The 139,850-nt window shown below is 53.1% G+C and overlaps 2 protein-coding genes across 2 annotated transcripts; both read right to left on the bottom strand.

Annotated features, from left to right (window-relative positions):
• Positions 1 to 24,326: 24,326 nt before the first annotated feature.
• Positions 24,327 to 30,490, bottom strand: SPATA19 (spermatogenesis associated 19). Its single transcript, XM_073807921.1, has 7 exons — positions 30,155 to 30,490; positions 29,930 to 29,986; positions 29,346 to 29,438; positions 29,077 to 29,168; positions 26,028 to 26,105; positions 25,676 to 25,751; positions 24,327 to 24,500 (listed from the first exon to the last, which is right to left on the bottom strand). Exons 1-6 carry the CDS (start codon positions 30,230 to 30,232, stop codon positions 25,685 to 25,687), a joined length of 465 nt encoding a protein of 154 aa, XP_073664022.1. The 5' UTR covers positions 30,233 to 30,490; the 3' UTR covers positions 24,327 to 24,500; positions 25,676 to 25,684.
• Positions 30,491 to 75,702: 45,212 nt separating this feature from the next.
• On the bottom strand, positions 75,703 to 117,936 carry IGSF9B (immunoglobulin superfamily member 9B). Its single transcript, XM_073807972.1, has 20 exons — positions 117,774 to 117,936; positions 108,581 to 108,778; positions 106,986 to 107,132; positions 101,982 to 102,133; positions 101,616 to 101,733; positions 100,419 to 100,560; positions 99,996 to 100,141; positions 97,713 to 97,855; positions 97,286 to 97,426; positions 97,085 to 97,201; positions 96,690 to 96,840; positions 95,802 to 95,913; positions 93,585 to 93,760; positions 91,977 to 92,203; positions 91,172 to 91,256; positions 89,208 to 89,369; positions 88,903 to 88,948; positions 86,692 to 88,341; positions 79,378 to 79,499; positions 75,703 to 76,447 (listed from the first exon to the last, which is right to left on the bottom strand). Exons 1-20 carry the CDS (start codon positions 117,835 to 117,837, stop codon positions 76,239 to 76,241), a joined length of 4,308 nt encoding a protein of 1,435 aa, XP_073664073.1. The 5' UTR covers positions 117,838 to 117,936; the 3' UTR covers positions 75,703 to 76,238.
• Positions 117,937 to 139,850: the final 21,914 nt, after the last annotated feature.

The raw sequence follows: 139,850 nt of genomic DNA, 5'->3' as shown, positions 1-139,850 counted from the left end.
AATCAAGACTTAGCCAAGAAGGGGAATGTCTGTTCTTGTGGAGGGCATCACAGCTTATGAGACACATTCACATGCGCAATTTTACCTGAGTGTGACAGCTGTGAGATGCACACAGGGCAGCTGCCGTTATCCACATTTAACTGACGAGGAGCCTGACTCTCAAACATATTAATTTCTCAAGAGTGACCGGGGTGGGGCTGGGGGGTGAGCTCTGCTGTGTCCCAGGCTCCACGGTCTAGGCGTCTAGGGTCACAGGCTGCCAGGGACCCTGGCTGTCCAGCTCCTGCCAGCAGGACTTTCCTTGACACCGGAAGCTGGCCCAGGAGCAACTCCTTGCTGTGTTCACTACATCTCGTCTTCTTTTTTTACTCAAGTGTAGATGATTTACAAAATTATATTAGTTTCAGGTATACAACATAGTGATTTGAAACTTTATAGATTATATTCTATAGTTATTATGAAATATTGGCTGTACAATGTACCATTGTAGCTTATTTATTTTATACATAACAGTTTATACCTTTTAATCCCTCACCCCTATATTCCCCCCCTCCCCCACCAACTGGTTACCACTAGTTTGCTCTCTGTATCTGTGAGTCTGTTTCTTTTCTGTTATATTCATTAGTTTGTTTTAATTTTTAGATTCCACATATAAGTGATAACATGCAGTATTTGTCTTTATCTGACTTATCACCAATTTACATTCCCACCAACAGTGTACTAGGGTTCCCTTTTCTCCACATCTTCACCAACATTTGTTATTTGTGTTCTTTTTGATAATAGCCATTCTTACACGTGTGAGGTGATATTCACTGTGGTTTTGATTTGCATTTCCCTAATGATTAGTGATGTTGAGCATTTTTTCATGTGCCCGTTGGCCATCTGTATGTCTTCTTTGGAAAATATGTCTATTCAGGTCTTCTGCCCATTTTTTTATCAGGTTGTTTAGGGGTTTTCTTTTTAATATTGAGTTATATTAGATGTTTATATATTTTGGATATTAAGCCCTTATTGGTCATATCATTTGCAAATATTTTCTCCCATTCAGTAGGTCTTTTTGTTTTGTCAAAGGTTTCTTTTGCTGTGCAAAAAAAAAATAATAATAAGTTTAATTAGGTCCCATTTGTTTATTTTTGGTTTTGCTTCCTTTGACTTAAGAGACATATACAAAAAAAAAAAAATTCTACTACTTCTGTCAAAGTGTTCTGCCTATGTTTTCGTCTAGGAGTTTTATGGTTTCCAGTCTTACATTTAGGTCTTTAATACATTTTGATTTTATTTTTTATGTGGTGTGAGAAAATGTTCTAATTTCATTCTTTTACGTGCAGCTGTCCACTTTTCCCAGCAACACTTATTGAAGAGGCTGTCTTTTCTCTGTTGCATATTCTTGCCTCCTTTGTCATAGATTTGACCATAAGTGTGTGGGTTTATATCTGGGCTCTCTATGCTGTTTCATTGATCTATATGACTCTTTCTGTGCCAATTCCATACAGTTTTTATTACTGTCGATTTATAGTATAGTCTGAAGTCAGGGAGCCTGATTTCTCCAGCTCTGTTCTTCATTTGGGGTCTTTTGTGTTTCCATACAAATTTCAAAAATTTTTGTTCTAGTTCTGTGAAAAATGCCATTGGTATTTTGATGAGGACTGCACTGAATCTGTAGATTGCACTGGGTATTACGGTCATTTTAATAATATTGATTCTTCCAATCCATAAGCATGGTATAGCTTTCCATCTGTTTATGTTGTCTTCAATTTCTTTCATCAGCGTCTTATAGTTTTTCAAGTACAGGTCTTTTACCTCCTTAGGCAGGTTTATTCCCAGGTATCTTAATCTTTTTGATGTGATAATAAATGGGATTGTTTCCTTAATTTCTCTTTCTGCTATTTCATTGTCAGTGAATAGAAATGCAACAGATTTTTGTATATTAATTTTGTATCCTGGAATTTTACTGGATTCATTGATAGGCTCTAGTAGTAGTTAGTAGCAGCTATTCTGTCTTTTGGTTGGAGGATTTTGTCTATTTACATTTAAAGTAATTATTGATATGGATGTTATTATTGCCATTTTGTTAATTGTCTGGGGGCTGTTTTGGTAGGGTTTTTTTTTTCCCTTTCTTCTTTTGTTCTCTTCTTTTGCAATTTGTTGACTGTCTTTAGTGCTATGTTTGGAGTCCTCTGTCTTTTTTGCATGTCTATTACAGACTTTTGGTTTCTAGTTACCATGAGTTTTATATATAGCAATATATATATATATGTGTGTGTGTGTGTGTATGTGTGTAATTATTTTAAGTCGCTCATCTCTTAAGTTCAAACTTATTTTAACAACCCTGCATTTTTACTTTCCTTGCCTCACAATTACTGTTTTTGACATCATATTTTACATCGAATTGTTTTGTGTATCCCTTAACTGCTTATTCTGGATATAGTTGATTTTGCTGCTTTTTGTCTTTTAATCTCCCTACTAGCTTTGTACATGATTGATTTACTACCTTTACTGTATATTTGCCTTTACCAATGAGCTTTATCCTTTCACAATTTTCATGTTTCTAGTTGTAGCCTTTTCTTTTCCACCTAGAGAAGTCCCTTTAATATTTCTTATAAAGCTGTTTTGGTGGTCCTGAACTCTTTTGGCTTTTGCTTGTCTGTAAACTTTTGATCTCTCCATCAAATCTAATTGAAAGACTTGCTGGGTGGAACCAAGATGACAGAGTAGAAGGACATGCTCTCACTCCCTCCTGTGAGAACACCAGAATCACAAGGAGCTGCTGGACAATCATCGACAGGAAGACACTGGAACTCACCAAAAAAGATACCCCACATCCAAAGCCAAAGGAGAAGCCACAATGAGACAGTAGGAGGGGCACAATCACAGTAAAATCAAATCCCATAACTGCTGGGTGGGTGACTCACAGACTGGAGAACACTTATACCACAGAAGTTCATCCACTGGAGTGAAGGTTCTGAGCCACACGTCAGGCTTCCCAACCTGGGGGTCCAGCAACGGGAGGGGGAATTCATAGAGAATCAGACTTTGAAGGCTAGTGGGATTTGATTGCAGGACTTTGACAGGACTCGGGGAAACAGAGACTCCACTCTTGGAGGGCACACACAAAGTACTGTGCGCATCGGGACCCAGGGGAATGAGCAGTGACCCCAGGGGAGACTGAACCAGACTTACCTCCTAGTGTTGGAGGTACTCCTGCAGAGGCGGAGGGTGGCTGTGGCTCACCATGGGGACAAGGACACTGGCAGCAGAAGTTTTGGGAAGTACCCTTTGGCTTGAGCCCTCCCAGAGTCTGCCATTAGCCCCACCAAAGAGCCCAGGTAGGCTCCAGTGTTGGGTTGCCTCAGGCCAAACAACCAACCCGGAGAGAACCCAGCCCCACCCATCAGCAGTCAAGTGGATTAAAGTTTTACTGAGCTCTGCCCATCACAGCAACAGCCAGCTCTACCCACCACCAGTCCCTCCCATCAGGAAACTTGCACAAGCCTCTTAGATAGCCTCATCCACCAGAGGGCAGACAGCAGAAGCAAGAACTACAATCCTGCAGCCTGTGGAACAAAAACCACATTCACAGAAAGATAGACAAGATGAAAAGGCAGAGGGCTCTGTACCAGATGAAGGAACAAGATAAAACCCCAGAAAAAAAAACTAAATGAAGTGGAGATAGGCAACCTTCCAGAAAAAGAATTCAGAATAATGATAGTGAAGATGATCCTGGACCTCCGAAAAAGAATGGAGGCAAAGATCGAGAATATGCAAGAAATGTTTAACAAAGACCTAGAAGAATTAAAGAACAAATAAACAGAGATGAACAATACAATAACTGAAATGAAAACTACACTAGAAGGAATCAATAGAAGAATAACTGATGCAAAAGAACGGATAAGTGACCTGGAAGACAGAATGGTGGAATTCACTGCTACGGAACAGAATAAAGGAAAAAGAATGAAAAGAAAGGAAGACAGCCTAAGAGACTTCTGGGACAACACTAAACACAACAATATTCGCATTATAGTGGTCCCAGAAGGAGAAGAGAGAGAGAAAGGATCAGAGAAAATATTTGAAGAGATTATAGTCGAAAACTTCCCTAACATGGGAAAGGAAATAGCCACCCAAGTCCAGGAAGCGCAGAGAGTCCCATGCAGGATAAACCCAATGAGAAACATGCCGAGACACATAGTAATCAAATTGGCAAAAATTAAAGGCAAAGAAAAATTATTGAAAGCAGCAAGGGAAAAATGACAAATAACATACAAGGGAACTCCCATAAGGTTAACAGCTGATTTCTCAGCAGAAACTCTACAAGCCAGAAGGGAGTGGCATGATATACTTAAAGTGATGAAAGGGAAGAACCTACAACCAAGATTACTCTACCTGGCAAGGATCTCATTCAGATTCGATGGAGAAAACAAAAGCTTTACAGACAAGCAAAAGCTAAGAGAATTCAGCACCACCAAACCAGCTGTACAACAAATGCTAAAGGAACTTCTCTAACTGGGAAACACAAGAGAAAAAAAGGACCTACAAAACCAAACCCAAAACAATTAAGAAAATGGTCATAGGAACATACATGTCAATAATTACCTTAAATGTGAATGGATTAAATGCTCCAACCAAAAGACACAGGCTTGCTGAATCGATACAAAAACAAGACCCATATATATGCTGTCTACAAGAGACCCACTTCAGACCTAGGGACACATACAGACTGAAAGTGAGGGGTTGGAAAAAGATATTCCATGCAAATGGAAATCAAAAGAAAGCTGGAGTAGCAATACTCATATCAGATAAAATAGACCTTAAAATAAAGAATGTCACAAGAGACAAGGAAAGACACTACATAATGATCAAGGGATCAATCCAAGAAGAAGATATAACAATAATAAATATTTATGCACCCAACATAGGAGCACCTCAATACATAGGCAACTGCTAACAGCTATAAAACAGGAAATCGACAGTAACACAATAATAGCGGGGGACTTTAACACCTCACTTACACCAATGGACAGATCATCCAAAATGAAAATAAATAAGGAAACAGAAGCTTCAAATGACACAATAGACCAGATAGATTTAATTAACGTTTATAGGACATTCCATCCCAGAACAGCAGATTACACTTTCTTCTCAAGTGTGCACGGAACATTCTCCAGGATAGATCACACCTTGGGTCACAAATCAAGCCTCAGTAAATTTAAGAAAATTGAAATCGTATTTAGCATCTTTTCTGACCACAATGCTATGAGATTAGAAATGAATTACAGGGGAAGAAACGTAAAAAACACAAACACATGGAGGCTAAACAATACATTACTAAATAACCAAGAGATCACTGAAGAAATCAAAGAGGAAATCAAAAAAGACCTAGAGACAAATGACAATGAAAACACAATGCTCCAAAACCTATGGGACGCAGCAAAAGCAGTTCCAAGAGGGAAGTTTATAGCTATACAAGCCTACCTCAAGAAACAAGAAAAATCTCAAATAAACAATCTAACCTTACACCTAAAGGAACTAGAGAAAGAAGAACAAACAAAACCCAAACTTAGTAGAAGGAAAGAAATCATAAAGATCAGAGCAGAAATAAATGAAATAGAAACAAAACAATAGCAAAGATCAATAAAACTAAAAGCTGGTTCTTTGAGAAGTTAAACAAAATTGATAAACTATTAGCCAGACTCATCAAGAAAAAGAGGGAGAGGACTCAAATCAATAAAATTAGAAATGAAAAAGGAAAAGTTACAACAGACACCGCAGAAATACAAAGCATCCTAAGAGACTACTACAAGCAACTCTATGCCAATAAAATGAACAAACTGGAAGAAATGGACAAATTCTTAGAAAGGTATATAACCTTCCAAGACTGAACCAGGAAGAAATAGAACATATGAACAGACCAATCACAAGCAATGAAATTAAAGCTGTGATTAAAAATTTTCCAACAAACAAAAGTCCAGGACCAGATGGCTTCACACGTGAATTCTGTCAAACAGTTAGAGGAGAGCTAACATCCATTCTTCTCAAATCCTTCCAAAAAATTGCGGAGGAAGGAACACTCCCAAACTCATTCTATGAGGCCACCATCACCCTGATACCAAAACCAGACAAAGATACTACAAAAAAAGAAAATTACAGACCAATATCACTGATGAATATAGATGCAAAAATCCTCAAGGAAATACTAGCAAACAGAATCCAACAACACATTAAAAGGATCATGCACCATGATCAAGTGGGATTTATCCCAGGGATGCAAGGATTCTTCAGCATATGCAAATCAATGTGATACACCATATTAACAAATTAAAGAATGAAAACCACATGATCATCTCAATAGATGCAGAAAAAGCTTTAGACAAAATTCAACATTCATTTATATTAAAAACTCTCCAGAAAGTGGACATAGAGAGAACCTACCTCAACATAATAAAGGCCATATATGACAAACCCACAGCAAACATCATTCTCAATGGTGAAAAACTGAAAGCATTTCCTCTAAGATCAGGAACAAGACAAGGATGTCCACGCTCACCATTATTATTCAATATAGTTTTGGAAGTCCTAGCCACAGCAATCAGAGAAGAAAAAGAAATAAAATACATATCAGAAAAGAAGAAGTAAAACTGTCACTGTTTGCAGATGACATGATACTATACATAGAGACTCCTAAAGATGCCACCAGAAAACTACTAGAGCTAATCAATGAATTTGGTAAAGTTGCAGGATACAAAATTAATGCACAGAAATCTCTTGCATTCCTATACACTAATGATGAAAAATCTGAAAGAGAAACTAAGGAAACACTCCCATTTACCACTGAAAGAAAAAGAATAAAATAACTAGGAATAAACCTACCTAGGGAGATAAAAGACCTGTATGCAGAAAACTGTAAGACACTGATGAAGAAATTAAAGATGATACCAACAGATGGAGAGATATACCATGTTCTTGGACTGGAAGAATCAATATTGTGAAAATGACTATACTACCCAAAGCAATCGACAGATTCAATGCAACCCCTATCAAATTACCAATGGCAATTTTACGGAACTAGAACAAAAAATCTTAAAATTTGTATGGGGACACAAAAGACCCCAAATAGCCAAAGCAGTCTTGAGGGGAAAAGAAGGAGCTGGAGGAATCAGCCTCCCTGACTTCAGACTGTACTACAAAGCTACAGTAATCAAGACAATATGGTACTGGCACAAAAACAGAAACACAGATCAATGGAACAAGATAGAAAGCCCAGAGATAAACCCACACACCTATGGTCAACTAATCTATGACAAAGGAGGCAAAGATATACAATGGAGAAAAGACAGTCTCTTCAATAAGTGATGCTGGGAAAATTGGACAGTTACACGTAAAAGAATGAAATTAGAACACTTCCTAACACCATACGCAAAAATAAACTCAAAATGGATTAGAGACCTAAACGTAAGCCCGGACACTATAAAACTCTTAGAGTAAAACATAGGAAGAACACTCTTTGACATAAATCACAGCAAGATCTCTTTTGATCCACCTCCTAGAGTAATGGAAATAAAAACAAAAATAAACAAATGGGACCTAATGAAACTTAAAAGCTTTTGCACAGCAAAGGAAACCATAAACAAGACAAAAAGACAACTCTCAGAATGGAGAAAATATTTGCAAACGAATCAACGGACAAAGGATTAATCTCCAAAATATATAAACAGCTCATGCAGCTCAATATTAAAAAAACAAACAACCCAATCCAAAAATGGGCAGAAGACCTAAATAGACATTTCTCCAAAGAAGATATACAGATTGCCAACAAACACATGAAAGGAGCTCAACATCACTAATCATTAAAGAAATGCAAATCAAAACTACAGTGAGGTATCACCTCACACCAGTTAGAATGGGCATCATCAGAAAATCTACAAACAACAAATGCTGGAGAGGGTGTGGAGAAAAGGGAACCCTCTTGCACTGTTGGTGGGAATGCAAATTGATATAGCCACTATGGAGAACAGTATGGAGGTTCCTTAAAAAACTAAAAATAGAATTACCATATGATCCAGCAATCCCACTACTGGGCATATACCCAGAGAAAACCACAATTCAAAAAGACACATGCACCCCAATGTTCACTGCAGCACTATTTACAATAGCCAGGCCACGGAAGCAACCTAAATGCCCATCAACAGATGAATGGATAAAGAAGATGTGGTATGTATATACAATGGAATATTACTCAGTCATAAAAAGGAACGAAATTGGGTCATTTGTTGAGCCGTGGATGGATCTAGAGACTGTCATACAGAGTGAAGTAAGTCAGAAAGAGAGAAACAAATATCGTATATTAACGCATATATGTGGAACCTAGAAAAATGGTACAGATGAACTGGTTTTCAGGGCAGAAATTGAGACACAGATGTAGAGAACAAACGTATGGACACCAAGGGGAGAAAGCGGTGGGGGGTGAGGGTGGTGGTGGTGTGATGAATTGGGCAATTGGGATTGACATGTATACACTGATGTGTATAAAATTGATGACTAATAAGAACCTGCTGTATAAAAAAATAAATTAAATTTTTAAAATTTTTTTAAAATTAGAAAAAAAAGACTTGCTGGGTACAGAATACCTGGTTGTAGGTTCTTCCCTTTCATCACTTTAAATTTATCTTGTCACCGCCTTCTGGCCTGTAGAGTTTCTGATGAAAAGTTAGCTGATAGCCTTATGGGAGTTCCCTCGTATATAACTTGTTGCTTTTCCCTTGACTCTTTTAATAGTCTCTCTTTACCTTTAACTTTTGTCACTTTGATTACAATGTGTCCTGGCATTGTGTTGATCTTGTATGGGACTCTGCACTTCCTGGACTTGGGTGACTGTTTCCTTTCCCAGGTTAGGGAAGTTTTCAGTTATTATCTCTTCAAATATGTTATCAGCCCCTTTCTCTCCCTGTTCTCCTTCTGGGACCCCTATAATGTGAATATTAGTGCACTTGATGTTGTCCTGGAAGTCTTCCATACTGTCTTCATTTCTTTTTATTCTTTTTTTTTCTGTTCAGCGTCAGTGATTTCTATTACTCTGTCTTCCAGTTCACTGATCCGTTCCTCTGTATCATTTAGTTTACTGTTGATTCCTTCTAGTGCATTTTGCATTTCAGTTATTGTATTCTTCATCTCTGGTTGTTCTTTATATTTTCTAACTCTTTGTTAAAGACTTCAAACTTCTCACTCTGTTCATCCATTCTGTTCCCAAAGCTCTTTGATCATCTTTATAATCATTACCTTGAACTCTTTCTCAGGGAGACTGCCTCGCTCCACATCACTTAGTTCTTCTTTTGAGGTTTTATCTTGTTCCTCCTTGTGAAACATGTTCCTTTGTTGTCTCACTTTGCCTAACTTGCTGTTTTTATTTCTATGTATCTGTAGGTTGGTTCTGTTTCCTGACTTTGGAGAAGTGGCCTTCTGTAGGAGACATCCTATGGGTCCCAGCGGCCCACTCCCCTCTGGTCTCCAAAGCCATATGCTCTAAGGCTGCCCCTGTGTGGGCTGCATGGACCCTTCTGTTGGGGCAAGCTGACTGCTGTGGGGTCCTGAAACTTCTGTTGGCTTGCTTTTGGATGGAGCCAGGGCCAAGCTGTTCCCAGAGCTGGTGCTGGCCTGCTGGTGGCTGTGGGGCTGCAGTTTTCCTGGGGTTGGTGTCAGCCTGCTGGTGGGTGAGGCTGGTCCTGAGACTAGAGCAGGCTCATTGGTGGGCAGGGCCACATATTCTGGGGCTGGTTCCTGCCCTCTGGTGGGCAGGGCTGTGTCCAGGGGAAGCTATGGGCTCAGAGTATCTTAAGGCAGCCTGTCTGCTGGTGGGTGGGGCTGTGTCCACGTTCAGTTAGCTGCTTGGCCTGATACGTCCCAGCACTGGCAGCTACAGGCTGTTGGATGGAGATGGGGCTGGGTCCGGGGCTAATAACCGAGAGGGAGGATTCCACAATGACACTCGCCAGCACCAGTGTCCATGTGGTAGGAGGAGCTCCCATAAATGGCTGCTGTCAGTGCCTGTGTCCCAGGGGAGCTGCAGTGGCCTCCTGCCTCTCTGGGAGCCTCTCCAAGATCAGCGTTGGGTCTGACCCAGGCTCCTTTCAAATGACTGCTTCTGCCCTGGGTCCCAGAGCACGTGGGATTTTGTGTGTGCCCTTTAAGAGTGGGGTCTCTATTTCCCACTGCCCTCTGGGTCTCCCAAAAGAAGCCCTGCTGCCCTTCAAAGCCAAACATTCTGGGGGCTCATCTTCCCTGAGCAGGACCCCTGGGCTGGGGAGCCCAACGTTGGGCTTGGACCCCTCATTCCTCAGGAAGAACCTCTGCAATATTCTCCTGTTTATGGGTCACCCACCTGGGGGTGTGGGACTTGACTACATGGCTCCTCCCAACCCACCCATCTCATTGTGGTTCCTTCTTTATACCTTTAGTTGCAGACGATCTTTTCTGGTAGGTTCCCATTTTTATCATCTCTGCTTGTTGTTTTGGCGAGTCTGTGAGAGGAGGTGAGCTCAGGTCTTCCTACTCGGTCATCTTGGGAGCTCTCCTCTCTACATCTCTTCTGAACCCCTCTCCGTCCCCTCACATTTTGTTGACAGAAAGTGAGATCAGACATCTTCATTCTTCATAACTTCAATAAAGCCCAATTCTTGTTGTGTTCTCCATTTTCCAGATGGAAAAGTTGTAACACAGTAAAGTGACTTTTCCCTAAGACTTTTCCAAGGGTGGAGTCATCTTGAAAGGACATCTCACATGTCTCCTCAATTTCAGGCAGAACCACCCGTCAGCTTGGCATCCAGAGTGAGACAGCCCTCTACCCCTCCATCTCCTCCACTCTCTGCCCACCCATCAGCTCTCAGATTTGCCCAAAGTCTGGAGGGAGATCAAACAGAGCAGCGAAGCCTCAGCACATGGGTCATTTTTTAATGGCAGGGGGTGATGTGAGGATGAATTTCAGAGTTTGGGGCCAAAGAATGAACCTAGAAATGGGCTTGTGTTGGAATATAAGTGTCAGAGGAGGACTGGAGGGGATGAGGTGGAAGAAGCCGGGGAGGGAAAGAGAGCTGTCTGCTTCTGTCAGGCCCGGGCTCCAGAGCAATAGAGATATACTGGGAGTTCAATTTCTGTTTGCCTGAGCCAAGGAGAAAATCTAATTAAATATGGTGTCTGAGTTTGGAGAAGCCGGGATGGGGCTGGAATATAAAGCATGGCAGCTACCCATAGATCATAGGGCAATATTAATAAACCCACAGAAAGGGACAGCAGGGTCCGCTGGAGGTATTGATAAAATGCAAAGCAAAGACAAAGCCGGCGGGGAATACTGCGTGGTAATGCTGATAAAGGTTTACCAGGGAGGCCCCCACGTCTGTGGCCCTGAACTGCAGTGAGCGCGGCCCTGCGCTCGTCCCCGCTCCCTTCCCTTCTGCTCTTCACCCCGACTCCGGCTGCACTCTGTTCCCCACAAGCATGCAAACTCAGCATCCATGTGCTCTCCTGAGAAGGACTAGAGGCAGGACAGTAGACGAAGAATGAACAAGAGGAATAAGTGAGTCTCTGTGTCAGCAGGAAACATCAAGGCTACAGAAGGCCCTTCTCTGCAATCTCTGAGAGTGGCCAGATGCACACTGCCTCAAGTGGAGGAAAGTCTTGCCCAGAGGCGAGGGCTGCCTTAAGTGACATCTGTGGAGATGTTCTTTGCTAGGTTGCCCATCATGGGCTGGACACTCGCAGAATTCCCCAGCCCTCTGACACTTCCAGAAGTAAAGCAAAAGCCCCAGGGACTTCAGTTTTCAAAGAACACCAGGAACTCCTTAAGACTGTAGACCAGTGGGGCTTGGGGTGAGATTCCTGGAGACACCTGTGGCTCCTTCCTGGCTCCTCTGGCTTAGGGGGCTGGGGGGAGTCTCTTGGTGGGTGGAAGCACCACCCCTGCACCTCTCCCCACTATGCACGCTTTTCTTTTTCAGTGGCCACTGTCACAGAGCTAGGCTCTCAGATCTTAGCTGAACTAGGTTGTTCTTTTGTCTTCTGCATTTAATTGCCATCAGCTGGTATGTTAGGACTTCACCTTATTTTGCTAAGCTTTCTGTGCTATAGCTAGCATCTGCTTGGACTATTTTCAGCAATTTCTATTGTGTATTAATCTGTGCTGTCTACGATGCTGCGTTCTTTCCCAGGGACTGTGTGTGTGACCGTAACAGCAGTTGTCACTCCAAGTAGATCCAGTCTGCGCACATACAACCAAATTTTAAGTCTAACCCTTGACCTCCCACCCACCTCTCCACAGCCCACCTCCACAGCACCTAGCAGCCTCTTCTCGGGAACTGAATCTAGAATCAGGCAGTGCTGGGTGAAAACCCACCCCAGCACTTAGTAGCTGTGTATTAACCTCTTGGACTTCTCCGAGCCTCAGTTTCCTTTTCTGTTAAATGGGAAGGACAATCGTTTCAACCGCCCTGGACGAGGTATAAACAGTAAGTGAAACAATCCATGGGAAAAGCGCTCTTCGAATTCTGAGACTGAGACTCTTATCTGGCCACTGGCCTGGAGAAAGGGAAGCCGTGCGGCAATGAGCAGCGAGCCCAACTCCTGCAGCAGCAGCGGGCACCTGCGCCGCGCGTCACAGCTCCACGCGGCCCTTCTCCACCATTTTATCTGATCGCGACAAAATCTTATAAGGTTTGGCAGCACAGCTGTCACTGTCTTCACTTAGTAGATGAGAAACTGGATCACAGAAGCACCAAGAGATCTTCTAAGATGCAAAGCTGATCGAGTCATTCTGCCGCTGCTTTAAGCTTTTGCCTTAGGAGGGAGGAGCAGAATCGCAGTCAGGGCTAAGGCCCACCTCACCTGACCCGGGACATCCTCACGGCCTCCTCCTGCGCCATCCGTCCCCACTCTCCAAACTAGCTGCGTGGCCTTGTCCATCTCCCAGTGGACGCTGCCATCTCCCACATCCTCTGCCATTCTGCTCACCCCGCTCCAGCCATACAGCGGTTCCGTGGACAGGCCAAGCCCACTTGTGCCTTGGGGCCTCTGCCTGAAACCTTCTTCCCCAGACGTCCGGGGCTCACTTCCTCACATCATGCAGTCCGTCCTCAACATGCACCTCTGCAGCAAGGCCACCCAGGGCTGTGTCACATAAAAGAGCAATTTCCAGTCACTCCCTCTCTCCTCTTTCTTCTTTTCTTCCCTACAAGGCATAGAGCGTCACCAGACCAGTTATCTACTATCCACCTATCTATCCACTTAACTACCTATCTACCTATCTACCTACCTGCCTATCTATTTACCTATCTATCTACCTACCTACCTGTCTATCTAACAATCTACCTATCTATCCATCCATCTATCTGTCCATCTACCTATCTAACTATCTACCATCTATCTATCAGTTTGCTTACTGTCCACCCCCTGCCCTCACTAGAAGGAAGAGCTAAGACCTCCTTTTACCCACCACCCTTAAGTCAGATCCTGTAAGAGTGCCTGGCAAACAAAATGTGCTCAACAGACAACAGGAGTCATCACTGCTGCTCTCATGCTTCATCCTCATAATAATCTCACGCACATAGAGGCGGTGTTTAATGGTTAAATGAGCAGGCTGGGAGCCACACAGTATAAGCTACAGTCCTGGCCCCTCCGTGTACGACCTTTACCATCTTGCACCAGTGTCTTCACCTCCCCGTGTCTGACTCGTCGCCTGTGAAGCGTGGGTACTGGCAGCACAACAGCGTACGGCTGTTGAGAGAAGTGAACAATATGACCGAGCTTACAGCAAAGGCTGAGTAGGTGTTACCTATTGCTGCTGTGATGATCGTTACCGTCACCATCAGCATTAACCCTGGGAGTCAGCACAACAAATGATCCTTTAAAAATAAAATTTAAAAATTTATAAAGACTCCAAGAAGTTAACAGCACAAAGTCACAAACGAGCCTCCAGCGGGACAGGAACCAGAGCCCCACCGGCTAACAGCCAGGGTTGCTGCCGCCATCCCCTGCTGCCCCCTTCACCACAGTTGGACACGCGGGCAGACTCCTGCCCCGGTGCCACCCCACCCTGCAGAGAGCGGCCGTAGCCACAGACACACACGCTCTCTTCTCCCCGTCCTGAAACAGACACTGCATGCCGCCCGTCCAGCCGCCACCTCCACTCTTCTTTCCCATAACAGAACCTCATTTGGGGGGACAGCCATGCAGCCAGGCCCAGGGATGAGCCACCCACTGCCCTGACACAATCACAGAACCTGAATTCCCCTGTGCCATTCCTGGCCAGTGAGACGTAAGGGGATGCAGCTGAAGCCTTGGGGGAATTTACAGGACCCCACCCACTGTCCGCTCCAGACACACTGTCCCTCAGCCAGCTGTCCTCACATCTCCTGAAAAAAGGACTCCAAGCTGCCACCCTCTCTGTCATCACCCACCACGTTCACAGCCTCGCGTCCAGCTTGGACCCTTCTCCGGGGCCTTCGTTCGTTCACTCATCAACACCTGCCCGTGCCCAGCACCCGGCTGCTGCTGGAGAGGCAGCTGTGACAGGGCAGCCATCCCTGTCCTCGGGAAGGTGACTACACTGCTCTCAGCAGCTCAGAGCCCTGCTTCAGTCTTCAAACTGCCTCCCAACCACCCTACGGGACAGGCAGAGCAGAAATCAGTGTGTGTGTGTGTGTGTGTGTGTGTGTGTGTGTGTGTGTGTGTGTGTGTGTGTGTGTGTGTGTGTGTGTGTGTGTGTGTGTGTGTTTTTCTTTAAATGTTTTAAATGAGTCTCAGAGAAATTAAGCCACTTGCCCTTGATTAGACACATTTAGAAAGTAACAGAGCTGGGACTTCAAGTTTGGTGTTCTTTCTACCACAGGAAAACTTAAATTCTAAGAAATACAATTCAAAGAGGACTCCTAGGGTCAGAGACGTCCCGCAGTGATGGAGGAGGCCACTCACACAGCCACCCGCTCACGTCCAGCAGCACCTGCGGTGACCGAGGGTGGGGGGATGGGAGGGAACTGGGCCCGTGCTCAGGGCATCATGTCCAAGTAACCAAAACTCGCAAGACCCCACACCGAGGGTCCTTCTCTGGGGAACTCTTCTGCCTCTTTGCCTGTATTTGTTGTCATTGTACCCAGTCCATGAAGAGCAGGAGAGGGCTTACTCCTGGCAACAGAGCAGGAGCCCTGATGGGGCCTGTGATGCTGAAGGTGACAGGAAGAGAGAACGAGAGAGGCCCCTGAGAGGAGGAAGTCTGCGAGAGCTGTTCATGCCCGTCTGCTCTGTCAGCCTCTGTGTTCCTTAGACGGCCTTTCGTGTTCAGTGACAAATGTAAACAGCAATCCCAGAGGACGGCCCCCAAGGCTGTTCATCGCTACAGGGACCCTCACCCCAGTGACCTTGGGGAGATGCTTCCTCCACTGGGGTTCATTCGGGCCTCACACACCCATGAGAGATTCCATTCGGAGAGGAGGCCCACAGTCTGTACGTCAGACCTTCCACGCCCGGGGGCGGTGGTGGGTAGGGGCACTGTGGAGAGACGCAGGGGTCAGTACCACAGACAGGGTGTGGGCCAGCCAGGGTCTGCACCTCCAGGGGGTCGGCTAGGCTGCACTGCATCAGCTCAGCCCCTACTGGGCACCTACTGAAGATGAACAAAACACCAATCTTGCCGTAAAGAATCTTACCATCTAGCAAGTCTGACAGGACCACAAATGAAAAAAAAAAAAATTTAAATACAGTATGAAAAGAAATTATGCTAAAGAGAGAGACAGTGAGATATGGAACTAAACATGATCCTATTAGCAAGTTAGGAGCAAGGAGAAAGAGGAAACATTTCCAGGGGATGTGGCATTTGAGCTGGGCCTCAAAGGGCGAGTGGAATGTCCAGGACAGGGACTGGGGTGGGGGGCATTCCAGCCTGAAGACCCAAGGTCCACACCGAGTCGTAGGAGAGGATGAAGCCTGCAGGACAGCCCACTGGCGTGTGGACAAGCAGGGCCCTCACCATCTGGGAGGGTTGGGTCTGACCTAATGGGCATGGGGTGTGGATTAGGAGAAACTGGAGGCCCCATCTCGTCATTCACAATAACTCTGGGAAGTAAAGAAATGCACGGACCGAAGACGGGAATGACATACATATAATCCTGCCTACCACCTGCTCACTGAGGAACGTTTGTCCAAACCGAACTTCCCGATGCAAAACCTGGAGGGTCCTGGGGTTGAAGCTGGGAGGGTCTCAGATCTGGGGGTCTGGCAGGGAGGCCGCCTCGACCCACAGTGCAGCTTCCTCCTCTCCTCTCGTGGGCCTTTCTGCCTGTCGCGAAATTACGCTTGGTCACTGACAACATCCCCCAGGCTTCTCCCCACTCCTTCAAAGCCCAGGGTGGTGGATGCCTAGATGGAAACACAGCTTTTCTGATGAAAAAGACCCCTGAGAGTTGGAGGCAAGGGAAAGCTACCATTCTTTCTGTGCTGCACTGACTGTACCCGCATCACTGGGATCTCAGCAGCGTGCAGGACACCATCAGAAGCTGCAGGTGCCTTGCTCCGGCCCTGCTCAGTTACTTTGACTCCCATTTTACCCATGAGCCCAAGGCCACAGTCAGCCCAGTCTTCGAGTCCCTCAACGCACCTTGTTGAGGGACTCCTACGTGGCTCCCAAGGCCAGGCGACCGGACCCAGGCCTCAGAGCCAAGACCCAAGACCAGCTGGACCCCAGAATCCTGGCCAGGCACAGAGAGCAGGAGGGAGAGAAAGTACCGATCAAATCACAGTTGCTTTCCCCGCTCTAACAACACGACCACCATCGGTTCTGGGCAGGGCTTCGACAGTCCCACCCCCAGGGCAGTGCGGGGAAGGGGGTGTAGACACCTGGGCTGATTTGCCCGAGGACTCCTGCACATGCTGGAGCAGTGGAGGTCAGGGAGGGGCGGGAGGGCACACAGCACAGACTGTGTGCTGGCTCTGCCACCTCTGATACCGCCACCCTGAGAGGGACACTCACACCTGACAGAGGGGACAGCCCACCGCTGGAGGAGCTAAGGGACTCAGCCATGGCCACACAGCCAGCAAAGGCAGAGCAGGGACTCAGTGCTGTTGCCCGCCCCCCTGCCCAAGAGCTGGCAATGGCCCCATAAAAGGCAGCCGAAACAGTGCCAGCCCCAAGGAAAGCACCTGGGTGCACCCTTTGCTTCCCAAGGCCTCACTGGTCCTGATGGCAGGAGAGCCGCGTAGAGAAACGCACACACCCCAGGCTGACACTTGAGCGTCTCCCCTGCAGGAAGTAGAGACAACCCCCTCCAGGAAGTACTCAGAAAGTGCTAGAAACCTAAGGGGCCCTGGATGGAGGCGGGGGATGAAAGGTGAGAGAGGCAGGAAAGTGAGGGTGTGGAAGGGACTAGAGCTGAAGAGGGCCCCGGGGGAACCACGCTCTGCATGACTTGTCTCTCTGTTTCTCTCCCTTTTGTTAATTCTGGGACCAAAGCAGAGCAGGATGCCCCTGGGTGGTCACCAGCTAATCGGCCAAAGATGCTTCCGAAGACCGGGTAGAGGAGGCAGCAACGAGAGAAGCACGTTCCCTCCCAGGCTGACCCAGGAGTCCCCAGATTCTCTTCTGCCAACAAAGGGCCTGAGGACAGCTGTCTCAGAACAACCTGCATGGGCCTCATAAAAATGCAGGTTCCTGGGCTCCGTCCCCAGGCCACCCAGTAAAATGAGTCGGGTGGTGCTCAGCAATGTCCACTGTTAGCAAGTGCCCTGGCACTCTGGTGGGATTCTGACGCCCACCAGCTTTGCACAAAGTGGACACAGGACTTAGGTCCTGAAAAGGGACTCCAAAGGCCCAGCACTGTTCACAGTGACGCTCCTTCCTTGGCTGCTATGCCCTGCGTAGCCCCCATCCCTCCCCTCGTGAAGGGGGCCCTGGAAGCCCCGAGTGGCGTGCAGGCAGGGACTGGGCTTTGTGGACTAGGAAGGTGACCGCCCTCCTCCAGCCTCTGCCTGTGCAGCCAAACAGAGCAAGGGGCCTCCTCCCCCATAAAACTAAGGACTGAGGTCCTCTACCTGCTCCCCAAACCAGGGGCCCCGAGTGGGCGGAGGAGCTGAATGCAGGTGCTGACGGAGGTGCTGGAAGCTGGTGTGCCCTCCGTGGGGGACAGTGTGATCAGAGGCACCGGCAGCTGGCAACACCAGGGCAACAGCACCCTCTGCTGGACACAGGATACCACATCACCCTCCCGCCTGGAGCAGGCCAAGCCTGGCGCCTCTCCCCAGACCCCAAGGGAGCTCAAGGCCAGAGGAAGTACCTTTCCTCAGTTGGCACACTGGCCCAGAGAAGGTCCCTCCCCAGGGTGTGGGGCGTCCCCGGGTCCAGCTGGTCCCCAAGGCAGGTCTCCAGAGCCCGCGGAGCTAGCAAACCTCACCCACCTGAGGGGCCAACCTGACTCGACCATACGTGGGTCTGAAAACACACCCCTCACACACCGGCTCCCAGAAGCGCTCCCAACAGCTTTATTTTCACCAGACGTTGTCTGGCGCCCCAGCATCTTTAGATGCACCCAGGGCCTGCCACTGTCCAGCACCAACTCCTGAGGGCAGTGGCTGAGCCTCCCTCTGGGAGTGACAGGTCGCCATCTCCCCGCCCCCGGAAGGCGGGAGCTCCTGGCTCGGGGCGGGGCCCCCCGGGCCCCCCCCCCCCCGCCCCCCCGCACACCACACAGCTCCTCCTGGGACCAAGCCCTTCATTCGCGGGCCTCCAGGCCCACCCACAGAGAGCTGCCTTAGGAGGGTGCCCCAAGTGACAGCCCCGCAAGGGTGGAGGCTCCGAGGGGAGCACTAGGAAAAGGCACTGCAAACCTGGAGGCCCACACTCTCGCCTGAGGCCCAGCAGGGCATCCCTACCACAGGCGGAGGGAGCACCTGAGCCGGCTGCCCTCCCAGTGCTACCGCGAAGCAGAGGGAGGGCGGCTCAGCCGCACAGACAGCCTTTGCCATCTTCCCCTCGAACCCCCCAGGCTTCCCCACCCCAGCCAAGCCCACTGACTAGGGACCCTGCACCTGCAGGCCTGGGGCCCGCCCTCCTTGACAGAACCGAGCCCAGCTCCCGCTTTGCCCTCCAGCCACGGGCGCCTGCACCCTGGGGTGGTCTAGGAGCTTGCAGAACTCGCCTGCACAGGCGGGAGCCCATCCCCTCCCTGTCTGGCGCCCCACATTCAGGTCCTGGTTTGCCTGGGCATCCAACACCCTCCTCTGGGCATGGACCAGAGCCACCCCAGCTCTCGGTGGACATCCAGGGCACAGAATAGGCCTCCGTCCTGGGGGTCCCCATGACGCTGGGCCCCTCGCACCTCACTCTGGGTGACAGACTCAGGAGGTGCTGCTCCCACGTCCGTGTCCCAAGGCTCCACTTTGCTGAGACCCAGTCTGTCTTCTGAGACACCAGAGGCCAAGGCTGGGTCTTGGTCCTGTCTCTTCCTAGAATTAAGTTCACCGTTAGGAAACGACATACATCCCACCGCCAGCAGCACCTCCGCCAAGTCCCAGGGAAGGCCGCCATGTGCAGTATGGGGACCAACTCCCCACCCACCTGCCCCCCCTCACCCCACCCTCCCCTCCCGGAAGGATCCATGACCCACAAAGCCTTTATTAGCTCTTTCAGCTTCATTTAACTACACTAATGGCTTGGTCACAGCTGACTGGTCCCAAATTTGCCAGTGATTTTCTTTTAATTTACCGTGGCTCAGTCCCCCTGTAATACAGGTAGAGGAGGCATATTTGTTCCCAAACTCCCCTCCTGGGGTTAATCATGCACAGAACAAAACTCCATCTGAGCCACTTAATGATTTCATTTCCACCCAGGGTCTGGAGGAGCTGCGGCTACACCACCAATGCAGGTCCCTCGCTCCGCACACTCCACGTGCTTGAGCGAGAGGGCGGGCCAGCCGGGCCCAGGACTGCGGTCTCCCTTCCTTCCCGAGGGCTACAGCGCCCCTGCTCCTCCAGGTGCCTGAAGCTGGAGCCGAGGGCACACCGCCCGCCGCCCGCCCCCGGCCAGCACGCACGTCTGGCTCCTTTCCTCGGGTACCCTGGCAGGTTCCACGGGGTTCTCTTGCACACACCTGTAGGCTACCCGCCTCCTCTCCTGCTGTGATCTCCACCACACCCTGCCTTCCAAACATTCAGGGCCAGGCCTACGTCCCTAACTGTCCTCCACACCTTCCCGCAGGGGTGTCCCCTGCCTAGAAGACCCCTCCTCGTTGCCGAAGCCTGGAGAAGCCTCTGCTAAATGTCCCCTCTCAGGGAAGTCCACACTTTCTCTCAAGCAGAGACCACTCCCTCCTCTGCTCTCCCGTCTATGCTCACACAACCCTGAGTTATGTCTGTGCCTGTCGGCCTTCCACCACCCTGAGCCCCTGAGGACGCCACAGAATGTTCGCCTGGGGAGCCGCTCACGGCTGCACGTAAACGCTCAGGACGCTTCGAGTCAGTAGCCCTACCGTAGTTCATGGATGTGGACGTGCACTGTAGTCATCATTAAACTAAGATGCTCAAAGGCCTCCCGTCTGCTCATGCTTCCCAAGTGGCAATAAGATCTAAACCCTGAGTCGCACACAGGCTTCACCTTCCGGAAACCTGTTTTTGCATGGAAATGGCACCATCTGGTGGTTTCCGGCAAAACTGGCGCTCAGTTTGGACTGTGGAGCAGGTGTTGTCCCTTCACTGAACTGTGACCCAGGAGCCTGAGGCTGAGAGGCCTGGCCCGCTGAGCGTCTCTTGGCGCCTCCCCAGGAGCGTGAGGAGAGGTCGGGAAGGCAGAGCTTCTGGGACTGCAGAGAGTGGCCTGTGGACCTCTTCCCTCCCTCCATCCTCCTGCCGAGGTCTGGACTGCAGCCCTGCCCGCAAAGGTCAGCCTGGTCCTGCCCCAGGCACTCTCAGGGGCCACCCCTCCAGCCCAGCCCTGTCTGTCCATCCACCTCCTGGACATCACATGCAAGGCCACATCAGGACCCAAACTGAGCCTACCCCATGAGACCCTTCCTGGACAGTGCACCCCTGTTGCCAGCTGTCCCCACATCCCTCCTTCACTACTCTGCAGGTGCCACCATCACCAGGTCACCTCCGTCCTGTCTCAAGCCCATCCCCTCGCTCCCTGGGGACCCCTCCCGGGCTCCTCGCCCCCAACCTGCACCTCAGCCCGATTCCACAGGTAACACTCCTGGGCTTCCCATCTCTGCTGGGGCAAGGCCCCACCCGCGTGGCCTGGCCCGGGCCCCTCTCAGCTCCCTCCTCTGTGCCCCTCTCCCTCCGCTCCTGTCCAGCCAGAGCAGCCTTGCTGCTTTTCCTCCTGTCCTGGAGCTCCTGCCTGGCCAGTTCTACTGCCGCTCTTCTCACTTCCCTCCTCTGCTACATGAACAGGCAGAGGGAAGCTGGGAGGGGACAGGAAGTGATGGGAAGGAAGTGCAGGCATTCCTGACCTCTAGATATAGTGGGGCAGGGGCTAAGGAACCATCCTACCTCTACCCCGTCCCCTCCACAGTGTCAGGCTGGCCAAGGTCACCACCACCACCACTACTGTCCACCGGAACGACCCCTCACCCCAGCATACTGCACAGTACGTACTGCACAGTGGTATGGCCTGAGACGGCCTGCATTCCAATCCTGGCCATGCATCTAATGGTTGTGTGGCATCAGGAAAGCCACTTAACCTCTCTGAACTTCCAGTTCTTCACCTGCAAAATGAGGTGATGATTTTAAAATAAGCAAAAGTAAATCTCAGTTCTCTTCTCTGATCAGGGCAAGTTCCCATTATACATAGTACTCCTTTATGGTAGTTGAGAAAATTGTGACTAATGTAGTCTAAAACTTGTCTCCCCTGTCAACCCAAAAGTTCCACCAGGACAGGGACAGGGGTTTTGTTCACTGCATGCTCCCCAGCCCAGCCCAGCCCAGGGCCCACACACAAAGTGGCTGGGAAGGGGGCCCTGGAGCCAGAAGGCTAGGCTGGGCTCCATCACTCCTCTATCGCAAAGTGACTCTGGTCAAGGTAACCACCTCGCGGTCTTACGTGGTCTCACGTGGTCTCCTCGCTAATAATAAAAGTACCTACACCAGAGGGCTGCTTGGGTTAAGTGCTTATAGTCTCTGGTACGTGCTAAGAGGTCACCAAACACTGGTTGTTATTCTACTAGACACTCAGTAAATGTGAGACGGTACCTCCAGTCTCTGGTCTGTGTGTAAAGAGCTTGGAAGTCCTCACCCGTCCTCGCAATAAGAGAAAAAGCTGAATAAACCAAAGAGCAACAACTCTTCCCAGATCCATCAGAGAACTAAGGTCACGGGGCAAACCGCTGACCTGAAACTAGGAGAGACAGACAGGTGGATACAGAGACTCACAATGTACCAGAGCAGAACCTCCAGGAACCAGGGCCAGGGAGCAAGGCTTAAACTATAGCTGATGGACTACTGGTAACTCAGTGTGGACAGGCTGGAGAGTTAACAAGTCCAGGAGGCCAGTCTTAGGAAGGACCTAAGGAACCCCACCAGGTTCTCAGAGTGAAGATCAGAGAAACCTCCCCCACTCCCATCTCCCAGCAAGAGGAGGGGAAAATAGCCATTTTGAAATATGTCTTAAGCATTCTGTTTTCCTTAACAAAGGCCTGCTCTCAAGGAAAACTATTTTGCCAGAGCCTACCTGGCCGAGGGAAGGAAAATATTCAACTGTAGCCCCCTCCCGCTTTCCCGTCCCTCCTGAGGTAGGAGTTGGAGGAGAAGCACATGTGAAGGTCACAGGCCAGGCGCACAGGTTAACTGAGACCAAGACCAAGTTAGAGGATTACAGGATGCTCCCCTCCCTGCCCCTCACACCTCACCACATCAATAGAGCTCCTGTAAAGTAAGAGGGGATTACACCTCAAAGAACTGCAAGCTTCAGGCCCTATTTAAGGAAGAATCTCTAGGGAAACCCAAAGACAAAAAGCAAGGACATGAAAGGAAATTTTAGCCTCTGACACCACAGCTGCTGGAAGGAGTAAACACAGCCTGACCCCTAACCAGACAAGTATAAAACCTCACACTGAAGGCCTGTCTACCTCAGTCCCTCTATCTCATTCATCTTACCTGGCTTTCAGCAAAAAACTACAAGGTATGATGAAAGGTGAAATATACATTCTGAAGAGACAGAGCAAGCATCAGAACCAGACTCAGACATGGCAGAGAGGTTGGAATTACCAGACTGGGAATTTAAAACAACCTTGATAAATAGGCTAAGGGCTCTAGTGGAAAAGGTGGACACCATGCAAGAACACATGGGTAACATAAGTGGAGAGATGGGAACCCCAAGAAAGAATCGGAAGGAAATGCCAGAAATAAGAAACACTGAAATAGAAATGAAGAATGCCTTTGATGGGCTGATCTGCAGACTAGACATGGACAAGGAAAGAGTCAGTGAGGTTTAAGAAACGTCAGTAGTAATTTTCCAAATGGAAAAGCAAAGAGAAAAAAAAAATGAAAAAAAGTGGAAGAGAATATGCAAGAACTGGCGGACAATTACAGAAGGTGTAACATTTGAGTAATGGGAACACCAGGAAAGAAACAAAAAGAACAGAAAAAATATATGAGGTAATAATAGTTGAGAATTTTCCAAAATTAATGACAGACCCCAAACAACAAATCCAGGAAGCTCAGAACACCAAGCATGATAAACACCAAAACATCTACACCTGAACGTATATTCAAACTGTAGAAAATCAAACACACACACAAAAAATCTTGAAAGCTGGGGTGGGGGGACCTTACCCAGAGAGGAGCAGGATAAAAACACATCCAACTTCCCTTCAGAAACCATGCCAGCAAGAAGAGAGTGGAGCAAAATATTCAAAGTGTTGGGGGGGAAAAAAAAAACCCTAGACTTCTGTATTCTTCAAAGCTGGCCTTCAGAATGAAATGGAAATACTTTCTCAGACAAAGGAAACTGTTGCCAGCAGACCTGCCTTGCAAGAAATGTTAACAGTTCTTCAGGAGGAAAAAGGATGTAGGTCAGAAACATGGGTCTACATAAGGAAAGGAAGTGCTCTAGAGGAGGAGTAAATGAACATAAAATACTTGAGTGAAATAGACATGCCACACCTTCCCCAGGAAGTCCTCCTTCCCCAGCACAGCCCTGCCCCTAACACCCCAGGAGCCCCAGCTAGCCTGCTTCACACAATGGTAGGGGCCTGTCAGCTGTCTCCCCGCAAGGCTGAGAGCCTGTGTCCCCAGAGGCAAGCCCGTGACGTGCTCAGGGTCCAATGAATGAATGATGGCAAAGCACTCACACCAGAGGCTGGGATGGTGGTTAAATAGAGCATCTCTTTATCAGCAGTTCAGCAAGAAGACTCCAGTGCTGCCACTGTCACAAGGAAGGGCTCACCCACTGGATTCTCTCTGCCCAGGTGTGGTCGCTCCTCAGGTCAAGGGGGGTTGGACATCCTTCCGACACAGGCAGCTCCTTGACCCTGAAGGGCATCAACCTGGGAGGCAGGGAAATGCCCAGGGGCGCATCACGGAAATGTGCGAAGCCTGACAGGCAGGGCTGGCAATGCCTCCTTAAGCCCGCTGCTCTCGACATTCACAGAGCAGGATGCAGGAGTGGGAAGACCCACGAGGAGGAGGGGTGGTGTGTCAGGCAGAGCTGGTGCGGGAGCCTGGCTCTGCACCTTCAAACACAGAAGTGCCCGCAGGCACCCCCGACTCCTCGTCCCTGCTGACGTTAGCAAACCACTGACACGGCGCTTGCCACGTGCTGGACCCCATGGTCCACAAGGCAACGTCCTGAAGTCAGGAAACAGGCACCAGGGCATGAAGCAATCGCCCACGCTGGAGCTGGAAGAAAGCCATCACCTGCTCCCCAGGGTGGCCTAACCTGTACTGTGAGTACAGCTGCACCACCACACCCTCCTCTTACAGTCATTTGGGTCAGATGAGAAACCTGGGCAAAGTGTCTTGTGCAGAGCTGGCATACAGTAAGCGCTCAATAACTGCTAGCATACACCTCCACGGCCCTCCTCTAAGCATGCTGGTGGCCCCCCCATCAGCCGCCACGATGATCAGCATGGTCTCTACTGCGTGGCAGGGGTGCAGCAACCTTTCCCGGACAGGTACCTCCTGGAGAGGCAACTCCTGGCCTTGGCACGCCACCACGCCACCTTCCAGAGCAGCACGAACAGCCGCTGCCATGACCGCTGGTGCCGTGTGCAGGCCGAGAGGCCACACGAGCCAAGGTCACAGCCCTGATCGGGGGCTGGGCCAAAACCTGTGCGCCCTCGCTCCCACCCCAGTGCTGTGTGACCCTGTGACTCAGAGAGGGGTCAGCAGACCAGCAGCAGCTACACCCAGACCAGAGCTGCACGTCCCACCACAGCCTCGACCGCCCAGCCCCTGAGACCCCGGGGCCCGTGGACAACTGAGAAGCACTGGTCTGCGACCCCACAGTGAAGACTCAGAGACGCAAACCTGACCTTGACTCCAAGTCCTTCTGGAAATCTAAGAGGCGTGGCAGGAGCCTCAGGCAGCTGCCTGCTCCCCGACCCCCAGTGGCCCAGGTGCAGGCCCCTTGCTGGTATTCTCAAGCGCCACCCAGTGCGCCGGCTCCCTGCCCAGGGAGGCCGTCCTCTCGGCCCGGCCCCTCACCTGTCAGCCCTCTCACCTGCTGCTCTCAGCAGTCTGAGTAGGAATTTGTCTTGTGAAGCTCCTGAGATGCCTCATCCGTAAGATGGCATATGCTGCAGGGGACAGAGGAGAGGAGAGGCAGTGGGGAGACCACAGGGTGGCAGAGCCCCCCCGAACGCACACACCCAGACCGTCGCACAGGGCCGGGTGGGCCGGCAGCCCGAGCCTTGGCCCAGGAGCTGAGTCCCGGGAAGAGGCGCTCAGCCCAGAAGGGCCCCTGGCTTGGCCGGGCCCAGGGCTGGAGCTAAGGGAGACCCACGGAGAGGCCAGCAGCGCTCCACCCACCTGCCCCCAGTTAGGACACAAATCAACTCCTCTCAAACACTTACCTTCGTCTCACCTGCTCTATCCGTTCTCGCATGGCATCATTTCTCACCTCGCTTGGCACTTGAAAGATACGGGTACGGCTGCAAAACACCATCAGACGTTGGGGTTCCCGGGTTCCTTCTCTTCTAACCAGTCACCGTGGAACCTCCAGGGTTGGAACCACGGGGGACCATAGCTCTGACCCTGTCACCATGAGCTTTTGAGCTGCACCTTCACCCTCCTTGTATCAGTAACACAAAGCGTTCTTTTTACTACCAAGTACCCCTGAGCCCCCCAATGATCCTGGGCAGGTAGCAAATGGTCCTAAGGAGAGTCAAGGAGACAGAGAGGTTATGCGCCTTTGCTAGAGTTACAGAGTGAGTCTGAATTCCTCTCCAGCTTCGTCACCAGCTCTCTATCATCAGCATTGTGCCACAGTCACTATGATTTAGAGATCCTTCTAGAACATTCTGTCACAAAGAAGCTGCAGGCTCCTCTTTGCTGCTGTTTTTGTTTCATTTCACTGTTCTGGACTTGCCTTCCTCACCACAGTCCACTTCATGCCCTTCCCAACTCCACACCCCAACAAACCCTCACAAACCCTCCACTCCAGGAAAAGCAGCCTGCCCACTGGACCACCATTCTTGTGCCCACCGGACCACCCCATGCTTGACAGTGCCTTCTGGGTAATGCCTTGCTCTAGGTGCTTTGGGGTTTTCCCTGTGAATTCAGCTTTGATACCGCCTATGAGGACCCGCAGCCCAAACGTGCTCCGGAATATGGCTCATATAAAATGGAGCTGGTCAGTGCCCAAAGAGAGAGAGAAGAAAGGACAGAGGGCCTGAGGGGACAGGGGGATGCCTCCGAGAAGAAGGGGACACAGAGGCTGGACGGGGTGGGCCAAGGTGCCAGGCTCCTGCCCGTGTGGAAGGCCCTACCTGGCTCGGGCTTCTGTGTGTCCAGTCCCTGCCCAGACACGGGTCAGCCCAGGTGAACGTCCTGCTAGGAACACCTCTGAAGCCTAGGCAGCAAAGCCGAGAACCTGTGCAGCCCGGCCCCCTACTGTGCCCTCCTACTGGTGTCCCCAACATGTCCTTCAGTGCTCACATGCTTCTCCACGCAGGTCACTTGTATCCTTTCAAATGGGGAACTTGGTTTATGTTGTTCTCTCTTCCAGAGGCCCTAGCAAACATCAGGTGGCCAGTACACATCTACCATATAAATGAGCATTCAGTGGTGCTTAATAAAGGGGTATGCAACCCTGACTACGTACTTAACGAAACTAATAGGAGGATGCCAAAATCAGTGGATCGGAGGGAGAAGCAGGCTGAGTTTATTGGTTTAAAATCTCCACAGAATATCCAGAGTGGAGAACTTGTATGCAGAAAATTGACTGATTTCTGTCCCGTGTCTCCAAAGCTGTAACCTACTTACGCTACACAGCCAAGCTCTAAAAAATACCAGAGGATGATGTTCAGATTGTCCAAACCAAGGAACTGCAACAGCTAGAGCAGGTAGCGTGGCCAGGTCAGGGGAGGACAAGCCTCCCACATGCAGGGTGGTGGACGGGGGACAGTCACCAATGTTCATGATTTGGGCGACCTTGGCCGGCTTCCATCCAAAAAAACCCTTTCCCAGGGAGGCCTCAAATTAGACCATTCCTCTTATGCAATTCTTGAGCATTTGAATCCTCTTTTAAAATGCTAATGCCACTGGAAGGGGTAAACACGGGAAAACTGTACATCCTGAAGCAAAAACAAATTTCTTGAGAAACATATCTTCCTTGATAGGAGACAGCAAAGCTGGCGATGGGGGCACAGAAAGGAAGTCAAGTCCAGAGATGAGAGAGGGCTCCTTCACAGCGGGGGGAAGCCCAGTGGAATCCCACAATGAGTCTACTGGGAAAAGAGACCATCCCAGAAGGAGGCAGGGAAGCGTGTGCCAAGGCAGTGAGCCAGGTTCCAGGCCCAGCTCCCCTGCCTGGAGTCTTGCTCTTCAGAGCCAGGAAAGGTGGTGGCGGTGTAGATGGTCTGTGCAGGCTGGGGCTGACAAAGCAGCTACTGTGGAGCACAGAATTCTAGCCTCAGGGCTGAGAAACCTCCTCTCACCTCCTCCCAAACGAGGGCTTTGGCTTTTGCACTTTATGAGCCTATTTTTTTTTTAACATCTTTATTGGAGTATAATTGCTTTACAATGGTGTGTTAGTTTCTGCTTTATAACAAAGTGAATCAGTTATACATATACGTATGTTCCCATATCTCTTCCCTCTTGCGTCTCCCTCCCTCCCACCCTCCCTATCCCACCCCTCTAGGTGGTCACAAAGCACCAAGCTGATCTCCCTGTGCTATGCGGCTGCTTCCCACTAGCTATCTATTCTACATTTGGTGGTGTATATATGTCCATGCCACTCTCTCACTTTGTCACAGCCTACCCTTCCCCCTCCCCACATCCTCAAGTCCATTCTCTAGTAGGTCTCTTTAAAGTGCAGCCACTTCTGGACAAATCAAGTGCAAAAACAACAGAAATCTGAAATTTATTCAGAAGCATTTAAGAAATGGTAAGCAAGCCCAGTTTTCCAACCCCTCTAGTCATTTTAAAATTTAGCAATGAGCTGGGCTTTCAAGATAGCAAAAATATTCCCTTAAGACCCCAAAGTAAGGGCTTCCCTGGCAGCGCGGGTTCGAGCCCTGGTCTGGGAAGATCCCACATGCCGCGGAGCAACTGAACCCATGTGCCACAACTACTGAGCCTGCGCTCTAGAGCCCGCGAGCCGTAACTACTGAGCCTGGGTGCCACAACTACTGAAGCCTCCATGCCTAGAGCCCGTGCTCCGCAACAAGAGAAGCCACCGCAATGAGAAATGAGAAGCCCGCGCACCGCAACGAAGATTCAACGCAGACAAAAAAAGAAGAGACCCCAAAGTAAGGCTGAAAAACTCAAAGGAGTCAACGTCTCTAGAGAAGGAGGGCCGAGGGTTTGTGTTGGCCAGTAATCCCAAAGAGGGGGGCTTGTGCTTTCTCTGCTTCCCCCTCCCCACAGCGTGCCGAGCTTGGGGCAGATGAGATGCTTTACCTCCATCTTATGAACTGGATTCTTGTTCTTTCCTCCAGGACCTCCTGACTCTGGTTTGTTAACAAACCAGACTTTGAGAGGTGGTGCTTCACCTAGGAAATCCGGGTGGAATCCAGTGGTTACTGCCCAGCAAGGACCCCACGGCCAGGGTGGAGCCCAGCCTGGACAAGCTCTGCCCACTTGCCCAGGACCCTTTGCGGTAGGACCCACCTCCCCCTTTCCCTCCCCTTGCCCCCTCCCCAGGATGAGCGGCTCAAAGGTTCCATTACCTCGTCTCTGGTCACATGTACATCTTGGCCATGCGTGGGAGGGCAGTTGGTGGACATCTTCTCCTTTATGTCCTGGGAAGCCTCTTCTTCAGTCTGAAAGACAAGCAATTTCCCTCAGAAAGTGTCACTCTATCTGGCCCCAATTCTCCCTCCTCTTCCTTTTCCTGTTTCTTCTTCCCCATCACAACACACACATGCGTGCCCACACAAACACGCCGTATCGCACAGTTCCTGCTATTAGCTCGTCTACTGCTACCTTCCTGTGGAATTCCAGGGACTCAGTAAGTCATGGGCCCAAGGTCCTCCTGAGACACCCTGCAGTGGGGCCACGCATCTGAAACCCCCTCCCCTCCTGTGTGCCTGAGAAGCAGGGCGGGGCTGGTGGTGACGCCAGCCCATCTCTGGCGAGGGGACAGCCCGGGTCCTTCTGGACATGTGGTGAATCAGACACGGCTCTAGGCAGGCTGGTGGGCAATGAGCTTGGGTTTCCTGGTTGTAGGGGGAGGGAGTCCAGCTCCCTGCACCCACTGAGGTCAGCTCTCTACAATCTGTGGTACCCTGAGTCCCAGAGGAATCTCACTCACCTTTTTCAACCAATGCTGTACTACAGACACAGCCTCGCTCTCCACAACTTCCACGTCCTGCAACAAAGTGGTAAGTCGATGCCCTCAGAATACAGAGAGACCCAGCCCCTCCTCCATTATCCACAGTTAGCACTGTGAGATCTTCTCTCCAGAAGTGCAGCAGGGGCTCAGAGGGGAAACGATACCTGACACACTTTCCACGTGGCTACCACCAGCCCCACTTACCGAACTGACTTTCGGTGGGAAGGGGAACCCGGCACCTTTCCGGGCGAGAATGTACACAATCCATGTTGTAATTATCATCTTTGGACTTACACCAGGCCTCCTTCGTGGCTCCCTCCTTCCACTGAAGCAGGCTGAGAACTCCTCTGGCACAAGGAGGTCCTTGGAGGGAGGTGCCCACCTGATTGGCTGGCCAATGATGATGTGACAATGACCTCCTTTAATCCCCAGGGTCAGAGTGTAGAAAAGAAAGGTGAGGAAGTGTCCACATTAGTGATGGCCACAGCTCAGAAATGGAGGTGGGAGGTGGGCAGTCAGGATATGAGCCTGAGAAAGATACAAGAGGGAAGTTACTGAATCAAAGATAGAAATTATGGAGGGTAAGGGAGGCTTATGGCTGGTCACCCACTCTTGAGCACTGCTGAAGCAGAAAGAGATTTTATAGTCAAAAGAATACATTTGTAACAAAATAACCTGGGCCCTCTAGACATTCGTTCAAACCACGCCACAGCATTTCTTATTCTTCCTCTTACAAATGGGGAGAAAGGGCCTGTCCGCCCAGAAAACATCAAAGATGGAGGAGCACAACTCTCAACAAGGACGCTTTACTTTTGTGTCTATTTTGTTTACACAAGTGATTCGAATCACAAAAAATAATCCAAACAATAAGAGGTAAAGGGTAAAAAGTGCAAGTGCCATTTCTTGTGAAGATATTTCCTGATTTTCCCAAGCCACCCACAGTGGACTGCCTAGGTGGAAGGATAGTTAAGTGGAAATGGAAGAGGGGCTCTGTTGTGACTTCATAGTTGGGGGCAAACAATTGACAGGGGCTCAGAAAACTGCTATTCCCATCTAGAACCTTCACCAGGGAAGTGAAATTCACAATATCCTAAAGCAAATGTTTAGCTGCTCTCTAAAGTAGTTGTAGCCTAACCCTGAGACTATTCTCAAGGTCTCAGAAATGAGGGTTGTAATCCTGTCTCCACCACTAACCGGTTATGCGATGTTGACAAAATCATTAGTCCCTCTAGTCCTAGTTTCTTTGTCTTCAAAATGAAAAGAAAAGGATAATGTTTCTAGTTTTCTTCCAGCTCTAACAGTCTATAAATGTTCTATTCCGATTCTTCTGAAGAGTATAGAAAACCTTTATCTCACTCTCCCCAACGTCCCTAAAATAGCCACTATATCTCCTCACTCTCAACAAATCATCTCAACTTTACATCTTCTCTAGGCTATGCCAAGGCAACAAACAAGTCCCCAGATGAAAGCCGAGACTCACTCTCACTCTCAAAACACAAGTTCAGGGTAGCTGTGCTCCACTTGGTGACTTAGAGATACAGGGATGAATCCGTCCTCTGGCTCCATGCTGTCAGCATGTGACCTCTATGACTGCCAAACAAAGGAAGAGAACACATGCAGGAATAAAATCACCTCTTCTGTTCCAGCCCAAAGGCTTCTTCTTAAAGCTTTTTGGCCAGTATTAGTCATATGACCCCAAACCAATGCCAAGGGAGACTGGAAGCTGCAAACCAAAAGATGAAATTACTCATCAACACCTCTGTTTCTGCTACTATCTCCTAAAAACTCTTTCCATCCTTACTGATGTAATTTCATTGTTTGAATACTTAAAACATCAATGTTATTCAAAAATTAAAACTACATGAAAAGACAAACTCAGGGAAGTTCCATCTCCTTCCCTGTCTCTTCAACTTTGTTCTTCAGAAGGATTTTCATAAGTTTCTAGGCTGTGCATCTGTGTTTATGTTTCCAAAATGAAACACATACATAAATCTATTCTCACATTTTATTACTATGTTATGAAATGCATACAGTAAAATATATAAATACATTCACAGCTCAGAAAAAAATTTTAAGCATGTGTGCACACACGCGCACACACACATACGTGTGTTTATATACACACACGCACATACATACACATGTTTAACCACCACCCAGATCAAGACATAGAACATTTCCAGCACCCCAACAGGCCCCCAGACCCACAAGGGAACCAACATTTTGACATCTATCACCATAAGTGTTTTGCCTAGTATCCCACTGTATTACCATAACACAAATTATCTATCAAATTTACAACTGATGGACATCTGTGTTATATCTAGAAGTTTGACGCTTTTTAAAGTACTGCTGCTACGAACATTCTTTTACCTATCTTTTCCTTGACATAATCACTAAATCTTCTGTACATATACATAACAAAGAGCAGAGTTGCTAGGTCATAGGCTTTACATATATTTAGTACTAGTCTATAACAGAGTACTGGGGACTTCCCTGCTGGCGCAATGGATAAGACTCTGCACTCCCAATACAGAGGGTCCAGGTTCGATCCCTGGTCAGGGAACTAGATCCCACATGCATGCCGCAACTATGAGTTCACATGCCACAACTAAGGAGCCCATCTGCCGCAACTAAGGAGCCAGTGAGCTGCAACTAAGGAGCCGACCTGCTGCAACTAAGACCTGGTGCAACCAAATAAGTAAATAAACAAAATATTTAAAGAATAAAAATAGGGGCTTCCCTGGTGGTCCACCTGCCGATGTAGGGGACATGGGTTTGTGCCCCAGTCCGGGAGGATCCCACATGCCACGGAGCGGCTGGGCCCGTGAGCCATGGCCGCTGAGCCTGTGCATCCAGAGCCTGTGCTCCGCAACGGGAGAGGCCGCAACAGTGAGAGGCCTGCGTACCGCAAAAAAAAAAAAGAATAAAAATAAAAACAAATTCTCACAAAATGTTAAAAAAACAAAAGAGTACTGCAAGGCAGTTGTACAAACTACTGCCTGTAATAGTTACTTCATGTTTCTGCCAACACTTGTTATTGTCACTATTTTAAAGTTTAGACAGATGATTGGAGTTATAATGCTAATCAGGAATAGTTTACTCTTCACTTAAGTGATTAATGGCATTATGCATCAGAGCTACATGGTAACTCTATTTTTTTTTTTTTTTTTTGCGGTACGCGGGCCTCTCCCGCTGCGGAGCACAGGCTCCGGACGCGCAGGCTCAGCGGCCATGGCCCACGGGCCCAGCCTCCCCATGGCATGTGGGATCTTCCCGGACCGGGGCACGAATCCGTGTCCCCTGAATCGGCAGGCGGGCTCCCAACCACTTGCGCCACCAGGGAAGCCCCCGGTAACTCTATTTTTGAGGAACTGTCAAAATCTTTCCTAAATGGCAGTATCATTTCACATTCCCTCCATTAATACATGAGAGTTCCAATTTCTCCACATCTTTGCCAACATTGTTAGCATCTGTCACTCTGATATGAGACATTCTAGTGACTATGAAGTAGTATCCCATTGTGGTTTTGATTTGTATTTCCCTAATGATTAATGATGCCACGCATCTTTTCATGGGTTTATTGGCCATTTGTATATCTTCTTTGGAGAAATGTATATTCAAATCCTTTGCCATTTTACAATTGACTTATTTGTCTTTTATTGTTGAGTTGTAAGAGTTCCTTATGTATTCTGTGTACAAGTGTCTTATCAGATACATGCTTAGCAAATATTTTCTCCTATTCTATGGGCTGTCTTTTCACTTTCTTGATGATATCATTTGAAGAACAAAGTGATCAATAAAGTCATCATTTATCACACAAAACGATGAAGTCCAATTTATCTATTTTTACTTTTGTTGCTTGTGCTTTTGGTGCCATATCTAAGGAACTGTTGCCTAGCCCATGGTAATGAAGATTTATTCCTTTGTTTCTTCTAATAGTTTAACACCTGTAGCTTTTACATTTATGTCTATGGTCTATTTTCAGTTATATACGATGTGAGGTGGGGGGGTCCAACCTCATTCTTTTGCATGTGGAATCCAGTTGTCCTAGCACCATTCGTTAAAAAAAGAAGTACTTTCTCCATTGAACTGTGTTGGTACCCTTGTCAAAAATTAATTAACTATAAATGTAAGGGTTTGTTTCTGAACGGTCAACTCCTTTCCATTGATATATGTATCTATCCTTATGCCAATGCCACACTGTCTTGATTACTATAGCTTTCTAGTATGTTATGACATTGAGAAGTGTGAGTCTCCAACTTTGTTCTCTTTTTTAAGATTATTTTGGCTATTGTGAGTTCCTTGCATTTCCACATGAATTTTAGGATCAGAACTGTCAAGTTTTGCAAAAAGAAAAAAAAAGCCTTGGCATCTTGATAGGGATTGCATTGAATCTGTGGATTGATTGGAGAGTACTGTCATCTTCACAACAATCTTCCACTCCAAGAACATGGAGTGTTTTTCTATTTATTTATATATTCTTTAATTTCTTTCATCGAAGTTTTGTAGTTTTCAATGTACAAGTCTTGTATTTCATTTATTAGGTTTATCCCTAAGCATTTTATTTTTTTGATGCTATTGTAAATGGAATTTTCTTAATTTCATTTTTGAATTTGGCATTTCTTCTATATAGAAATATAGTGGATTTTTAAGTATTAACCTTGTACTTTATAACTTTGCTTAAATCATTGTTTGTAACAGTCTTTAGTGGTTTTCTTAGAATTTTCTACATACAAGATCATGTCTTCTATGAATAGAGATAATTTTCCTTCCTTTCCAATCTGGATGCCTTTTCTTTTTCTTGCACAACTGCCCCAGCTATGCATTGTTAAGTAAAACTGGAGAGAGTAGATATTCTCTTCTCGCTCCTGATTTTAAGAGAAAAGCATTGTCTTTTATCATTAAGTATGGCATTAAATGAGGGGTCTTTGTAGATGCCTTTTATCAAGTTGAAGACTTTTCCTTCCTATTCCTAGCTTTTGAGTGTTTTTCTCACCAAAAAGCATTGGATCTTGCCAAATGCTTTTTCTGCATTTGAGATGATCATGTGGTTTTTGTCTTTCACTCTATTAATATCATATATTAATTTTTGATTTTCAGATGTTAAATGAGTCTTGTACTCTTGGAATAATTCCACTTGTATATAATTCTTTTTATATGTTGCAGGATTCAGTTTGCTAGTATTTTGTTGAGGATTTTAGATCTAGATTTATAAGAGCTATTGGCCTACAGTTTTATTTTCTTGTAATGGTCTTGTCTAGTTTGGTATCAAGGTAATACTGGCCTCATAGAATGAATTGGAATATGTTCCCTTCTCTTATATTTTTGGAAAGAGATTGCAAAAGATGGATAATATTAAACATCTAAATATTTGGTATATATTTAACTTTTTAAGAAACATCAAGCTTTCTTCAAAAGAGGCTGTGACATTTTACATTCCCACCAGCAATGTATGAAGGTTTGCATTTCTCTGTATCTTTATAACACTCATATTGTCTTTTTATTTTATAAATTTATTTATTCTTTGGCTGCATTTGGTCTTTGTAGCTGCGTGCGGGCTTTCTCTAGTTGCAGCGAGTGGGGGCTACTCTTCGTTGCAGTGCGTGGGCTTCTCATTGCAGTGGCTTCTCTTGTTGCGGAGCATGGGCTCTAGGAGCATGGGCTTCAGTAGTTGTGGCACTTGGGCTCAGTAGCTGTAGTGCACAGGCTTCGTTGCTCTGCGGCATGTGGGATCTTCCCAGACCAGGGCTCAAACCCGTGTCCCCTACATTGGCAGGCAGATTCTTAACCCACTGCACCACCAGGGAAATCCCTGTCTGTCTTTTTAAGTCATAGCCATTCTAGTTGTTGTGGAAAGAGGTATATCATTTGGTTTTAATTTGTATTTTCCTAATCATTTATAATGTCAATAATCTTTTCATGTGTTTATTATTTGCATACTTTTTTTTTTTAAATCTTTTGGCCGCACCACACGGCGTGTGGGATATTAGTTCCCCGACCAGGGATTGAACCTGTGTCCCCTGCACTGGGGGTGCAGAGTCTTAACCACTGGATGACCAGGGAAGTCCCTACATATACTTTAGTTGGTGTAATATCTATTCCATTTTTTATATCAGGTTTGTCTTCTTTTTGTTGAGTTTTAAGTTCTTTATATATTCTGAATGCAAGTCTTTTATCAAATATATGATTTACAAATGTTTTCTCCCAATCTGTAGCTATTCTTTTCATTTTCTTAATAGTTTCTCTCTTTTTTTGAAAGGAAAAAGCTTTTACTTTTGATAACATCAAATTCTACGTTTTTGACGGAGTATGCTTCTGGTGTCATATCTAAGAACTACAAGGTCATGAGGACTTTTTCCCTATGTTTTCTTCCAGAAGTTTTATAATTTTAACTCTTATATTTAGGCCTATGATCCACTTTGAGCTATTTTTTGTGTGTATAGCATGAGGAAGGATCTGAATATATCGTTTTGCATATAAGTATATAATTATACCAGCATCATTTGTTGAAGACTATCCTTTCCTCCCACTCAACTGCCTTGGCAGCTTTGCTGGAAATCCAATTGACCATAAGAGTTTATTTCTGTAACTCAATTTTGTTCCATTGACCTACATGCCTAGCCTTACACCAGTACCACACTGACTAGATAATTATAGCTTTATAGTAAATTTTCAGACAAAGTAGTATAAGTTCTCTTTCTTTTTTTCTGGCTATCCTAGGTCCTTTGAATTTCCATGTAGAATTTAAAATTAGCTTGCCAATTACTTCTTTTTAAAATACTGTTGGAATTTCAATAGGCATTGTTTTGAAGCTATAAATCCATTTTTTCTAAGCTGTCTACTTTGTTGGCACAAAGCTGTTCATAGTATTCCCACAGAACCTCTTTAATACCGTGGGGTCAATGGCGATGTTCCCTCTTTCAATTCTGATTTTGGCAATTTGTGTCTTCTCTTTTTTTCCTGCTCATCTTAGCTAAATATTTGTGTTTACTATTGTTGTTAATCTTCTTGAAGACCACCTTTTGCTTACATTGTCTTTCCCTATTTTTTTTCCTCTGTTATTTTTTGGTTTTCTATTTCCCTGATGTCTAATGCAATCTTCATTATTTCCCCCTTGTGCTTGCTTTGGGAATAAATTCTGCTTCAAGAATGCAATGGAGAAATTCTGCCTGAGTTTCCAATCTGTGGGCCTGCCCTGCCCTGGACTTGCCAGCCTCCACAATCACATGAGTCAATTCCTTAAAATAAATCCCATAGGTAGAGAGACAGGTAAATAGATGATACAGGTACAAAGATGACATAGCTAGCCTATTGACTGTTTCACTAGAGAAGCCAGAATAATATGAACTTTAGTATCAAGAATAGCTCTGGAAGAACAGAATTCTAAGGATGTTTTCTGAATTGGCTCTGGGGTTTCTGGAATTGGTTCTCCAGAGAGCATTTTCCATGACAAGATGTGGTAATAGAGATATTCATAATATAACTATTGGATCCTCCTAATCAATACTTATAAGAGGTAAGGTTCTAGGTGACTGAATTCGATACTTTAGAACATTTCTGTGTAACAAGTATAAGGAGTTTGACTGGCTGCTCCTAATTACAGTAGACAAAGTGGGGAAAGAAAAGGATGAGCTTAGGGATTCAGATTCCCAGTTTAAGTACTGCATAAATGACCTGAAAGTTTCAATAGCTTCCCTGAAGGAAACCTTTATCTCCTGTCACAGTGCTGAGATTACCTTAAACCAAACCCACAGTCTCACCCTGCAAGTGGCAAAATTACAACCCAAGTTGAGTTTCCAGCCTCACAAGGTGTCTGCTGGTGCCGTGAAGGTGTTGACTGAGAAGTAATGGGATCCTGAAGACTGGAATGGGGACATATGGGCAGATCCTGATGAAGCTGGGGATACTGAACCCTGACATTCTGCTGAGTCTTCTTTTCCAGCAGAAGCAGTCCTTTCACCAAGTTTGAAGAGATTAATCCTGCTTTGCCTCAGGAAACTGTAATGGCCTAACCCAAGATACTTGCCTTGCAAGACACTGTTGATTCTCCACAGGACCCATCCCCACTACCCCTATTGGCTTTTACATTTGTAATTGCACTCAGCAGTCCTTAACAGGTGAGGGACAAAGTGTGTCCCACAAGGAGCTGCACTACACTCCAAAGGAACAATGTGGGGCTTCCCTGGTGGCGCAGTGGTTGAGAGTCCGCCTGCCGATGCAGGAGACGCAGGTTTGCGCCCCAGTCCGGGAAGGTCCCACATGCTGCGGAGCGGCTGGGCCCGTGAGTCATGGCTGCTGGGCCTGCGTGTCCAGAGCCTGTGCTCAGCAACAGGAGAGGCCACAACAGTGAGAGGCCCGTGCACCGCAAAAAAAAAAAAAAAAAAAAAAAGTGATTTTTTCCAACTTTTACATAAATAAATCTGGGGAAAGTGTGTGGGTGAATATTAAGGGTCTAAGATAATGGTGGAAGGAACCTAAAGTCAGATCTGGACCAATTTATTGATGCGGGTCCACTGAGCAGATTCTCATTTAATATTACAGCTTGAGGAGTTAGAAAGCGTTCTAACAGTTTGTTTGGTTGAAACATGGACCAGCAGGTGACCTACACTCAATGAATTTGAAATGCCAGAATTGCTTTGGTGTGCTTTAGAGAAAGGTATCCAAAGGTTTAGGGAGGTTGGAATGCTCGAGTGTACTTATCACGTAAGGCATGCTCACCCACCCTCGGGTATCCAGAGGACACACCTTTCACCATGACTGTGAGGAATAAATCTGAGGGGAGCTCCAGCATCCTCAAAGAGCTCAGAGGTCACACTTCTCTGTAGGTCAGAAATTACAGTGGCAACTGCTGCCACCGAATTGGGGGGATATACATGCAATGGGGTGCTTGGATCCTGAGTAGCAGGGGCCAAGTGGCAACACTTAATCATCAGAGGCAAGGTGGGCATGATTACTGTAATGGGCAGCTGAGTGAAAGCAGTAATAAAAAGCCTGACTAACAGAGACCTATGGTATTGGCTAGTTGCTCATGGTATCCTCAGATGTAAAATAGATGGGCGGTCCACTAAATTCTTGCTTGATCTATTTAAGTGGGAGAATTTTAGGTCAAGTGAACAGAAGTCAACTTGAAGCATAAAAACAGAGCCATGGTCCCTTGACCAATTGTGATTTGAGCCAGTGTACAGACCCAGAACTCCTTGAATAAGGGAGAGGCCAGATCCCCTTAAGGAAGGACCCTGCTACACTACGAAACACGCCTACTATTAACCTTTCTCCTGCCCCCACCTCGAAGGGACTTACAGCCTTTTGCCAGGGTGGCTGTGCCTGGATGGAAAGAAGTTAAACTTTTCAGGGATTACTGGACACTGACTCTGAACTAATACTAATTCTAAGAGACCCAAAAAGTTACTGTGGTCCCTGAGTCAGAGTCAGGGCTTATGCAGGTCAGGTGGTCAGTGGAGTTTTAGCTCATGTCGATTTCACAGTGGGTCCAGTGAGTCTCTGAACCCATTCTGTGGTTATTTCTCTACTTCCACAATGCAAAATTACAATAGACATAATGAGCAACTGGAACAATCCCCACACTGCTTCCCTAACCTGCAGAGTGAATGCTATTATGGTAGGAAAGGCCAAGCGGAAGCCATTAGAACTGCCTCTACCTAGGAAAACAGTAAACCAAAAGCAATGTCACATTCCTGGAGGAACTGCAGAGATCAATGCCACCCCGAAAGACCTGAAAGGTGCAGGAGCAGTGATTCCCACCACATCCCCATTCAACTTGCCTATTCGGTCTGTGCAGAAGACAGATGGACCTTGGAGATTGGCAGTGGATTACTGTAAACTTAACCAGGTGGGGACTCCAACTCAGTTGCTGTTCCAGATGTAGTTTCGCTGCTTGAGCAAATTGACACATTCCCCTGTACCAGATATGTAGAAATCGATCTGGCAAGCACTTTTTTCCCAATGCCTGTTAGTGAAAACCAGAAGTAGCTCTGCCACTAGGCCTGTGACCCAGTAGTTCAATGGTGCTTGAACTACCAGTGGCACATAGGGAGGCTATCCGGAACCTCTGGCAGCCCCTACAGGTAAGTCACAGTGGGAACCATTAGGATTTGGCAGCAAAGCTCTGCCATCGTCTATGGACAGCTACTCTCCTTTTGATATACAGCTTTTGATTTGCTCTTGGGCCCCAGTAGAGACTGAATGCTTAACCATGGACCACCAAGTTACCACGTGACCTGAGCTCCTCAGGAATTGGGTGTTGTCTGACCCACCAGGCCATAAAGTTGGGCATGCACAGCAGCACCCCGTCAGTAAATGGAGGTGATATCACTGAACTTAGGCCCAGGCAGGCCCTGAAGGCACAAAAGAGTATGTGGCCCAAATGTCCGTGGTCCCCACTCCTGCCACGTTGCCTTCTCTCCCAGTCTGCACCCATGGCCTCCTGGGGAGCTCCCTATGATCAGTCAACAGAGGGAGAGAAGACGGGTCTGATTCACAGATGATTCTGCAGGACATACAGGCACCACCTGAAAGTGGGCAGCTGCAGCACTGCAGCCCTCTCCAGGAGAACACGCTAAAGGGAGATCCTCCCAGCAGGAGAACTTGGAGCAGTGCACCTGGTCGTGCACTTTGCTTGGAAGGACAAGTGGCCAGACCTGCAGTTGTATCCTAATTCATGGGCTGGGGGTAATGGTTTGGCTGGTCAGGGACCTGGAAGGAACATAATTGGAAAACTGGTGACAAGGAGGTCTGGGGAAGAGGTATACAGATAGACCTCTCGGAATGGGCAAAACACATGAAGACATTTGTGTCCTATGTGACTGCTCACCAAAGGGTGACCTCAGTGGAGGAGGATTTTATTAATCAAGAGGACAAGATGACCCTGTGGCTCCCAGGCAGCCTCTTTTCTCAGCCACCCCTGTCATCGCCCAATGGACTCATGAACAAAGGGGCTGTGGTGGCAGGGATGGAGGTGATACATGGGCTCAGCAACATGGACTTAACTCGTCAAGGCCAACCTGGCTACAGCCACTGCTGAGTGCCCAGTCTACCAGCAGCAGAAACCAATACTGAGTCCCTGCCATTGTGCCATTCCCTGGGGTGACCAGCCAGCTACCAGACAGCAGGTTGATTACACTGACCTACATCCATTATGTAAGGAACAATATTTCGTTCTTACTGGAATAGACACTCACTCTGGTCGTGGATTTGCCGTCCTTCCACACAATGCTTCTGCCAAAGTACCATCAGTGAACTTACAGGATGCCTTATCTACTCTCACGGTGCTCTACACAGCACTGCTTCTGATCGAGGGACCTTACGGCAGTTGCAGTGCAGCCATGGCCTATTCTAGCACTCATCTCACCACACTCCCTTCCATCCTGTAGCAGCTGACTTGCTAGAACAGCGGAACGGCCTTTTGGAGACTCAACTACAGCACCATCAATGTGGCAACACCTTGCAGAGCTGGGACAATGTTCTCCAAGAAACGGTACACGTGCTACACCAATATCCAGTGTATTGTTACTCCTCCCATAATCAGGGTTCAGGGGTCTAGGAATCAAGGGGTGGAAACGGCAGTGGCACCATTCACTATTACCCCTAGTGACCCACCAGCAAAGTTTTTTCTTCCTGTCCCCATGATCTTATGCCCTTCTGGTCCAGAGACCTTAGTTCCAAAGAGATGGCAGCTTTCACCAGGAAACAGAAGGACTCCATGGAAATGGTACCTAATTCTATTGCCCGGCCACCTTGGGCTCCTCATGTGCATCTGAATCAAGAGACCAAGCAAGGAGTTATCCTACTGCCTAGGGTGAGGAAGAGATGATGGAGCACAGCAGAGCCACCAGAGTGTCTCTGAGCATCGTCATGGCCTGTGACTAAGGTCACGGAAAACTGCAACAGCCCAGTTCAGGCAGAAACTGTTAATGGCCCAGACCCTGTTATTAATTTACCAACGTTGTCCTTCATATTACGCTTCCGTTTCACGCTTAAGAAAATAAACCCTACCCCAAGGTCGTGAAGACAACCTCATGTCTTTTCCTAGAAGCTTTCATACTGATACCTATGTTCCATGTCAAAATCGTCTTGTGTGACGTGATGACTTAGAATCACGCAGTGCTACCACAGAACGTGTCTAACGAAAACCCGTGACATTAGTGGACCCGTACACTTTGCACCCAAGCCGCTCAGGGTCAATTGCACGTACACACATCAGTGCCAAGGAGCCGGGCAGGGGGCGAGCATGGTGCCTGCCCGCCCACGGCCCCGCAAAGGGTTACCTTCAGCTTCCGGTTCCCTCGCCCTCAGGGACAGCTGTGACCAGATGCAGGGAGCCCTCTCAGCCAGGAAGACCAGGCTCCTGCACCCTAGAGCTGGTGGTCGCTGAAAGACTCTTTCTCCACTGGGTACCTTCCTGGGCGTAAGAGTGGGGCCACCAGACCCAGGTGGTAGAGAGGTGGCCGCTGGTAGCAGTCATGAAACCGGGGGCAGACTAAACGGCCCAGTCGTAACACCACTGATGTCGTAAACCTGGGGTCCACACGTAAACACCCTCAGTCGTAAACCAGGCCCAGACATGAACCCACCAAGTCATGAAGCAGGCCCAGACATAAACCTGGGGCCCAAATGCACCAATCCCCCAGTCGTAAACCTGGGGCCCAGACGTAAACCGCCCCCAGTCATAAGCCAGGCCCAGACATAAACCTGGGGCCCAAATGCACCAACCCCCCAGTCGTAAACCCGGGGCCCTGCTGTAAACCTGGGGCCCAAACGTAAATCGCCCCAAGCCATAAGCCGGGCCCAGACATAAACCTGGGGCCCAGATGCACCCCATCCCTCAGTCAGAAACCTGTCCCAGCAGTAAACTTGGGGCCCTGCCCTAAACCTGGGGCCCAGACATAAACTGTCCCCAGTCGCAAGCCGGGCTCAGATGTAAACCTGGGGCCCAGATACAACCTCCCTGAGTCGTAAACCCGGCCCTGCGGTAAACCTGGGGCCCAGACGTAAACCACCCTCAGTCATAAGCCGGGCTAAGACGTAAACCTGGGGCCCAGATGCCCCCCCCCCCAGTCATAAACCCGGCCCAGCAGTAAACCTGGGCCCCTGCCCTAAACCTGGGGCCCAGACATAAACCGTCCCCAGTCGCAAGCCGGGCCCAGACGTAAACCTGGGGTCCAGAGGCAACACACCCGAATCGTAAATCTGGTCCAGCAGTAACCCTAGGGCCCTGCCGTAAACCTGGGGCCCAGACATAAACCGCCCCCAGTCATAAGCTGGGCCAAGACGTAAAACTGGAGCCCAGAGACAACCCCCCTGAGTTGTAAACCCGGCCCAGCAGCAAACCTGGGGCCCTGCCCTACACCTGGGACCCAGACGTACACCACCCCCAGTCGTAAGCCGAGCCTAGATGTAAACCTGGGGCCCTGAGGCAAACCCCTGAGTCGTAAACCCAGCCCAGCGGCAAACCTAGGTCCCTGCCCTAAACCTGAGGCCCAGACGTAAACTGTCCCCAGTCGCAAGCCAGGCCCAGACGTAAACCTGGGGCCCAGAGACAACCCACCTGAGTCGTAAACCTGGCCCTGCCATAAACCTGAGGCCCAGACATAAACTGCCGCCAGTCGTAAGCCGGGCCCAGACGTAAACCTGGGGCCCAGAGGCCACCGCCCCCTGAGTCGTAAACCCGGTCCTGTCGTAAACCTGGCGCCCAGACATAAACCGCCCCTAGTCATAAGCTGGGCCCAGACATAAACCTGGGGCGCAGAGGCAAACCCCTGAGTCGTAAACCCGGCCCTGCGGTAAACCTGGGGCCCAGCCGTAAACCTGGTGCCCAGACGTAAACCTTCCCCAGTCGCAAGCCGGGACCAGACGTAAACCTGGGGCCCAGAAGCAACCCACCTGAGTCGTAAACCCGGCCCAGAGGCAAACCTGGGGCCCTGCCTTAAACCTGGGGCCCAGACGTAAACGGCCCCCAGTCGTAAGCTGGGCCCAGACGTAAACCTGGGGTGCAGAGGCAAACTCCTGAGTTGTAAACCCGGCCCAGCGGCAAACCTGGGTCCCTGCCCTAAACCTGAGGCCCAGACGTAAACTGTCCCCAGTCGCAAGCCGAGCCCAGACATAAACCTGGGGCCCAGATGCAACCGCCCTGAGTGGTAAACCCGGCCCTGAGGTAAACCTGGGGCCCAGACGTAAACCTTCCCCAGTCGCAAGCTGGGCCCAGACGTAAACCTGGAGCCCAGAGGCAACCCACCTGAGTCGTAAACCCGGCCCTGCCGTAAACCTGGGGCCCAGATGTAAACCGACCCAGTCGTAAGCCGGGCCCAGACGTAAACCTGGGGCCCAGAGGCAACTCACCTGAGTCGTAAACCCGGCCCTGCCGTAAACCTGGGGCCCAGACGTAAACCGCCCCAGTCGTAATTGGGGCCCAGACGTAAACCTGGGGCCCAGGCGTAACCTCCCCACCCCCACTTAACTCAGAAGCCGGACACCAGCCAAACCCCCCACCCCGCCCCTGGAGCTGCGCTCCTTTCTCGTGAGGGGACCGCGCCGTCAGATCTTGAGCGCCTAGCGACCCCTGGGTCAGACCCATTGCCGGCCCCTCTGGCTACTCCATTACCCTGAGGAGCCTCTGACAGGACGCCCGGCCATCATGCGACTCCGTGACAGGACGGCCGCCTGATGGGAAGTGTGCACCGCCCTCAGGTGGGGTCTGCGGTTGGAGCCCTCGCTCCTTGGGTGCGGTCCCTCCCGACGGGGGCGGGGCGGGGGGTGTTGATGGCGAGACCGCCGCCCTCCCTCCCGACCCGGGCCACTCGGCCAGGTGCCTGGGAGGCCTCGCAGGGTCCGGGCAGCTCCGGGGTCTGGTCCGCTGGGCCGGAAGCCCCGTGACCATTTCACGGTGTCTCTGGTTTCGGGGGTTTGGTTTTTTTGGTGCTGAAGATTTTCTGTGTGTGTGTCATTTAGCTTTTCTCTTACGCTGAATTATGAAATATGTTTAGGAGGATGTTTTTAAATCTGAGATTACAGCACACTTTCTGCTAGTTCTTTTATGATTTTATTTACCTCATAGGTTGTTCCTAGACTCAGAATTAGTTTGGTTAAACATATGAATTATCCAAATTTAGGTTTTTCTAGGTGGCTGTACAGCCCTAGTTCCTGAAGTATCAATCGTTTCCCGCTAATTCGTCCGTCTGTTTGCGTCTCTGCTGACAATTATTTGGGGTGTACACAGAGCAGTGAACTGCTAGGTCGTTTTCTGATTCTGCGTTATACGTTTTGAGGGGCTGCTTTCTGCAGTGGCTGCAGTGTTTTATATTCCCCCACGCATTGCATGAAGGGTCCAGTTTCTCCACATCCTCACGGACACCTTATTCTATACTTATTTCCTTAGATTTTTATTTATTTTTGTTGTTATAGCTGTCTTACTGACGTGGTGTGTCATTGTGGCTTTGAATTGCATTTCTCTAATGACTAACCATATTGAGCATCTTTTCATATATTTATTGGCCATTTGTATATCTTTGGGTAAGTGCTTATTATAGTTAAAGTTTTAATTGGGTCATCTCTCTTTGTTGTTGAAGTGTAAGAGTTCTTTATAATATTCAGAGTACAAACCCCTTTTACATATGCTATTTGCAAAAAATATCCTCACATTCTGTGATTGTCTTTTCACTTTTTTGATCATGTCCTTTAAAGCACAGAGGTTTTCAATTTTAAAGTCCAAATTCCTATTTTTTTCTTTTGTTACTCATGCTTTGGGTGTCATATCTAGGAATTCATTGCCAAACCTAAAGTCTTGATGATTTACTCCTGAGTTTCTTCCAAAAGTTCAGTAGTTTTAGCTTTTATATTTAGGTTATTGATCCATTTTAAGATGATTTTTATATGTGGTTGATGTAGGGGGCCCACTGTCATTCTTTTGCATGTGGATATCCAGTTATCCCAACACTGTCTCTCAAAGAGACTGTTCATACCCGTTGACTGGTATTGCCATACTTGTCAAGAATCAATTGGCCATGGATGTATGGGTTTATTTTTGAAATCTCAATTCTATTTCATAGGACTAGAGTATCTATTCTTACGGCAATACCATATCATTTTTTATTACTGTAGCCAGCCTTTGATTAATTACCAGAGTTCTGAAAGTGTTGATTATGAAAATTTTTGCCATTTTTTGTTGCTTTTTTGAAGGTGCAAATTTTCAGAGGTCATTATACTCCCATCCTCATGGATGACCAGTTTGTGTTCGTTTTTGCAAATATGTGCAAAATTGTTCAATAGTCATTGTGTATTTCAAACTTCATCATTGTAGGAGTATTCATTTCTGTCTCTCTCATTTTCTTTTTCCGTCCCTAAATAAAACTTTGTCTGATATTCAAGTAGTAACTCTGGCTTTTGTTTTGTTTTGTTTTTTGGTTGCAATGACTTGTGATGTCTTTTAACATCATTTTATTTTATTTTAATTTTGAACTTGGAAACTAACTGCAATTGGAGACATCCCATCCTATTTGTAAAACATTTTATTTTGCAGTATAATATACATAGAAGAGCAAATATCCTAGAAGTATGCCTTTCAAAGAACTTTCACAATCTTGACACATCTGTGTAAATAGCATCCAGCTCAAGGAAAATAACGTTACCCAAACCTCAAAAATCTGCTCACATTTCCCTTCAGCTGTTTCTACCCTTTAAGGGTAACCTTTATCTTGACTTCTAATAGTATAGGTTAGTTTTGCGGGTTTTTTCTTTTTTTGTGTACTGTATGTAAATTATGTATTTACTCTGCGTTTTCTTTTGTGTGACTTATTTTGCTAAACTTTATGTTTGGATGTTTCTCTCACTGCTGTGTGATGTTGTAGACCATTCATTCACATTCTGAATATTATTCTGTTATGTTAACTATACCATGATTATCCAGTCTTCTGTTGAAGGGCACTTGAGTAGTTGACATTTTATGGATATGAGGAATAGTGCTGCTAGAAACATGCTGGTCTGTCTCATGGTGCATGTATGTTTGGGTACATATTTATTAAGTGTAATCTAAGAGTGAGATTACTGTATACGAGTATGGGTATGTTCAATTTTAGTAGGCGCGGGCAAAGAGTTTTCCAGCAGTATTTCCAGTTCATTCATATGAACTCTATAATACTTAGCATTTTAATCTTTTTATAAATTTTAGCCATTCTGGTGGTGTTATGGTTCATTGTGTTTTTCATTTGCATTCCTCCAATCAAGTTGAGCTCCTTTCATGTGCATATTTTCCGTTTGCATACATTTTTTCAATTGCCTTTTCAAGTCTTCTGCCCAGTGTACTACTGAATTTTCTGTTTCCCGTAGTGATTTCTAGGAATTCTTTATGTATTGCGGATGTGAGTCTTTTGTTGGTTGTATGTATATATTACAAATGTCTTCTCACACTTTGGGTGTTTGTTATGTTCTAATAAACAAAAGTTCTTAACTTTGAAAAAAAAGGTTCATTTATCTTTTCCATTCATATAATCCTTATCCACTGAATTGGAGTAATGCCTTTGTCATAAACAGATGGCAGTGCATTGTAGAGCTATTTCTGTGTTCCCCTTTCTATTCTTTTAATCTGTCTCTTTTTTTTTGGCACCAATAGCACAATTCCTTAATTTTTATTTTATCTTTGGTCTTGGTATCTAGTTATGTAAATCCTCCTGCATTTTTTTTTTTTTTTTTTTTTTTTTCGTTACGTGGGCCTCTCACTGTTGTGGCCTCTCCCATTGTGGAGCACAGGCTCCAGACGCGCAGGCCCAGCGGCCATGGCTCCCGGGCCCAGCTGCTCTGCGGCATGTGGGATCCTCCCGGAGCGGGGCACGAACCCATGTCCCCTGCATCGGCAGGCGGACTCTCAACCACTGCGCCACCAGGGAAGCCCTCCTCCTGTATTTTTATTCTTTTTCATGATCATCGTGGCTATTCTAGGTCTTTTGCATTTCCATGTATATATTTAGAATGAAATTGGCAATTACCATAAAAAAAAACTTCTGGAATTCTGATTAGTATTTTATTGATTCTGTAGCTCAACTTGGAGAGAAATGATATATTTTTGAAGAGATTCCCATTCTTCAACATGCTATATCTTTCCATTTTTTTTCATTCTACCAATGTTTTATAGTTTTCAGTGTAGAGAGTTTGCATATCTCACTAGATTTATGCCTAGATAGTTGATATTTTAGTGCTACTTTCAACTTATTTTCTTATTTCAGTTCCATTCTATTTCAGCTGCTTAGTCAATAATAAACAGATTTTTTATATTGTCCATGTATCCAGTAACCTTGTGAAATTCACTTATTAATAATGGTTATTTATAGATTCTTTTGGATTTTCTACATATGCAATCATAGGTGAATCATGGGTGAATTCACCTATGATTCACCTATGAATGGGTCATAGGTGAATAATGATCATTTTTCTTCCTTTCCAATTATTATAGTGTTTCTTTTTCTTGCCCTTGTGCCGTAGATAGTAGCTTCAGTGAAATGTTGAATAGAAATGGTATAAACAATCTTTGCCTTGTTTCTAAACTTAGAGGGAGGGGTGTTCACTATTTCACCACTGAATGGGTACTAGGTTTTGAGCAGATTCCCTTAAGTATAGTTTCTTCTATTCCTAGTTTGCTGAGAGTTTTTATCCAGAAATGGTGTTGAATTTTACCACTTTTCTTCTGCATCTGTTGAGATGATTTTAAGGGCTTTCTTTTATTCTGTTACTATGGTGAATTACATTGACTGATTTTCAGATGTTAAACCAAGTTTGAAATTCTGTGATACTTGTTTAGTGCTTATATAAATATATACACATACATATTTTATATATATGTATATATAGTCTCATTAGATCTTTTGCATCTATGATAATAAGAGATAATTAGCCTGTGATTTTTTTTTTGTATTTCCTTGTCAGTTATTGGTATCAGTATTATGCTGAACTCATAAAATAAATTTAGAAGTGTTCACTATTTCTCTTCTCTGAAAGAATAAATGTATGATTTATATTATTTCTTCCTTATGTGTGTGGAGGAATTCATCTGTGAATCCATCTATCTGGACCTGGAGTTTTCTTTATCGGATAGTTTTAAATTACAGAATTAACTTCTTTAATATATATATATAGGAGTATTCAGATTTGCTTTTCTGCTGTGTAAGTTTTAATATTGTGTTTATCAAGGAATGTATCCATTTTATCGAAGTAGTTAAAATTATTGGCATAAAGTTGTTCACAATACCCTTTTGATATCTTTCTAATATTTGTAGAATTTGATGTGATTCTACTTGTTTATTCCTAAGAATGCTAATTTATGATTTCTGTGTTTTTATCTTCATTAGTTTTGCTAGAGGTTTGTCAATGTTATTAATCTTTTCAGATAACTATCCTTTGTTGATTGTCGTGTGTGTGTGGGTGTGTGTGTTCAATCTCAATAATGTCTACCCTTATTACTTTTTTCCTTCTGTGTTCTTTGGATTTAGTTTATTGTTATTGTTTTAGTTTTTTGAGATGGTATTATCACTGATTGTCAGCTATTTTTGTTTTCTAATATATGCATTTAGAACTAAAAATTATCCTCAGAACATTGCTTTAGTTGACAATAATGATATTTTCAATAACAATCAACCCAAAATATTTTCTGACTTACTTTGAGGTTTCTTCTTTGACCTTTACGTTATGTAGAATTGTGTTCCTTAACTGAAAAGCTTTTGGTGATATTCTAGTTATTAATTTATAATTTAATTCCACTGTATTCAGAAAACTACTCTGACTTTGGTCTTTTGAAATGAACTGAGGTTGGTGTTCTGGCCCAATGTATAGTCTATTTTGGTAGCACATAAAAGAACAAGTACATTGAAGATGTTGAAGGTCTACATATGTCAGTCACTTCAAGTTAATTGATCATGTTGTTCCCTTCTATATCTTTAGTAATTTTTTCTTTACTTGTTTTATAAGTTACTGAGAAAAATATGCTAAAATCTCGAACTGTGATTGTGCATTTGTCTATTTTTTCTTTTAATTCTGTCAATTTCAATTTCATAAATTTCGAAAGTATGCTATTAAGAACATACGAATTTAGCATTGATGTGGCTTGCTGTTAAACTGCTACTTTATCATCATTAAATAGCCCTATTGATCAAAAATAATATTTCTTACCTTAAAGTTGACTTTAATGTAGCTATAGCAGCTCTCTTTTTGTTAGGACTCTTTATATTTTTAAATTTTATTATTTCCCATCTTTTTGTTTACTTATATAATATGCTTCTACAAAGGGTATACAGTTCTGGGTTTTTATCCAGTCTGACAGTGTTTATCTGTTAATTGGATCATTTAGTTCTTTTTAAGTCAATGTAATTACTAATACATTTTAGATAGTTTTAAGATTAATATCTTATGTTTTTCTATTTATATAATCTGTTCTTTCCTATCCTTTTCCTTATTTTATTTTAGATCACATATTTAAATTATTTCATTGTTTACTTAGAGGTTGGCTGTTCCTTTCAGCACTTTAAAGATATCTCCACTGTCTTCTGTCTTCCATTGTCTGTGTGGAAAAGGTTGTCATAAATCTTATTGTTGCTTCTTTGAATTTAATGATTTTTTTTTTCTGAACATTTTAAGATTTTTCTCTTTATCTTTGGTTTTCAACAGGCTATGATGTGCCTGGTGTGTTTTGCTTTGTATTTATCTTCCTTGTGATTCATTGAGCATCTCGAACCTGTGGGATAGCTTTCACCAGTTTAGGAAATTTCTCAGACAAGATCTCTTCCACGCTTCTGCCCACTTTTTCTTTCTTCTCTGTCAGGGACTCCACTTACATGTATATTAGACCTTCTAGTTTGTGTCCCACATGTCTCTTTTGCTCCATTCCTTTTTTTTTTCTTTTCTTTTCTTTTTTGTCTCTGCACTTTGGTTTGGATATTTATTATTATCCTAGCTTCCAGTCCCCCAACCCTGTCTTCTGCCATGTGTAGTCTGCTCTTAAATATATTTTTCTGCTAAACATTTAGTTGTTCCCTTTTAAGATTTTAAGTTTAGCTTTTTAGGCTACCTCCCCATGCAGTTTCAAAATCAGGCAAATATCTTGAGGAAAAGGCAGGTTGAGTATTTGAAGACGCTCCTCTCTCTAGCAGGACTTGGTCTCCTTAGTGCCACGAAATTAGAGGATAGTTTATTCTGTCTTTTCCAAGTCCGTGGCCTAGCTCTCCAGCTATGCACAGCCCCAGTCTCAGGAAAACATCCATTGGGAAGAATTTACCATACATTTGGAGTCCCTTGAGTTTCCAATCTGTCACACCAGCTCTGTGTGATCCCTAAAGCTTCCTGATTTCTGTTCTCCCAGTACAGTTCCTCTGAGGGGGCCAAGACTAAATGTAAGGCTGGGCCTGGAATCAATAAATGCCTCCAGAGAAGAAAATCACTGGCAATGGTCAGCTTTCCTCAGAAGGGCTCCATTCTCTCCGGAATTTCAATTCTCTCCTTCATTTTTGCTTACATGATCTCCAAAGTCTTTTAAAATACACTTTTGTAATATATCTGGCTTTTTAAAGTTGGGCTGCTGTCATCCAACCCAGAAGAAAACCTACTCTTATTTTCTCTGCCTTCTTACTAAGAAAAGCGCATGCACACACACCAACCTTGAGAATACGCACCCCCCCCCAATCATTGTCTCCTGGTATTCATGCCCTCGTCCAGTCACCTCCCACTTTGAACATGGCTGGACTCTGTGTACACAAGGTGAGTTTAAAAGACATTGCACAAAAAACAAAAAAACAAAACAAAACAAAAAAAAAGACATTGCAGCCTCTGCTTTGGTCTTTCCAACTGCTTGATTTGGGGGACGTTGGAAGACTTCACGTGGAGAGTCACTGGCCTCCACCAGCAGCCAGAATCAACTTACCAGTCACGTTGAAAGCAGATATTCCAGCCCCAGGAAAGGCTTCATGCCTGTAGCCCCAGGCTACAGTGGAGTTCGGCAGCCACTCCATGAGAGACCCTAACCCAGAACCACCCAGGGAAGCTGCTCCCAGATTCCTGATCCACATAGGCGCAGAGAACAGAACGGTGGTCACCAGGGCGGGGGAAGGGAAGTCGTTGTTCGGTTGGTGTGGAGTTTCAGTTCTGCAAGATGAGATCTGCTGGATGGCAGAGTTGCAGTGCTGTGTTGTGTGCCCAACAGTGTGTTATAGGGTAGATTTCATGTTAAGTGTTCTTACCACCCAAAAAAGGGACACAAGGAAACTTTTGGAGGTGATGGAGTCACAGGTGTATACATATGTCCAAACTCTCAAATTGTATACATTAAGTATATTACTGAACACAAGTCCATGTGCCTGACACACAGTGAGGCCAAACAATACCAAACCGTCAGAGTTTGGAGTAGAAAAATGTTTATTACAGGGCCATGCAAGGAGATGGATGGCTCATGCCTTAAAAACCCTGAACTCCCAGAAAGCTTTCAGCAAAGCCCTTTTATACGAAAGGTGAGGGACGGGCGTGGTTTGTTGTTGCAAGCTTCTTGGTGTGAGATCCTTTGTTCCTGAGGTCAGGTCATGGTCAGGTAATGACGTTCCGTAAATCTCCACCAAAACAAAATGTTATTCTCGGTTCTGACAAGCAAGGGCAAGGTCCCAAGACACAGCTTTCACCCTCCGAGGTCCAGGTCCTGGCTAAGAGACGGGTGTCCCTGCTCGAGCCAGTTACCCTGTCCGGGAGCATTCGTCCAGCACTCAGTCTGGGTCCTCCCACCAGTGCCCAGGCCCGGCTGAAGAGGCAGATCCTAGCTGATGGTGCACTCAGGGCCAGGTCCCCAGACCCTGCCCAGACGTCATCACTGAGGGAGCCAGGCACCCAGGACCCAACTGGCCCTCAGGTTCTGCAGGCCGTCCAAACGGGGGTTGGGGGTGGGGGGCAGGTCCTGCGGACTGCAACCCATGCAGACTTCCACTGCCACTAGGTCGCGGAGGCGGGGATGGGGGAGAGGTTCGCCGCTGCCTCAAGGCCTGGGTCCAGCCTGTGGGCGGCCATGGCAAGGGCTCCGGAGCTCTGCGGGGCACAGGCCCCAGCCTTCTCCCCGGGCTCCAGCTCACACGCCGGCCCCAGGGAGAAGGCCACGACCCGCCTCTTACCTCACTCTCGCAGCCAGGACCACAATCCCGCCAGCCACTGGCCCAGGGGGCCTCTAAACCCAGCACTGTGGTCCCTCGTCATGGTTGCCTGGTAACGGCTGTGCGCCGCCCCGCTGCTATTACAAGTATGTGCACTTTTTTGTACATCAATTATACCTCAGTAAGGTTATTAAAAAAAAGAACTGAGATAATAAATATTTACTGTTGCTTAAAACCATTAAGTTTAGGAGTAATTTGTTATGAAGCAACAGATAAATAATACTAAATGTATATATATGCATTTTTTGCACCTTTTTTCAATTTAATAATATAGCCTAGAAGTTATTCCATGTGATTTCATAAAGATCTTTCTCATTCCTTTTGTAGTTTATAATACTACATTGTGTGCCTGATTGAATCTGCCTCTTGTGAACGTGCCTTCCAATATTTTGCTAGTGAGATAACGCATTAATAACCCTGTGCACGTTTGTTGTCGTCATTGTTGTTGGAGGTGGGGCTTCGGGGTAAATCTGTAGAGGTAGGCTTGCTGCTTCCCTGTGTGATGTACGTGTAGTTTTGTCAGATGTTGCTAGATTTCCCTCCATGGGGTTGTACCGTTTTTACTCCCACTGGCAGGATGTGAGCATACCTACTTCACCAGGGCCTCACCAACAGAGTGCTTTACCAAGTTTTTGAACTTTTGCCAACCTGATAGATGAGAAATGGCATCTCTGTGTAGTCTGATTTGCCTTTCTGTAATTATGAGGAAAATTGAGCGTGCATTCATTTGTTCAAGAGCCATTTACATTCTTTGTGATGTCTTCACGTGTTTTACCCATTTATCTATTGAACACTTAGTTTTTACTTTTATTCTTAAAAGTTCTTTATACATTAGGTATGTTAGTCCTCTGTTTATGCTATATGTTGCGAATATTTCCTCCCAGTTTATCATTTTCATTTTGGCCATGCTTTGCATGGCCTTTTTGCCATGTAAAAATTTTCCTAGCTTTCGCATGGTCAAATTTATTAATTTTTTAATTGCATCTGGATTTTGAGTCATAGTGAATTATATAGGAATTCATCCATGTTTTCATCTAGTGCTTGTGAGAGTACATGTTTTTACATTTATGTCTCCAATTTGGGGGGAGTTTATTAAGAAGATCAGTTTTCCCTGTGCATCAGTTATTGATTGCTCAATAATGCTACATTAAAAAATCAACTATAAAATGTTGTGGCATATAACAGTAAGTGTTTATTCCCTATCCTTCTGGAATCAGTTAGATGTCAGCTAGGTATCTCTCCTGACCTTGGCTAGGCTCACCCACACATCTGGGGATCAGCTGGTCTACCCTGGCTTCCTATATCGGCTGCCTCACACTGGAGCAGTAAGAGCAACGTGGCCCTGCTCCGTGTCCCAGTAGTCTTCCAGCAGCTACCACGGACGTGTTCTCGAAGAAATGGCAGAAGCACAGTAGAGCAAGCCTTAAAGCACAGGCTCACTCAGACTTTTGCCTGTGTAACAGCTGCTGAAATCCCAGTGGCCAAAGTAAGAAAACTGGGCTTCCCTGGTGGCGCAGTGGTTGAGAGTCTGCCTGCCGAAGCAGGGGACACGGGTTCGTGCCCTGGTCTGGGAAGATCCCACATGCCGCGGAGCGGCTGGGCCCGTGAGCCGTGGCCGCTGAACCTGCGTGTCCGGAGCCTGTGCTCCACAACGGGAGAGGCCACAACAGTGAGAGGCCTGCGTACCGCAAAAAAAACAAAACAAAACAAAACAAAACAAAGTAAGATACCTGATCAGGTCCAAAGTCAAAGAGGGAAGGCTAAAAAGCTACACAGCAAAGGATTTGAATACAAGAAGGGGTAAAGAATTGAGGGCATCCACTACATCCTGCGGTCTCCTAGATCTAGTTCATCCTAGATCTCTCCTTATCATCTCAGGCTTCTTGAAAGTCTTCATTGCTCACTGTCTCTATTTCCTCATCTCCCCTTCTGCTGTATTTTGGCTTCATCTCTTCACCTTTCCTCTAGAACTCTTTTCAACACGGTTGCCAATGGGCTCTAAATTGCCAAATCCAACATGCATTTTTGGTCCCATTTTATGGGACAGAACATGTTAGTTGAGCATTAATCTAAGTCCTGATTCTGCAGGCAGATGTCTGTGCCAGACTCTTCCAACTGCCCCTCAGGACCATTCTCCACTCTGTTCTCCCTGCTGTCTTCCACTGTGGGTTACATCAGTGTACTCCTGTACTAGTTGGCTTCAGTCTGTGGAATCCTTGTCAGGAGATTGGAGGGAGAAAGGAGAATAAGGTCAATGTATTTGTTCCCTTGGTCCCATACCTGTGGTTATCTGGGGCTGGCTATGTCCTTTGTTACTGCTCCTCTCAAGGTGGCCTGCTCTGTGACTCCTTCTCCTTCCCAGTTATGGTGACCTCGCCTTCTCCTCTTGCCTCCAGGCCTAGGATGGTGTCAGTCAGCCACTAATTGCCCTCGGCGCCTGCACTGCCCCACGTCTCTTCCTACGCCCTCCCACACCTGTGAGATAGTGCCTGTATAAATAAGCTCTCCTCTCATCACCTGTTTCCTGGTGGAACTCTGACTGACGCAGCGTGGCATCATTCATCACGCCCCTCTCCGTCTCGCCATATCCATTTACATTTGGGCTTGGGTGGTGCACCTCCTCACCTAATCACACCCAGTAATTTACACTGAGGCAGAGAGGGAGGAAATGGAGGCAGTTCCTGGTCCCTTTGAGATTCTAGGAACTGAGGTGTCCTCACAGGAAACAAAGACAAGCACATAAAATAGAAGGAGCTGGCACTTCCCGAATGCAGTGTGTGGCTCTCTCCAGGCTGTGGAGCTCAGCACTAACGTGCATCCTTCCAGCCTACTTGGCAAATAAGATATGGAGTCATTGAAATGTACACTTTCAGTGAAGAGCTAACATGACTTTCACCCCAGCTCATGAAGACATGCAGGTGATATTTACATGACCTTTCTGTTATCCTTGACTGTACTGACCACTTCCTCCTTATTGAGACTCTCCACCCCCTGGTTCTCCTTCCCTTTCTGACCTATCCTGCTAGGTCTGCTTCTTAGGCCCCCTTTTCTCTGCCTGCCCCTTAAACATTGATGTTTCCCAGGATTCTGTCTTTGGCCCCCTGCGCACCCCTCTCGCCATGTTTGCATAAGGAATCTCAGCCACTTCCATGATTTAACATGAGGCTCCATTTGTTCTTCTTCTGCAACACATTGACTTAGGGGCGTGTTGGAAAAGCCAGGGTCGGGCGAGGAACCTGGTGGATCCCAGGGAGAGCTTGGTATGCAGAGATTCTGAGCCCCAGGGGGTGGGTAATAACAGCCATGGGACTATGCCTAGTCTCTCTGTCCTCCAAGGAGCAGAGGGAGAGCTGAACACGTGAGCTGCGTCTTCTCTTGTTCCAAGCCTAGAAAGATAAGAGATGATCAGGAAGCCGAGAGGTTCATCTTGGTGCCTTGAAAGAGGGTTGGAAACTCCCTGCTCCAATATTGCTTTCACAAGGAGCCAAAAAATGATATTTGCAGATAGTCATGGTCCAGAGACTGTATCACCTATGAATCTATCTGAGAAGAGAACTTGAGGAAAGACTTTACTCTCAAAAAATGTTTTCAAGTCAAAGACTTTAAGATAGAAGATGATGGAAAAGAAACAATGGTAGGTACTAAACACATACAAATTCTTATATATGTACATAGATACATTCATAGATATCATTTTATATACGTATGTAGTCAAATATATTGAAAATGAACATTGAGAATGTGTAACTTAAGAAATAAAAATTCTTAAAATTTATCTATTGCAAGATAAGTTCTAATAATAGCTTAGAATAAATATACTAAGCTATCTCAGCAAAACCTAGATGTTAGGTGGGGAGGTAGAAATGTTCAAAGATGTCATTTCAGATCAGGAAAGAGGAAAGTAGGGATGTGAAAATGTTCTCAAGCCTTATCATGTGCGGGGTGTGGGAAGCAGTCAGATAACAGGTGGGGAAGGACATATAGACTTAATAATTAGGAAAAGGAATATAATCATTAATGGAATGGGAAACAATAGTTAATTTAATAAAGGGGTAAAATAGCAATAAATAGCAACTGAAAAATAAATAGCAAACCTGCAAAAATAAGGAAAAGGAAAATCAGGAAACCACAAAGTAAAAAGAATAAAAAATATTAAATAAATTAGAATGCTATATAGTGTAACAGTTGTTACTCAATGTGAATGAACTGAATGTTCCTTGGAAAAACAGACCCTGTTAGACTGAGTTAAGAAACATATTTATAGGGCTTCCCTGCTGGCGCAGTGGTTAAGAATCCACCTGCCAATGCAGAGGACAGGGGTTCGAGCCCTGGTCCGGGAAGATCCCACATCCTGCGGAGCAGCTAAGCCTGTGTACCACAACTACTGAACCTGCGCTCTAGAGCCCACGAGCCACAACTACTGAGCCCGTGCGCCTAGAGCCCATGCTCTACAAGAGAAGCGACTGCAATGAGAAGCCTGCACACCACAACGAAGAGTAGCCCCTGCTCACTGCAACTAGAGAAAGCCACGCACAGCAACGAAGAACCAAAAGCAGCCAAAAATAAATAAATAAATTTATTTTTAAAAAAAGAAACATATTTATAAATATGCTATTTAGGAAAAAAAAAGACAGCATACTTTAAACAAAGATAAAGGTAAAAGGTAAAGGTTGGAGACTTCCAGTGTTGGTAAGAAGGCCAACCAGATAACCTAAAAGCTTCCTGCCTCAAGGTCCTAGAATGCTGGGTAAAATAAAACAAGCATACTCTTGAATGCATAGCCGAGTTTATAAGAAAGCATGGGTTATTGTCAGTAACCAAAAAGGGAATTGGAAACCAGAGTCCTAAGCTTGGGCTGATGCCATAGTTGACCTAAATGGGGGTGCCTGTGGAGGGAGGGGGTTGGGGGGAGGGTCCAGACCTGTAAGTAAAGAGCTGAGGTTTTAACACTGAGTGGCAAGCTATGAGTTGTATGCCTGCATAAGGCAGAGTGTTGCCCTGACATGTATGTAAATCCAGGACCCCTGAAAGGCCACATCCTCTTGGCAAGGAGGCTCATGTCAATCAATAGCACTTCTCCAGCGATGGGGAACCTGTGAGCCATTAGCTACGAACACTCTAAGAAGCTGGGGATGGATGCACTTGTCCAGTGTAGGGGATCTGGGTGGGACACTAAAGCACCACCTACTGTGCTCCCAAACCTTTAATTGGTGTCCTGGGAGACTTCCACTCAGCAGTCATCAAATTCTGCCGTGCTGTCAGAAATTTCCTGCCTCCTAGGCCAGGATTCATCAGTGGTCACTGTCGAACTTTCTCAGCCACTCTGTCCCCACCATTCCACTGAGGCTACCCTCGTCAACATCATCAGCCACCTACCTCTATGCTGCCCAAACCTAAAGTCACTTCTCTGTACTTATCTGAATTTTCTTCACTGAGTGGCTTTTAGTACCTCTCTTGCGCACCCCTTCTCTTCTCTTTCGACCCTCTTCCTAGGATTCACATGCCACCTCTCCCCCAATCCGTATCTCCAGCCCCAGTCTCCCTCTGGAATTCCAGACTCATATATCCAGTTACCTACTTGGCATCTCAAAAACGTTGTCTAATAATCATTTCAGATGTTACAAACTCTTGACTTGCATCCCCTTTCATATCTCCTCTTCCTTCAGTCTTCTCATTCTCAGTCACCCAGGTAAAAATGTAGGAGTCATTCTTGATTCCTCTACCTCCCTCACCACTCACATCGCCTCTTTCAGCAAGCCTGTCAACTCTTCTTACAAACACGTCCCAAACTTACTTCTCTCCATCTGGACCAGGACCACCCAGGTCTAACATGCCGTCTTCTCAGTGTTGACTACATTAGTGGTCTCTCACCAGCTTCCTGCTTCTGCTGTTACTCTCCTGCTCTTACCACTGGCAGTTAGAGGGATCATGCCTTTTCCCAGTCTAAAAGTCTCCAATGAATTTGCATCACACTAAAATAAAGTCTGACTCCTTGTGCTGCTTTACAAAGCCCTGGCTTACCACTCCAGCCTTATCTTCTTCTCTTTCCCTACACACCCAGCATCCCACTGCTTTTTCTGTTCTTCAGACGTACCGAACTCAGTCCTGCTCTAGGGTCTCTGCATTAACTGCACCCTCTACCTGGATGATCTCTGTAGAACTTTACCTGGCTGGTCTATTGGTATCACCAATGAGACAAGGCTTAAATGTTACTTTGGAGAAGTCTTCCCTAACCACCCAGTTTAAAGCAGCCAACCAGTTGCTCCCTCTGTGTAATGCCCATTACAATGTAATATGGATGGGTTGATTGACCGATTGATTGGCTGGCTCCCTACACCAGAAAGTAGGCTGTGGGAAAGCAGAGACTCTATCTGCTGGTTCCAGGTCATTCTCCTCCCCTTCAGCCTGTTCCTCCGAGGTGTGAGCCTTTCAAATCTACCGCCTTTCCCCTCTCCTCATTGCTGACGTCTCCCATCCTCAAGACTCCCTTTCATTCATTGATGGCTTCAGCCCCTGCCTCAGTCTTCCTCTCCCTCCAGCTCCGCCATCCCTCTCAGTGATGGCTTACCTAGGTGATCTAGCCACCAGCCTGGCCTCCTAGCTCTTGGAGCTCCTCATCTTCAGTGAACTTTTCTCTCACCCTGCCTGAGCCATCCACTCCCACAGTCACACTATGGACCTGGTCATTACCAGAAATTCTTCTTCCTTTAAATTATGAACATGTCTTACCAAGACCTCACCACAGGCTCCTATTCTTCAAGTACAGTGGCTCAGCACTGCCCCTCCCCCAAAAAACAGGTGTTAATCAAGACTCCAGACCACTGGACCCATCATCTTATATTTGTGCATATGAGTCTTGTTCTCTTATTTACTTATCAACTTTAGATTCCATGGTTTATTATGGTTATTATTTTATAATCTCCCTAAACTACCGTGTCCCTCTACCTCCATCATACGTTCTGAGAAAATCCACTAGTCTGGTTAAACCCCAATGTATTATCACAAACCTCAGATTGACACAGAAAACAGCCCAGCAATTCTCAAGTAAGCTCATTTACTCTTCATAGTTTTTCCACCACCATGACCCCTCAGACTTTTCCTCTGATAACCTCGTCTCTCACTTCATAGGAAAACACAAGTCATCAAAGGAGAATCCCCCCACCAATTCCCATGACATCTGGCATCTTCCTCCTTCCTGTCCCAAACAATAAAATAGCTCAGCTTTGCTCAATGGCTGGTTCATCCGTGTGTGGTCTGGATCCCCTTTACTGTCGTTGTAGCAAGGACCTTGTTACTTTTGTTATCACCTCTCTCTCTTGTCATTAGTTTCTTCCTCTGTTGGTTCATTCCAGCAACATAAAAACGTACTTTATTTTGTTGTTGTTGAAACGTAAAAACATACTTTAATATCTCCCGACATAAAAGTGAGTAAAGCTCACCCTGTGACATCATGTCCTCATTGGTAACCATCCCATTTCTCTGTTCCCCTTTGCTGCAAGGTGTATTAGCTCTGTCTTTTTTCTGTATTCTGATGCTTTTTTTATTCTGGAGCCTTGACAACCCTGGAGGGACTGCCTCTCCCGAGATTAGCCACTTTCCAGAGAGAGCAGATAACTTGCCCATAAGTGCACTTTTCAAATACAAGCCAACCAATCCAGTGCCTACACCGCAGCCACCTCCTTTATCAAACTCTCACACTCCAGGCCGTCATTCCCCTCCCTAACCACCCCAGGGCCAGGTACCAAACAACCAGTGGCAGCCCCTATGCCCTGTTGAAATTACTCAAATCAGCCCATCCTGAGCCTGCCACCCTGCCTCGCCCATTCCTCCCCCTGGAGACCACAATAAAGGCTCCTACCCACAGTCTCCCCCAAGCCCCAGCTCCTGACCACCCTGGTGCTTCCCCATGTGGCCCGTTATGGCATGGGATGTCTCCCTTCCTGGCACTGTAACAAACTGTTTTTTTAATGGCAGTTGTCTCTTGATCTGCTGGCCTATCCTATATTTTAAAACACCAGGCTTCCAAAAGTGTTGTCTGCAGTGTCTCTAACTGCTCACTTCCCATGCCTCACCTTACTCCAGCCTGGTGTCTATTCCATCATCCCACTGACGCTGCTCTTACCGAGGTTACCAACCTCGTCCAGTGATGCCAAATAGGTGTTTTCTGACTAATCATTCATTCTTTCAGTAAGTTTTTAATAAGTCCCTCTTTTGTGATAGGCACTCGGGCCCCAACAGTGAACAGGACAGACAGGGCCTAACCCCCAAGGAGCTTACACACTACTGAGGCAGACACACGATGAGCAAGTGTATCAGAGTGTTAAGGGCACTTAACAGGCGACACTCCTGCTGCCTTCAGATTGGCAACCCAGACAGGACGAACAGGAGCTGTGTGCCTCTCCTTCTCAAGAGGGCCGGTTCCAGGTACACCCTCCCAAGGAGCAGCCTGGTCGGCCCTAGCACCATGCACCAGGCCTCTGCAGCCTGGGGAGGCTCCAGTGCAGAGTGGCTGCCTTGCAAGGAGAGACTGTAAAGGCTCTGGCACATCCTCTCCTCGCTGTGCGGGTTCAGAAAGGGTGTGCTTCCCCTCAGAGCCAAATGAAACAAGGGCTCCAGGACAACCCGTCCCAGCAGGAAAGCGCGTCATCTCGTCATCTCTCTCGTTGGAATGGCCAGTGGCTGAGCCACAGAGCCTGTGACTCAACCTAGGGCCTAAGGGGGGCCCTGAGGGACTGCCCAGCGCCCCTGACCCCTGACTTTTGAGCCTGTATGCCACCCCGCACCCCGCCGTGTTTCTAAAGGAGGGAACCTGGCAAGACCAACTTCCTCAGAAAGGTTAAATGGTTTGCCCGCGTTCATCAGTTACTAAATGGGGAGCCGACATTGTAAATGCAGATGGTTTAGGGGCTGGGGCTGAGGCATCAAGGAGAAGGGCACGGTTTCTCAAGAGCAGAGTGATCCGGAGCTGAGATCTCAGGGTCCACTGTCCCCGGCTGGTGAAGAAACCAAAGCATCTTGAAATCCTTCCTTGACAACATGTTTGTAGACAAAGGGTCTGAGGCCCCTGACCATAGAGGGAAAGGATTCAGTGGAAATAAGGGAAAGGGCCCCAAAAGGGGAGGCTGGGGACACAAAAGGAGCTTTGGCTGGTTTACAGATCTGACCCGGCCACACCCTGTACCATGCCATCCACAAGGTGACAAAGGGTCCCTTCCTGCACCAGGACCAGCCCGGTCTGTCCCGCAACCTAAAAGCAAAGGGTCTGGATCCCTGAAATCAGCGTTCTTGAGGTTTATAAAGTCCATGAAGCTTCCTTGGCACATGGTCTCTCCCACCTTTTTTTGTCACCGTAATTTACCTGAATTCCCATTAATAGGTGTATTGACATTGCTCAGTAGGGCTCCAGAGTCTCATTCCCCTACATGATCTCACTGGGGGACACAGATATCCTGGGACTGGTTTGTGTTGACTGAAAGTTAGCCTAAAGGAAAAAGTACTGGACCAGGACTCAAGACTGAGGCCTCTTGCTTTCTAGGCAACTTCTTGCTGCCTTAAAGCCTTTGTGGAACAAAGAGGAGTATGGAGGGAGGGAGGGAAGGAGGGAGGGAAGAACGGAGGGATGGTATAGGCAGTGGGGGGGGGGAGGAAAGAAGGGACATTGGTTGGTTGGCTCTAATGGGTCTCACTGCCCACTCCTGTCTCTAAAAAAGAGAGACCACCACCTGTTTTACTTAATCCATAAGGTCACCATGGGCACCAAATGAAATACATGTAAAAGAATGTTCTAAAGTGTGGAGCACTGGGTTAGCATGAAGTTAGGGACAATTTAAAAATAGATTAAAGGCCCTTAAGTAACACAGTTTAACACAGAGGAGGGCCTCCTGACCTAAACTATTTATTTCTCCTCACTACTTAATTTTTTTAAAACTTAGCTTTGCCACAGAGCTGACAGATCTAAACAAAAAGGTTCATTTCTGTCCATATTCTCAGCCATCCAGGGGTCTGCCCCGGCTCACAGCCTGGTGCAGAGGAGTTTGAAGCGTTGGCACTTTTGTGTGAAAATGGGAGACTACAAAACACTTTAAGTATCTGCTTTCAAAAATTAAGACCAGAGTATATGAAATACCAAAAAGATTTTCATTAAGGCTCAAAAAGAAAAAGGACCAAGGAAACAGACACTAGGAGAATTGTGACAGTTCATTGAGGCAGAGAAAGCCAGATAGACACTAGGAGGCGCTCTCCCGGCACAGCAGCCCTGGGGCGCACAGCTTTTAGGGCATTTATATGGAGACTTTTTACCACGGCAGGTGTTTTTAAATTTGTAGATGGACCTGTTTTTTTTTTTTGGCTGGTGGGTTGGCTGTTTTTTTCTTCACTTGGAACCATGAGCATAAATAGAAGTATCATATTTTGGTATTTGCCCTCCACCTAAAGACCAGATGAAACTAAAAATAAGCATAGTAGGAGCTGATAGATTACCAGAGTATTGCCGAGACAGAACATAGGAAGAGAGGCTGTTAAAGAAGAGGAGGGGTGCCGGTGCGGTAGGGGAAGGTGAGCTGATCTCGCAGTTGGTCCCGCAGATCCACCCCAGGGCCGACAGCCTCTCCGAGTCGGAGGAGGCGCTGCACCGCTGACTTGTACGTGAATGTTGCCGCAGGCCCGTTAGAGCTGGGACCCGCTCAGACAGGTGGAGTCAGGCCCCAAGACTGTCTTCATCACACAACTGAAGTGTCAGCTGTCTTCTCCCTGTTCTTAAAGATGTCAGGCATTGTGAAGTCTGCAAGTTAAAAACTCTATGAGTGGTCCGTTCAGCTTTTGCTCAGGGGCTGACTTCTGTCCTTGAGGGCCCCCCCGCCAGCACTGATTCAAACTGCGCCCACACCTCCTCCTCACTCCACCTGCCCTTCATCCTGCCCTAGTTTCTTCCCAAAGCTAGGATCACCTTATTCTACAACATGTGATTTTCTTACTGCGATAATTGCTTGCTGTCTGTCTCCCTACCACTAGAATGTAGGCCTAGAAAGGTAGGAGCCTTGCCTACTTGTTCATGATGGATCCCGAGTGAATTGTACAGTGACCCACACATGATCTACCCTCAGTGCACGTCTGCTCAGTGAATGAAGAGTATTTCCTTCACCTCCAGCCTCAAATCCTTTCACAATCACGTTGAGCCATGAGTTTAAAATCTGGGGTCGATTAAGGAGACCAAAAGCCAGAGAGGTGAGATTAGATGTCATCAGAAAGTACCTCCTAGGTATAAATAAAAGTTAGAAAACGAACTTTTTTAGCAAATGTTTATTTATATCAAAATACAAAACATTTCTGAAGCAGAGTAATGTTACATGAGAAGCAGTTAAATCCTAAACTTCTTTAATTTTAACTTGCAACACTCCCGGCATTCCTTCACTGGCTACACATCTTGTCTCCCATTGTGCCCTTTCTTTTCCCTTTGCTTGTTTGCCCATGTCTGTGTTTGCTTGTTTTGCTCTTTAACTCACTATATGAACATGCAGTGTTACTGGCGATGCATTGGTTAGTATCCAGCAAGCCTGGAAATGCCAGCGAGGGGAGCCTGGCACAGTGACCTGAGCCGAGGCTAGCCACAGGTCCTCTCCTGAGTCTGGGGTGTCACTCAGCTTTCAACTGGCAAGAGCCTAAGGCCAAAGGTCACTGTCTGTGGTAGGCAGGGCAGGCTTTATTGCTTAGGCCACAGAGCAGGCATGGCCAAGGGGCACCTCTGGCCGGGTCTTCTTTGTGGATTGGGAAGAAGGGGTTGGGCAGCCTGAAGGGGTGGCAGCTGGAACAGGCCCAGGACCAGGACGGGAGGCCAGGGGACCCTGCAGGAGGAACCCCTTCTCCAAGAAAGCAAGCTGGAGCTGGGAAGGAGAAAGGTTCCTGCCCGTCCTGTGATTTGGTGGTTGGAGGTGCCTGCCTCTTGGACGGGCCCGTTATAAATGCTTAGACTTTGGAGATTTTGAAGAAAAAGCACCTGGTTGAGAGTGTAGCTATTTCCATAAACCTCCATTCCTCGACAGAGAGGAAAGGGAAGGAGACAGGAAACGGGGGAGGACACCCTACCCCTCTCATTACAACCAGCCCACTCCCAGAGCCAGCCTGGGTCTCCCCTTCAGGCCCCCGGTTGGTGCATTCACTTTGGCATTGTGCACCTGTAGCACACCTACACACATATGCACACACACACCCCAGCCCCCCCACATGCACACACATACACACACACACACAAATGCCTGGTGTCTTTCCAGAGTCTACTCAGGAAGCAGAATGGTGTCCCATCTTCACCATCATCCTCCGCTCCAAGGGGTCTCCTTGGCCCCCAGGTCCCCAAGACCTGGCCCCAGGCTTGGCACACACTGGCATTCCCAGGCTTTGAGAAGAGGGTGACAGAACAGGGCACTCACCAGAGACAGGTTGTACAGAGTGTAGAATATGTTCATATAAGGCTTTGGTACAGCACCGATTAAATGTTCTTATCGTTTGATTTCTAAGTTGTCTCTTAGAAGAAAAAAAAAGCTTACTGAAAAAATAGTGTTTTTATTTACTTTTGAGTTACATACCTGAAGTTCAAAAAGTAAGCCTCTAGTTGCCATTCAGATTCACACTCAAAGGTGTTCTGTGTGCATCTGTACAATTTGTTGGTTTGTCTTTAATGGTTAACCAAAGTCAGCCAACCAATACCATGAAGTCAGCTGCCCATGATAACTGACTTTTTCCACTGCATACATACAGAAAAGAGAGAGAGAGTGAGAACACAAAAGCCACCCCTACGTCTCCCACCCCAAACCCCTAGGGGAAAAATCAAATAGAGGACAAAATACAGCAAGATTTAAGGAACCAGTTGGACGAAGGAGGTTCAGCCCAGCTGGCCTCTTCAAGAACAGCACCATAAAGCACCCTAGCGCAGTTACGTTGTAGTACTCAACATTCAAGAAATGGAAATGAGGTTTGAAGGATCTTCACGAGAAGACCTGGCATGGATGGGGGCAACCCCCAAAGAAAGCTGAAGAAGGAAAAAGCGTTTGCTATGAGAGCAGGAACTCCCATGACCAAACCGAGAGTCATACCCAGATTCCTCAGAAAAGAACTAATGCAAGAGGTCCCGGGCAGACAGAGGCGCAGGGCTGTTGGGGTGTGGTGAGGTGGCCGCGGGACCCCTCCCCGCCCCCCTCCGTGTCTACAAGCCACTGGGTGAAATGAGGAAAAGAAATCCACACACGTTTCCAGGTGCGCAATGGAAGTATCATACCCAGGGTGATAGAGTCTCTCCTGGTGAAAGAGAAAAAGCTGGAGACGAGAGGAACCGGGCATCACTGACATGAAGCCGATAGAGTCCCTTCGGATCAGCGGCTGTGAAAAGGAGGAGCAACTGGTGAGCGCACACCCACCTGCGCCCTTACCTCTGGCCCCGCAGATGACGGTTCGGAAATGAAATCTGAACGAGGCATTAAGACCTCTGGAGACTGATGTATACGACTTGGCAAGGGGGGCTTTAAACTGCTATTCTTCCCTAAACCAGCCATTCCGTCTAAAGTCCCAGCAATCAAGACCCCTGCACACAGCGACCCCTCCCAGGCCCTGGGCATGGCGGCACAGAAGAGACCCCTACGTGCCAACACCGGGGCCAGACCCTCAGGGACAGGGAATGTGCCATGTGGGTTCTCCTGTTCTCCCACCTTCTGCCTTGACATTGCCCAAAGTGGGTCAGCATGAATACCTACAGCAAAGAGGAGCGGAAGGGCCAGAGGGCAATGGGCAAACCCCGCTTCCCCAAGCTACTACTCGATGACCGAGGAGAAAGGATACGGCCCACGCTGATCCCTGGGTGAGCAACGCCCAGTGCATCTGTCTACTCCAAACCCTGTTCCATAGAGCGGACAGAGGTAGCAAAACTAAAACAACTCTGTAGATGCCCCCACCACCTACCAACAGGGAGAAGCACCAACATTCAGTATCCCTTCCACCACATGGGGACCGAGGAGTACGGCACGAGCACGTGGGCCGGCGCGCGGCTCCAGCCCCCAAAGACCTAACCAGAGCACCCATCCCACCCGCCTGTCTTAGCAACTGAGAGGTTCAAAGACAGAAAACTTTGCTTACTCCACATATAATCAAATCTCAATCCGTTTTGCCCCACCTGCCTTTGTGAAAGGCTGGTTCTTCAGAGAAACTGGAGATCTCGGCTGGGCTATCTATCCTTTCCCCGCCAATGTCTACCGTTTCGCCATCTTTCTGAGACTCAGGGCCAGGATCACAGACCAGGTAGAGATAAACATCACATCCCTTCCAAGCTCTGAAATCTCAAGGTAGGGCTATGTCCCTTGTCTTCACTTTTCTTCCCATAAATGAAGACTCCAATTGGAGGTAGAGGGATGGGATGGGAATGCACAGGTCAGTGACTCCTTGATGCTAAGGACCACATCTAGGCTTTCATATGGAAAGAAGCAAGAGTTTGAGAGTAACCCCAGACCCAGTGGGGTACTAACCCTCTGAGGGGCCTGTGATGCCGAGGTGATTTGTTTCGCTGGTTGCATGGTACCAGAAGTGGGACAGGGTCTGTGGAGAGAGAGGATCGCTCTAAGAGCTAAAAAAAAAAAAAAAACAGTAATGGAAAGCCCTCTTGGTGTGGAGTTTTTGGCAGGTTGGAAAAGGGTGCAAGCCGGGAAGGGACATAGAATGTGCTGCTTTTCCTCTTGTTCAACCTCCCTGAAAAATCTTACAAGAAACATCTGGCCATATCCTCCTTTGGCCTCCTGAGAAGACTGCAGGAAAGATTAGTTACCTGCCAAGGATGGACACACAGCCAGTGGGACCCAGTATTGGAGCTCCCCTGGTATTGCATGGACAGAGCCCATTTTCCTTCAGTATCCTTGGGAAATGAGAATGTCTTGAGCAGGAATGCAAGGGACTAAGGACAGTGCCTGAGTGAATGCCAGGGCCCCTTAAGTCTACAGTATGGTGGGAGAAGGGTCAGGAGTCAAACTCAAGCTCCACCCCTACCTACTCTTCCCATTAATATCCCAAATGTAAAAAAATGCCCTTCCCATGGCTGAGGTATCTGAATTCCTCTAATGACCAGATTCCACAAGACAAAAGCCCTTGGCTAGCATGACACTCTAGTTGGGGAGGAGGGGTTAGTATTGCATTTTTTTAGTTGACCAGCAGGGTGTGGGCAGAGAGACTGCCTCCACAGGTCTCTCCTGGCTGTCTGCACCATTTCGCCCTGCACCAGCTTCAAACACATCACTCTGAGCTCTTGGCAAGTCGACAAAAAAGCTAGCACCCAGAGACGACTGCTGAGGCTGCACGGTACGTGGTCCTTGCAGCATATTTGAGGTCTTGAGTTCTCAGCGAGGTATTCTTCAGGGCACACAAAGTTTCTTGCTCAAGTGCCACTGAGTGCCTACTCCCCAGAATCTCCAGTTCTGGGTCAGACTCTACTGATACACTGTTCAGTTCCGGAAGTCCCAGGCCAGGTGCCAGAAGGAGGGTCCAGCGGCCCCATCCTCCCCATTATGCCCCAGGTTCTCCTCCCACTTCTCCTCCTCCACTCAGTGTCCCAGGATTGGACCATTCTGTTTCCAATGCCACCTATTTTCCAATTAAAATAATAACTGGAAAAAGCGTCTATGATGTATTTATACCAGACACTACACCCACACTGGTTCCAAGAACCTGCAGCAAGAATGACCAGGGTGTTCTTCTCCAAGACCAAGCCCATGCCAAAGGCCTCACAGAACTCTCCTGAGATGCCTGCAGGGGTGCTTGCGTCAAAGTGCTGCAAACACCTGCAGGGGTGCTGCGTCAAAGTGCTGCAAACCAGGATAGGTACTGCTGTCAGCCCCCAGGTAACCTCGATGAGGGTACCACCCCCAGCAATATGGGGACGGACTCAGAGTCTTCCCCTCTCCACACTCACTATATTATGCACCTGTGCCAAAGCTTTCAAGCCGCAGTGTCTCCTCCCAGTAACAAGAGACGCTGTGGATCCTGGCTCTCCAGGACTATCAGATCCAGTAGCTTCCCACAACCCTCGGCTCACTTGTCCTCTCTGCGGGAGCACTGTTTGTTTTTTTATTTTTTTAACTTTTACATACACATTTCCATCAGAAAGACCCAAGCAACTCTGAACAGAGAGAGTCTCAAAAGACGAGGCATGGAGGATGGACGGTGAAGGGGGGGCACCAAGGCATGAGCTAGAATCCCAGGTCACCCCAGGTGGTCCTGCCCACACAACTCTAAGCACAAGTACAAAAATAAAGCCAACTATGACTGCATATAGATATATAGACAAGCTAGATAGACAGACTTTATATAGGCTTTCTGTCCATTTATATATGTGTGCCGAGGGCATGAATCCCCGATCCTCTCGCCCGGCTTTAGTCTCTTGCCCTCCCATTTCCCACTCCCCAGATGTCCCACTACCTGAAGCCTCCCAATCATGACTGTTGCATTCTATCCCTGCACCCGCCCCCCCTTACACAAGCTCCCCTCTCTCCTTGAAATAGAACAAATTATATATATTTATATAATTTTATATACAATCTCCATAAAAAATACACTAGAGGTGGTATATTACTCATTTCACCCTCCTACCAAAGTAGGAGCTGCCTCGCAAAGAAAGAGTCAACCAAAAAGAGGATCTCCTAGGCCTGAGGCTACTCAGGCCAATTAGTGTGTCCCTACAAATCTCTTCTACATATATACACACTCAAATACATACCACAAACACACCACACATACACACCACACCACAAACATACCATACACACCACACAACACACCACATACTACATGCATAGGTACACACACATACACCCCACCCCACACACACCCCACACCCCCCACACACACACACACACACACCATGCAAACGTCACATACCACATGCATGCGTGCGGGGACTCTCTCTCTCTCTCTCTCTCTCTCCCCCTCTCTCTCTCTCTCTCTCTCTCTCTCTCTCTCTCTCTCTCTCTCACTTCCTGAGCCCAGGAAAGGAACATGGACAAGACAGCTGGCTGGGGCTAGAGACCAGGGAGATAGCCTGGTGACTGCAGAGAGACAGGTGAGACAATCCCACCTCTCTGCCCCAGCCTGGACACTGTCTGTTCACAACAGACCCCTCTTGGTTCGCAGTAGGCAATAGAAATATTCGTTGAGACTGACTGACAATTTCCCTTCCAAAGACTGCAAGTTGGCCGTCAGGAGGTCTACTCCCCACACCAGAAACAAGGTCTCTTAGATGCCATAAGCCAAAAAGGACCAAAAATCCCCTAAGCCCTCATCAACCAATAGGAGGAAAGTCGGCATTTGCCCCTTCCTTCTACGTATGTTGCACATCATCAAAAGCATGCTGGCAGTGTTTGTAAGGCTGAAAATGCAAATCCCCCCTCCCCAGCCCAAACCTTCTCCCCTCTCAGATTCCCTTCCCCACCCAACCACTTCCCCATCATAAACCATGCACAAGGTCAGGATCCCTGGAGCCGTGAAGTGGGATAGGAAGGAAAAGGAAGTAACTGGTGTGTATATGGGGCGGAAGGGAGAGGGTGGCCTGGGTCCTACAATAAAGACGGGGAATCCAGTGCCAGGGAGGGGAGGGATTGGTAGAGCATATTTCTTCAAGCTCCAAAAGAAGAGGCCCAGCAGCCATTCATGTCACCATCAAGTGGGATGGGAAGGACAGATGGCAAAGGACCAGGGACAGGAACTGAGGACTTGTACCACTTCTCCCTAACCCCCCAGTCCAGCTCTCCCAGCCAGTGATCTGAAGCTAATGACTGTTTCATCAGCCTTCTTCGGAAACCCTAACTACCACTGCTGACCCACCACGGAGGAGACTGTCCAAGTGATTTTATTAATGGCTGCTGTTCTACCCCAGTATTTAGCAGTCAAGATGCACCAGCTCTTCTAGAACGTATGGGCAGCCAGCAGTGATGTTTGCACTTATGCCTCACTTTTCCTCATCCTACACAGAAACCCTTGGGGTGTGGGAATGTCTTTGGATAAGAGTCACCTATTGATTTATTCTTCTAGCTTAAAATGGGTCATAGAAACACTTCTACCCGCTCAGTAACCCAACAAACAAAATATTATACTTGCTCATGAAAAACTTATTTGAAAGCACAGACAGGGGGCCCAGAAATAAAGCACTGGACCAGTGTGGATTCACTGCCAGTCAGAGGGGGTGGTAATGGACACCCCTAACCAAACATCGAGTTGCTAAAGCGCTGAAGTCCAATCTGGGCATTGATCCTTGGTTTATCAACTTTTTAAATTCTGCCTCTTGATGTGAAAGGAGGCAGGTTTGGAGACATCAAAGAGGACAGAGGAATGGCTGGTCTGATTTCAGGGTGAACCCTTTCACCCTCCTACGTCCACCAGACTGGTAGCTTTCATCTCACAAAAGAAGAGAGGTGAGGACGAAAGCGGTAGGAACACAGCCACTGTGTAGCTCTGTGATCTGCTGCAGTCTTGCCCCCTCAGGAGGAAAGGTGTAACCCAGCCTCAGTCCCTCCTCTTCACCCCCAGCGACAGTCTCAGGACCAGTTTCAGATCATGGAAGAGGCCAGCTGCCCTTCTCCTTATGAGAACAGATGCAAATCCCTAAGAACAGTTCTTCCTTCTCCACTAACACAGAGCTGCTGGTAGCACAGGGACCTCAAGACAAGTCTCCCAGCTTTGGGCCTGAGGAGTCCCCACAAACTGACATCACAGAGAATACATCCATGCTTGGTTTGGGCACTCAGCGTCGTAGGCTGACTCTAGAGGGAGCAAGGACGTCCAGCCAAGAAGCAAGACCCCTTCGGGATCCAAGACTCACCCCCAGGCTTCTTTCAATGACTGCATCGCCCCCCGCAAAGGTCTTCACTGCCTCCACCCCACCCCAGGGCAGCCTCTCCTCTTTCTCTTCCTGGGGCCACACCCAACCTGTACACGGCACCCTGAATAGTAACTAAGTTACCAGAGAGAAAGGTAAGCTTGATGTCCCTGGCTTTGGTCTTACTGTCACATCCATCCCCGCCTCCCACTCCGGGGCCGACCTGGCTGTCTACTCCCCTTCTGGCCTTACAGACACGCGGCAGAAAGCCGACCTCCTCTCCACACTCCAGCTTTCTAACGCCCTTCCCAAAACACTCCTGGGTCCTCTCCTCAAGGCAACAATGCAGACCCACGGGACTCCAAGCCTCCAGCCTCCCTTTATTTTGAAGATAGAAAGGTAGAACTGAGCCATGGATGCCCGCTTCCCAGAGGGGCTGGGGGACGAACTCAGGGGAGCCCCCAGGAACTCTACCTTCCTGCTGTTCCCCAACAATCCCTGTGATGCCCCCGCCGAAAGCTCTGTCACACGCAAGCAAAGCAAGCCTCGGGTTAACTATGAGCTTTTCTTTCCCTATGTTTCTCTACATAGTAATAAAATGTACTTTATGTACAGTTCCTTCCCCCAGCCCACCCCAATCCACCAAAAGGCTTTTTCTAACAAAATTGGAAGAAACAGCTCCAGCTATGCACACCTTGGCCCCGAATTCTAATCCTGGCGAGTGACAAAGTCGCCCTGATGCTCTGTGAAGTCTGTTTCCTCCCTGAAGCTATCGTGTCAACCTTTAAAAAAAAAAAAAACCCTAGTCAGGAAATTTCACCTGTTAATCCTACCAGGTTTCCTCTGCATGAAAAGGGCAAAGGAAAACAGGTGAAATCATTTTAACCCCAAATATTTTAGATCTCAAATCAAAAATAAAGACAGTATTGAAAAATATTAATAATGACTCCAGTCCACCCCTGCTTGAGACACCCCCCTGCACACGACCATGGGACATGGGCTCCTCCTCAAAGGGGGCGCAGACCCTGCCCGCCCTGTGGGATGAAGCATCCTTCCCCTGGAGAAAGCGGAGTCTCAGAAGGCCTCTCAGACCCGTGTCTCTGAGGAAAGCTGAGGGAGACAGGCTGGGAGCTCACAGACAAAGTTGACCACCGCGTGCTGGGCGGGGCCCACACTCAACCCCAGCTGGTCAGCCAGCGAATCAAGAAACAGGAAACCCACTTTCCTTATTAAACAGCTTATGGCATCACTTTACCCTTTCCCCGGGCTCCGAGTCACCTAACCTGAAACAGCTGCAGTCTCCAGGCAAGATGCAGGACGAAGGGGCAGGTTACTTCTATGCAAGGCTACCAGATCATCCAAGGGGCAGTTTGGAAGACACCTGATCTCCCATGGACTGGAGCGTGAAAGTCAGAGGAAGCTTCAGAGTCGTCACTGCAGTTGTTCAAGGGCAGAGCGCAAAGGACATCTGGTCCTTAGAAACGGCTGCACCCCACCATGCAGACATTCACGAGCACACCCTCTCGCACATGCTCACACTCAGCACTTCAGTGTGTGCCTGTGACATCCCTGTCTCCATCTCGTGGACAGAGGGAACTGTATTCTGCCAGTTTCCATCGCAATCCTTACAGGAAGTACTGAACCAGCTCCCCAAGGTGCAGGAAGGCTGCCAGTCTCCATGCACACTGTCACAAGAAGGAAGCCCTCTTGGGAGGAGAAATGAGTCCGAAGCTGTTGAGAGATAGGTCGGCCTTATGTCCTTCCCCAGCTTTGGGGACACCCAGCCCAGCTGCCACCCAGTGGCCAGCAAAAAGCACAGCTCCAACCATTTGGTCTTATCTGCTGAGGTACAGGGCACAGCCAGAGAAAGGAAGGAAGGAAGAAGTCAGCACCTTTGTCACCACTGGGGATGGCTCATGGGCAGGGCCCTGTATGCCACCGTAAAGCAGCAGAGCCTTCCCCCATCTCCTCTTCTGTTGTAACCTCGGGGCCTACAGTCCCAGCACGGGGCTCAGAAAGGGTGACCTAGTTCACCCTGAAGACACACAGCCCTGACGTCCCACGTACAGTCCAGCAGGATCTGCTCTGCTCGAGAAACAGCCACCATGAGAGTGCGCACAAAGGCCACAACCGACCCCAGGGCCCAGAGGAGGTGCCCATGTGTCCCCTGTCGGGCACGGTGGCAGAGGTAGTGCTGCCTCAGGAAGGAAGCAGAGTCGCTACTTCGCTGGAGCTGCCGCCCGGAGGGTGGCTTGGACTTGGACTTGGTGCCCAGCGAAGTGCACTGGCCAGATGGCGCAGGTTCCACCCGGGGGCTGGGCAGTGGACACGGCGAGGCTACAAGTGCTGCCCCTCCCACTCCTTTCTCCACGATGTGTCGCGTTTGGAAAGAAACTGTGGTTTTTGTGACTTCTGAGGCAGAGCCTCAAGGGTGGAATTGGTCCCCACTCGCTGGGCAAGAGAAGGAAGCACGGGGCGGGTCTGCGTGGCAGCAGATTCACCCCTAGGATGGAAGCTCCCCGGGATGTGCAGCTGCCTGCTCTCGGGCCGCCTCGCCTGGGTCACCGGGCTGAGAGCCACAGAAGTCTCCAGTGCTTTGACTGGGCCAACATCCAAGCAGGCATCTGGGGACAAGGGATGTCCCCAAACCCACCAAGACAGGAGCACCAAGAAGGAAGTACTTGGCAGAACCTGATAGCCCCCTCGATTCTCGGGTGGCCGGAAGAGCAGGCTCCTGCATGAGAGGAGGAGAAGGACGCCAGACGCACCCCAGCCACACTGAGGCCTTCTGCCCTGTCGAGGGCAGCGCCGTTACCTTACTGGAAGAGAGAGATACATCTGTAGTCACTGTAAGACGACCTCGCAGAAGCTTCTGGGTGCTAAGAGTCTGAGTTAGGACAAGAATTCGGCAGGGAAAGGATGGAGCCTGGCTCCTGCCTCCCACCCCTTCCAGCTTCACTCCCAGGCCTCAGCCAGTTCTATATAAACAGACCTGGGGGAATAGGGGCCTGAGCACCCCCAGAACCCAGAATCTGAGGCCCCCCAGCTTTATCTGATCCCATCCTGTGGGAGCTCAGGTCTGCGGCGGGCTGCACGTGGGAAGCATGGAGAGGAGCGCGGGCGGGCTCCCCACACGTGGCAATTAATCAATCTGGGGAATTAGCTCCCACAAAAGGAAAGGAGGAATCCAATCAGGGCTTTGGAACAGCGCTCCAGAGGGTGCGGAGCCAGGCTGGGATATAAATAGAGCCACGGCGCCTGGTGCTCGGCACAGATGGCTCCAGAGTGGGAGGCCCCCGGCCACAGGGCTCCAAGCCCGGCTGGACCAACGGGCTGACGATGAGCTTGAGTCTGAGCACAGGGCCACCTCCCGGCCCCGCTGCTAAGCAGCTTCTACTTCTGAACCAAACCATGAAACGAAGAGAGATGCCTGTCTGGCCGTTCACCAGCCACCCTTCTTCACCCAGAACCAAGAAATAAAGGCTATGTTTAGTTCTGTGGTAACTCACTGCTGAACCCCCCAAAGCAGGCAGCAGGAACCATGGCAAGCCCCTACTTCCACTCTGAATGGGAGAAGGTCAAGACAAACGGGGAATTCAGCTGAGAAGGCATGAATCCCACTTCAGAAGGACTCACTCCCGAGATAGAGACACCAGGACCCCCGCGAGCCCCTCACAAAGCCCACATGCCAGCTGCCCTCTCCCTCCTCCTTCCACTGACCACAGAAGTAAACAGCATTTGCTTCCACGTACATATATATACATAAAGAAACCCACAAACTACACACATACGCATTTGCATCTATATCTATATATATGTAGAGTCTGGAAGATGGCAGGAAGTCCAGCCCTCTTTCAGGACTTGAGAAACTGAACAGAAGCAGACAGCAGTGAGAGCCATTGCTTCCTCTTTTGCACTCCAGAGATATTTGAGGAGGTGGGAAAAATCCATCCAGTGAAGAGGGGAAGGCGGGGGAGGAGGCATAGCTCTCCCTGTCCCCAGTTCACTTCCCGAGCTCTACAGACAGCCACGTCGGCCAGTCTGCCCTCAGCCCTCTCTGCTGGACACGAGGCCAGCAGGCCAGGATGCAGAGGAGACACCCGCTCAGGCCAAAGGGAGAACAAGCAGAACCAGGGTCTGAGCAGCCCTGGAAACTAACGACCAGGCCACCCCTCCACTGGCAGGAGAGGACGAAGCCCTGCACACCCATCACCCGTGCCCACCCTTGCCCCTCGGCCAGCATCCTCGCCCAGGGGACGCTTAAGTTGTGGCATCACAGCAAAGTGGCGTGGCCAGGATCATCGTGCTCCACGCTGCTGAGAATTGCCGTCTGGTCTTCCGGAAGCTGGCGGTGGCACAAGTCTGAGAGTCGGGCAAAGGGGTCGGGCCGGGAATGTCTCTTCTTCCTCCGGAGGCAGACAGCTTCGTCGGGCCACAGGACCTGAGAGTTTGGAAGGTTCTGAGCCTGGGAGGCAGAACCATCTGAGGAGGAGCAGGTGCACACACACAGGAAAAGAGAAGACAGTGGTGAAAGGGAGAAGGCAGCCTCACACACCCAGCCGTCCTCTGCAGGGCACGGTGCCCGGCCTCTAGGGTTACACGCCGGAATCACCCAAGTGCAGAGTGTGCAGCAGAGGAACCACGAAGGGCCAGTGCCCGGGGCCACCCCAAGTGCTGTCCTAGTGAGAGCCAGGAAGCAGGACAGCTGTGGCTGTACTTCCTGCAGATTCACAGATCTAGTCAAGCAACATCTCTTTTTCATCTTGTATTTAATATTGAATATATTCAATACCTTTTATCTAATATTTCTTCTATTTATCGATATTAAAGAAATATTCATACGTCTCTTTTAGTGCCTCCTGGGTACCAGGCATCATTCTAGGTACTGCGGTTGGGACTCAGCACACTTTTCCCCCCCACCGCCTCCCCCAGGCAGTGATGGACGTCACACAGATTTTATCCATAAGCATTAGAGTCAGGTCTGGCCCACCCTGGACTGCCAGGGCCATCCCTCTGCCTTATGGTCCTTCTGGGGACACAGAGGTAAAGCCCTTGCATTCTAGAAGATTATACTTCAATGTGGCAATGGGGAGGAAGAGACAAACTATAAAGACTTAAAAACTACAGATATAAAACCGTCAGATACTGCAAGTGCTACCAAGGAAGATAAAATAGGATCCCTAGACGGCAAATGAACGAGGCACTGCTTCTACTCTGAAGGAGTAACCCCGAGGCGAGTCTTGAATTATGAACCTTCCACAGACCTGGGGGAGAAGTGTTCCCATGGTGTGAAAGCCCCAGGCTGAGAGCAAATGTGACCTGCTGACCGAAGGAAGGACATCGCAGTAACTCAGAGCGAGCAAAGTCGGTGAGGCAGGAAGGGCGGGCAGAAGTCTGTTCTGATTGCAGGGGGAAGGGAAGCTTCTGGAGGGTTTTAATCAGAAGCGTGTGTGTATGTGTGCATGCGTGTATGTGTGTGCACACTCCCGGGACTTTCTAAAAATCACTCTGGTCGCTGTGTGCTGAATACACTGCAGGAGCCAGGACGGAGGTAGGAGGGCCAGAGAGGAGGCCGCTGCTCTGGGCAAGGTGAGAGATGGGAATGACTCGTAATCTAGCTTTAGCATTTGAGACAGAAAAAAGTGGTCAGATTCAGGATGTGTTTTAAAAGTTAAGTCAACAGACCTTACCAGATGGACTGGATGTAAGACGTGAAAGGAAGAGGGTCAAGGATGAAGCACCCTGAGCAACTGGGCAGGTAGGAGTGCCTTTTATGAAACTGGGAAAGAACCGAGAAGCACATCTGGATAATCAGTAACTCTATTTTGGACACGGTAAAGGCTTACAGGACATCCAGCTGCATGTGGAGCGGGCATCTGGAAATATGAGACTTGAGCTCATGGACAAGATCTGGGCTAAATACGGGGGGCATCTGCGAGTTGTGGACATATGACAGGAAACAGGACCACTGCAAGCAGAACAACAGAGAATATAGGCATCTCGTGGGACTTTTTTGCAAAAAAAAAAAAAGGATAATAGATAAATGATAGGTAGGTAGGTAGGTATGTAGATGGGTCTTAACCTGAAATGGGCTTAAATGGGTTGAAAATTCAGCTTGGGGCTCTAATTTCTCTCCCAAAACCTAAAAAATTCATTTTCTTTCTCTCCACCTCAGTATTCCAACCTATAAACTAACAGGATAATAGTACCACCTGAAGGCTAAGTGAGAACTAAGTGCTCACTGCCTCCCAAAGATTCAAGGGCCTCTGTGTGTCACTCTTCCATAACCCAGCCTCTGCAGAAAGCTGCACTCTGGTAGATAAGGAAGACTGGCAAGGAAGCTGTGCAGTGGTCTTCCTGGACGGCCTGTCACAGCACTTCTAAAACCACTGGTAAAAAGACAGCACGTGATAAATATTTTCTAAGTCTGAAAAACGGCTGAATTACTTTTGCATTATATTAGAAGCTACCTATCGCTGCTGGATAAACATCACACATTTCAGTAGTGGTGTCCTTTTCATGAAATACGGCAATTTCACTCTATCTCATGCAGAAAAGTCTGGCCAGCCCGCAGAGGCTGAGTCCATGCCACAGTGACCCCTTAACACTGAGTAGGACCCCAGAATTTCATGTCCAACCAGAGGCCTGAAATGATAAAGAGGAAATATTTAAGGAGATAGGGATATGTCCAAGGCATATGACAGAATGAGAAAGAAAAGTACTATTTATGTTGTTAAAAAATACAGGGGACTTCCCTGGTGGCGCAGTAGTTGAGAATCCGCCTGCCAATGCAGGCGACACGGGTTCGATCCCTGGTCCGGGAAGATCCCACATGCCGCGGAGCAACTAAGCCTGTTCACCACAACTACTGAGCCTGCGCTCTAGAGCCTGGGAGCCACAACTACTAAGCCTGTGCGCCACAACTACTGAAGCCCGCACGCCTAGAGCCTGTGGTCCACAACGAAAAGCCACCACGATGAGAAGCCCGCACACCGCAATGAAGAGTAGCCCCCGCTCGCCGCAACTAGAGAAAGCCCGCGCACAGCAACAAAGACCCAACGCAGCCAAAAAAAAAATAAATAAATAAATACACTGAAACAATGCCATGTTTTCTAAAGGCGTATGCACAGAAGGGTTCTGAACACACATACCCCCAAGAAGGATGGTTCCCAGGTTGGATGAAACAAAACTGGGAGTATGATCTGAGACTTTTAACCTTACTTTTCTCATTTTTTGATATGAAAATTCTATTTGTGTATTCCTTGACAATTAGTATTAAAGAGAAGCAAAGAACGAGATAAGCTGGAGGAGTCGATTGTGCAGAGAACCCAGGGCTGGGATCCTGAGCCAGACAAGCCCGTAGTGGCGGGTCAGGGTGGGAAGAGAGGAGCAGGGTGCTTCTCGACATTTACCGGATCGTTTCTTTGACTTCGAGGAGCCCTTGGATGACTTTTTGGGCTTCTTTATCCGTTGGTATTTCAGAGCCTCCAGCCTCTCAGGTACAGCAGCATTCCCAGGAGCAGGTGGATGTGTCCTGGAAGGGACAATTGGAGAGGCACAGGTCAGCTCCCGGACGAGAGAGCTTTGGAAGAGGAGCTGGAAGAAAGCCAAGTAGCTGACCCAGAGGAGACAGAGCACAGCTCTACGGAGTCCCAGGTGCCCGTGACCAGCTCCTTGACACCTGCCTTCCTGCTGCTCCTGGAAGAGAGAACCCCAATGGAGAGCTCCAGCAGTGGGAGGCCTGCTGCAGGTGGACACCAATCTGTAGAGCCATCAGATGGCCTAGGAAAGGGAGAGACAGGCTTTAATGGCGAACCCATCACACGGCACTCAAGCTGGGGCAAGGAAGTCGGAGAAGGAAGCAGCTGGGATGTCTGAAGTTTGTGGATCATCACAGTCAAGACCTTGAAATGAAAAGTAAAGGGGCAGATTAAAGGACCGGAAGAACAACCCCACCCCACTGACTGTCCTCCTCCGGGAAAGACAGGGCTGGGCCAGATGGGAACCCAATGCCCAGTGAAATCATCTCTTCCATCGCCAAGATTCAGGCAGAACCCCGGCAGCCAATAGCAACTAACAGTTGTCGTCCACCAACATTTCAGCAGCAGACTGGGCTCAGGCTTCATCAGTCATGTGAGAGAACAGAAGAGGATGGAAGTGGATTGTGACGGTGAGAGTGTCCAAATCAGGCAGGCTTGCAAAGCCCTTGATATCCGCAGCAGGTATCCAGTGGATCCATATTTTAAGATTCGACAGAAAAACCAAGGTTATGGGAGAGGAGACCACCTACGTCAGCGTCTCTTTCTGCCCCGGTTGTCGAGTGGGTGTAGCCGTTTGCCTAACAGAGCAACTGCATGGTTAGGACAAAGGCAACAACTTAACTGGAGCCTGTGCTGCCCAGGTGACAAAGGGGCCCAAAGAGAGCTGAGAGGATGGACTGTTTGTGACAGTCTGTGCTTACCGGAGAGAACTGTTCAAGGATCATAAAAGAAGAAAATCTAGAAGACATGGATCAATGCCATTTCTTCTCAAAGTAAGCCAAACTTGGACTCTGAGGAGTAAGGGGGAGAAGAGGGAGACAGGTCGCTCTTTCTTTCCCTCCAGTGCTGGCATTAGCACGCCATCAGGGAAGCAGGGACACTCCAGGACCCTGGTGGATGGGGGCGAGTCACACCTCCCTCTTCCACCTCCCTCACAATCAGTGGTGGGTAAATGCTGACAGGAAGGAGTAGACAGCCAAACCTGTGAGGGGAAAAAAAGCCCCCAGTGGTGAGCAAGCAATCTAAGGTTTAAAAAAAAAAAGAGGGGTGGGAAGACTACAGCCGCATCTCCCCAACATCAGATATCTCTGCAGGGATGAGAAAGAAAAGCATACAGACTAACTGTAGATAAGCCTCTGGTTCCTGGGGTTTCTTGCGCTAACGGACAGTGAAGTAACCTACATCTTCTTTGATGGATGCCATCATTCCAGCATCCTTTAGTAGATACAGCATGGAGAAGCTCCTCCCAAGTTCAGGTCAGAGACATTAATTTTCAACAGCCCCCTAAGAGCACAGAACTAAGAACCCAGCTACATGCACACACGGTCTCAGAGAGAAGGAGTCCAGCTCACCACTGGAGGTCGGGTCTTCACCCCGAAGACCTGCCTGCCAACTCCCCCTTCCTTCCTCTTTCACAAACCCCACAGCCTACCCATGGAGACCCTGCACAGCAGCAATAGGAAGGAAACTTGGGAGGCAGACAAAGGTTGGAGATGGCCAGGGCACGAGGGAGCATGACTTCCCAGAGCTGATGCAACGTCCTCACCCCCCGCTCATCCTGGACTAAGGCTTCTTCGTGCTGCCTAAAAGGAAAAAGACATGAATCCACAGCTCAGTTCATCTGCCTCCTGGTCCTGGCCAGAGTCTTCCAAAAGGCCATACAGATGAATGGTGTACAGTCTGAGGAGGTGCATGGCAAGCAAGTGGACCCAGGGTCCAGTAAGCAAACAGCGCAATTCAGGGTGACCCTCTGGGCATGAGAGAAATGGGTACAGGGTGCCCCCGAAAACTCCTAGGGATGCTCCAAGCCAGCTGAAACTTCCAGGGACATTATTATTACAAGCAACATATCACTACTATTACCACTTTTATCATACAGCATTTACTTACCACTTACCACGCCAGGCACTGATCTATGTTCCCTGCAATAATTTTCTTTAACCCTTACAACATCCCTAAGAGGCAAATGCTATATTGATCCCACTTTTCAGATGGAGAAACTGAAGTTAGTTTAGAGAGGTTAGGCAGTCTATCTTATAATCCAGTTATCATGGGGTAAGAGCCAGGACTCTCAACATCAGATAAACTGCGTGTCCAGCTTCTTCCCAAGGGAAACAGGTGCAGAAGCTGCATGGAAGGAAAACACTGCTTTCGCGTGCACCTGAGCAATCAGCCTGCCCTGCACGCGCTTGCTGCCACGGTCACTGACATCCTCTGCTTCGGTGGCAGAGCCAGAGAAGGCAGACCAGGGAGGGGGAAGGCTGGCTGAAGTGATGCCCTCAGGCGATGATTCCCGAGCAGCAACAATCCACTGAGTGGGGGAAGCCAATTTTCCCCTGTGAAGCAGCCAAGCTCCAGCTCTTCCAAGGCACCTGCTGTCCACCTGTTTTCGCGTTTGGCTTGGTGCTCAGGCTCAGATGCACGACAGGAGAAGGCTCCCCAAGGCACTGGAACACTCTCCCGGTACAGGAGGCAAAAAATAAAAGCAAGGGTCTGGAAGGACGGGAGGTACAGGGGAAGGGGCAAAATGGGTCTTTATATTCAGCTAGTTATGTAGAAAAGTCACGTGAAATGTGTCCCAGCAGACATCAAACCACCTCCCTTCTCTGGGAAGGGGGAAAGGGGGGCCATGTCCCCTATCAACACCAAGCCCCCCAGGGGACTTTCAGGTAATGGGCTTTTGATGCCGATGACGTTCAGACAGTAGGAGGCTGGGTGAAGCAGCTGCATCCCATCCCTGGAACAAGGGCAGCAGGTAGTCCAGGGCTGGCCAGTGGGGTGCCCTCCAGGGAGGCAAGGCCGGAGTTCTGTTACCAGTCAGCCCCAGTTCTTCCAGAACACGCAAGAATTCAGCAAACTTGGACCCCATCCCCCAGAAAGTACGAGCATTACTGGAAGGTGAAGGCCTGAAATTAAAGCCCAGGGGCTTCTCCGGACCGTGTTCCCCATGAACCCCAGTTCTCTGTCCCACAGGTGTTTCTTTGTGGTTCACACCTACCAAAGACAGCCTGAAACTGACCTTAACACTCTCTTTTTCTCTCTCTCACCTGTTATAAAATCCGTACAAAATCCAAATCACAACCAGATAGCCCCAGAGGCCTTAGTGCATATCTCTATGCTCACCCAGAGCAGGGGAAGAAAGACAGCCAGGTTCAAAAAGGCAAACCACAGGGCAGGACAGTCGAAATCCTCCGGACTTTTCCTGCCCTCCTGCCCCAAGAGCTGGCCGTTAACCCCGGCGGCTGCCGTGCCCGGTGACAGAGCAGTGATGAAGGAGCACTTCCTTCCTCTCCTGAGTGGACACTCTGCCATCTGACTACAGGACTGAGGTGGAGACCGAGGACACCCACTCACATCCACGGTGTAGCCAGGACATGGGTGAACCCACTCTCTGCCACAGCACAGCCAGCCAGGAGTCCGGAGATCAGTGCCCACCACTGCGTCCACAGACAGCCCCCCTCTGGTGGGGCAAGTGTGTGGCCTCCGAACTCGGCAGAGGCTTTTACCAACGGGACCTCCTTCCCACGGTTCACCCAGTACAAGGGGCCCCAGCACGCTCCCAACCCACCTGCCTCGTGGAGGCCAAGGTCAGTATGAACAGGAAAGGGGATCAGAGGGGAGGCAAGAACAGGGCCGCTACTGGTGTCAGACAGGGAACGGAGAGCCCCATCCACAAAGGGACAGGTCCGAGAAGGGAGCTGGGAGGAGGAGGAAAGGGGAGAGGAGGTGGGGCGGGGCGGGAGCAGAACAGGGGAGAGCAAAGGAAGTGGGAACAGAGCAAGGACACACGTGGACGAGACGAGTCACACCACCTCCAACGAGACCCAGCGGGGACACATGCAAAGGCAGTGTGAGGGTGGCGCCCGAGAAGGAGCCTGGCTCCTGCAAGGGCCCAGCAGCCTCCACCCAGAGCTCTCGGCAGGCAGCACGGTGAGGGCCTGACTCCCCAAGGCTGGAGAGCTGGCCGGGCCAGGCGGAAACCACCCTGCATCGCGCCCCTGGTTTCCTGGTTTACCACAGCAGTGAGAGGGCACCCAGCCCCCAGGTCTGGCAGGTGGGGACACCGGGGAGGGGGTCACGAACCAGAACGGGGCCCAGGCCCAGGCACTTTCCCGGAGTGGAGTGAGAGCTGGGCCTGGAGTCATCACTCCTCTGGGGGCAGCAGGGGGGGTCACAACTGGGGGCAGGGAGGAGAGCAGGAAGGTGGAGGGCGGTCCCATCGCTGTCACCCCATTGGCCGCTCCTAACTACACCGTCCCTGGTCTCCCCGAGCTCATGGCTGCGGCGTGGCACCCGGCCAGCCTCACACAATCCCGCGACCTCTGGCTGCAGACACTCTCGTGGCACGGCCGTCCTGTTTACGGGAGGCCATCCTTACGCCCAGAGGAGACCGATGGTCCTGAGTCAGGACCGTTAGCCCTCCTGCCATCTCCAGGTGGGGAAGGGATGCAGAGACTTCAACCCAGGAAGCCAGAAGCGCCCAGAGGAGGCTCCCTCTCCCATCTGAGTGCCTGGTGCCTGCGTTCGCTTGTTGCCACAAGCACGGGACTGGCGTCCACGGCAAAAGGAAGATCTTGTCAGCGGCCATGAGACTGAGCAGGCCTCAGGGGACCACAAAAACCTCTCAGAGAGACTTGGCACCCCTCTGCTGTCAAGCTCCCGAGACCTCCACCTGGAAGGAGTCGCCCACATGGAGAGCAGAGCTGCCTTCTGCCCGGGGGCCTGTCCTCTCCGGCGGAGCTCCTCCAAGACCCCTTCCCGGAGCTGTGGCCCAGGGACATCAGGAATGGCTACTGCAGGGGCCTTGAGAGCAACGTGAGCCCGCGGGCGAGGTCCACGCCTCAGTCCTGTGACAGCCAACAGGCTGCAGAGCAGGCTTAGGAGTGGTGACCTGCCCCTGCCCTCAGAGGACCACAGGTGGCCTGGCCCTGAGAAAGACCCGGCTGGTGAGGAAAGGAGCAGGGCCGTAGCCCAGCCGCATGCTCCTGGGAGGACCGAGCATCAGCAGGATCCCGAGAGGACAGTGAGGGAGCGGCCACCCCAGGGGGAGATCTGCACCCGGGGGGCTGAGGGAGGAAGGGGGTCTCTACGCCTGCTACTGGGGAAACCGGGCAGAAAGGGGCCGGTGCTCCGAGACACCACGTGCCCGGCCAGGTTTCCAAGGTGCAGAGGTGCAAAGCGCTCGTAGGCATTCTAGGCCCCTGAGGGTGCATGCAGGGCCCCAAGGGCTTCTGTGGGAAGCTCTGGGCAGCAGGATGGCGAGGTGTCTAAGTGCAAAAACTGCAGGGAGGCTCTGGGAGGGGCTCAGAAGCTGCAGCGAGGCAGTGCGAGCGAGGCCCGGCAGCTGTGGCAGCAGCAGGGCGTGGGGACCCAGAAGCCACGGGCCATCGGGGCGGAGGCTGCCGCCCCACAGAGGGGTGAGGGCTGTGGTCTGGATTCCCCTATGGAGGAAGCGCTGGCCCTGCGGAAGCCCGTCCGCTGGTCCGCCCCCTGCCCACCCACCCAGCCGGAGCTCCCTTACCTATTGAGCTGAAGAGAGGCTTGTCTCGACAACACTGCCCAGATAGCTGAGATCAATCAGAAACAAAGCGGTTATCAACATGGGTGCGGGGAACCACCCACGCACACCCAGAGGGAAGGGGAGGAGCACAGGGACCAGAGAACCGACAAGCGAGGCCAGAGAATGGGGTGAGCAGTAAGGAGAGAGACAGAGACCCAGACGGCACGATGGGACGAAGCAGATGAGGGCTGCACAAAGCACAGACGACAGGGCACAGCCCCCCGCATCTCCTGCACAGACAGCACGCAGCTCTCCTCCACCTCCCGAGCTGCTCCCCACCTGAGCCAGGGTGGGAGGTGAGGCTTGTGCTTCCAGGTACCAGAGTGGGGGGGAGGGAAGGGGGCAAGGGAAGGGCGCTGGGCTCCCTCCTCTCGACCTCCTCCCGTCTGCCTACCACCAGGCCAGCCTCCTCTGGACTCTGCTCCCCTGCACAGGCGGCCACATCAAGAAGAGACCAAAGGACGGAACCGGGGCAGGGGTCAGGAGGGATGGGGGACTACGGACGGTGCAGACTCTTCCCAGCAAGTCGGGCCAACCCAAAGAGGATGGAGAAGGAAGAGAGACGGACAGAAGGACGGACTTGGGGAGGAAGTAGTGGGAGGAGGAGGGAGGAGAGCAGAAGAAAGACCAGAGAGAAAGAACACGGGCAGGCGTCCAGGCTGACTGGTACCTGGCACACCAGCTGCTACAGTTTACAGTGGGCTCCCCCAGGCCGGCTGATCGCAGGGGCTTGTCTGTCTGTCTGTCTGTCTGCAGCTCCCTGCGAGGCACACAGGTTGGGGTGGGGCGTGTGGCTCGGGCACACGGTTCAGAGGCGTGAGGTTTTGCTCCCAGCCTCCAGGACGCAGCCTCCAGGGAGGCTGGGGGGCCAGGTGGGGGCGGGAGGCGGCACTCACTAGGCTGCTAAGGGCAGGAGGGTGGGGACGGGAGCCTGGTGGTCCAGGGAAGTCAAGCCCCAGGGTCCTGCTTTTGAGGAGGAGAGGCTGAGGAAGAAAAGGAGGCTGGATACAAGGTCTCTGGGCCAACCCTGGAACCGCCCAAAGCCAGGCTCACGGGGACGTGGTGGGCTCTCCACTCCAGAAGGCCCCGGGGGACCACTCATGGGGACACACCACACATCCCCTGGCCACGTCCTCTCCCCCGGCCCCCGGATGGCCTCCTGAGAGCTCTGGGCTGGATGGGGAAGACCCCTCATGCCCCTGGCAGGGTACCTGGGCAGGTAAGCCACACCCCCCCCCCAGTGACCACTCCCTGCCGCTGCCAAGACCAGCGCTCCTCTCCCGAAGGGATGCTGCAGCGTGTCCCGACAAGCCCTGTCAGTCGGTGGATGGAAGGGCGAGGGCAGGGGAGGAAAGGGGAGGAAGATGACCAGGCGGCGGTGGGCAGGAGAGACGGCTCACACTCACCCTGCGGTAGGTAACGGTGGCGGCGGCGGCTCCGGTCTGAGCAGCTCCTCCCCCACCCTCCGAGGGGAAGGCGTCTGTCCAAACACATCCAAGTGGTCCACAGGCCCTGCGGGGCCCGGCGGAGGGGAGGGGTAGCCCGTGGCCAGAGCGGTGAAGCCCACGGTGGGCCGGTAGCTGGGGCTGCCGCTGCGGCTGCTCTGGGACGGGGAGCCCGTGGACGGCGTGGACTTGCGCGAGAAGCTGACGGCAGCCGGCGGCTGCAGGGCGGTCTCCGACACCTCGGCGGGCTGCAGGAGGCCGGGGCGCGGCCGGGCCCGCGCGGCGAGCTCGGGGGAGCTGGTGCGCGAGCCGAGGGGGCTCTGGGTCAGAGGCGAGAGCCGGGAGGGCTGTAGCACCACTTGATGTAAACTGGGCTCGGCGCGCCTGGCCTGCCGGGGGCTGGGCCGGGGCCGGGGCTGAGGCTCATACCACGGGGTGTCCAGGCCCAGCGCGCTGGGGCCGCCGTGCGCCCCCGGCTCGGCCGGCTCGGGGTAAGGCAACACGGGTATGCCCATGCCTTGGCTGGTGTGTCTCAGCTGCCCTTGGCTCACCAGAGGTTGCACAGGCCTGTCCTGCCACTTGGCGGCGGGGGGCACTGGGGCAGGGCCTCTGCTCGGCGCCTTGCCAGCCCAGCCCTTGGGCGCCTCCAAAGACAGGATGCCCGGGTAGGCTGCGGGCACGGGCAGGGAGGCGGGCGGCAGTCCTCGGGGGAGGCCGGCTGCAGGCTGCAGACTCTCAGCCACATCACACGGGTGCAGCTGGTGGGGGAACACCACGGCCGGGGTCTCCAGTCCCCCAAAGGGGAACTCCGGCCGGCCCCAGGGCTCTGGGGAGCGCCCGCCGGTGGGCGTCTGAGTCAAGGGCAGCGTGCTGTTGGAAGCGTTCTCTCCATTCTCCTCGGGGATGGCGGGGTGGCCGAAAGGCCCCTCGGTGTGCAGAGGTGGCGAGGACATGACAGAGCTCAGGGGGCTGCCCACCTCCGGCATGTAGAAGGGCGGCGGCTCCACCTCCCCAGGGCTGCTGCTGCTGAGGTACCCGTAATACTGGCCGTGGTGGAAGGGCCGGGGAGCGGGTGGCCTGGCTTGGCCAGTGGCCTGGAGCCGGCCCTCCAGGCCGCCAGGGCCCTCCAGGCTGCGGGGCTGGAACCGAGGGCTGTATGCTGGTGGTGGCAGGTAAGACTCCTGGCTGGATGACAGAGGGGTCAGCTGGGACTTGAGGGCGGCCACAGACGCGGGCACCAGCGGGTCTTCATTCTCCTCGTCCGACTGGCGGAACTCAGGGTACATGTCGGTCTCCTCCGCAAAGGGGAAGCCCTCAATGCGCCGAGCCTTCGCAGAGGGTTCCACCTCGGAGGGGTCCATCACAAAGCGGCCGTCGGGGCCCCTGCTGATGAGCTCGATGGGCGTGGTGGCCTCCGCCTCGGCCTCCGCCTTGGCCACGCTGTACTTCTTGCTGCTGATGGCCCTCTTGGTCTTCTTATACAAGGACAGCTCCTTCTCCCGCACGGGGCTCAGCATCCTCTTGGCCGCCGGCTGGGCCTGGTCGTCGGAGGACTCGGACGGGGCGCGGAGTGTGCGGATGCTCTCGGGGCTGACCTTGCCGGAGGACAAGCTGGGGACAGGGAGAGAGCAGGAGGCGTGAGGAAGCTCAGAGGACACTACTGCTTTCCGTTCTCCCTGCAAAGTACCACACGCGCCTAGGAGGATGCCAGTGAGGAGGAGGAATGCTGGCGGGTGGCGTGTGCCGGCGTGAAATACTCTGGCCGACTCTCAACTCTCAACTGTCCAGGCGTGCGCTGTCCACTTTCCAAATGGACACCTCGTTTCCGCGTTTATTCTGCCTGTTCCTATGTTTGCTACCTCTCTCCAGTCACACCTGCAACTTCACTCCCAGGTTGCTCAAGGAATGCAAGCTCATTTTAAGAGTAACTTAAACAAGGCACATTAAGAAGATACATCTGTTAGGATGGAAAAAAAATCCAAGAAATGAACAGCTCATCTACCATTTTGGGTCATCTACACTACTGCTCCCCCATTAGTGCGGACAACTTAAAATTACCGTGCAGATCAATTAAGGGAAAACAGCTTAGAAACACTGTCATGGGGCGGAGCGAGCCCTCCACCCTCCACCCCAGATGGCCGTACCCTGTCTCTCTGGGGCTAGACCACTTACGGAGACTCCAGGCTCTTCCTGCAGTGCGTGATGGAGAGTGGAGGGTCTGGAGGGAGAGAGAGGGGAGCCCGCTGAGGCTTGACGCCACACAGCCCTCCCCAGTTGTCAGCAGGGCCCAGACCAAAGCCCCGCAGGGAAGCAGCACTCTAGCACCTGGCACGTCTGGGTCCAGGATCACGTGCCCCCACCGGGTCTTGCCTCCACCCTCGTTTCGGTCCCAGCCGACTCTCCCACCATCAGAGCAAGTCCCATCGGCAGCTCTGCCCACGAGGTCCCAGTTTCCCTGTTTTCAAGGCGACACCTACCTTTCTTGCGCTTGAGCTTCCGCTTGCGCTGCCTGTTGACAAAGCAGGCGGCCAGGGTGCTGAACAGGATGGCCGCAGCCAGGAAGCATATGGTGGCCACGATTCCAGCCAGTACCGGCCGAGCCAGGCCATCTTCGGTCAGGTCCGGCTGTGGGAAGATGTCTGGGGGGATAGGGGGAGAGCACGGGTTAGATCCTCCCCCCAGGGCCCCAGGTGGTTCCCCACCTGTGTAGGACAGACATCACTAAGGCTCCGCCCTAAAAATGAAGAGGTGGCGTGGCGGGAAGACGGAGAAGAGGGCGTTTACAGAGCCGAGGAATCGCTACCTTGCTTGTGGAGAGGAAACACCATCTGTTATCTCTTCCCTGTGGGACGCCAGCTCTGTGATGGTCTGCGCTGGCCCAGCACCTTACCTGCCACCCTCACCTACCAGCACGCTCTACACGGAACCCGTGACTAGCTGACTGGACACTGCAGGGGCCTAAGCGTCACGCGGGCATCGTGACTCCCACCAACCTCTCTATAGGACCAGGGCCCAGAGGGTGAAACTCTGCAGCAGCAGCAGCAGGGCTGTTGCTGCAGAACGCAGGTGCCCCTTTCTAACCATCACGGTGCAGGCGGGCAACTTCTGCAGGGGGTCAGCGTGTCCTGGGCACCACAGGCACGTGCTGGCACGGATCGGGGCATCAAACAACGTCCTTGTTCTACAGGCAGAAGTGAGCCTCACTTGGTGCCCAGGTCCGCAGAGCTCAGAGTGACAGCCGAGACTGGACCAGTCCACTGCGTTACGTGTCACCTGACAGTTGTGTTAATAAGTGCTGCTCTACAGGCTCACCAAAGGGGAAGCCTATGTATCTTGATACATTTGGCCAGAATCCATTGCCATGTCAAGGACAGCGAGGGATTAAAACAATCCAGATCGTGCTGACTGGCTGAGTGGAAAACAAGGGCTCAGCCTTTGGAAGTGGGAGGCTTCAAGACAGGGAACGCTGAGGGAGCTGCATCCTTGTTTACCACGGGAACCTCCCGACTGCCGGGAATGAGACATAAAGCCACCGAATGCAGAACAGTTCGTGAGAGGCACCCCCAAACCCTCAAGTCCTCTCTTCTAGCTTGGCTGCAGCTCTCTTCCCTGGAGGGAAGCCAAGACAGAAGTACGCTCGTCTCTGCTGCTACAGCAGGCACCTCCGTGTAGAGAAAAACAGCCCCACAGTGCCTAGTATACGCGACAGAAGTCACAGCCGCTCCCCACCGGCTTTCTCGCCCGCCCACCCCCCGCCCTCCCCGCTGCCCCCATATCTCCACCGGGCCCGAGCACGAGCTTCTTGGCTCAGCTCTTGCCCACTGCCTCCGAGGGTCTCTGCGAGCGCTGCCCGAGGACGTGAGCCACTGCTGGATCACTAAGCAAAAACCTCTTCCCAGACCAAGGGAACCACTTCTGGGAGAGGGGCCTGCTACATGTGAGGGAGTGTAGCTGGAGAAAGATGTATAGAAATGGGACCAGAGCCAAGAGAAAGAAAGATAAATGGAGAAAATGCTGGGGAGTTCGCTTTATTTAGCCTGAAAATATCTACGGAGAGGAAGGAATGGAGGAAAACAACACCAAACAGCAATTTTCCAAATGAAACACCCTAATTATGAAGCCATCTTAACGAGAGGCGTCAGTAAGTACTGCTGACCTGTTTCTGTCTCTTTGCTCCAATTCGCCCCCCACCCCCAAGAGGATGACACCAGAGGAACAGAAATGTTATAGCAAAAGGGCTTAAGTCCTTTTCAACTATTCTAACAAGAACCTTAACTGGATTTCTCTCTGTGGTTACCTTATAGAAACGGTCATGAACGCAGCTCTTTAGACGGAGAAATCCTACCCACCTGGCAGGCTTCAGCCGGCGCTTTCGCTCTACTTCCAGCTCAACCTCTTCCCATAAGAGCTGTTCCACAGACGCCGCCCCTCCCCCAAGTACCTGTGCTGGAGACGCCGGCGATGTTGCTGGGCTCGCTGATCAGATCCTGCATGACAGCCAGGACCCGGAACTCGTACCACGTGTCCTACAGCCCCAGGGAGGACACCCCATCGTCAGCCAAGCGACCTGGACCTGCGACAGCCGCCCATCCTCCCCCCACCCCAGCTCTGCGACTCGGGAGTATCTGCCGACTTCCATGGGATGAATACTCCCACCGTGGCCAATTTCAAGCTACCAACGTGAGGTCACTGAAAGCAGAGTTGGGCAGAGATGCCACATGGGCTCTCAGGAGTGCAGGGAAGGGAGAGGGAACATAGGTGGGACGGGGGGCCACTGAGAAATACGCTGCTGCCTCTCCAACTAGAGAGACCTCCCGGGTTAAGGGGAGTCAGCTGGAAAAAAGCACCGTCTTCTCCTCCAGGGGCTCGGAATTGCTAACGAAGGGACCCTACTCTGGGCAAGTGGAAGACAACCCTTCTGGGAAGCCTCTGCCCACGTCAGACTCCCGCAGGGAGCTGGGCCCCCAGCCCACCCTGGCTCGTGTCGGCACCTGGAGACCCCTCAAGCGAGAACGGCACTCCCGGCGGCCACAGGGCAGGCCCTGAACCTGCCGACCTCAGCTGCAGTGATCTGAGGATCCCAAACCTGGCAGGAGACCCGCGAGCACAGGAGTGCAGGTGTGGGACGGTACGCAGCGGCCCACACACACCTGAGCTGGGTCACTCAACGCTTCCAGTGATTCTAGGAAGAGTCACGTCACTTCCGGAATTGAGAAAAGCAGCGGGGAAAACGCTAGGCACCTCACCTGGGACAGGTCCCTAGCAAAGAAGTCCCCATCAGTGCCAGGTATGGCGTCATCCAGCGTCTCCCAGCGCTCTCCGACGCGGAACTCCAGGATGTAGCGGTCGATGGGGAAGCTGTGGTTGGCAGGTGGGAGCCAGGACAGGAGCACACCCTGCTGGGTCCGGTTGGCTGTGAGGCACCTCGGTGGGGTAACCAGCACCAGGGGTTCTGGAGTTGTGACAGGGAATGCTGCGGGGGAGGGAGAGGTGATGGCGGGGTTGCCGAGGCCGCTGCAACCCCTCTACCCACACGTCCCTGTGGGGGCAGTGACCCCAGGGCGATGAGGGCCACATCCCCAGGGTGCAGGCATCAATTCAGGACACGTGTCCCATGAAGAGCCCTCGTGACCCAAGGGAAGGGGGCAGGGTGGGTGGGCCCGAGCCTCCTGACTCCATTTCCAGAGCACTTCTGACGACACACACAAGGGCATCAGGTCCCATGAAAGGAAAAGAGTCAGGAACTTCAGGGAAGAAGGAAATGTAATTATCTTTTGAATAAGACAGTATCTTTGAAAAGATACTATAGGGACTTCCCTGGCGGTCCAGTGGTTAAGACTTCGCTTTCCAATGCAGGGGGTGTGGGTTCGATCCCTGGTCAGGAAGCTAAGATCCCACATACCTCAGGGCCAAAAAACCAAAACATAAAAAACATAAGTGGGCTTCCCTGGTGGCGCAGTGGTTGGGAGTCCGCCTGCCGATGCAGGGGACGCGGGTTCGTTCCCCGGTCCGGGAAGATCCCACATGCCGTGGAGCAGCTGGACCCGTGAGCCATGGCCGCTGAGCCTGCGCATCTGGAGCCTGTGCTCCGCGATGGGAGAGGCCACAGCAGTGAGAGGCCCGCGTACCGCAAAAAAAAAAAACAGAAGCAATAGTGTAACAAATTCAACAAAGACTTTAAAAATGGTCCACATCAAATATATCTTAAAAAAGAAAAAAAGATACTACAAAATGTATCTTTCATTCTCTTCCAAGGAAGAAGGAACATCTTCCCTCAGCACTGCTCACTCCATCCGTTCCCCTCTGGCCCAGGTGGAAAAACAGGCCCCAGGGCACAGGGCTTTGGGGTGGGGCAAGCCTCGGCAAGAAAGAATGTGGGACAAGGCTGGCGTGGGGCCGCCTGGTCACAGCCAACCTCTCTGGCCGCAGACAGGGGCCAAATGCAACAGCAGGCGGGCAGGGTGAGCCGCTGGGTCAGGGAGGAAGAGGTGGCCCTACGCCTGCCACCAGACGAGGCCGGGGGCCAGAGGAAGGGAGCAGCGGGAGTGCAAAAGGAGGAGGAAGGACCCCCACCACCCCGGGAGGCCACAGAAAGATGCAAACACGGGGCCAGTAAGGAACGATGGAACTGAAGCTCTTCCATCCATCTGAGGACACGTCAGTGCAGCCCACAGCGCTCAGACGGGGCACGAGGCACCCTGGCCCGGACAAACCCCGTGGGACGGTAGGATAGACCCTTACTGGGAGGTCAGTGTTGGTTGTATAAGGCACTTAGCAAGGCGCCCGCATACAATGGGCAGGAAATGTCTGCTCTCCATCCCAGCCCCTCCAGGAGCATCCCGGCCCGGCCTCACCTAAAGTGTTCACAGTGACCACCTCACTGAAGGCGCTGGTGCCCAGCTTGTTCTGGGCCAGGACACTGAACTGGTATGCTGTCTCGGGCTCCAGGGCATCCACCAGCAGCCAGCTGGGTCCCGGAGGCACAGGCAGGGACAGCCAGTCGTGGGGCCCAAACCGTGCCCGCTTCATCCTGCCCGAGAGAGAGAGGATCGGGGACGAGGGCGCGGGGTGGGTTACACTGGAGACTTGAGAGGGCACACAGGTGCTGGAGTTGGGGGCGCTGCCCCAGCCTCCCCAGCTTAGAGGTCAGGAGCAGGTCACAACCCCCCAGCTGTGGCTGTGCCGGTCCCCATGAAGCCAGGTCCCCAGCCACTACTGGCGCCTATTCTCTGAAAAGGGACCCTTGGCGTTACTGATGCTCGAGATACTGGTCAAATTACCAATTGCATTCTGGGAGAATCTCACCCTGGTCAGAGCCCTAAGAGTGGCGCAGCCCTGGGAGTGAGGACGCTGGGAACAAGGCAGGTACCAAAGTGGGAAAGTGGGGATGAGCAGGACCAGGGGGAGGCCGGGTGCCCTTGGCCACCCGGCCTCCCGGGGACAGCCAAAGTGGGACCTGCGTGACCCCGAGGGCACAATATGTCCGAGTGGGCTTGAGTCACTGAGGAGGAGCTGGGCGCAGGACAGAAATAATCAGTGCTTCCCCACAGTGGGGACCAGGACCCACCCCTACGGCTTCTGGGTTAGAGGTCACCAAGGAAGGCCGCGCTGTGGCTACAGAACACTGGAACCAGGGGTAAGGGTCGACCCTTGCTCTGCAGCCCACTTGACTCCCTGCAAGCCATGAAGCCGGCGCCCAGGCGCAGCGCCCGGCGCCACCACGGGGAGGACACATCGTCCCGTGGGATTGGCCACGCAGTCCCTCAGCAGCCTGAGGACCCCCGTGGAGGCCAGGCCCCTGCAGGCTAAGGGCTCACGGCTCACAGCTCAAGCCTCTGCCCGGGAATCGGAGCGGAGGCAGCCGAAAGCACAGCAGAGAGAAACCAGCGCTGGAAGGAGGCCTCCCCAGCCCCGTGACCGCCCTTCCCCCGCCGGCACCACAGCAGGCAGCAGAGTGACAAAGCGAAGCAGAGCCGCAGCAGCGAGGGAACAGTCCACGCCCAGACCTTCAGCTCGGGCCTCCCCAAAGGCGGCCACACGCCCTGCCCTGGCCACGCAGCCGCCTGGCAGCGTCCCGCCTGCCCTGGGGAACAGGTGGGCATGGGAGGGGGCTCCGCTTCAACTCCGAGCCCCCCAAGCTCACCACCTAGGTCCAGTGGGCATCCAGAGCTCAGAACACCTAGGGAATCAGAGGCTGGGGAGCAGGCCAGGTCCCTCTGACTCCCTGCTGCTGAGAAGTATACGGAGGGCTCTCCCTGAATCTCCAGGCGCCCCCGACCCAACCTGGTGAGCCTGGCTGGGGCTACACACCCAGATGAGACAGGTCTGGAAAGGAGGAGGTGAGGGCTCACCCTCCCGACTCGAGGATGTCACCCATGATGCAGGTGGCCAGTGCGTGGCTCAGGAGAGGGATGTGGGGAGAGAAAATCCTGAGGGGAGGGGTGGACCTCGGCTGAGGCCTCTCCTCCCAGCTTTTCTACACCTCCTGTCCTCAGCCTGCTTCATGCATTATTAAGATGTCTGTCTGCCCCGAGGTTTGGGAAAGATCTCAAATCTCTGCACTTCGCTAAGTGAACGTATAACCAGGTACAAAGACAACAGACACACGGTCCTAGGGAGAAAATGCACATGTGCAGAAAAGGCCAGGAAGGTGAGCACCACTTCACACTGGCTTTCTGGAACCACTGGTGCAGGGTCAGAATAAAAGATCTATGCTTGTGGCTGGCTGTCTTACGATGCCCTTGAACATCCGGACTCTCTTCCAGGCTCCAGAGAACAGAGCAAGCTGGAGGAGCAAGCCAAGGACAGGGAGGGGCCGCGAGATCAGCTGAGGACGTGCAGCACAGGGTGACGGACCATCCAGGCCCCAGCCCCGCCGTCATCCCAGACACCCCACCCCCCTGGAGCCTGGTCACCGGGCAACACACCCCACCATCCGGAGGGAGGTAGGGCAGGTGGAGAGCCACACCCTTCTCATAACCTGCCCCCTGACCCCAGGGACTGATGAGGGGTGGGGGTGGGGGGATAAGCAGAGAGCAAGGCGTGCGGGGGTGACTCACAGAGGTCCGTACCAAACAGAGAATGTCTGCTCAAATCCTCCATCGTAGCCTGGCTCCCAGGACACGTTGGCAGTTGTCATGGAGACCTGGACCCGGACACTGCCCGGGGCATGGGGGCTGGTGCCTGCAGGCCAAGCGGACACCTCAGGCGGGAGGAACTGAGCCCGCGGAGCCGGGCTGGCTGTGACCTCGTGCACCTGGCAAAAGCGGTGCCCCGGGGGAGACGTCGGGACAAGGACGCTCCGAGGAGCTGCGCCCAGCCCTGCTGGGTCATGGGGCTGGAGGAGGAAAACCGTCCCGCGGGCAGGCTCGTCCTTCCAGCAGGAGATGCGTGAGCATCAGGAATAAGGGCCGGAGGGAAACCAGCCCCTGGTCATCAGCCCCGAGAAGGCCCACGCTCGTCTGGAGAGCATCAAGTGCAGCCGACGGCCACAGGTGAAGCCCAAAGGCCCCCGTCGCACACGGCTCTCTGGCCTGAGACCCAAACACCAATGTGAGAGCCGCCCACCAGCCCGGCACGGCAGTCAACACCTCCGGCAGGAGCTCGAGCCCTGGGCCTACCACTCAGTGCAGTGACGCCAGGCAGGGCGCCCCCCCCAGACCAGCCTCGGTCTCAATGAGCGAGCGTGGGGGGAACACCAGCTCCCACCTCACACACGTGTGTGACGAGGCGCCCCTAGGTGCTGAGCCTAAAGCTGGTGGTAAATGCTCAAAAAGCACTGGCTGTTGTCACGACTGTGGCTGTCTGTCCCCAGAGGGGCAGGGAAAACATGCAGGCAGAGGAAGCGGGCACACGTGCCCGGAGCCCCAGGTCAGGGGACCCCTGTGCCAGGCCCAGCCCGGACCTGGGGGCAGACAGCCCCACACCCAGAGCCCGGCCCGCCTTCCCACGCCCCATACCGACGACAGTCAGGTGGGTGCTGGCAGTGATGCTGGTGACCACATTGGTGGCGCTGCACTCCCACTGCCCGTGGTCCTCCTTACTCAGGGCGCGGAACTGCAGGCTCCCGCCGGGCAGGGCGCTGTGCTTGCTTCTGCTGGGCTTCCCTACCTTGGCCAAACACGGGGGCGGGGAGGAGGGTGGGAGGAGGGGCAGGGAAGAAGAGAAGCCACCAACACTCAGGGGTCCAGGAAGGACAGGGGCGGCACCGGGCCCCAGCCCGCAGCCCTCCCTGCCCGCCCCCACCCCGCGCCAGGAGTCACCGTCGCTACTCGGCCCCCGCCCCGTGGGAACAGCGCCGTTCCCAGGCCGTGCCCCTACCGCGCTCCCCAGGAGCCCCGGAGCCCAGAGGTACCTTCCTCCACGTGATGACAGGGAAGGGGTCCCCGGCGGCGGCGCAGGGGATGACCAGCTCCCGGCCGGCCTCTTGCCTGTACTCCCAGCCTGGTAGCACCGTAAAGTACGGGGGGTCCTAGGAGAGCACGGCAAGGCCGTGACGTCGGGCATTTCAGGCGCCCAGTGCCCGCACGGAGGCGGCCCGCAGCCCCGGCCTCACCTTCAGGACGAGCCTCGCGGGGGAGGACTGGCCCATGGTCCCCAGGGTGTTGTAAGGCACACAGGTGTAAGTGCCAAGAGCCTCCTCTGTGGCCTCCTCGATTCGGATGGAGCCGTCCTCCATCAGGGTCCAGCCCAGGTTCTGCTGGGGCACAGACAGCGCAGGGGAGCTGGCGTCAGGAGCCGGCGCTCGGCCCAGGCCCCTCAGCTGGACCTCAGCTGCTCCTCCGTGTGCAGGCTGGGGGGGGGGGGGGGGCGTCTCGCGATGCGAGAACAGCCAGGCCCTGCTGGACTCGGCCCACGGGAAACAGCTCTTTGCTCTCCCCAAATCCTGGGGGGAGGGGAGGGGCCCTGGCAGGAACCAGATCCCCAGAGGTAGCACCTCAGGGCCGGGGGCCTCCCGCGACCGGCACACGGCCCTCCGGCACCTTCTCAACCTGCAGGGGGCGGCCGTCCTTGTTCCACTTGACCACGGTGGCCGGTGGCTCTGCGTCCACAGGGCAGCGGATGTAGCCATGAATTCCCACAGGCACATAGATCACGGGGGGCATGTTGAGGACGCGGGCTGGGTCTGCAGGGCCGCGGGTGTGGGGAGGGAAGCAGAGGTGAGAAGGCAGGCGGGGGGGGGGGGGGGCCCACCCACCCCGCAGCCCAGGGCCCCCCACTCGGCGCAGTGCCAGGTGTCGGCCCAGCGGGGGCCACGAGATGGCAAAGCCCACTCCACGGGCTGACCGCCCAGAGGCCACAGCAACCGTCCTATCTGTGCAGCCCTGCATTCTTAAGAACACCCGTCTGAATGCACGGAGGCACCGCTGCTCCTGCCGGCCTGCAGCTCCCCCCACACACCTCTGCCCGGAGACGCAACAGCCGCCGGGACGCATAAGATAGCAGCATCCCTCCCGAGTGTCTGCGGGACCCCAAGCCCTTCCTCGCCCCACGTCCTCTGCGGACGGCGACCAGGGGCGGAACCACAAGGCTGCTTTTCTGCCCTGCCTCGGTTTCCCATCTGTGCAGGTGGGGTGCAGAGTCAGCCACGGAGCTGCTGGAAGTTTCTCAGGACAGCAGGAGCAGCAGCTCTGTGACGTGGGTGAGCCGCCCGCCCCCCCCCCGCCAGGCTCCCGGGCTCCCACGAGGGCCATGGAGGAGAAGGACCCAGAACTGCCCGGGAGGCGGTGAGGATGAATGGGCGGCTCTGTTAGCGTCTGGAGCCCTTCAGAGAAGAGCATTGCATAAATACCAGGCCAAAGTATATATTTAGACATGGCTTCCTACTTTCGTATGGTAGATTTTTTTTTTTTCTCCTCCAAGGTTTTCAAAGGGTTTATGAATGAGAAATACTCTGAACACTGCTTTTTAGCAGAAATAAAGATCCTTGTCTCACCCACCTGAAAATCTCACCCAACAGGTTCTCTTTGAAGGCAGGGAAGAGGTAAAAAACGACAAGTGGGAGTGGGTGATGGTGCCAGAGGGAGACAGAGAAACGCTTCCCTCAGCAGACACGGCCACAGCCTGGAGGACGGAAGCCTTGGTCCTGATGGATCATCATCCTTTGGAGACCACCCCTGCCGGCCCTCTGCCTCCGCCACTGCCCCCTCCATGCCCGGGTGACACAGGCAGAGAGGTTCTGCTCCGCAAGGAGCCTGCCCCGCCCTTGGCACCTTCACAGCCTGGGCACACAGTAAGTAACTTGTCAGAGCTTTTTCTCTCCTGGGTGGCACAGGCCTGGGGTTCTGAGTCACACAGCTTTCCTTAGGCCTCACAGCTCTTAAGAACTCGGGACGCATAAGACAGCAGCTGAAAGTCGTCCTCGGCTGTGGACAGCGGAGAGGAGGCCTCTGCCCACACCAGCAGCATCACCACGTGAGGGCGTGAGGTCAGGACTCGGGGGGCCCACTGCCAGGCCCATGCTCAGCCCGCCTCCCGGGGTCACCAGCTGTTCTAATGTCCTCAGCTCAGATGCCACCTCTCCAGATGGTCATACTCTCGCCCGCCCCTCCGTGTTGTGGGAGGGAGTGGTTCTTGCACACGAGCCCTTGTGTGATGGATAGCCTGTCACCTACCACGTCAAGAGGGGCCTTTATTGTCAAAGTGACGGAGCCATCCTCCAATCAGGAGGAAGAGATTAGCCCTCGGCACTCATCCTCTCCCCCACTCGAGACCAGCAAGCTGAATGACGCTGCACAAAAGCCCTCGGTCGTTCCGGCCCAAGAGCAGCCCCTTCCCCTGGGTCTCGGGCAGCCCTGGAAGGCGCGGCAGGGAAGCCACCAGGGGCCCGCTGCTGGGGAAGCGGATTAGTCACCCCAGAGAGGATCTGTCCCCTTTGCCCACCCAGCAGGGGAGCAGAGAGCGGCAGGAGAGCTGCCCCACTGGGTCTGAGCCACATGGCCCTCAGATACTAAGAAAAAAAACACCTCATTCAAGGTGCGGACAGAGGAGCTGGCCAGCGCCGGCACGAGGACGGCGTCCAGAAGGCCTGCCTGTCCCTGAGCCCAACCGGGGCGAGGCTGACGGAATGGATTAGTGGACACGGGCGGCCGTGCGGCCCGGAGAAGAGCCTGGCGGGGGCTCGATTCACCTCCGCTGGCCAGCACGGGTCAGGCCTCCTCCCGCGCTGTCCCGTCCCCGCCTCGGCCCCTCCTCCGCCCACACTGCCTCCACGCAGCCCTCCAGCCCCCCATGTGGCCAGCGTGGCCTGAGCCTGCCCCACTCACACTGCACGGTCAGGTACGCCGAGGCGGAGGGTGAGCGTCCCAGGCTGTTGCTGGGGACGCAGGTATACTTCCCCGCGTCCTCAGGCTTCACCCGGAAGATAATCAGGGTCCCGTCGATCAGGATCCGCACCCTCAGCTTCAGATCACTGCAGGGACACAGAACACAGGACACAATGGCGGGGGGGGCTGGCGGCGGGGGGCAGGCGTCTTCCATTCAACACTGGGACGACATGCCAGCGAGTCCTCCGCACGGCTGAGGAGGGGGACAGGCGCCGTCTGCACACACACTGGCCTCAGCATGAGGGACACATGGACTGGATGCCCCCAACCCCTGCCAGCTCCCAGAGCCCAAGGGCAGCCCCTGCTCGGAAGCTTCACCCCGAGGGGGCCTGGCTGGGCTCCAAGGGAAGGGCAGGCACTCACTTCTGGAAGTAGACATTCTCGTCCTGCCAGTACCAGGTGTAGGTAAGGTTGCCGGGATAGGCCTCTGCCCGGCAGGTGAGCAGAGCATCCTGGGATATGTTGACAGTGATGTTCTCAGGAGGGGAGACGATGAAGGGAGGTCCTGGGGGGACAGGAACAAGCATGACTTCTCCTGGCGGGGGGGTTGGGGGAGGACCACAGCGCTGGGCTCCCAGGAGGCTCCGACCCTCAGGAAGGGGCACCCCAAGCCCTGGGAGGGACAGCGGGGAAGGCACTGGTCCAGGAGCTGGCAGCGCAGCCAAGCAGTTGTCATGGAGACGCATCCAGCTGCTGCCTGTGCTCAGGTTCTTCCTCTCCCTGCAAGTCCCAGGGATGCAAGGGGTCCGGAGGTGTGGCCGTGTGCTCCCAGCCTGCTGTAGACGCCCGCCCCACGCACAGCCCCGCTGTAAACCTGGCTTCCGAACAGCCAGTTAACCCCTACACAGGCGTGCACACTCACATACACACACGCACACGGCCCTCCCTGCCCCTCCTTCTCTGCAGTGGAGCCCAGGGCAGCACATGTGCAGCAAGGAGAAAGGAACCGCCTTGCCTCTGGAGGAGTAAGAGGCTTCCGGCTGACCAGATAAGGGTGGTGGGCGGGTTGGGGCAGGGGAGGAGAGGGGTGGAGCTCCAGCAGCCCCAGCAGTGCGAGCCTTCCAGACAGGCCCAAGTCGCAGAAGCAGCGCACAGCCGCCACCCGACCCCTCGAGCAGGACGGAGGCTGCCCCCTCTGGGGGCTTCGAGGTCCCAGGCAAGGCAGACCGGCATCTCAGGTGCTGACCCCACAGACGCCAGCCCCACCAAATGCCCTCCATGTTATTTAACCCTCTGGGGTTGGACGGAATTCCTATCTTTATTTACTGATGCCATCGTCAGAGGGTGGAGGCCTGAGAGAGGGCTCCTCCCCCGGGGAAGGAGGAGGCCCAGCGGGATGCCCTCCGGACATTCAGAGAAAGCAGAAACCCACTGGGCATGGCACGCCTCCCGCCACCTCACGGGGGGGCCGCCGCAGGCCACCAAGGAGCCCCACGATATGGAGAGGAGCTCCCACCACCCCCAGCTGAGCCACCCACGCCCTGGAAAGAACCCCCCAAGCTCAGTGGGGCCGGAACTCCCTGCCAGAGGCCCAGGGCATAGAGGCCAGATCGCTCTCACCTTGGACGAGCAGGTGGGTGGTGTGGATGGCCTCCCCCTGGATGCTGTACGCGCGACAGGTGTAGGCACCTCTGTCCTCCCGACTGACCGAAGTCACCGTCAGGCTGCCGTCACTCACCTGTGGCCGAGGAGAGTCGGGCTCAGCTCCCAGCCCTGGGCCCGCCAACCCCATCCCAGGTGGAAGTGGCCTGGGGCCCATGCACCTGGGGACACGGAAGCAGGCTTCTCCCTCCGAGGACACGGGTGCCAGCCGCTCCGCCTGCCGCCTCCAGCCCCACCTGCGCCTCCGCAGTGTGAACTGTCACAAGGACGGAGGCTCAGGGCAAGGAGGAGTGGGTGCAGCGGCCGCGGCAGACCCACACTCACCTGGTACTTGCCGCTGGCACCTAGCAGCATCCCCTCCTTCAGCCAGGTGACGATGGGCTTCGGGTTCCCAAAAGCTGTGCAGGTCATGGTGATGCTGCTGCCCTCCTTGGCCTCGATGTACTGGGGGGGGGTTTCTGTAAAGGTGGGAGGAGCTGCAAGAGACCCAAGGCGCGGGGTGGGGTCAGCCAGCGGCCCTGCGCACAGCGAGGGCCCTGCGCTGGGCCACCCCACGAGGCCGGCGCCCTCCAGGAGGTCGGAGGTGACACAGGTGGCAGGCCCTGCCTTGTGCGGGGGGACCTGGAACTCAGTATGGCTGGATCCCATGTCTAAACTCCCCCCATTGCACACACCCAACTCCCAATAAAGGACTGTTTGTCCAGCACCCACAGGGAGGCCCCCATGCTCAGCACCAGGGATGCAGCAATGAATGAGGCACCCGTCACCCCACGATCGTCCAGACGCCCCTCCTTCTGTAACCCCAGCCCAAGCAGGCCCACGGTTCTGGGACATCTGCCGTCTGAGCCCTGTCAGGCCTAGCACGGATCTCAAGCCAGGTGACAAAGACTCGCCCAGGCTCTGCAGCGACGATCCCCCACCAGGCAGACGGCCCGGTCCACGGGCTCCTCGCTCCTGAATTCTCTAAGACTGTGCCAGACTGTCCCCAGCACCTGCCTCAGAGTTCTGACTAAAATCCCAGCCGGTACGAATAACACACTCTGTCTCACCTGTCTGAGCTGCCTATAGAAGCCACCTGATCAACCCCAACTCCCTGGACGATCATGCGGGGTCTTCTGGAGTGGGGAGCACTGCTGACACCAGCCTAGGGTCCACAGCACCGGGCTCAAGGCTCCAAGTTCAAATCCAGCTGCCACTCGCTCTGTAACCCTGGGCTCAGCCACTCTGGGCTCTACCTAAACCCCACCCTCAAGACCAGTGGCAGGAATTAGCGAGGTAAAGTCCGTGAAAGGAGCAGGTAAGACGTACACATGTGAAATGGTGGTCATTCTGTCGTCACTGTCATTGCTGTCGGCCGCCCAGGGCTCCTGAGGCCCTGACGAGAAGCTGTGAGAGGGGTCTCCTCGGAGGCTGCCCTGCCCCAGGCCCAGGACACGCCGGGGGTCACGGCCACCCACCACCTGCCACCAGCCTCACCTCCCGTTGCACACCCCTCAACTCTGCTCCGACACAACAGGCTTCCCGTCTTCCTACACGTGCCAAGGACTTCCGTTCCTGGGGGCTCTGCGTCGGCCACCCCCCTCCTGGGCTGGACCCACATCTCACCCTTGCGGCGCCTGCTCACCTTTGCTAAAATGCCACCTCTGCCTCACCTGGTCAGCCGGGCTAGGAAGGCACCTGCTGCATTCCTATCTCCTCAAGACTGTTTAAAGCACTTACGACCAAGTCTCCTGAGAGCAGAGATTTCCAAGAATCCCACTATGTGCCCAGCTTTTAGCGCAGTTCCTGGCACGTAGTAGAGTCTCGACAAACATTGGTTGAACAGACGGATGAATGCAATGAAGGAGCCACACACCTGCACACATGCGCGCACACACACACACATACACACACACACAGCAGAGCAACACAAATGCAAACGCAAAACCGAAGACAAGACCATGGCGAGACGGCTTTCTTCGATGATCTCCCCACCCCTCCGCTGAGCGTGGCCGCACAGGGGGCACAGGAGTGAGGACGGGGTGACCAGAAAGCAGGCTTCATCACTCACGACACATCCTTGAGAAAGTCCATCCTCATCCAACGTCTAATACACCAAAAGTGATGGTAAAACTCATTCCAAGTCCTTGCAGAGGGAACCTGGCATCCGAACCCCAGGCCCCTCCTGGCCTGGCCGCGCGCTCACCCCAGCAGAGCCCTCCCGCCACGCCTGCCCTTGAACTCCAGCTCACACAGCCATGGCCTCTGTTACCTCTGCGTCACACTTAAAGAAAAGATAATATGATAAATTACATCCTGAAGTGACAAATTAATTACTAATTACATAATTACTTTACTGTTTAGGTGCTAATCAGGAAAGCACTTGGAACAATTTCGAGTTTTCCGGATTATTTACTGGATCAGGTGTGAGCTTACCAGCTGCACTTCTAGGCTTAATTCTTCTCTACAAATGCCCTATAATTAATCGTGCACGTTAGAAATAGGCTGGTCTCTCCAAGCAATTCATTGACCTAAAGCAAGGTTTCACTCTGGCTTTCCAGGTATTTTATATGCAATAAAGAAACAACTGGGCTTGTTTCCTCCCAACTGGTCTTCGAGAAAACACAGAAGGAGAATAAGACAATCTGTGATTCTAATTTTTCACTTTCCAAAGGTGATCCCAGTCAGAAATGCCTGACATTAAATATTCTAGTTTGGAAGCAACGGAATGTTGGTGCTCCAAACTCTTTCCTTCGATAATGGAAGTATTTACACGGGAAGGAACCTCAGAATGCAGGAGGAAGAAAGGGTGAGATCGCTCACGTTGGGAGGTGCCTGTGGTGTCCACCCTTGGAGAGGGAGGCCCCTGGTGAGGGGAAGCATCCGATGATGAGCCCCAGTGCTAAAGCCTGACCCTTCCGTTGCCTAAGTGCGCCGGCTCTCCTTCCTCTGGGCCTCCAGGCATGCTGTTCCCTCTGCCCTGGAACACCCTTCCCGCCTCCTGCCCCCGCACCTGGCAGACTCCTCCTCCCCGAAGGGTCTCTGCCCAGGGCTCACTGCCTCAGAGAAGCCCTCCATCCCTCATGCTCCCAAAGCCCATACTGCAATCCTCTCTGGACCTGACTGCCTCGTGACGTGTCCTTCAGAGCTGGGTCTGGGTCACACCCACTGCGTTTCCCCACAGCCGGCCAAGTGGATGTTCAGAAATGTGTGTTGAATGGGTGATTGTGGGTGTATTCCCAAGGGCTCTCCGACCACCACAGGCCACCTCTCCCAACCTGAGGCGCCTCCTGTGCTACCCGACTTCATCTTTTTCTCCCCTAAGGAGGAGGATAACCAGCATTCTGCACACGATGACCCTGCGCAGCCAACCTTCCAGGCGCGGTGCCAGACGTCTTCACCCACAGCGTTTCCCTTAACCTTCACAACAGCCCTACAAACAGGCTTTGTTCTTAGAAACACAAAAGGGAAGCTCAGAGAAATGATATGGGTGCCAGGGATCAGACAGCTAACGCGGTGGATCCGTGAAATAAGCTGAGTCTCATCGGGCCGCGTTCCATGCCGGTCCACCCAAGCAACGAGGAATTCCCAGCCACGAACTCCCCCTGGTGCAGACGGAGCCCGAGCTCTAACAGGACACACGACTCTAACAGGAGGAAGCTCTGCGTCCCGGCTCGCAGTGTCTGCGCATGCCTGCTTCTCTGCTTGCTGGACCGGCCCCAGCAGTGATGTGAGGGGAGGAGGTGAGGCTGCAGGAGGCGTCGGCCCGCCTCGGGAAAGGGCAGAAGCAAGCAAGCAGCGTGGGGCTCTTGGCTCGGTGCTCATCAGTGACGCTGTCAGCAGCAGGTTTACCTTCCTAATTATGTTCTGCTTGGGCTAATATTAAGCCGTTTTCATTCTGGGCACACACAACAGCTGGCATCGAAAAGGGATGACTCAAAAACTCGCGGGTGGTGGGGACAGCCCAACCAAGATTCAAAATAAGCCTCCAATCGGTCTCTGGGGACTGACCAGCAGGTGCGCCTGCATCCAGGGGCTCAGGCAGCCTGGACCACTGACCCAGGGCCACCGTCCCTAAGTTCGCTTTCCAGAGACCAGTGCTCTGGCTAAAATACTCTGTTCTTCCAGGGCCCTGGATGGGTTTTCAAGGCGGAAGGAGCACAGCCTGACCCGACCCCACAAGGCAGGGACCCTCGAGGCTCAGAGAAACTTGCAACCCAGGCAAGCGCCCATTGCTCTCTCCAGACCGTGGCACCCAGGGTCACAGACATCACACCCAGAAAGACGCAAGCAGTGGGGGGCGTGTCCAAAGCACACCTGTTGACACCTCAATAACCAGTGCAGCATCTGCAACACGCGGTGGCTGAACACGTCGGCTCATAAACTGAAGCAAAAGTAACTGTATGGTCAGAAAAACAAATCAAAGGGCTTTCCTGGTGGCGCAGTGGTTGAGCGTCCGCCTGCCGATGCAGGGGACACAGGTTCGTGCCCCGGTCCGGGAGGATCCCACATGCCACAGAGCGGCTGGGCCCGTGAGCCATGGCCGCTGGGCCTGCGTGTCCGGAGCCTGTGCTCCGCAACGGGAGAGGCCACAACAGTGAGAGGCCCGCGTACCACCAAAAAAAAAAAAAAAATCAAAGCAAAAACCCTGCTCCCCTCCACCATGGGGACCACTTCTTCCACTTTCTGCCGGTTCCGGCGCCCCCTGGCTCCTCCGGAATGTCCCCTCCCAAGCGAGGGCTCCCAAGGGCACAGGGGACCCTCGGTCCAGGGAAATCCCGGCCCCTGGGAAGCACGGCACAGCACGAGGGCGGTAAGTACCCGCGGGCATCAGAAGGTACCCTCCGGACCGGGACCAGCAGGATCCCCGCCCGGCCCTGGGTGCGCTCTGCTGCTGCGGATCACCCAGCGTGGAGACTGGCGCCCAACGGTTACTGAGGCGAACGGTCTAAAGGAGGAGGCTGTAACGGGGAGGTGCCCGGAGAGAGCCTTCCTGCGGCTGCTCCCAAGTCCGCCCCGCAGATCCTTAACCCTACCAGTTTCGGGTGCTGGTTTCCACCTCCCTGCGCTGGGCTCTGACGACCCCGCCCGCGGCAAACGCCCTGGTGCCGGGAGCTGCCAGGCCTCTGTGCCCATGGCCCCCAGGGGCTCCAGGACGAGCGAGGGGGCCTGAGGCCCCCAGCCCGGGAGCGCCGGAAGGAGGCGCACGCGCACGCACGCACGCACGCTCACACGCCTGCGTGCACAGTCACGCAAGTACGCACCACGCACGTCTGCCCGCTCACTCGCACGCACGCACACTCTCATGCCTGCACACAGGCACGCGCACGCACAGGCCCACGCACGCACCGTGGATGGTGAGGTGCACCCAGCTGCCGTTGTGGAAGGTGTCGTACTGCTGGTCCAGCAGGAGCACCTTGCACTCGTACCAGCCCTGGTCCTCGGCGCGCACCTGCTCCAGCCGCAGGGATGCCTTGTCGTGGAGGCTCGCGCGGCCTGTGGAGAGGGGACAAAGTGGGTCAGGGGCGCGCAGAGCACCCTTGTGACCCCAGCCCGCCGCCGGGCAGGCCCAGAGCAGGGCGGCCCCGAGAGCCCCAGCCTCGCTGCCCGCCAGCTGCACCGAGAAAGCCTCAGTTCCCTGCAACTTCCCATTCTCTTGGAGCCAAGGAAAGGCAGAAGGGATACGGAGCTGGTGGGAAGGGGGCCAGAGAGCCCAGAAGAAGAGGAGAGGGACCCCGCCCCAGCAGGTCCCCGTGGCTGCCACGCCCAGCACCCTGTCTGCCCAGCACTCCTGTGGTGGGCAGAGAAGAGGCCGCTGGGGACAGGGTGCCGGCGTCCCCTCCTAGTCCTGTCGCGGAGGCCAGAGAGCAGAGCGTTCATCCAGCCAGAGCCCAGGTTCCGAGCGTGGCCGCAGGGCCTGTAGCCCAAGAATGAGGAGTGGCTGGCAGGCGAGCAAAGACCCGAGCCGCCCTCCCTAACTCCATTCCCTTCCCCAGAGCAGCCCTCGGGGTCCCCCCTCCGCTCACTCTCCACTCAGGCCCACTCCTCGCCCCAGTGTCACGACCTCCTGTGCTTTCCTCCTTGTCTCCTCGGTAGTGGCAATCTGCCTACAAACCAGACAGTCAAAACCAACCAGGGCCGAAGAGACACAGACACAGGAGGAGGAAGAGGGAGAGAGAAAAATAGAAGCTGAGAAAAATGCAATGCAGACCTCAGAAATCAGAGGTAAAGATAAAAGCTGTGTCCCACCAGTTTCCTCTCTTCCTTTAGACCCCAACACACGTGCATGCGTACACACACTCAGACATGCATGCACACACACAAGCCCACGTGCAACCCTCGCACAGGCACACACGCCCCTCACTCACACCGCCCCACGCCCTCCTCCCTGGCAGGCAGGCCCTGACAGTGACTCAGTGAGGCCACCACTGGCAGGAGTAATTGCAGAGCAAGACAGCACTGGGGCCAGGAGGAGGGAGAAGGGAGGCCGGAGGACGAGGCACCAAGTGCAGCAGGCGCCCAGACACTTCCCCACACTCAGGACTGGATGAGGCCCCAACTTCAGAGCCAGAGGGAGGGAGTGGGCAAAGCCAGACAGAGCAAACCCCGCGGCCGCCATGGCTCTGACGCAGCTGCTCCTGCCGAGCCAGCCGCCCTCCCGCCGGCCTCCTCTCCCACACATCAGGCTCCTGGGCTCCCTTCTCCTCCTCTGGCCTTGGCCCCTGCAGCCCAACGGGGCTGTGCAGGAAGCTCTGTGTCTGCCCCACCTCCATGTCCCTCTCCTCACGCCACTTAATTAAAACCTACCAGAGTGCAAAGGATGGGAGGACAGAGACAGCGACTGGAAAACAGAGATAAGAGGCCCGTCGGAAAAGACAAGAGGCCACGAGACACAGGCAGGAGGGACGGTGCGGGGGCCCTGGAGCCAGGCGGGAAGGCCTTACCTGCATACTCAGGGTCCACATGGGGCGGGTAGTAGCCAAACTTGATGAAGATGGGGATGGGCACCCCGAACTTGAACCACTCGACGACATAGGGCGGGGGCTGCCCCGTCACCGGGTGGACCACGTCGCATCGCAGGACCACGCTCTCGCCGGCCCTCGCGGTCACGAACTCGGGCTCCTCTCGCAGGCCGTGGGCACCTATCGGGACAGCCACACGGGGACACAGGGAAGGAGGTGAAAGGAGATCCTGCCCGGCCCCCCCAGAGGCCACCCCTGCCCTGCCAACCCCAAAGAGCGGAGCCCGACCGCGCCCTCCCCCATGACACCCGCGCCAGCTCTGAGGAGCATGGCCACTGAGAAGGTGGAGGGGCCTCGGCCCCTCTGTGGACACCGTGGCCCGGGCGCTGCAGCGGGTGAACATGGGACGTCTTCCTGCACCAGGATAATTCCCAATGGAGCCTGGCAGGGGCTGCAGAGGCAGTCGTCCTCCCACGCCCCGCCCCCAGCTCAGCCTGATGTTCACAGCGCGAAACAAGAGTGCTCCATGCAGGAACGGGGAATCCCTAACAGGCTGCGCAGAGGCTGCTCCTGGCATCAGCAGACGGAAAACCCCGGGGGCCGGAGCTGGCCTTTCTGCCCCTCCTCCCTCGGTCCGCCGCGTGCCGCAGAGGAGGGAGCAGGAGGGGCCTCCAGCCCGCCAGTTTCCACGCCCCAAGTCTATCAGGCTGCGAAGCCCCAGACATCACCGTTAATACCGCAGGAGACTAGGGACGCAGGAGGGGGACCCTTGGGCTGCTAACCTCAGCCAGCTAAGGGGAACATCCCCACCTCCGGCAGAGGACGAGGCGCACGGCTGGATAGGGCTCGGCCACCCTCCCGAAAGGGACTGGAAGGGACGCAAGATGAGGCGGGAGAGGCTCCCCAGCGGCCCCACCCCCAGCCCAGCCGCAGAGAGAAGCGGTTAACCCAGGCTCCGCCCCGAGGCCTGCAACCCCACCTCCAGCCCAAAGGCACCTTGTCCAGCTCCCTTCCAAAGTGAAAGAGGCCCCTCCCGCTGCCTTCCCTCCAGTACCCACACTACCCCCCAGACCCCAGCCCTTCCACCCCGCCCCTCCCCTCCAGTCCCGGCTGGACCCCTCCAGGCAGCACCAGGGACAGCGGCTGCTCCGCGGAGGCTCCCAGCCCGGGACGCCCAGGAGAGCAGCCACCGTCCTCCGAGTGCCTCTGGGCCTGATTCTGACCACCCCTTCCACCCCTGGGGGCTCCGGCCCCGCACCTCTCGTCCGTCTCTCCTTCGTGTCTCTGTGTCTTTCTGACTCTCTGTTCGGCTCCGGATCCTCCTCCAACGTCTGTCTCGCTGTGTCTCTGTCATTTCTCTCTAGCTCCCCGCTGCATGGGTGATTCTGTCTACCTGCCTGTCTCTCCCCACCTCCCCGTTTATATGTCTCTATCAGCGCGTGTGTGTGTTGGGGGAACGTGTGGGGTTCCGTTCGCCTGTGCCGGGGAAGGGGTTTTGCTTTTCCACTGCCCGGTCTCCGTGGTGAGCTCTGCCTCCACCTCTCTGGGTCTATGTCTCTGTCTGTCTCTCCTTTTCTCCCTCCGGCTCCAGCTCCCTCTCCTCCTGCAAATTGCGGAAGAAGGAGGAGGCAACCCTTCCAGAAGCTGATTGGCTACCGGTGACATCACTGTTTTCTAGAGAAAGAGCTAAGATCACAGAGTATTTTTGGAGCAGAGCAGACTGTTGCCCTCACCTGCCTGAGGCCCCAGCCGGTTTTCCAACCCTCCCAGCCCTGCTTTAGGCTAAGTTTGAATTCCAGCCCCTCAGGGAAAGCGCAGCAGGCACCCCCACCACACCCCAGGGGCACCAGGTGGGGACAGAGCCCAGCGCAGCACCCAGGCACAGAGGCTGCTCCTGGACCCTGCAGGGATGGGCAAGGAGCAGGCCACCTGAGCAAGCAGGGAAAGCAGCGCGTGTGCGCGCGTGTGTGCGCGTGTGTACGTGTGTGCATGCACGTGTGAGTGTGTAGGCTTTGGAGGAGAAGAGAGGCAATACAGGAACCAGGGTAAGAGGAGGCGGCTCCTCCCGGGGGCTGTCACCTGGGGGGCAGAGGCCTCCACAGAAGGGGCTCCTTCCCAGGCTCTGGCCCCAGCGCCTGGGGCAGGGGGCAGGGTCGCTTGCCCCCCTCTCACACCGAAGGCTCTGGAGGCTCTGGCGGGGTGAGGGTCTGCACCTGGGCTGCCTCATTCTCACTGCATAGCAGCGAGGCAGCCTCTTCCACACCAGCCCCCGCCAGCCTGGACTCAGGGCTACGCACCCACCCCACCAAGGCCCACTCGGGCCTCAGCCCCGCCTCCACGGTTCTTCCTGAGGACCCTTCCACCAGCGGCCGGCAGCTGAGAGAGGACACGGTGAGGCCAGCAGTCCAGAGACAGGAGCAAAGCCAAAAGAGACCCGCTTCCCAGGAAGAAGGCCGGGGCGGGGCGTGGTGGGGGGAGGCCCTGCCCCAGCTCCCACGCTCAGACCAGCCCTCCTGGCTTTCTGAATCCTAAAATATTTATCAGCTTCCCTCATCTCCTCAACACACACACACACACACACACACACACACACACACACCCACATACACACACACAGAGCGTGTGCTCTCACTCCATCACCCACGAGCACTTCCCCCTCAGCCTGAGCCTTTCTGAGCCAAGCATGTCTAATAAAACACTTTCTCCAGAAAAGCTCACTGCAAAAAAAAAGTAAACATTGCTGGCAGCAGAGACCGAAGAGGCGCTTGACGGAGGAGAGAGATGACCTCAACCCTAGGAGGACATGACCCAAGTCGAAGAGTGAAAGAGAGTCCAGGGGCAAGAATGGAGACAGATGGTAGGGTGCGAACAGACAGAGACAGAGAGAGACAAACAGACAGAGAGATCTCAGAGGCACATAGGACTCAGCCTGGGACACAGAGACACAGGCCTTCAGAGGACCCAGAGCCAGGAGGGGGCAGAAGGGAGGCCGTTAGTCCAGGAGCAGCAGGCTGCTCACGGTGGCTGGCTCAGAGGGGAGCAGGAAGGAGGGGGCAGGGGAAGACAGGGATGGGTGGTGACCTGAGTGGGAGGGCTGCAGCAGGGGGAGGCCCCAGACCCCTCCCCAGCACAGAAGCCTGCAGCAGCGGAGGGACAAGGCCGCAAGCCTCAAAGGGACGCTGGCGTCTGCAGGGTGAGCACCGCAGGGGTGGGAGGTGTCCTGGATGCCACACACCCCTTTCAGAGAAGGCAGGACACAGCTGTACCCGGAGGAGCAGAGCAAATTTGCATCTTGGGGACACACCCTGGTGGGCAGAGAGGGCAAAGGAGGACGCGGTGCCCCTGCGGTCTGGCTGACCTTTCCGAAAGCCCACTGGGGACAAACCTGCTCTCTGGGCCAGGTGGTGCCCGGCGGGTAGCCGGGTCCAGGGCTGCCACTGGCTCCCCCGTGAGTACAGGACCATGGGGCATCCAGGGCCTGACGCCCCCACCCCCCAAGCTGGGGCTCTTCCACAGGCGGGGCTGGGGGAGGAGAGGTGCCAGGACCGGAAGGTCTGACGGCGGGAGAGCCGGCCACCAGGCAAACCCGGCTTCCTCTAGGCCGCTCCTACACACCAGGCCCGTGCTGGGTCGCAGCGCTGGCTGACAGGCGTACTACCATCTCCATTTCACAGATGAGCAGGCTGGGGGCCCCCTGGCTGGCTCAGCCGCCCGCCGGGCAGCAGGTCGGAGCAGGTTCCAGCTGCCGTGTCTCCCCTTGGCCGGGCCACAGGCCCAGGGACCAAGGACGAAGGCCCCTCCCACACCGACCCAAGAAGCAGCCCCCTCCCCTCCGCTGAGTCAGGCCAGCCCCTCCACACCGCACACTCTGGACAGGTTCTCACAGCCAGAGCTCTGCAGCCCTGGACCCAAGCAGGACGGCGGGGTGCGCCTGGGTCAGAAGACAGCTGCTGGCACTGGGCTGAGCCCCCTCCACCTGGGACCCGGGAGCTCGGGCTGGGTGTGGCGGCGGCGCTGGCGCCTCCTCCTCTGTGAGTACAAGTCCTCAGGGAGCCTCCCCTCCCCCGCCCACCCCAACCCCCAACCCCGTCCCCCTCCCCCTCGGGCACCAGGCTCCCAAACCACAGGCCTGTTGTCTAATAATACCAGCGCCAGCCACCACCTCCATCTGCCAGCCTAAAAATAATCCCTGCTGAGTCCAAAAAAGGCACAGCCCCCAACAGTCCCCCAGGCCCTCCTCCCTGACACGCCAGGGGGTTCCAGGAGATTCCAGGGAGCTTGTGATCGGGCTCCCCGGAACAGCACCCACCCCCTACCCGGGGGGCGGAGAGCCAGAGGCTTGCACGAGGAAAGCTGAGGACAGACATACCACCCAAAGCCAAGTGTGATGCGGAGGAACGGCCGTGTCCACGTCAGGCCGCACCCTGGTTGTCCTTCCCAGGAGGCAGGTGGGCCGGAGGGCACCGGGACAGCCTGCCTCCGGCCAGGACCTCCACCCCCGCCTGGGCAGATCCTCCTTCTGCGGTCTCCCCAGTGCTGACCTCACGGCCCTTCGGCCCCCACTCCCCATCAAACTCTCAGGGCCCAAGTCAAAGGTCGGTTGAGCCCAGCCTGGCCCTGGCTGGGAACCTTTCCATTTTCTCTCGAGGCCCTGGGGGAGGGGCAGGATCTGCAGGCCCCCTCCTCCGTGGGCGCCACTCCACCCTGACCCTCCTGGCCCAGGCAGCCCGAGAGGCAGCAACGACGCTATTAGCAGCCTTAATTTGCTCTGGGCTAGATTGTATTTCCAAGAGCCTTTCCCCAGGAGCCACTGGCAGGAAGCAGTCAGCAATCCAACCTCCCCTCTGCTCCTGCAGCGGCTCCTCCATGGACAGACCCAGCGACACCCACCCTGCCCGCCTGCCGGGCGGGTACAGGCCTGGTCCAAGTGCCCGTGAGCCGGGAGAGCCCTCGGGTAAGGCGCCAGGTGGTCACGAGTAAGCGGGGGATCGAAGCCCGTGTCTGCTCGTAGTGAAGCGTCAGCACTCCCTACTCAGAAGCCAGAAAACAGGACAGCGGCTGCCCTCATGTAGTGTGTGCAAGTTACCTGCCACAGCTGGTGGCCGGGCCTGGACCAGGAGGGAGCTCAGGGGCGGGGCGGGGTAGAGGGTCGGGCAGAGAGCAGCACCCAGTCCCCTCCCTTCCAGGAGGACAGGCAGGCTGGCTGAGACCTCGCTCACAGCCTGGCCCACGAGGAACTGCTCTCCAAAACCTTCATGGAGCCCGACTCTGCTCACCAGTCTTCTGCTTATTCACGCAAGAGAGAACAGAAAAGCAGGAAGATTCCTAAGAAAAATAGGTCAGCTGCCTCGGGCAGGCTGGGCTCTCCCCTATGGGCAGGGCCAGGCTACAAGCTGCCTCTGCGCCCGGCTCCCCAGGGACCCAGCCCCTTCTCCACTCAAGAGTCTGGGCTACTGGGCAGCCGAGACCAGAGCCCACCTTACAAGACAGACCCGTCTTCTGCATCCCTGGGGCTCTGCCCGTGTGTGTCCCCACTGAGGCTTTCTCTCGGGGAGTTCAGGCATCCTTCGACCAGCCCCTGGGCTGAGCCTCCAACTTTGGGGGCTTCTGCGCTGCCCAGACTCAGGTGTGGAGCAGGGGGCAGGGAAAGTCAGGCGTCTGCTCCAAGTCTAGCCTTACTGCCACCCACGGCCACCAACACTCAGATGGGAGTGATGCCCCACCTCGTTCCTAGAGACTCTGGGTCGCCTGTCTGCTGCATTCACGTGCACATGCAAACACACAGCTGCACACACTGCGTGCACACACGCACACACGCGCACACGCAGCTTGCACCAGTGACAGCTCTTTCCACAATTCAGATCCACTCTCACACAAGCTGCTTTACCCATCCTCGGGCGCAGACAGGAGACAGCTGCTCCCCGAGACCCGAGCCCAGCCTGAGGAGGCATGGGACGTGCAGGGAGGCAGGAAGCCTTTCAGAGAGGAGAGAGTTCGTCCCTCTCGGGCCTCACCCCCTCGCGCCCAGGTCCGCCCTCACTCCCTCAGCACAGCAAGGCTGTGGCAGCCAGGCCCGAGGAAGGGAGATCTGAGGGAGGAGAGCACAGGGCCAGGAGCCAGGACAGAGGGCAGCCAAAGCAAGGCTGGAGTTCAGCACCTCCCGGCCAGGCAGCATCTGCTCCTTAGGTAACCAGATCCCAGCTTTCTGTCTCAGAGCCTCAAACCTGAAACCACCAGCCCTGGGACCCGGCAGCTCCAGGTCCAGCACACGCCGATCTTGGGGCCAGCAGCTGAAAGCTGATTCTTCACACACACACCCTGCTCGGCTTCTCCTGAGCGCAGCCTGCCAGACACACCCCTGCCTCTAGCATGTGTGCTGGGGACGCACACACATGCCACTTGGCCACGTCCCGAGCCAAGTCCTGCTCAGCTGAGAGGCTGCCCGTGGGTCTTGCTAGCAGCCTCCAGGCCTAAACTTCCTCCCTCCCACCTTGGCTGCCAAAGGGAGGGAGGAGGGTCACGGCCAGGCCAAGAGTACAAGGCACTGGTCCAGCTACCAGCAGGATCTGAGTCAGAACCCACTTTCTTTGGGGACACTAGTCATGCAGGATTTGTAGTCAACAGGAGGAGGCAGCCTTGGCGGTAAAGGCCCGGGTCCTCCCCCCAGGCTTGTTCAGCAAACGTCTGGGATGCAGACTCCAATAGCCATCTTCCAGGCTCTTCTGCACACCCTCCCCAAGCTCTCCACTGCCCCCCGGACACACGTGACTCATCCCTCCCTCTGTCCCAACCCTTTCGCCCCTCTGCTGGAGCAGCCCTGCTCAGCCCAACCCTAAAGCTGGCACCGCAGAGTCCCTCCCCTCAGGAATCTCCCGGAAGTCACCTCTGCCAGTCGGAGAACAGCTGAGCTCACACAGCAGCATCTGAATGCTGGCAGTGTGCAGGCAGCAGCCTCACAGGCCTGTCTCCTGCCCCCGGAGGCTGTGCGTGACGAGCTGCTTGCCTCCTGGGCTCCCTGCATCCTTCCCACAAGGCTCTGGCCACTGACAAAACTCCAGTTTTACAGATCTTTCAAAGGATTTCCGAGCAGCCCTCCACATCTCCCCGGGGCGAGGTCCACCTGGGAAACCGAACTTGGTTCCCGACAGAGGCAGCACCTGAACTTTACCCCAAGGCATTCCCAGCTCCCAATGCCCTGAATGGCTCAAAGGAAAGAAATTGAGAGGGGGGCCTGGAAGCCCCAGAAAATGAAACCATCATCATCATCGTTTACTTACTTTCTTACTTACTAAAGAACGCTAATGTTCACAAAAACCCTACAAGCTCAGGCTGTTAACCCCCAATGAGGCAAGTGACAATCAGAGAAGCGAAGCAACGTGTCCAAGGTCACAGGCCAGCAAGTGGCCGAGCCAGACTTGACTGCAGGTCCTGCGACTAGACCTAGGTCCTTCACCACCACACGCAGAGCCCCTTTGGCTAAAAAGACCCCGAAGACCCACAGGGGTGGCAGGCAGGGGTTCATGTCCAGCCACCGCAGACAGAAGGCAAAAGCTTCATAACCAACAACCTTCAATGCTGGGAAGTCCTTCCTTCTGTCTAGCCGCCTTGTGTGCTGCTGTAATAAAGCCCATTTTCCTTTATTCTGTGCTTAAACTTGTAAAAAGTCCATCCGCCTCCCCTGAAGTCTCATCCCCTGAAGTCTCAGGCTTGGAGGCTATTTCAGAGCCTCCCTTTGGAGTTTCTTTTTTATTCAAAGATCCCAGCACATCCTTTTGTGCTTTCAGCCACAGTCCCATAGCAGGAACATACCAAAAACTGGAGGGGAGGAAGCTGCGGGCATCGGAAGACTACAAGGGAATGAGGGGGTGAGGCTGAGGCTGGAGACGGGTTCTCAAGCGCAGTTCGAACGACCTCACACCCCACTCCACAAGCTTCTGCGGTCACTCTGGCCTCAGTTTCCCCACGTGACAAAGGGAGAGTTTTAAAACCATCCAGGTCACACACCATTTAACAAAATCACCCTTCCCTTCGCCCTCCTCTGTATTCACACACTCCCAAACAGCACGGAGACCTATTCCGTTCCAGAAACTTTCCCAAATCACTTCCCCTCCCCCTACACAGCCCCAGACACGGTGACGAGAGGACCCTCCTGCGCGAGCGCGGCCGGACGCGGGGTATCCCGCTGCGGGTCCTCCTGCGGCCGCCCACTCCCGGCGGTTCTCCCCGGAAGCCATCCCTCCCGGCCCTAGGAACCTGTCCGCAGCCGGGTCGTGTCTGCGCGCTGAGCACCGTGAGCTCAGAGACCCGGCACTTTCAGGCTCCGCTCCTACTTCCATACAAGGGCCGAGAGCCGGGGTGTCACACAGAGGTGGACAGGTGGCTCTGCCGTCTCCAGAGCACAAGCCCGCGCGCTCACGTGCGCATCACCCAACGCGCGGGCTTCCCTCTGGCCTCTTCCCAGCTCAGACCGGAAAAACGGAAAGAGGAAAACCTCCCTCCGCCCGGAGACGCGGCAGTGGGGACCCCCTTCCGCCGCCCTCGCCCCCGGCCAGCTGTGCCCGGCTGCGGCGCGCTCCCGGGGAACTTTTGCCCGGCCAGTCTCAGGTGCGGCGGAGCGGGGCGCGGGCAGGGCCAGCCGAAGGCAGCCGCTCCTCGCAGCCGGCGAGGAACCCCGCGCAGAACCAACTCTTCTCCTCTCGCGGGGCTCCGTGCGCCCCGCCCTGCGAGGGGACCCGACCTCCAGCTGCCAAGACGTGTGGTCCGGAAAGACGCGAGCCGGAGCCAAGCCCCACAGCAGCTCTCCTGCGGAGCGGTGGCGCTGCGCGGGGTCCAGCGTGCCGCAGCCGCCCGAGGACCCGCAAACTCCCCGGCGGCAGAGTTCAGAAAGCCGCCGCCTCCCCAGCGCTCGGGGCGGCGGCTGCGCCCGCGAAGGGCACCGGGCGCGGCACCCGCTGTGAAGCCCTGGGGCCAAGGGTGGCGAAGTGGACCGAATCCCGAGGCGTCCTCTCCCGAGCGCCGGCAGCCCGGGCTCAGGCCCTTCCCGCCGGCCGCGGCCTCGGCCCCCGCCCTCCCCGCGGTGCTCGGAGCGCGCCCGCCGGGAGGGCGCGGGCTCGGCAGGAGGACGGGGCCGAGAGCGCCGGGAGGCGCAGGGGAGGGACACTGCACTTCAACTCACCTTGAGCCGCAAGACCTCGGGCGCTGATCACACTTGCTATCAAAGTGGCCACATACCAAATCATAGTACTACCGCGCGCCAGCCAGGAGCCTCATCCTATCGCAAAGTGCCCCGCGCCGCCTACGCCCCGTGCCGGTGCTCCCGCGGCTCCTGCGGCTCTTGCAGACCGGGCGGCCCGCTCCCCATCCCTCCGCGGCTCCGCTCGGCTCGGCGCGTAGCCTCCCGCCCGGCGCAGCGGCACCTGCACTAGAGCCCGAGCGGAGCGCAGCCAGCGCCGAGGAGAAGCCCGGCCGCACCGCCCCAGGCCCGCCCCCGCCGTCCGCCCATTGGGCGCGGCTCGCAAACCCGGAGTCCGATTGGCTGGGGCGCCTGCCCGTCGCGGCGAGGGGGGCGAGCCCATTCAAGGTGCGTTGACGTGTGGCCAGCCCAGAGCCGCAGAATCATGCGCATTGCCGGGGAGAAGGCGCTACCGCGTCTCCGCTTGGTTCTGCTCCCTGCTCCCGCTGCCTGGCAAGTTTCTGGGGGAGGGAATGTGGCTGCCGGGCCGGCTAACGGGACCCTGGAGTCTCGGGTACCCTGCAGGTCTGAGGGGTCGGCGCCCCCGCCCACCTAGTGAACCCAGCATCCGGTTTCCATCCAGCAAAAAGGCGTCCCGGGAGGACGGTGCTGATTCAGTGATGGGGAAACCCGGGAACGGCAGCCTGGGGAAGCTGGGAACGTCCTTCGCCGGATATCTTTTCAAAGGGGTCACGCGCTACCGCTACCAACCCCCTCCCTTCCACACACGGCCACTCTTTTCTCCCCAACTCACCCCCTCCCACCCAAACGTGAGATTACATTAAGCTCCATCCAGCCCGAAGGCAGGGGGATGACTAAAATGACCTCTAAAAGTCGCTAAGATTTGGGGTGATTCATTGGCTCAGCTGCGGGAGAGTCACGGGCCCCGTCGGGAACACACGTGTGCACACTGCCACCCCCAGTGCGGGTCATAGTTGCTCATCACAACGAAATCTCGACTTTGAGCAGTGAAAGTGTTTGTTCTTCTCCTAAAAAGGCTGTCTCCTCAAGCACAAGATTCCTCCCCCCTCCCCACCCTCCTGGGAGCCTGGCCCCATCAGCAGCATGAAGCCAAATGGATTTGGGGAGCAGTGTAGGGGTCTGGGATGGAGGGACCCAGGGAAAGTGGATTTCTTATTCCTTCAGTAGAGGACAGGGAGGAAACTGGAAGGTGTTCATGTTTCCCAATCTCATCCCCTCCCCCAGTGCAGTTGTATTTGCAGAAGAAATAAACGAGTGTCATGGAAACATCTACTACAAACAATCCCCTCACACGGGCGTTCTGAGGCTGAAGTGAAGATGCCTGTTCTTTCAAGGAGTGAGAGCAGTGGTGAGAGGGGCACAGCTCCCCAGGATGGGCTGCTGCCACAGAGGGGAGACAGAGGGGCAGCAAAGGGGAGCTCACTGGCTCTAGGACATGGAGCTCAAAGAAAAACAAACAAAAACAAAACAAGAGGGAAACTTGCTTCTAAGAAAACACACACACACACGCACACACACACACGCACACACAGACCATGCATCAAAAGTGGCCTGAATACTGGGGAAACAGCCTTCCCTGGAAGGTGAACCCTCTTAGCTCACCGCCAGCCAGGAGATGGAAAGCTGGGACCCCCTCCCCAGCAGAGCAGCAAACACACTGGTAAAGTTTAGCATTTGGATATAACCCGGAGAACCAGAATCCTGCCCTGCCCAACTTCTCCAGTCATGAGACATAACTCTGGTGATGCAGGGACAGTTCTCCCTGAGCCATCACTTTAGGGTCTCTTTCTCTGCCAAGATGCCTTTCTTGGGGATGTGAAATGAGTTGGAAGCTCTGGTCCCCCACTGAAGGGCTGATTCCCAGCCAGCGTGTCCAGGAGCTAGAGCTCTGCCCTCAACGTATACACGTGACCAGGGTCCTAGGGCTATGAGCCTTTAGGGATCCCTTTGCAGAACTAACGATAACAGGATTCTCTTTCTAAAGCCCCTAAGCAGCTAGCTCGCCTAAAGAGAAATGCTGGGTCCCCCAGGGCCGCCCCAGTCCCTAGCCCTTTGTAGGCATAAACACGGCAGAGGAGTGGGAAACATTCTTCTAGGGGCCTGAAGGGTAAGGAAAGGGGTGGAGCCACTCTCACCATCATCTTGACTGTATTTGCTTGGTCATTGATTTTGTCCTACTCAGCATGGTAGTTTCTGCTAGGGAACTAAAACTCTGTCAGATTGAAAGGAAAAAAATAACATAAAGAGCTTAAGAGTGTGAGTTCGGCTGGGAAGGGTTTCAAAAGATCTGAAAAGGGGACTAAATTTCTTCTGGATAAATCTACCAGAAATGCAGCAGAACAGGGGAGTGAAGGCAGAGAGAAAAGGGAGGAAAGTTGAGATTCAAAGGGAAAAGTTAGCGTCATCCTCAGACATGTCTCAGTTTGGTTTCATATCAACTCAAAAGAGATGTACAATGTCAGGTCCCAGTGAGGAATGAGACAATTAAGTCTTTCCCTCTTGGCACGTGGCTAATCTCGGGACCCAAGAAGGATGGGACATGTCCAGTAATGGACTCAAGGTGAACATGGACCCCAGCATCCAAGACGGACATGAGGGAAGGATGTAAGCCACTCCTGGGAGCAGCTCCTGGGTGTAGCTGGTTAGTCACCAGTGTCTCTAATAATGCAGGTGTGTACATCAGGTAAGGGAGTAGATGTCAGCCCTCCTACATTTTGGAAATACAAAATGCTAGTCTTATCAGTTCCTCCATGTAAAACCATCTAGCTACCTACCCACACATCCCCCTGGAGCCCTGAAGGACAGGTGTCTGCGGAAGCTTCAAATCTAGAAGAGGAGGGGGTACTCACTCCCTCCTCACATCCACTGAGCACATAGGACTCAAAACCAGTTGTTCACTCACTGTCATCCCCCCTTCCTCAGTGGTCCCAGACCTCTTTGTAGAATCTAGGTGAGGACGGCCGTCAGAACAGTTGCTTGTGAGGAGGAGAGGCATCTCCAAGTACCAGTAATTTACCCCAATGAGCACCAGAGAGGGTGTTTAGTGTTTCTATAGTCAGGAACTGTATCGGTTGTCTTGCCATATTAAAAAAAAAAAAAAAAGCCATCCCAAAATGTAGCGACTTAAAGCAACAAGAGTCACTTATTTGCTCACAAATCTGCAATTTAGGCAGGGCATGGTGGGGACAGCTCTTCTCTGCTTCGTACAACATCTGACCAACCGGGGGAGGGGAGCTGAGCGCTGCAGGCGGCTCACTCACGTGGTCAGCAAGTGGTGCTGGCTGGCAGCCAAGGCTGCAGGCAAAGAACTGCAGTTATTCTCCAGGTGGGCTTCTCCGCGGGATGCTTGGGCTTCCTTACAGCATGGTGGCCGGGTTCCAAGAGCCGGCATCTCAGTAGAACCAGGCAGAAGATAGACTTCCCTTTATGTCCTAGCCCTGGAAGACGCATAGCACCACTTCCAGCAGAGTCAAAACCCTGCCCCGATTCCAAGGCAGAGAATGTAGATCGCTACCTCTTGATAGGAGCAGTGTCCACATCCCAAAGCTCGTGGGATGGGAGGTCGTGCTGCAGCCACTGGGGAAATGATACAATTTGCCAGGAAAACAGTCTCCAAAATTCAGCCAAAAATGAACTCTAGAGGAAATCCCTAGAAAGAAAGCATTTGTAGACAGACAGCATCGAGATCTTAGAATTTTCTTGCTTGAATTCAAGCTGCCACCACCAGTCCCAGGCACACAGGGATGTGAGCGTGACCAATTACGGAAGCCTAGCCCATTTATGAAGCAACTTCTTTCACCTTGTTTTCTCTCAATATGCCAGAGACCAGTCAGCATGTTTAAAAGAACTTGGAAGGAGAGAAGAAAATAAACAAAGGAAATTGGATTTCCGAAGTATAAATATCTCATCTTAAGATCTGATGCAGGAGAAGTGGGGAAAATCTTTGCAGGATTCTAAACCTTCTTATCATAAGAATTTTCCATCTCAGCTCAAAATGCTCACAGATCTTTGCAGGCACCTGCAGCCTCTGGCCATACGTTGTTTTTCTGGACCTGAATAGCTATTCTAACAGTCCACTTTGTCCTCTCCAAAAATAAATTCCTGGAGACTTTTCTTTTTAAAACTCAAACTTCATTATGATTCTAATTTCCCAGAATATCCAGTATTCTCCTGCTCAGTTACAGTTTCCCTGGTGGCCACATCTTGGTGAGATGGAGGTGGTGACTGGCCCAGAGACAGATCCAGGCCTTCCTGGCTTAAGACACCTGTTCCCACCACATAGGATCATTTTATGATGTCTCATCCAGATGGGTCCCCAAACATGGGAGGGGGTCTACCAGGACCCCACCTGTTACAGAGCGTGATGCTGCAGAACCGTGTGTATGGTGGGATATAGCAGGTGGGTGCCAGTTCTTGGAATTTTAGCCAAACTGTATTCGTTTCTTGTCTGGCTGAAAAGAGATCAAGTTTTTGCCCCAGGAAGAAAGTAGAGCCATAATTTAGGACGATTTTATCTGAAAACCAGATGATAACCCTCTCAGCCTCACCAGCCACGCTCCTCTTCCTTCACGGCCTTCCAGGCCAGCTCTGAACAGTCTCAAAGAAGACATGTTTCATGTTTTTGCGGCTTAATGTAAGAATGCAGGAAAGAGGTTCTCCGCTTTGCGTCAGATCTGTCCTACAGAGCTTAGGAGCCCTGATGACAGCCCTCCCTGTGAAGTACCCACAGGAATACGCGGCCGTCGCTCTTCAGAAACCCCTCACCATGCCAAAGGCTGCGTCACAGAAAATGATTGACAGGACTCCACCTGAGTCTGCCCTTGCCTGCCCGGAACTAAAGGCCCGGCAGCGAGGCACTGGAGCAGGTGGAAAGCTGTGGCCCTCACTTCCACGCTCTGGTTTCCAGGTGTCTAAAGGGGCCATCCAGCTCTGGCCCTAACAAGCTGGGGGTCTGGGTCATTCTTTTGTCTGAGCCATACTCTCTCCATCCATAGAGGGGACAGGAGAAGGTAATGGGGATGAGGGTCTGCAGGAGAGGAATCTGAAAGGACGTATGTGCTATTTCTTTGTCTCCGGTTCTGTGCCCCTGCTGCATTACATCGGAGAAAAGCTGGGCCCGGCCTCATCCCAAGACCGTTGACCAACCAGAGATTCTAGTATAGTGTGGAAGCTTCTGCAGAGGCACATGGAGCCATGGATTGGAGCTCCTGGCATCATTGAAATTGGCAAAAGATTGATGTCAGCGGAGGATCAGGAATTTATGGGGAATCCGCCAAAGAACAAGTCATGCCACCACGCAGGAAATGGAGAGATCAAGGAGCAGGGCTCAAGGCGCAGCAGAAGAAGGAATTCTCCAACTGACAGGCAGCCTCGGAACCAGCTTGCAGTCAGCACTGTGCCAGGCACCGAGGAGGAGGACAGAAGAGTGACAAGCCAGCAGCCCTGTCCCCCGGGAGCTTAGCAGCCATTTGGAAGGATCAGGCTGGGCCCTTGAGCAACACTTATTACTCTGTCAGCGGGGGCCTGGGGAGAGACTGTGGTCCAGGCTCGAACCTCCAGAAGGTGGAGACGGGTGAGAGCTGAGTGGAGGGTGTGAGGAATGAGCTAAACCTTCAGGGAGGGAGCAGAGGAGGCAGGATGGGGAACAGGGGCTGCTGCCAGGGTACCTGTTGGTCTGGGAGCCCCGAGGGCAGAGTTGGCCTGCCTCACTCTCTGCTCTCCGTACCCTGGTGCCTGCCGGGCGGCGGTGCTCAGTGGGCGTGCGTGGGGATGGACCTACAGGCGGGGTGGTACGGTGACACGGGGACAGCAGAGACTGCACTGGAGGACTGAGGAACCGGTGGGCCAGGAAAGGCTGAAGAGAAGCATCTCTATCGGCTCAAGTAAAACCAAGGGGCCAAGGGCGGTGGGGGAGCGGGGGGAACGAGGGGCCCAGGCAGTGAAAGGGGAGGGGCTGCGCTTCCTCTTTGGGCCCACAGATGGACGGGCGGGGGTGGGGGCAGCCACAGCTGGAGGGCTCGAGCGGGTCTATTTCTGGCGCACATCCCACCCCCAGCCCTCTCTTTCTCGGGCCCCTCCACACTTGGTTCTCAGCCCCCACACAAAAGGGCCTTGTGCGGGAGTGCTAGGACATGCCCAGGGCATCTTTATTCCATGCCCCCCCTCCCCCAGAGCCTTGGCATGAGCATCGCTCTACCAGGTGCAGGAAACAGGAGGGGGGGCTGGGGACCAGACAGGAGCCAGAGGTCGGGTGCAGATGCAGCCCCGCCCTCCCGTCCCCAGGCTCCTCTGCACCCAGCGGCTCCACCCTCACCCCCCACCCCTTTGCCCCTGCCCCCTCCTTCTTTCACTGCCCCCTCTATCACGAGCCCTCACTGCCCAATTTTCTCTCCTTCTCTTCCTCTCTGTTCCTCCCCTCGTTGGGTTTCAGAGTCGTATGGGGAGCCTGGAGACAGAACCGGATTTATTCTTGGAAAAAGCATCCATTGCAGAGGGTACCACAGCAACAAGTTGCCATGGTGCTTGGACACAAGGTAAATATGGTGTAAAGAACCAGTTGCTGGACCCAGAGTCAGGAGACCTGAGTCCCCTCCCTGCCTTGTCTCACCAACAGTGCATCCTTAAGAAAGTTGTGCGACTTCCCTAAGCCTCGCTGGGAATTCCAGAAACGTCCAACCATGTAATCAGCAGCTGGCACTCACAAATGTGTACTGAGCACCTACTGTGAGCCAAACACCCCGCGAGGTGCAGGATGAGCAAAAGGCAGACGCATCCTCGTTGTCACAGAACTTACAGCTAACAGCCGATAGGGATGTTCAGAAGAACACAGAGAGCTAACGGTCAGCGCAGTGGCCAGTCCATAGCTGGAGGAGGAGGTGTACCAGGAGCCCCTGTGGGACGCAGCTGCTTCGGCGCCGGTTAAAATTAGAAGGTGGTGCTGAACCTCTAACCTTGCTGGCAGCCCAGTGTCTGTTTCTAGGTGGTTAGAAACTAGGAAACAATGTGACAGAGTGAAGATTTATCTGCACAGGAGAGGATTGCCGACCCAACCCGGGAAGAACCAGCTATAGGGAGATTCTGGCGTGTGTTCTGAGAAGGGTGTGTTCCCTGGGGTAGGGTGGGAGAAAGACGTAAACAGCGATGAGCGCCATTTTGGAAAGGAGGAGAATTCTTCCAGAGCCCCAACTTCTGAGGGCTTCGAAGCTAAGCTCCCTCCCCCCTCCCTTTCTAGGAAACCCACTTGGAAAAGCCCATGGCCTTGCGGGGCGGGGAGTCACGGCTGCCAGGGAAGCCCAGGGCAGGAGGGTTTGTGGGAGAGGCCAGTTGAGGCGCTGAGAAGATCCCATGGGGGACCCAGACAATAAGCCCATAGAAGGAGGGCTGTGCAGAGAGAGGGCAGGGAGGGGGGCAGGCTGTCATGACGGCTGCTCTTCTGGCAGCCTCCCAAGGTTAATTGAGGGGCACCAAGACGACCCTGCTCCATTCCAACAGGAGGGGGCTGGTTTGAAAAGAGCATTTGCTGTGGGAGAAAGAGTCTTTCTCTGCCCGGGGCTGCTGTCCTTTGTGGAGGTTCTTTGAGGCATGAGCCCTGCAGAAAGGCGCAGGGCACGGGGCCGGGTGGATGGTCTGCCGTCTCAGCAGCAACGGTCCTCCCTGGTGGACAAGAAGGGGGTCCATGGCTGGTTCCGCTGCTTTCAGGCCCCTGAGAGGCTGTTCTCTCTATGCAGAATTCCAGCGTCTGACTGTCCCCCATGAACGACGGGTATTTACAGGGGGGCAGAAAGGGAGAGAAGGGAAGAAGCAGCTGGAAATCGGGCAGCACGTTTAGAGGGTGGGGTCAGGGGTTCACAGCCCAGGAAAATATGTGGACCCGTCCCAGGTCCCTGCCTAGGTTGAAGCCTTTGGCATGATAACGCCAAGGCTTTACCACGTGGTGTGTTTGTACCACTGGAACCCACCTCTCTCCACAAACACACACAGTGCACACACCTTTGCAGGGACTCACACATGAAAAATCACACACGTGATGCGGGACACGCCTGTGCCCACCTCCATAAGCAGGATCTCTTCTCACAGCCACGCACGTGTCATGTCCACCTCTGTACACGCCTGCGGAGTGCACATCCTCCCGAGCTCTCACACGGCAGGTGGGTGCCTCAGCCTTCCGCCCCCGAGCGTCCCACGTGCACGGACCTGCTGCCTTCCCAGCCAGGAGGCCCAGCATGGCATCCGGTCCTCTTGCCTAAGTCAGGCCCCAAGGAGCCTTGTCCAGTGACGTCCACCTTCGTCAGACTCGCCCTGAACCCCGCGTCCAGGCGGCTCTGGGCTTCGCCCCAATTCTTGTCTCCGGGGGCCCAGCTCCCCACCCCGACCTGTGCAGACACTGGGGAGAGGCCACCAGCAGGTGGCGCCAGCAGGAGCCGCCTGTAAGCCCGTCTGGAGGAAAAGCGGCCGTGCAGGTGCCGGGCCCCGTGAGTGGATCTGCCACAAGCACCAGGCCAAGGACCCCCACTGCCGAGGGGCTGGAGGGGAGCACGAGGAACAGGGGCTCCGGAGAAGAGGGGCTGAAGGTCAGGACGCGGAGGCGCAGGGCGGCAGCTGAGTGGACGCGCGTGCTCACGTTCTGTGTGCGCGTGCCTTGCACAACTGCTGGGCTGCCTGTGCCCGTGGATGTGGAAGACGCAGGTGTGGACAGGCTTGAGGGTGCAGGTGTGTGTGCGCGCGTGTGTGCATCTGCGTGAGCGGCTCGGGGCGGAGGTGGAGATGAAGCCCAGCTCGCGGGGCTCCTCACCACGCCGCACCGCCAGCACCACGCGCTGCAGTCGTTCACCCCCGTCCTCACTCTCCACGCCACACACTCCAGGGACACAGACTCTCACCGCCCACGCGGACAGGTGCTGTGGCACCACGTTCGGACCTGCCGCCCACGCGCTTTCACACATATATGTGGCCCTGCGCAGAACCACGGGGATACGGATAGATGCCTCCAAGACGCTCGCCGGTGCCCAGCACCCGCGTCACGTGTATGCACACTTGCACACTCCGTGCCGTATCCGGGAGCTTTCGGTGCCGCCGCTCCCAGGAGAGATGGCTCTCCCAGCTACACAGCATCCCAATTTCTGAGCAAGGAGAGCCCCTGGTCTGAGGATTGTGACAGCAGAGTCAGCACTGCGGACAGCGCCTCCACCGGCCGGGGACCCCTGGGCCATTCTGGAGGGGGGGACTCTGGGTCTCCCTGATCTGCACCCAGAGCAGCACTGGAGTCAGAGACTTTCGAGTCCCAATCCTTGGACTTTGGGGTCTTCTAAACGGGGGCTGTTGTGAGGGTCACATGAGCTGAAGACCACAAGGCCCCCAGCACCATGCCTGGCAGGGTGACGAGGGCAGCAGCCCTGGGTTCCAGCCCATGGCCCTCTAGCCCGGGAGCTGACTAGTCTGTGCAGAGAATACCGATCTGATTGGTAAGAGGGACTGAGAGCTGGTGATCTGCGTTTGAGCTCCAGCCTTGCCAAATTTTAGCTCTGAAACCAGGCCGCTCGCTTACCCCGCTAAGTCTTGAGCTCTCCTTTTATTGACCCGAAGCAGCTAACACTAACTGAGCCTCCTATGCACTGGCCCTGTTCCCAGCACTTTAAAAAGAGCAGATCACTGAATTCTCGTGACACTAGGTGGGACACTCTGTTACATCCCCATTCTACGGAAGAGGAAATGAAATCCCTTGCCTAAGATCCCACCAGCGGCAGGAGCTGAGGCAGGGCTGAGACCCAGGCAGCTGCCTCCAGAACCCGTGCTCGGAACCGTGATGCTGCACCACCTCCTCCTCGGTGTCCTGTGCACCAGTGACATCAGGGGCCTAGTTTGTAGTTTGCAGACAAGGCTTGTCACAAACGTGAGGGCCAGTTGTTATGCCTCCCAGCCTGGCTCGTGCTCCGAGTAACTTCCCGGGAGCAAGAACCGGGATGAGTGCTGGAAACAGGACGGGCTCGGTGCCACCGGGGCCTGGCACGTCACTCAGGAGAGAGGGGCTCCACGCCACAGCCGTGAGCATCCTTCACTGGGGCTACACTCTTCTCAGGCCATGATGGCCTGGCACCCCAACGGCTCTGTGAAGCGTTAAGATCATTCTCAAGTCTCCCAGGAAGTTCCTCTCAATTCTAACTGCGGCCTCCCCAGCTCCCTCCCCAGCTCCCTCCCCAGCAGCCACAGCCCTAGTGTAGACCGTGTCACCTGCGGTGGCGTATTTGGGAGTTGGTGTGATGGGACAGCTGCTGCTGTAGCCCAGAGCGTCCTAGGAGGGTCTCATAGCAGAGCCAGGGTGAGCGGGTATCAGGCCCCCCTGCTGCCTCAAAAAGCAGGACGTGGAGACCAGGAACTCTGTTTGCAACTGACTTCGGGGAAAGGAAACCCCTGAACAGTCCTTGAACCCCAACATGACTCATCCTGGAGGAGATTCTCTGATTCTCAGAAATGAATTGCTCCACAGACGTGGGGAAGAGCCCCATCTTTTTGGAAGCTCCCTGCCCCCCGACCTCACTTGCTCCACATAAGACAGACTAGTCACTGGCCGGGGACGGAGGGGCCCTTAAACCCCTCACACCACCCCACCTCCTGCTTTTCCCAACCCTCCTTTCCAGAATCTTCCCCAGCCTGGTCCTTCCTGCCTTCCTCTCCTGGCTGATGACCCATCAGGACAGAGTCCTTTTCTTCTGCCCCTCAAGCTGGCAGCACGAACCCAGCCGTTCACTAGGAATGGCTGTGAGCCTGATGCGATTAGCAGAGCCACGAAGGTGCACAGCCTCCCAGCTGTCTTGCTCCCGCCCCTTTTCCATCTCCTGTCGTGTCCCCCTCGACTCAATCTGGATCGCCCTCCTGCATAAGAAAGACACAGCAGCTCCTCCTCTAAATTCCAAAGAATGAGCTTCTTCAGGAGCACGCGCTGAACTGGGGAGGCTGGGAACCCCGTGAACCCCAGACACCCTGGCTCTAAAGGGTCCTTGTCCTGCCCCCTCTTTATTCGTGGCTTGGACCGCCCCCCCCCCCCCCCCAGCACCTTCCCTTCTCTTTCCACCTACCGCAGGCCCACATGGTGCCCATCACTCACATCCTCTCCCGACCGTCCTCACCCTGAGCTGGAACAAGCTTTTCCAGATGTCCTCCTCTCAGCCCCTAGCGCTGTGCTTCTCCACAAGTGGCTCCGGGTCCACCTGCGTTAGGAGCATCAGTGAAAATCTCAGGTCTGGGCCCAGCCCTCCTGAGAAGCAGGAAAGGCCTGAGGACTCGCCCTGCAGAGCGCCCTGTGGCTCAGGCCCACACGTTGAGGACCTGCTGCCCTAATGTGCGGGAACCAGCCTCCAAAGCCATCCTTACTCACAAGCCTTCACCCCAGACACTTGCATGTCTGTGCTGCACTGGAGAATCGCTGGTGTAGCCCCAGGCTGGGCTGGGACGGTGCACAGCTCCACCCCAACTGTCCGCGGTGACTCGACTGTCCCCGTGCACCTGGCCTATGCCTGCTCACCTGTAAGATGGGGTGATGCTTGTTCTCTCACCTTAGGACTATGCTCTAAGGTTCAAATGAGAAAAGAAGAGTGAAACCCTGTGGAGAAGCTAGAAGCCTTGACTAAATTACATGTGTTTTTATTATTATGTAAGCGATGCATGGGAGGGGGCGGCGAAGCATCTGTCAAGGGCTCCCGTGCTCGTGCCCCAGCAGCAAGGCCAAAGCCAGGAAGCTTGGCCCCCAGCCCTCACCCTGAGCCCGTCCCAAGCCCAGCGAGGAAGGAAGGCTCGAGGCAGAATCGCTGGGACCCCCTTGAATGAGTCTCCTTTCCCCGGCACCCCAGCTGCTCCCAGGCCACCAGCCTGTCAGGCGCAGGGCCCGGTCCCTGCAACTGCTCTTCAGCTCTACTCACTCTGGCACCAGCCCTGCAACCAAATTACAATTGATCCTTCACTCCTCCTGGGTCAATGCCATCGACCCAGAGCAGGGGGATGAATACAAACTCCCCTCGAGGAAACCGACGGCCCGAGGTTACGCCCAGCACAGACCCGCCCACCCAAACTGTGCACGTGAGCACGTGCGCACACAGACACGCACGTGCACTCGGGCCCATACGCACACATGCGTGCGCACGTGCCCAGGAAGGCACACGGATGAGTGTGTGCACAAAGGGCACCGGCCACACGTAGGTGTTCGCGTGGAGACACGTAGTCTGATGCCCATTCCTGGATACTCTCGTGCATGTGTACACAAGTGTCCACAGACACACACGCACATGTGGGGGCACGCACCTGCCGTTGGCACAAAGAAGAGGCCCTTTGGAGCCACAGGAAGAGTGTCCTGGCCAAGCGGAGAGCAGAATTCTAGTCCTCCGCAGCGCCTCCCGCCCGCTCCCCGGCTGCCACTCAGGGGCCCGCAGGCTTGATTCACACCCACGTGCTTCCGACACGCCTCGGGCGGAAGCCTCTGTGGCTGTGTGGGGCTGCGGTGCCAACACCTCTAGGACGTGCCCTGTCCGCTAATCTCAATGGGGCCTGGAGCAACGCCCGGCGACTTCCTCCCCTGGCAACGCCCACTGCAGCTCAGCCGGGCTCCTGTTACACCGCCATCTGAAGAGAAGCCTGGTGTGCGTCTGCACCGGGGACCCAAACAGCGGACAATGAGGTGCCCAGCCATCCAGAAGCCAGAGCACAGGGACAGCCACCAGCGCGCTCCCGTCGGCTGCGGCCTGGGGACCAAGAGAGAGCGTCAAGTGTAGAGCAGAGAGAAGGCAGAATGGGACCCCCGCTCGGTACGGCCCATGCTGAAGCCCAAGGCCTCCGACTGCACGGCCCCCTGCCCTCGAGGTCAAGTTCTTCCACTCAGCCTCACACACACCCCCAGGCCACTGACCTCACGCCGGGTCCCCCTCTGGGTCGAGTCACAGAAGCACCGAATGTCAGAAATAGAAAAGGCCCGGGTACTATCGGGGACCCCGCCCCATCCTCTCAATGCCCACCTTTCCTTGAGGACTTTCTGGATAAGTGACCGTCCGTTATGTAAACATGTTCACTGGACACTTGGGAAATGCAGAACCTTCATCCAGTCCCAGGACGAACAGCTCTCAGATTCTCTCCAAATAGAGTCAAAACCTTCCTCCTGACAGCATCCACCACTTGGCATGAAGCAGATTTTAATCACAAATGGCCGGCTCTGCTACTGCGGCTACTTCCAGACAGGGTCACCGTTTCACAGCGTCTGCTCACAGCTCCCAATAGGAGGCGCTGTGCAGAGGCGGACGACCAGGCCCCGGGTGGTCTGCCCCTCGGAAGGACGTGCAGGTGACTTTTACCTTAATCGTGCAACAGGAGACGATGGAAAAGTCCAAGATGCTTTCAGCCTTTGCAGGAAGCCTGACTTGGGTTCCGGCTCTCATTCTGTAGACTGATCTTCCTAAGTGACCGCGGGGGTCCTCTGGGTTCACAGGATCGTAGCAGACGCCACGTCCAAGGTCTGAGACGAGCATGCGGGCTGCCGGGCGCATCTGCTCATGGACGCCCAGCCTCGGCCCAGCTGTAGACTCTGGCCCTCAGCCCAGGAGGCGGGGTCCCTGAAGTCCCCTTCTCCACTTTGTTTGAAGCTTCTCCGCGTGACCCAGCACCCCTCACTCACGCAGAGCCTTCCCAGCCCCTCCCTCTAGGGCCTGAGGACCCTCAGCCACACCCCTGCCCCACCCCCAGGCTGTAACTGCTACTCATCCCTCCGTCACTCCAGGCAAAACAACAGAGGGTCCGTCTGGGGGAGAGAAGCCTGTGGGGGACCCCATGTCACTCCCCTCCCCACCGTCTCCATGGAGAGGTTGGAAGCCGCCCCCCGCCCCACTTGATGCTGTGATTCCAGGTGTGAGTCAGACCCCGTCCCCGACACGCACCCACACAGGATCGGGATGCCCAGCAGGTGGGGGTGATGTGCCTGCAGCCTTGGCTGTCGGCCTCAGGGTCGCCTGCCGGAGCTTCCGTGTTTAGTCTTCATTTTCTGCATTTGGTAAACAGCAGCCTCTCCATCCGACTGTCTGATTCCCGGAGTCTATGGTCTGGGGCCAGTGGCAGCTCCAGCCTCACCAGGCTCAGCCCCCCGGCAGCCTCAGTGCCTCAGCAGCCCGGATTCTGCACTGGTCTGGGAGGTTCTAGTCGTCCCAACACTGAACCTGCCTCTCCCACCCTCCAAGAGTGCAAGCCCCTGTGACCCTGTAGCACATCCCTCTCTGCTTGGAATCTCTAGAGGGGAGACGTCGTCCTTCTCTGGACCTGGACAAACAAGGGGACGCAGGGTCAAGGGCAGTTTGGGAGTCAACTCAGTGTAGCAGGTTCTTGATGAGCACAAACTGTTTGTTTACCCTGGCCCGGTGCCCACGCAGACACGTACACATCAAGGGCAGGGGGAGCAGAGTCTCACCCACCCAGCCGGCTAAGCTCAAGGGAGAGAGGCGTGTGGAAGAAAGGGGGCCTTGGGAGGTGGGCAGACGGGCTCGGGCCTGGCTCCAGCGCTCACCGCGGTTGAGTGTGGGCACGCTGCCTACGCTCTGTCTAGGGCTAGGCTCCTTTGCTTTGCCCCTGCTGCCCCTCCTCTCCTTTGTCTCCATCATTCATCTGCCCAGACACTGGGCAGTGTCCTCTCCCCAAGGTCCCCTGGATCTCCTCCATCAGTGCCTCTGTTCTACACTAACCTCTCCCATAACCTCTCTGCATGGTCCATACAAAGTGCTCAGTAGATTGAGGGCTTCCCTGGTGGCTCAGTGGTTAAGAATCCACCTGCCAATGCAGGGGACATGGGTTCGAGCCCTGGTCCGGGAACATCCCACATGCTGCGGAGCAACTAAGCCCGTGCACCACAACTACTGAGCCCACGTGCCACAACTACTGAAGCCCGCATGCCTAGAGCCCGTGCTCCACAACAAGAGAAGCCACTGCAATGAGAAGCCCACGCACCACAACCAAGATCAGCCCCCGCTCGCCACAACTAGAGAAAGCACGCACGCAGCAACAAAGACCCAACGCAGCCAAAAATAAATACATTAAAAAAATTTTTTTAAAAACCAAAGTGCTCAGTAGATTGAATCCATCTGATTCCCATTCCAATATTTCTTTCACACACACACACACACATACACACACACACAGAGGAGGAAACTATTTGTCTTAGGTTGAGTTCCCTAGCCACAGAACCTGAGATGGGGATTCTTGTGCAAGGGATTTATTGGGGTGGGAGCTCCCGGGAGGAAGCTAAGAGGCTAGGGAGGAAGCCAGGAAAGATGGGGTTTCATGTGAAGTCGCACTCTCCCCTGGAGTCCCCAAGCCCCAGCCTTGAGGAAAGGCCTTTGTAACCTGCAGGTCACCCAGGCGGGGACACGACCTCCCCAGTGTTTCCCTGCAGGGCAGCTGCGGCGGGCCTGGGAGAAGCGCCGCCTGGGAGAGGTAGGAAACAGCAGGTGCACTACAGGATGCCTGGAGAGTGACACCTGGACAGACGGGGTCAGGGTCCCCGTGCAGTTGCCTTCCTCCCCCACCAGCTGAGCCAGAGTGGGTGGAGCAGATTCCGGCCAAGACGGCGAGATGGTCACAGCAAAGACTTGGTTGTGCCTGCAGGTATGTGGGGATTAATTAGGCACCATAAAGCTGCAAGGTGTGACCCTTCTCACCTGCCACAGGCAGACCTGTTGTTTGGGTTGCAGTGAATTCTGAACAGTCTGGTGGGACCCCGGGGGCCACCAAAGGGCACAGCAGGTGGAAGAGGCCTTACTTTCCAAGGCCACCTCGTCTTAGCATCTTCCCAGGAGGCAAGGGGATGTCTGGCACCCCCTCTTTCTGAGCAGCCTGTAGAGAGCTCTGTTCCATCCATAAGCCCGGGAGGGACAGAAAAACTTAGCGCTGGGAATGCAAGGGCAGCCCTGCAAAGACACAGCAAGCAGGGGCTGTATGGCCTGAGTCCGTCCTTAGTATTTCCTTCGCCCAGAAAGAGAAAGAGCGGAGCTGGCCAGAGCTGACCTTTCTCAGAGACAAGACACAGCCCAGGAGCCCGCAGGGTGCCCTGGGCCCTTGGGCTTTGGCCAGGAGGGACAATGCCAGAGGGACCTGATGCCTGGGCTTCCCCTTCCCAGGGACTGACGTCAGAGCAGCATGCTGCCTGCCTTAAGGAATCTCCCATCTTGGCTTGTTTGGTTTCTCACCTCTAAGCCAGGAATCTTGAGTCCCACACGCCCTACAACAGACTCCCAGGAGGCCAGAGTCACCAGAGCCGAAGAGCAGCGCTCTGGGGGCCTCTGGTCCCTCTGGCCTCAACCCTACTGCCTTCCCTTCTCCCACCTCCCCCTGCCTGAAAGAAGCAGGTGGTGATTCCTCTTGGAGCAAATTTGCCCTAAGGGCTATCTGCTCTGGCCGAGAAGAGAAAGTAACAGCAGCAGGTCCCGGAGAATCCGTCTAGAGACCGTGGATGCCAGAGCAGTGACGCCATCACATGCCTCTCCGCCCCGGGTCCCCGGCAGGCACCCACTCTGCCTCCCAGGGATACAAGGCGAATGGTGGCTCCCTGCTCCCAGGGCCACATCGTACGGGCAACAACAAGGTTGGCTCTGGTCTACAGGGCGGCACGGCGCCGAGCACTGAAGACGGGGTCGTACTTTACAATAGTTAGAGTCCTTCCCACGTGATGAGAAACTGCTGGACATTCAGGGGTAGCCAAGAAGATGGGACTCAGGTTCCAGGGGAGGTGGGGAGATGGGTGACACAGGTGGGGCAAGGAGGGGCATGGGGAACAGAGCAGGTGCACATGCACGGTCTGCCTGGGTCAGCGCGGCCCTGGCTGGTCTCCAGGCTAGAGCCTGTCCTCGCTCCCTCTTGTATCCCCCAAGCCCTCCGGCAAGCGTCACCCCCTCACCTCTCCAACCTCTGGATGCCACTTCTGGTGGAAACACTGCACTGGCTCCGCTCCGGAAATTCTCCCTTCTCACTTGAGCCCTTGTCTTAAGCAATAGCCGGAGCTGGGAATGCAGAAGACTGGGGGGAGTCTGAGGTCATTCAGAGGTCAGGCCGCCCATCCCGCTTCCTCCTGTGACGCTCCACAAACCACGGTAACCTAGAAGACAGTGCTCAGCTGGGCCGCGGAGCCCGCGCGCCTAAATGCCTCCCCGGCCCCGTGGTGCCCCTGCGTGGCGGACACAGCCAGCCTGGTGTGGTCTTGAGGTCTGGGCCGCAACCCCCTGTGGAGGAAGCAACACCCAGAGCGGCTGGGGTCTCCTCCTCCCTCCATCTACACCCACTTCACCAGTGCGGACAGGGAAGCAGAGGTCAGAGCACTTCTCCCTAAGGCGTCTGCCAGGAGCCCCCAGGTCAGGACAGATCACAAGTCCGGGGCAGAGACCACCCCTGCAGCACCTGGGCCCCAAACCATCCTCGCCCTTGGCGCATGGAAAGCCACCTCCCTCCCGCTTGTGCATGAAACGAGCAGAGGAGCGCTGGAGCCTCCCCGCAGCCAGCAGGTCCCAATAGGAAGCCAGATGCCCTGCCCGCCCTCAGGGTCCTCTCGCCCTCACCTGAGCTAACAGTGCGAGAAGCCAGATCGCTGATGCAGCGGAAGACGTCAAGTGGTGTTTCCTGTAGGTACTGCCTCCAGCCTAACGTTGTATTAACGTAGCTCTGCCTGGTGATCACCATAGTATTATATACTAATCAGAGGAGAACGAGGCACACTCACCTGCTTCTCTCCACAGTCCAGGACAAGATGCCCTCCCGTATCTGTGCCTCCGCCCCCCGTGGGGGCCGGCCGTGGGCTCAGCACCCCTTCCTGCAGGTGAAGACAGGAGGTCATCTTCTGTCCGTCTTCCAAGCTAACAATGTCCAAAGCCAGAGTTTGGAGCCCACACATCCCGGCCACCCACTGGCCTGTCTTTCATACCCTCAGGTGGAAAAATCTACCAGACAAACTAAGATCCAAAAGAGAAGAAAGAAAGTTCTGATGGTTTGCTGGGATCCAGAAGAAGGCGTGCTTACCCGGGCCTGGGCCCCTCGTCCACGGCTGACCCGGCTCTGCTCTGTCAGGCACCCACTCGTTCCCTTAGCAAGGACCTGTTAAGCCTCTGCTCGGCAGGCACCGCTCCTACCCCGGAACTTCATTCCTGACGGAGGGACCGCGTCAGGCCACAGGGACGCAGCTTGAGAGGTCTTGGTCCCTGACCCCTCGCAAGGACACTGACCGACAACACAGGATACTGGGTAGCATTGTGACCTCGTGAGCAGAAGAACCAGGGCGGGCAGTGCGGGAAGAGACAGTACATAGGAACAGCTCCCAGCCCTGACTTCCACCAAAGGGCACTGCACGCGGGAGGGACCCGCGCTTCTCGTCACGGGACTGCCACTTGCCAGCGGTGATGGACACAGCGGCTCTGGGGCAACGAGAGCTGTCAGGACACAGAGGCAGTGCAGCCGCAGCAGCACAGGCGAGAAGAGGAGAGTAAAGAGCTGAAATCTATTAGCAGCAGGAAATCCATAACTGGGTGTGAGGCCAGGAAAGGGACTTGCAAAGAAAAGTCTGTTCATGGTGTATTTCCTTCTTATCACAGTAAATGGTCGGCCAAAGAGGCCTTGCTCTGTGTTAAAACCCTGCTGTCCTTTCAAAAGTGCATGCAGACACTCTGCATCGCATCTGCCGTGTGTACGTGGGGGCGGGGAGACGCACCCCTCCCACTCACAAGCACAGGGCCTGTGGTGTCTGAGGACTCACACTCCAGTGATGGGTAATCCTAGGACTTGTACCTCGGGATAAACGCCACCCTTTCCCCTTTTAAAGATATTTTTATCATATAATTATTATACAGCAGCAAACGCAGCTCTTTTTTCCTTTGGTGAATAGCTCTAATGAATTCCTACCCACATATAGGTCCATATAACCATGATCCTGATCAGGTCACGTGACAGCTCCATCACCCCCCAAACTCCCTCCACCACCCCTTTGTACTCAAGCCCTCACCCACCCCGCTGATTCGCTCCCCATCACCACAGCGTGTGTCTAACAAATGGAAGCACGTGGTCCGTAGCCTTTCCCACTGGCTTCCTCACCCAGCACGTCTGGGCGAGTCGCTGACCTGTTTCCTGTACCAGCAGCCCATGCTCTGTCTGTTGAGCGGTGTCCCCAGGGGATGGACCCGAGTTTGCTCCCCTGCCCTTTAGGCCGCCTCATAAATCCTTCCTTCCTTCCTCACGTCGTGGGCAGAGGAAGAGAAGGGAAGACACCTTGAGCTTCCACGTCTCTCCCTGAGTGGGTGTGGGCTGAGGTCCCCCGCGGGTGAGCACGCCCTCTGACTGGGGGTGCACACAGACCGAACCGTAACCCTGATGAGCGGACAGTGTGGGCTGTTAGGAGGTGCTGGGTGCTTTGGAGCAGAACAGAGGGCAAGGGGAGTCAGCAGTGTGGGCAGGGGGTGGGCTTCGGGACGGAGAAGGAGACATTTGGGCCAAGACTTGAAGGAGAGAGTGGAGCCCCTTGATTCCTGGAGCCGAGCAGCCTGGCGAGGAGACCCTTCGAGGAGGGGACGTCCCGCTAGAGCAAAGCTCATGACGCACGACGGCTTGGGGGAGGGGCCGGTCCCGCAGGCCTGGGGCTCAGCCTCCGCCTGGGACTGTGACATCCCGGAACATCCTGGGGAGTCAAGCATGGAAGGGCACCAAAGGCCACCGGAGCACGTGCCCATGGAGGGAGCGGCCTCCCTAACCCACCACAGCTACACCCAGTCCCCCAGGCAGCCCCAAACCAGAGACCCTCGGGTCCTGACCCAGGAGTCTATTCTGCCCCCAGGAAAGTGGCATTCTGGTCACACTCTGCCCACACATCAGCAGGGCGACGCCAGGGGCCAGATGCAGCCCGAGTCCTGGGGGCTCAGGCCTCGCCAGGCTGAGGTCACAGGGGCCGGAGTCCACAGGCCTCTGCGGGAGAGCCTGCTAAGCCCTCTGAGAGCCCAGCAGAAAGGCGCTAATCCTCGCCTTCTCATTAGCATTTATAGAAGTTGAATTAATCCTCCGTTGATAATCTGGTGGTTATTGATTTTTATTTTTAACTCTTGTTTGATGAAGACAAATAAAGTGCCTTCCACAGCACAGATGTTCCCAGGGGTGCCGAGGAAGGGGAGAGACAGGACCCGGGCATTCAGACAGGACCAAAGAATCTCTTGTGGCCGAGTCAGCTGGTCCTGGGAGCAGGACAGGACATCAGAGTGGCCAGAGTCAATTCAACTGGACAGGGCCAGAGGGGAGCCCCAGAGGGGACCTAGAGGCCCAAACCCCTAACTCCCCAGTTAGGACCACCTGCAGCTGATGGGGGCAGTTCTGATTCACCTTCATCGCAAGCAAGTTAAAAATAAGCATCAATAACCAACAGCTGGCAGAGAGGAGGGGATGTTTTGAGAAGCAGATGAAGTGGGACGTCCCAAAGCCAGGCGAGGAGGTGCAGTCCCTGACCCCGCGGCAAGCCTGGCCCAGGACACTTGGGAGGCTGTCCCTTGCCCACACCTCTCAGGACCCAACCCGGAACGGAGCTGCTGTTTCTCCAGGCTGGAGCCGTGGTGGCCACTGCACCAGTGCCTTCACAGTCACGCTGGTGTGGTGGACAGGCCTGGTGCCGGATGACGTGGCTCCAGCCTGAGCTCGGGCTCGTCCCAGCGGTGGGAGCTGGGCACTTTGCAGGCCACGGGGCTTTGGTTCAGGTGTGTCACAGGTATGCCGAGAGGCAAGGGCCTGCAGGGGCCAGGTCTCAGCAAGCCTCACCCATTTCTTCATGTTCTGCTTCCCTCAGAAGACAAGATCCACTGGGTAGAGAAGTTGGTTTAAATTACAGAAGATAAAATACTTGATTAGACATCTCATCTAAATCAGGGGCCAAGGACTCTGCAGTAATATACGGGGTCCTTGGAATAAATATTAAATCCCAACTCTTACCCACACAGAGCTTAAGAATCAAGCTGGGCTGGGCTTCCCTGGTGGCGCAGTGGTTGAGAGTCTGCCTGCCGATGCAGGGGACACGGGTTCGTGCCCTGGTCCGGGAAGATCCCACGTGCTGCGGAGCGGCTGGGCCCGTGAGCCATGGCCGCTGAGCCTGAGCATCCGGAGCCTGTGCTCCACAACGGGAGAGGCCACAACAGTGAGAGGCCCGCGTACCGCAAAAAAAAAAAAAAAAAAAATCAAGCTGGGCTGTTAGAGACACGGAGGAAGCAGAAGACAGACTCTCCCCCACGTCCACACAGACATCGGTGCACGGCTCAGACTCCGTTCTGCCAGGAGCAGGGGCCGGACGATGGGAGGGTGGAGGCTCCATCTTGCATCTTCTGCCCACGACACCGTGTCCAGTCCTCACCGGCCTGCAGATGAGGAAACTGGAACTCAGATGAGCCGCGTGAGTTAGAACCCAGCTGGGGTTCTAAGCATGTCTGTCGCTGTCGGCCCAGGGCCCCGGCGGCTACTCCCTCCACCCGGATGCAGAGCGGGGAGACCTCAGTCCAGCAAAGAGTCTGGACCGGTGGACTCACCAAGTCACCCAGTGGCCGGGCCCATCCCGACCGTGCTCTTGGCTCCAGCGTCTCCGAGTGCATCCGAGGCCCCTAACTGGCCCGTTAGCACGGACTCCAGCCCCCTCCTCACCTGCCCCCCTCAGCCTTCAGCCCCAGGCCGGGCAAGCTCCAGGGAGGGCAGGGCCTGGGTCATCCCCGGGGACAGAGACCTTTCTCCACGGAGAAATCGTCACCTCTCGCCCCTGGCGTGGAGACCAGCTGATTGGGAAGGCTGCATTAACCTCCAGTCAAAACCGCTGTGTAATACGAGCTGTGACAAAATTGTCACGTTAGATGTAGCTGAATAAAGTCTGCTGGGCGGCCGGCAGAGCACCATTTTACATCATTGTGACAGCCTGCATTAAGAAGCTGCAGGCGCCACCGGAAAATTACCTCCAAGCTCAGCCCAAATTACAGCCACTGCAGCGCATGCAGCCTTCGTGGGGTGGGAGGCTGCCCGGGCAGGGCT

This window comes from Tursiops truncatus, chromosome 8, assembly GCF_011762595.2.
Source record: "Tursiops truncatus isolate mTurTru1 chromosome 8, mTurTru1.mat.Y, whole genome shotgun sequence".
In the NCBI taxonomy this organism is placed as follows: Eukaryota; Metazoa; Chordata; class Mammalia; order Artiodactyla; family Delphinidae; genus Tursiops; species Tursiops truncatus.
The sequence above is the reverse complement of the archived record's forward strand: the minus strand, read 5'-3'. Positions and strand labels throughout refer to the sequence as shown.

What these genes read in the sequence shown, in the direction of transcription:
- IGSF9B (XM_073807972.1), bottom strand. Translation starts at nt 117,837, where the DNA reads ATGATTTGGTATGTGGCCACTTTGATAGCAAGTGTGATCAGCGCCCGA. An exon ending in CCGCGAGGCTCGTCCTGAAG is followed by an intron (nt 97,202 to 97,285) that starts GTGAGGCCGGGG and finishes GTGCTCTCCTAG; the next exon opens with GACCCCCCGTACTTTACGGT. An exon ending in GAGCAGACATTCTCTGTTTG is followed by an intron (nt 93,761 to 95,801) that starts GTACGGACCTCT and finishes TCTCTCGGGCAG; the next exon opens with GATGAAGCGGGCACGGTTTG.
- SPATA19 (XM_073807921.1), bottom strand. Translation starts at nt 30,232, where the DNA reads ATGATAATTACAACATGGATTGTGTACATTCTCGCCCGGAAAGGTGCC. An exon ending in TACATGTGACCAGAGACGAG is followed by an intron (nt 29,169 to 29,345) that starts GTAATGGAACCT and finishes CGGATTTCCTAG; the next exon opens with GTGAAGCACCACCTCTCAAA. An exon ending in ATAGAGCAGGTGAGACGAAG is followed by an intron (nt 25,752 to 26,027) that starts GTAAGTGTTTGA and finishes TGTCCCCTGCAG; the next exon opens with CATATGCCATCTTACGGATG.